This window comes from Heptranchias perlo, chromosome 1, assembly GCF_035084215.1.
Source record: "Heptranchias perlo isolate sHepPer1 chromosome 1, sHepPer1.hap1, whole genome shotgun sequence".
Lineage (NCBI taxonomy): Eukaryota > Metazoa > Chordata > Chondrichthyes > Hexanchiformes > Hexanchidae > Heptranchias > Heptranchias perlo.
Window position 1 is genome coordinate 175,434,990 of NC_090325.1, and position 144,179 is coordinate 175,579,168.

At 44.8% G+C, this 144,179-nt stretch overlaps 1 protein-coding gene across 6 annotated transcripts; it reads right to left on the minus strand.

Moving 5' to 3' along the window:
* Positions 1-14,005: 14,005 nt before the first annotated feature.
* LOC137328074 (uncharacterized) lies at positions 14,006-113,569 on the minus strand. 6 transcript variants are annotated; one of them, XR_010964619.1, is made up of 10 exons: positions 113,539-113,569; positions 60,042-60,096; positions 59,882-59,918; positions 58,178-58,269; positions 50,322-50,796; positions 48,095-48,211; positions 47,207-47,308; positions 23,486-23,594; positions 20,639-21,949; positions 14,006-14,320 (listed from the first exon to the last, which is right to left on the minus strand). XR_010964619.1 is itself a non-coding variant. In XM_067994215.1 (9 exons), exon 9 carries the CDS (start codon positions 34,592-34,594, stop codon positions 33,719-33,721), a length of 876 nt encoding a protein of 291 aa, XP_067850316.1. In that variant the 5' UTR covers positions 34,595-35,546; positions 47,207-47,308; positions 48,095-48,211; positions 50,322-50,796; positions 58,178-58,269; positions 59,882-59,918; positions 60,042-60,096; positions 68,559-68,635; positions 113,539-113,568; the 3' UTR covers positions 33,158-33,718. The 6 variants fall into 6 exon arrangements, 4 of the variants coding, with proteins under 4 accessions (XP_067850316.1, XP_067850344.1, XP_067850325.1 ...); XR_010964618.1 differs by lacking the exon at positions 14,006-14,320 and having other exon boundaries at positions 18,503-21,949; XM_067994215.1 differs by lacking the exons at positions 14,006-14,320; positions 20,639-21,949; positions 23,486-23,594 and adding exons at positions 33,158-35,546; positions 68,559-68,635 and having other exon boundaries at positions 113,539-113,568.
* Positions 113,570-144,179: the final 30,610 nt, after the last annotated feature.

The window sequence follows — 144,179 nt, forward strand, 5'->3', positions numbered from 1 at the left end:
GATTGCCACTTAGATTTTGATTAATTAGGTCATTTTGGAAACTATTGTGCTTGATTTAACAGAATGAGAGATGTAAGGATAAATTCAGCGCTCCCAACGGGGAACTCTATTTGAAGTGAGCGCGGGTCAGAGAATCAGCACGACAGTATTAAAGCCCTGCCTATGACCGCAGTCCATCCAAGCACGGCTCCACGCTGGGAGTGTGGATGTGCTAAATTTACAATTTGGTGTAACCTGTCTGCGATTCTGCGAGTTGACTACATCTGACAATTATCTACTTAAATATACAGATCAAAATATACGTGAAGATATACAGGTGAATAATGTGGAACTGGCACCTACGAAGCAAAAGGTTGACTTTGCGCTTTAATGAGAGGTCAGTTTATTATAAATAAATATTCGGTATTCCCGCAGCTCACCACATGATGCGCTGGGAGTGCCATGGGGTCGGGGTGTATTAATAGGCTCTCATGGAACTGCTAAAGGCTGGTAGAGCAGCACTTTTTGTAGGGAAGGGTAACCCTGAATTAAAGAAACAGTGTCAATGAAGCTCTCCTGGCTGGCCTCCTACCCTCCATAAACTTCAGTTCATTCAAAACTCTGCTGCCCGTATCCTAACTCGCACCAAGTCCCGTTCACCAATCATGACCTGCATTGGCTCCCAGTCCAGGAATGCCTCGAATTTAAAATTCTCATCCTTGAGTTCAAATCCCTCCATGGCCTCACCCCTCCTATCTCTGTAACTTCCTTCAGCCCTACAACCCTCCGAGATCTCTGCACTCTTCCAATTCTGCCCTTTTGCGCATCCCCGATTTCCATCGCCCCACCAATGGCAGCATTGCTTTCAGCTGCCTAGGCCCTAAGTTCTGGAATTCCCACCCTAAATCTGTCTATCTCTCTACCCCTCTCTCCTCCTTTAAGATGCTCCTTTAAACCTACATCTTAGACCAAACTTTTTGTCACCTGTCCTAATATCTCTTTATGGGGCTTGGTGTCAAATTTTTGTTTGATAACACTCCTGTGAAGTGCCGTGGGATGTTTTACTACATTAAAGGCGCTATATAAATGCAAGTTGTTGTCATTGTTGATGTAGGCACATAGCAAATCAATACTGACTCACCTGTGGCCTAGCCCAGGAGTTAACACAAGGTTATTAAGGTACGTGTGCTGACATGTGACTTACTTCTACATATTGCCTTACAATACATCTGAGCTGTACTTTAAACTTGGTACACCTTCACAATGGGAGAATGCATCGCACTTTATCAACTATTTATCTTTCTAAATGTACAGGAATGCGTGTGTTGTGGCTGAGTACTGTGTAACATTGCCATATCAAGGATTTGAACCTGTGGCTATTTAATCTGGTAAGCAACAAGCACCTAATACACTGCCAGTACAGATATATGGGTAGGTAGAATAGTCCCAAGCTCAAATCGCACCAGAGCAAGTTATGAAATTAAATTTGATAACTTAAGAACATAGGAATTAACATTAAGAACAGGAGTAGGCCATTCAGTCCCTTGGGTCTGCACTGCCATTCAATTAGATGATGGCTGTTCTGCATCTCAAATCCATTTTCCTGCCATTGCTCCATATCCCTTGATACCCTTACCTAACAAAAATCTATCTATCTCAGTCTTGAAAGCTACAATTGTCTTTAGCCAAGGTTGCACAGAATATCCTTCATCCCTGAGGAGCCATCTGTCCAGTCTCCCTTTTCCTTCTAATAATGGTGGCAAGGTGGTGCAATATAAAGGTATTGTGGCCAGTACCATTTACTTGCATGATTTAGTTGTTGTGGCCACCACCTGCACATTAATGGAATGGGATCATTTCCTGTTAATGTAGGCCATGGGGTTGATGGGAAGGTCCCCTCTATGACAACTTGTTCTTTTGGGAATCCTGCCACAAGGTAAGAATACTGAGCCCTCTTATATTTCCTTCCCATTGGGAAGGTGATGGAAGTGTTTCCTCTAGAAAATAAAAAGAACATTTTAAATGAGTGTAGGGCATGGGAGTGGGACTAAATGGATAGCTCGGTTATAGAGCTGGCTTAGGGGCAATGGGCTGTATGGCCTCTTTCAGTGCTAAAAAATGTTATGATTTCTGTCACTTATTTGATGCATTAGTGAATAGCCAATAAAGAAATTTGGTAAATGTGCCCGGTCATGGCTTGTAAGGATCCATTGCAAAGAAATATAAGGCAGGGTGATCTTCACAGCCAAAGGTAGTGGTATTCCTTTAGTGGAAGATGTCAGCTAGTTTGGCTCGGGAAGATGGCGTAAATCAGAGACTGGTTCTCTGCTGAAACATAGATGATGATTGTAGGTCTTTTCCATCATACCCGGGCAGTTAGAATCATAGAAATGATACAGCACGGAAGGAGGCCATTCAGCCCATCAAGTCCAGCTCTATGCAAGAGCAATCGAGCTAGCCCCACTCCCCCACTGTATCCCCGTAGCCCTGCAATTTTTTTCCTTTCAAGTACTTATCCAATTCCCTTTTGAAGGCCATGATTGACTCTGCCTCCACCACCCCCTCTGGCAGTGCATTCCAGATCCTAACCACTCGCTGTGTAAAAAAGTTTTTCCTCATGTCGCCTTTGGTTCTTTTGCCAATCACCTTAAATCTATGTCCTCTGGTTCTTGACCCTTCTGCCAATGGGAACAGTTTCTCTCTATCTACTCTGTCTAGACCCTTCATGATTTTGAATACCTCTATCAAATCTCCTTTCAACCTTCTCTGTTCCAAGGAGAACAACCCCAGCTTCACCAGCCTATCCATGTAGCTAAAATCCCTCATCCCTGGAATCATTCTAGTAAATCTCTTCTGCGCCCTCTCTAAGGCCTTCACATCTTTCCTAAAGTACGGTGCCCAGAACAGGACACAATACTTCAGTTGTGGCCGAACCAGCGTTTAAGAAAGGTTCATCATAACGTCCTTGCTTCTGTACTCTATGCCTCTATTTATAAAGCTCAGGATCCCGTATGCTTTTTTAACCGCTTTCTCAGCCTGCCCTGTCACCTTCAGCGATTTGTGTAGATATTCCCCCAGATCTCTCTGTTCCTGTACCCCTTTTAGAATTGTGCCCTTTAGTTTATATTGCCTGTCCTCATTCTTCCTACCGAAATGTATCACCTCGCATCTTTCTGCGTTAAATTTCATCTGCCACATGTCCCCCCATTTCACCAGCCTGTCTATATTCTCTTGAAGTCTATCACTATCCTCCTCACTGTTCACTACACTTCCAAGTTTTGTGTCATCTGCAAATTTGGAAATTGTGCCCTGTATACCCAAGTCCAAGTCATTAATATACATCAAGAAAAGCAATGGTCCTAATACCGACCCTGGGGAACACCACTGTACACCTCCCTCCAGTCTGAAAAACAACCGTTTACCATTACTTTCTGCTTCGTGTTACTTAGCCAATGCTGTATCCATGCTGCTACTGCCCCTTTTATTCCATGGGTTACAATCTTGATGACAAGCCTATTATGCGGCACTTTATGAAACGCCTTTTGAAAGTCCATCAAGCTCCATCAAGGCTCCTCCCGGAGTAAGAACTAATGCGTGCATATTACTTCAGGTGGAACTGCATGTGCCTTTCTTCCATCCTCATGAATTCCTCCTCCTCATCCAAATTTAACAGTGCTAGTGGAATCACCAAAAGAGTTCCCATACTGAGCTATTTGGTTGCTGTAGTTAAATAGCAGCTGATAATAGATGCTAACAGGGCTCACCATTATTTCTGGGAAAATGGCCCATTCCGCCGATAGCACACACGCAGTCAAACGCAGAAATTGCTCTTTCTGACTCCCTGCTGATCTGAAAACTTTGCGGTAAAGAGATCTCACATGCTGGAATGAATAGACCAGTGCGAACTTGCTCTCCTGCCCAGCTGTAAACTAAGTAATCTCTCCAGAAAAATAATACGCTGAGATATATCAGGTCTAAACTAACTTTTAACGGCATGGTAAGTATTAATAACTGCCAAACAACCTCTCTGGCACTGAAAATTAACTTTTAAACATGTGGAATTTCAGTCCTCCCAATTTTAATAGTTTTTGGACATTTAAAAAAAAAAAATTTTTTACTTCTTTCTGTCTCTTTTATCTTTATCTTTTAATCTTACCCTCTCTTCATTTCGCTTTCTCTAACTGATATTGTAGTAAATTTACTAACCCATCTGACACTTCCTGGTTCTTAGTCTACGTGGCTTGTGAAGGATGCTTCACTTCCTGGTTCTCACTGTGCGGCTTGTCAATGATGCTTCAAGCTGATTGGTTGAGGGGACAGAAAGATCCTTTCCCCACTCACACAGCTCAGACAAGAACCCTGTACTAGTTTAAGCTCACCATTGAAGGGGGTTGCAGAAAAGCCCTAGTGGGTGAGATTTAAATCTAATGAGTGCAGGCACTGTTGGTTCACTGCTCAGGGCAATTTCTGGGCCAGTAAGTTAAATGTGAAGAAAAGGTGTCTATTGAGCAGAATCGAAACAAAAGCATTAACGATACAAAAATGTAACATGCCTTTAAGAAGCCTACACCGAAAGGCCAAATGTCATGAGTTCAAATCCCGCCACGGCAGCTAGGGAATTTAAATTCAATTAATTAAATAAACTAGTATCAGTAATGGTGGCCATGAAACTACCGGATTGTCGGAAAAACCCATCTGGTTCACTAATGTCCTTTAGGGAAGGAAACCTGCCGTCCTTACCCGGTCTGGCCTATATGTGACTCCAGACCCACAACAATGTGGTTGATTCTTAATTGTCCTCTGGAATGGCCCAGCAAGCCACTCAGTTGTACAATCTCGCTAAAAAAAAGTAACCTTCACCACATGGACTGCAGCGGTTCAAGAAGGCGGCTCACTACCACCTTCTCAAGGGCAATTAGGGATGGGCAATAAATGCTGGCCTTGCCAGCGATGCCCACATCCCATGAATGAATAAAAAAATAATTAAATCTGCAATTTAGATGGGTGAGCAGCATTAGGGGAGAGAAAGCGTCTCCAATTGCTTAAATTTGTGCGTGGCCCTTAAAACCATGCATTTTCATAGATTGCATTCTATGGCTCATTCTTTGTGAAGCCTCAAAAAGTTAAAGTTATCTTGGCAACCGAGAATTGGGACAGATACAAATCAGGCTCATTGACGGTCATGATCTGTGTTCCTGTCTAGTAGTGGAGTCTTGTATGATCGACTCAGTGAAGCCATACATTGGGTTTGCCGTTTGACCTGTGTCTATTATCATTTGGTTTGCACACATGCCATAGAGAAATACCTCAAGGTAATGAAAGCATCATTCAGGCAGCAATGCACATTATGTAAATATATAAACATATTTTGCACATAGCCTTAGAAAGCTGCACTATCCCACAATACTATGGTTATTGCAAATATAAATGTGCACCTATTCCAAACGGATTGGCATTTTTATTTTATCCCTCTACAGTGTTCTGTCCTCTAACTAGCTGCAGTTTCTAAGCAATTGTTTTCTCGCAGTAATATCAAAGGAATCTAAAGCTGGCGGCATTTAATTTGGCTAAGCGAAATATTTTCCCCCTGAACCAACACTGCTTTAAAAGAATTGTGAGAAATAATAATAATGCAGATGACAGCTGGCTTAACCTTTTGAATCATAAATGAACATTAAAAGTGACAAGGCTGACATCTTTGAAATGATGTGAGGAGCATAGCCATGGCACTGTTATGACAGATTCAACCCCTCCTTATTAATCTACATTATAGTAGAAAGAGCTGCGAGATTTTGAATTTTACTCATTTTTTACTTTATACATCTGACATAAATTTACTAAACACATAGCCAGCAACATTCAAAGTGTACATTGGAGAAAGTCATGTTCCAACCTATTAATTACTTCAGTAGTTCAGTTAATATTTTGAATACTTCAGCTGTTCGGTTAATAATTTGAAATTATATTTTTTTCTCCTTATGCTGCTGCAGTCTTCTCTGTACCATGTACCTCTCCACGTAGCTACAGTGGATGTTCCTTCTTTGAGTACGTGTAGGTATATGGACACACAGGGGGTGATTTCTTGCTGCTCCATTTACGTCTAAAAAGCAGGGCAGTAAGTGAGACGGAAATCATGTGGGAAATAGAACTGTCAACTTATCGCTGGTTGTCCGCCTGGTTTGATTTTCAGACAGACCTCGATTTAGGCTCCTGCCAGAAACAGGCAGGGGACCAAATGAATATATGGAAATCGGGGTCAAATGACATCGTCAAGACCCCCAACACCATTTTCGTCTCTGCACGCTTTCTTCCCGCCAGTTTTTCACCCTGCCAACATACCATGGGCACTAGGAGTTGGGAGGAAGCCATTTCCAGCAATATCTAAAGGGATCCTTAGCTCCTCTTGGATAAAATGCTAGAAAGTTTTGGGTGGTATTTTACTTGTATTATGTAGTGGTTTTTGGCTACTTCGACCGTTTCAAAGTGCTTGTAGTGGCCGTAGGACATTTTGAACTGTTAAGCGGCTTCTGGCAATGCAAGAGGAGGAGAAGGAGCAGGAGGAACGAGCAAACAGGGAGATCAAATAGAAGGAGGCATGCTTGGAGGAATCCTTACCGTTCCAACCGAGTTTATAGGCCGAGGACAACATACCTGCAGTTCTCTGAGGAGCAATGCATATGGAGGCTGAGTGTCTCTAGGGAGGCTGTCACATAGTTGTGTTGCCTCCTGCAACATGACCTGCAATCAATTGCCACAGTCTAGCAAAACATTTCCTGTTGAGTCAAGGTCACTGCAGCCCTCAACACTTTTGCCTCTGGCTCCTTCTAGGCTGCCACAGGGGATAATAGTAACATCAGTCAGTCTGCAGTTCATGCTTGCTTTCAGCAGGTGTCTGACGTTATGCTTGCTAGAGCAAATACTTTAATCACTTTCCCCATCGACATCCGGAAGCAACAGTATAACAGTATAGGGCTCGAGTTTCGCACAGTTTGTAGGTTTCCCTCAAGTCCAGACTGCCTTTATGAATCGCAACGGCTTTCATCCATTAATGTGCAACTGGTGTTTGATCACTAGCAGAGCATCATACAGGTTTGTGCCCACTTTCTTGGCAGCTGCCATGACGTTGTTACCTTATGGCAATTCTCCATACCCCCTGTAGCCAGTGAGAGCTTGACTGCTTGGGGGAAAGGAGTATACACTTGCCTCATGACTCCTCTTAGATACCCAACCTCGGCGGCTGAACTGCGCTACAATCAGATCCATGGGCTGACTGGTGCCTTCATTGAGTAGACCATTCGAATCCTCAAGTAATGATTCCAATACCTGGACAGGCCTAGTAATTTCCTGCAATGGAGACAACACATGGAGCCACCAACATTGAACAAGGACCTTCAGCGTGATGAGGGAGATGACGTTGATGACATAGAGTATAGAGACTAAGTAGGAGAGCTCCAACGGTTGCCAGTAGCCAGAGTTCTTTGGCAGCAGCTCATTGAATATCGCTTCAGCTGAATATCCCTTGCTCCCTTGCACCCTTGCATTAAGTTATATTCAACATCTGTCTCAGTCCTTCCACCATCCAATAAACTGCAGCTGCCTAAAGACCAACATTGACATTCATGTCACCTAACATTGCAGGATCATCTGCTATTATAGGAACACACTCTGCACGTAAAAATTTCAAAAAGTTTTATCATTTTATTGGCTTACATAGATGCCTAGGAGCTCATGCTTGAAAGGCCTGGCTACAGACTACAGCAACTCGTCGTCTACTGGGGCAATTTGGCCCAGCTGGTTTTATGGCACCAGGTCGTGCATTAGTTCAGGAGATCAAGAGGGTCTGGAAGTGCTGTTACCCTAAGAGATAGCAACATGTTCCCTTCCCATTGCGTGACTGCCCCTTCTATTGGGCTGTGGATCAGCACTCCCACTGAACTGCAGGAAACCAAACTGTAGGGGATCGTCAATCTGATTAAAGCCCATATCCATTTGGTCTCCCAGCCAAGGCAGAGAAGATGGTTGAGACCAGAGCCAGCATGGTCTCTGTATGAGCATCTGTGAGAGATACTGTTACTGGTGCCAAAAACTCCTGCAGAGAGGACCCAGCTGCAGCCTCCACTGAGGTGAACATATGGTTGACTGCAGAGTGTGGATGCCATGCGCCAGAACCCCACACAAATTGGAAATGGTCTCATCCACACTCTGACATGTTGCGGAAGCTCCCTGGCATCTTTCCATTAAAGGCTGGGTCCCTGAAGCCTGCATCTCTGTCCTCTTCAGCAGAACTAGGACATGAACTTGTCCTTCGGCGAGGTGTTTCCTAGGCTGCACTGTCCACCTGCACTTGCTCCTGCTCACTTGTGCTCCCTGACTCACTAAGAGCAGACCTCCATTAAAATGGCCCAGATCTTCCACTGCAGCTCCAGTGGGGGTGGCCCAGGCATCCCACCTAATTCCTGCCCGGAAGATAAAATTTCCCCTACTATCCCCTCATAGGTGCTGGTGCTTGGAAGGGTGGCAGTGAATGACAGTGCATCTTTGGGAGAATTCTCTCCTTCAGCATGTGCTCCTGCATAGCTTGAGACATCTTAATACCTAGAAAAAGGGGAGAGGGACAAGAGTTAGCACATAATGGCAAGAGGAGATGAGTGGCAGTGCAACACATTACCAGGTGGTCACGCTGAGTGTGTGAGTGGTGAGTTAGATGGAAAGAGAAAAGGAGGGAAGTCCACCCAAACGTGCGGCCTGCAGCCTGGACATCTCCATTGCCAATGATGTTGACGGCTGCCTCCTCCATTGGTGTCAGGACGCGTATAGAGGTAGGATCTCCTCCTGTTCTTTTACTCTCTGTTGTGTGCTACCTTCTCCTGCACAAAGAGGGTAAGTGGGTTAGTCTGTGTCCTGTTGAAGGGTTTTGACGATGTCTGAGGCAGCATAGCATAGTGTGCATGATGAGAGGAAGAAGCACCAGGTGTGGCCAAGAGGAGGTAGTAGTTGTAAGGGCAGTAGCTATTTATGAGTGCAAGCAGAAAGAACGTGCAATGAAGTATCCCAATTGGAGGAAAGACATGGGAAAGTTGGAGGGGAGGAAATATTGGTAATGCTGGGGCTAGGTAGGATGGTGCAGGGCTGTGCAAAGAAAAAGAAAGATATGAAGGGAAATCTTGTTTTGTTAGTCCTGGTGAGATCATTAGATTTCTTCCTGCACTGCAGCCAGGTCTTGGGAACAATGCTGGTGGCATTGACTTGTATTGCTACCTCTCTCCATTGCTGCTGATTAATTTGTCTGGGCACATCTTACCCTAACACAGAACTTCTCACTAAGGCCTTTATAGAATCCATGTGGCCTGTAAATTCTTTGGAAGGAAGTAATACCTTAGCTGGCATATCATCTTCATATGCTGCTTAACTCTCCTTTGCTCCATCCTTCTCTGCTCCTCTTTCTTCTCCATTACAGTGGTAAATAAAGGAGTGTCTATTGAGAATCCCATACCTGGTCCTCAGAACCTCTCATTGTATGAGCAGGAAAACATATCCCACTGACCTCACAGTCCCATAGACAGTTAAAGTAAATTCAGTGCTCTTCAGGTAAAAAGCCAAAACAAAAACATTCCAAAAGTTCTTTCAAAGCTCCAGTAATCAATTGTCAAAGTTTCTGCAACTTCAGGTTCAAAAGCTCCTCACTTCTGCCAATCTTAGCTGTTACTGGCAATGGTTATGCCTCACTTGAATTATTCTCAGTTACCCCTGGTGCTTTGTGAGTGTAGTTTCCAGGATTTTGGAATGCCATCTCCACTGGCCTTCATATTAATACATGTTAATGAGTGCTATGGGGACTCAGCAGATTGCAGGGAGGCTCAAACTACAATTGGAAACTCAGGCACATTAATTTTGGAGTGGAAAGTCTGCACAAATGGTTTCAGCCCAAATTTGCAGACCTGTAAATTCTGTAGCATCAATTCTGCACCTTAGAAGTACTAAAAATGGCAAGAAATTTCAGGGTCAAAATCTTTATAATCTATCCATCTAAGTGTCTAATGTGCTTTTGACATAATCCAAATGTCACACTCAACCCTAAACCAGTTGCTATACCTTAGACATCATACTCCAGACGTCAATTTGAGACACCTTTGCACTGATTTTAACCCAATCCGTCCGGTGAGAACAGGATGGGCTCCAGTTGGATGCCTGTTTTACACTCCACCCGATTTTACTCTCCATTGACTTCATGTACTTCCTTAAATGCACTTAACACCAAACATCCTTCCATTTAATGCACGATGTAATCACATGCACTATGGGCTACACAGTGATGCTTGGGTATTCCTACATGTCCCCCTTGAATTTGTCAGCTCTTCTGCTTTGTTTGCAGAAGACTGTGTATAACAAGAGGGAGTGTATGTCCTTCTGATCCGTACAAAGAGGCTGTCTTGAAGATTCTAGGCTGAGAGAGCAGAGGATGGGAAAGTAGGAGGTCTATTCCCAGAGTTAGTACTAGCCTTCCCCTGCTTTTTCTTCTCATCCTGAGTGGTGCCAAATCATACACTGAAGCACAATACCATGTGACTCATTCTGCTGAAACCCAGATCTGAAAGGTTGCCCTAAGGACAGAATTGTTATCTGTGTTTCTCTTCTCTTCCTCTAGATGTGCCCTAGGAAGCAGAATCATGACTCAGTAACACTGAGCAAGTCAGCACATCCAGCATTATACGAGAATGACAGGCAGGATAAGGTCAGCTGGTCCATCAAGCCTATCACACATTCATGATACGTGGAGCACCATGACTAGACACTTCCTACTCACCAGCTGAAAAAAAAGACGAAAAGGGAAAAAAAAATCTTCAAAATTACACTCCAACCCCATCAGTGGATCGAAACCACTCCAAACCACATTGACCATGCTTATGTTAAGTGGTAAATCACTTATCTTTGAAAAGATGCAATCTTTACCTCAGCTAAGAACAGGTCGAGCTCTCTTTTGAAGTCATGCAGAGAATCAGCACGCACCGCACGAACCAGTAACTTATTCCAAAAGATCCACTACTCTTTGGTAAAAGAAGTACTGCCTAACGTCTAGCAAATTCCTACTCTTGAGTAATTTAAATACGTGACCCTTGGTCCTCCCCAATTTGTCAAACTGAAATAATCCATCAGCGGGTATGCAATCTATTATTTTATATACCTCAATCAGGTCACCTTTAAGTCGAGAGCACTAAGGAGTGCTCCTCTGGGATTCACAAGAACAAGACGGGATGCTGCCGCCTCGGGACCCCCACTCTCTGCGATCGTGACCTTCCCCCCTGCAACTTACCTTGCTGGTGGCCACCCAGCCTGATCTTGAGGCCTCAATCCGGCGAGCTGTAATGGAATGCCTGTTTGGCACCTCACAGCTCACCTGCCAAATTTAAATGAGACCTGAGTCTCAAAATTGCGGGGACCTCGCCGGTCATCTAGAAGTCGAAATCAACCCCTGTCTTTTCCATATAAATCATAGCATCATAGAATTATAGAAAGGTTACAGCACGGAAGGAGGCCATTCGGCCCTTCGAGTCCGTGCTGGCTCTATGCAAGAGCAATCCAGCTAGTCCCACTCTCCAGCCCTATCCCCGTAGCCCTGCAAATTTTTTCATTTCAAGTACTGATCCAGTTTCTTCTTGAAAGCCACGATTGAATCTGCCACCACCACCCACCCTGGCAGTACATTCCAGATCCTAACCATTTGCTGCGTAAAAAAAGTTTATCCTCATGTCACCTTTGGTTCTTTTGCCAATCAAGTAAATCTATGTCCTCTGGTTCTTGACCCTTCCGCCAATGGAAATAGTTTCTCTCTATCTACTCTGTCTAGACCCTTCATGATTTTCAATACCTCTATCAAATCTCCTCTCAGCCTTCTCTGTTCCAAGGAGAACAACCCCAGCTTCTCCAGTCTATCCACGTAACTAAAATCCCTCATCCCTGGAATCATTCTAGTAAATCTTTTCTGCACCCTTCACATCTTTCCTGAAGTGCGGTGTCCAGAACTGGACACAATACTCCAGTTGTGGTCTAACCAATGATTTATATAGGTTCATCATGACTTCCTTGATTTTGTACTCTGTGCCCTATGTATAAAGCCCAGAATCCAGTTTGCTTTTTTAATTGCCTCCTCAACCTGCTGTGCCACTTTCAACGAATTGTGCACATATACCCCCAGATCTCACTGTTCTTGTACCCCTTTTAATGTCTTAATTTTTTTTATCCTGCTGTTGAAACTCAGCCCAATTGTGTATCTTTACCATCTTTGATGCATAGGTGCTTATGTAAGTCCCATTCATTCAAACCATGAAAAAAAACATGGAATTTGAACTAGTTAAATTAGAAAACCCAAAACAATCCAAAATAGGTGCATTTGAGGTGAAACAATTAATCATGCAAAATAAAAGTGCTGCAATGTGTTAAGAAAAAAGCCATTGAAAAAAACATATTCTGTAACCATTAAGTTAATGTATGGCTGGACTGTTCTTGGAATCAAATAACCTGGGAGAGTTTATATACAGTGTTATTAACATTTGAGTGAGCCTGTGGGCTAAATTCACTAAACTTTCATCCTTAAAACTGTCTTATTTTTATTTTCAGTGCTGAATCTCTTGAATTTCAATCTTTCTTTGCTTTTACTTTTTGTGAAACCTCATATTTTTAATAAAGTGAATTTATTATTTGCCATGTGTCCTCAGTTTCTTCTGTTAAATCACAGCATGTACTGCCCCCGGAATTACTATGGGGGTCGTCCTACTCTCCCATCGTAACTTCAGTGGGAGATTGGGGGAACGCCCAGAGAAACAACGTAAATGCTATGTTAAAAAAAAGTAAGAACATAAGAAATAGGAGCAGGAGTAGGCCATTCGGCCCCTCGAGCCTGCTCCACCACTCAATAAGATCATGGCTGATCTTCTACCTCAACTCCAATTTCCTGCCCTATCCCCATAAAAAGATTGCAAAATGATTGTTGCAGAAGGTAACTGTCTGTGTATTAAAAGGAAAGGGCCTGAATTTATATCGTACCTTTCATGTCCTCAGGGTGTCTTCTGTGATTACATTTATTGTTATGCAGCCAAATGCTGCAGCCAGTTTACACACTGCAAGGTCCCACAAACAGCAAATGAGATAGATGATCAGTTTATCTGTTTTTGGTTGAGGTAGAAATGTCGACCAAGAGCTCCCTGCTCTTCTTCAAATAGTGCCCTGGTGTCATTTACATTCCAGAGCCTCAGTTTAAAAGATGGCACCTCCAACAAAGCAGCACTCTTTCGATACTGCATTGAAGTGTCATCCTAGATCATGTTCTCAGTCCTGGAGTAGGGTTTGAACCTGCAATTTTATGATTTAGTGATGAAAGTGTACTAAATGAGCCAAGCCGACTCTCGTTAAGTTACAATTAGAGTATTGTGTACAGTTTTGGGTATCACATTATAAGTAGGATATAAAAACAATGGGAAAGATACAATGTAGATTCACTGGAATGTTACTGGGATAAGGGGCTACAATTCTGAAGAGAGACTTGAGAAATTAGAGCTTTTTCACCAGAGCTGAGAAGGCATAGAGGTCTTCAAGGTTATGAAGGGTTATAATTGTTTCCATTGGTGGGGCGGTAATGAGAGGGCATAAATTTAAGACAATCACAAGAAAAACTAAACGGGAAAAAATTTTGTCACAAACTGTTGTTGAAGCAGAGTCCATAAGTTCTTTTTAAAGGGAATTAGATAGTTGCTTGAAAAAGAGGAATATTGAAGGGTATAGGAAGGAGGAAAGTGGGATTAGAGTAAGTGGCTCAAATGGAGAAGAACAACAGTGCAAAGTTAATGGGCCAAATGGCCTAGTTCTGTGCTATAATCATCAAAAGTAATTTCAAAGCTTACATGGATGTCTACATTATTTAATGTGTATTGTAGAGAATATATAAGTTATACGGTAACATATGGGATAATTTTTTTTTATAATACAGATATAAGTGATGTTAATGTACTAGTCTTTCACATTCTGTCTCTTGTTTGTCAATATTCATTCGTCTTCTTGTATTTATATCACTGTATGGTAGATTTTTTGAATATAAATGTGGTAGCCATGATGGGGCCGAAAATCCATGAGACGCACTCCCAGTAGTTGCGCTATTATTGTCTCTGCTGTTGCCCTCCAGCACTGACCTTGCAGAGTATGGGGTAGGTAAGCACAAATGACAACTTAGGTCCTTCTCTGGTGCCAGCTTACCTGAGGCCAAAGGAAACTCTGTCAATTTCCTGCCCTCAGGTGGGGGATGGTTTCTTATGGTCACATTCTCCTTGGCCCCTTGAGGTAGATAGCTGATCTGGCAAAATTGTAAAAAAAACATTTTAGCCCTCTTTGAAGGTCCAGACCACTTGCCTGGCCTGGATCCTATCAGTTGGGCCCAAATAAGCCCTTGTGGAAGCCCACGCACCTTCACTCATTCGGAATGCCAGGCTGCAGTGATAGACCGGGTCCTGAATGAACCTGAGGAATGGGATCACCTAGCTTGTGATGTCCCCAATCCTGGCTCGGCTCCCTGGCCATTATTTCCCTTGTTAGGGTCAGATAAAGGTTGCCCCTGACAGGACAACCAGGAAAACCCTGGAAGCAGCAGGAGACTGGCAGAAACTTTGAGGAATTCTGGGGCCGAAATTTATATGCATAGGATATATTGACTCTCTCTTCACTGTATGATAAGAACATTTCACAAAGGTTTACTTTAAAACATAATTGTTGACTTGAAAAGCTGGTTTCACAACTTTCGAAAGGTATTTATCAGCATGATGTAATTTGCAATGTAAAGGCATCATTAATATCTTGCAAAGTCTCACGTAAAAAACACTGTATGGTTCATATGTGACATTACGGTGACAAAAATGATTTCTGAGCTGTTTCCGGCTCTTTGCCTTCTCACAATGGACACTGTCCTCTTTAACGTGTTGTGAAACCGTCTGACAGAAACAGGTCATCCAAAGTATTAATTCTGAAGATGTTCAGTCTGTGTGTTTGTATGCAATAAAGATACAGAGATATGAGAGACCCAATTACATTGGAAATATGACAATTTTGCCATGGACTACGAACTCAAACTACATCCTCCAGCCCATAGATGAAAGATTTTAGATTACAGGGGGCTGCAAAAATAAAGATTACCTGAGGAAATATTCAGGCAGTTTTGTCAGTGAGTGTGAGGATGTTGTCATCTCAGCTGCTACTACTATCTCTAATAACCCTATCAACGGGTTTGCTCATAACCTAAACCAGTCATTGACTGATCTTAACTTGATTATTGTCCTGTCAATGGATTGTTCGAGTGATCCAGGTGCTTTGCCTTGCCAGCAGTATGAAGAAATAATTAAATGGCTCACTTTTTCCACAGGTCTGAAATATCACTGAGGTATATTTAAACCCCAAATAGATTATCCAAACTCCAAAAGGAAACATACTTTAAGCATACATCAATCTTATTAGAAGTAAATTGGTTTTTAAAATTGGACTGCGACAACTGAAGTACAGTCATTGATTCTAAACAGCATGTAGTCTTCACAGAGCTTATTTTGAATGGGCTACAATCCGCACAACATTATTAGTTTTATATAAATTCTGAGGCTAACTGCCATATCACAAACACCCATATACCTACTGAATGTGTGCAAATGAATTTCAAGCAGGAGCTGACTCAATGTGTTCCTGAGTCATTCACCATAACCTCAGAAGGCAGGAGATATTTCTTACCAAATTGCTCTTCTACTGCAGTCGCCATGCTCATGACCTTGGGAAATTGTAGAAGTCTCTCACGTCCCTTAATCTTTGCAAATTCTCATTTTCCCAGTTTGAAAGGGAGTCTCAGAGGGTCCAAATTACAGTGTAAGGAGGGGTCATCAGGATGGCCTCTGAATTTCTCATTAACTCAAGAGAGATTTTTCAGGGGAGGGAATAAGTCAACGAGCGTGGTTCTTTCAGATAGGGCCGAGAGCTGCACGGAAACTCATAAAATCAAAGTAACATGCATCCATCCCATGGGGAAGGAAACCAACCCCACAATAGCACAATGCCTGGACCTCCTTCTTCCAATATATTCATTTAAAAATACTTTAGAGCTTCTGATTTTTACAGTGTTAAATTATTCATTTTGTAGTGTGATGGGGTGGTTGCGAGGATGGGTGACTCCAGCAGAGAGAGGCCACACTGGAGACTGTTGCTGCATTAAGATTTTAAAATGGTTTCACTATGTTTGATGTATATTTTATATACTGGAAACTGACTCTGCAATGCAGTGAACGAAAAAACAGTGTGCGTTCCTGTCACAAATATTCCTTGTGAAGAACAAAGGAAATGAACACAGCCCGACTTGCAATCCAGTCGTATCAATAATGCAATAATAGCCTTTTAGATACTGAATTTATTTAGTAACCTGCAGCAAAGAAATGTAGTTTCCATTAAATAACAACTCTGACATTTATATTAAAATGATGAAGAAGAATAGGATACACAGTTCCTTTGCCAACAGGGTAGTTCGCCTCACAAGATTAGTCACAAAGGATCTGTGAATGAAGAATTAAACTTCCAAAGAAAGGCCTAAAACAGTTTAGTGGCTAGCAGCAAAAAGGTCATGACTTTGTATCTCAGTACGTTTGCCATTCAGACTTACTTGCTTTAGCTCGGTGGGTTTTATTCATTCTTAGACTAGTCACCTGACAGCGAGGAGCTCCATCTTGGAAGAGTTAAGAACTAAAGTTGCATTTGCCCAACTCAATTTGTGCCTCTTACTAACTGATCAAAGAACACTTGCACTTGGAGGCAGGTTCACAGGTGCAACCACCTTGTTCCTCCAATGAAGAAAATATTCATGGTGGTCCCTTGAGATCTTAATCCTGAAGCAACTGAAGGGGACCTTGGCAACTCCAAGCCACTGCTCAGCAGCAACCTGCTTTTCTTCAGCTTTCCTCCCTGTTCTGGAATTCTATACCCTGTAATTCCTACTATTAATCTATAAAACCCACTGGTTTGCTGCCTCTGGATTTGTGCCTATTTCACATGTTGAGGCTGAATGCTTTGATAGTGCTGATATATCAGTGTTATGTTACTGGATTTTTACTCCAAATTTCTTTTCAGATTCAGTGCCTCATACAACTCCTGTAGATGAGACCTCACTCCCCATGAACTGGAGTGTGCCCAATATCTAGGTAATTGTAGCATGCCCAGGGGTCAATCAGTAAAACTTAATCACTGTTTTTTTTTTGGCTTAATGGTTATATCATGTGCTCTCATGTAATCTCGATTTCATAAGATGGTAAATTGGAATGGAGCTGGGCCTAGGCTCTCAACTGCTAAGCGGATTTATTAAACAGCAAATGGATGGGTAAATAGAAGCAATGACATACTATAGGCTTATAGTTACAGGCTTTAATTATGTCCCCTTGGAAATTAGAAAATAACAAATGGTCGTATTTGCTGTGTGAACTGGACTTGGCACAAGGTCCCTGAATGTTAAACATATGTAATGGCTCGCTGCCGACTGTGCACAGAGTCTTTCTGGCTGATTCGTGTTTCTCTGATCCCTTCAGAGGGACTACTTATTTGGAACAAGACAAGCTGAAATATGAGTGCATTTCTACAAATGCACACTACTGGTGGGTCTGGCTCTCCACTGGTAGCACGTATTTTGTAAAATTTTTCCTTTGTTTAAGAAATTTGACTTGGACAAAGGAAATTTAAATATGTAGCTCTTAAATGTAAATAAAGCTGTCAATTGAACACATATTCAACAAAACCCACAGGATGTTTGTGTTTGAATTACGAACTTACTAAATTGACGGGCAGGAAAAGACCAGCTGGTCCATCAAGCATGCCCCACACCATGATGGCCAGAGCATGATAGCCAACACTTCTCCCCTCCCACAATCTCCCCCCGCGCAATTTGGCTTGGCTCCTCCCTCAGATATCTGTTGCATCACCCAATCCGGTGTGCAGACTGCCAGCTGATGACACTTACGTGGTGAAAGATTTGGTGTGTTCCTTCGCCTAAGTTTTCTCTGCTTTTTGTTGAAAGTGGAAGGAGCAGGTCTAAGATTAGCCTTCACTTCACCTATGTGTCAGCAGTGGCTCAGTGGTAGCACTCTTATCTCTGAGTCAAGAAAGATATGGGGCCTGAATTTAGCAGGCCTGCGGGTTTCCGGCGGGTTTGGTTTCGGGAACGTGGTCAACGCGCCCGGTGAAATTAGTGGGTTGCCCGCGCGATCGTGGCAGGCAACACACTAATGGGATTCAATTACCTGCTCCTCCGGGCTCCGCGCTGCTGGTCTGCGCGTCAGGCGGGCTGCGCATGCGCAGTACGATCTGTCAGCTGGAGGCTCTCTAGTTAAAGGGGCAGTCCTCCACTGACAGATGCTGCAACCAATGGAACAAATTACAGCATGGAGCAGCCCAGGGGGAAGGCTGCTCCCAGTTTAATGATGCCTCACCCCAGGTATCAATACATGGGGTGAGGAGGAGGGGGAGGACAGAGATCTTCCACCCGGTGGGCGGGAGGAAGCGGCCTGCCTCTGCCACCAAGAAGGACTGGCTCGAGGTGGCAGAGGGGGTCACCTGCACCACCAACATATCGCCCACCTGCATACAGTGCAGGAGGCGCTCCAATGACCTCAGTAGGTCAGCCACAGTGAGAACACGTAGTCTTTCCCCTACACTCCGTCTGCCACAACACTGCCCCCACCCCACATCTCCTTCGGCACCGCCAACACTACTCTATCACATCACCCCTCATACACACTCACACCCCGTCCTCATCTTACCTCCACCTACTCACCTCGCCAGCACTCACCCCGCCACGAACACGCAACCCAATCCTCATACAATCTCATGGCTCTATCCCATACTCACCCTCTCGTGCATCTCCCTCACGGCCAGCCTCACTCAACCTGCCACCACCTGTGCTGCAGCCACAGGGCATGCATCGCATATGTGCAGTAGGCAGCGTACGGCAAACGTGTCATGAGCATGAAGGGGATGCACAAGGGTGTCTGAGGGTTTGCCATGGGTGTTACCTATATTGAATTTCGGAGCAACAAACATCATACATTATATTGGCACCACCACTGCCATGTCTCCGCGAATCCTGTCCGTTGTGTCCAATAATGCCCGCTCCTGGGTATCACTATGAGGACCCACCACTGATGCCACCCATTGTGTTACTGCAGAGTAGGTGCAGGTGTATTTGCAGGGCTCTTCCGCGCAGACGACTGAGAGACATCGGCGGTGTACCCGGCTGCACCCTGGAAGGATGCGGAGGAGAAGTTGTGGAGGGCAGTGGTGACTTTGGCAGCGACAGGTAAGCAGATGGTGCTGGAGCCAGCCAGGAGCAGCTCGGCATGAAAGAGGCTGCAGATGTCCACGACTACATGTCGAGTGAATCTGCGCCTCCGTGTGCACTGCTGCTCGGAGAGGTCCGGGGAGCTGCGCCTCGGTCTGTGGACCCTGTGGCGAGGGTAGTGCCCTCTGCGACGCGTCTCTCTCTGCGGTTGCCCTCCCTCCTGCTGTGCAGGTGGGTGTTCCACAGGACCGTGTTGGGGGGCTCCACGTCTCCGAGGCGGACGGCATGGACTGCGAGGCTGCTGGGGCTGGTCATGCTGTTCGTCCTCCGAGGATGTCAACGCACCACCCATCTGGCAGGTGTTGGTCTGAGAGGTTGTGCCGGGTAGGTAGGTGGTTCCTCGGACTGGGGCTGCGGTTTCACGTCGGTCTGTCCTCTGGCTTGGCGGGGGGTGGTGAAGGGCAGGGGTTGCCCTACGTGACGCGGTGGCCTCCTGCGTGGGTGAGGGCTCTCCCACCCGCTGTGGAGTGCACCTTGGCAGCTGCCACAGGCTGCTGGCTGGAACACGACCGGTTGAAGGGAGACTGTTTCCCCCAGTGTGTGAAACTCACTGCCTTGAAGCTAAAATCCCACACTTCCTGTTTTGACAGCTGCTTCAGCTCATTTAATGACCTCAACAAGCAAGGTCAGTACACTCAAGTGGAACCCCGCTGGCTTTAATTGCCTGCGGGATTCCCACCAGCGGGGCCTGCGCACGCAGCCCCGCACGTCAGCGCGGCACCCGGAAGTGGCCGGGATCTCGGCGCGATCCGGTCACGTGACTGGATATCGGGATTTTCGGGGCCCCCCCCGCTGGAAACCCGCAGGAAACCCGACGGTAAAATCGAGCCCATGGGTTCAAGTCTCACTACAGGGTCTTGAGCACAAAATCTAGGCCAACACTGTAGTACTGAGGGAGTGCTGCACTGTCGGAGGTGCTCTATTTTGGATGAGACGTTAAACTGAGGACCTGTCTGCCCTCTTAGGTGGAAGTAAAAGATCCCATGGCACTATTTCAAAGAACAGTAGGGGCGTTCTTCCCGGTGTCCTAGCCAATATTTATCCCTCAACCAACACCTAAAAACAGATTATCTGGTAATTATCACATTGCCGTTTGTGGGAGCTTGCTGTCCGCAAATTGGCTGGCGTGTTTCCTACATTACAACAGTGACTACACCTCAAAAGTATTTCATTGGATGTAATGTGCTTTGGTACATCCTGAGGTTATGAAAGGCACTGTACAAATGCAAGTCTTTCTTTTTTTCTATAATGGCCCAATATAATTACCTTTTTAGGCTTTGTTCTTGGCTGATGTTCTTCTTTGGGGTTTTTCTGCCCCCTTTTATATCTCCTGCCGCCTTCCAAACAGGTGCTGCAATGGCAGAGTTGCTGCGGCACCACCAGAATTTTCCAGTTTCAATTGGTGGACTCCCTCTTGGTGGTGGGGATCCAGCTGGGAACCTTCCCTATGTACTTAATGAGCTCCGACCTAGGATCAGGGTTACGGCGCGGTCACAGCAGCTGGCAGAAATCCAGCCCCACCGCTATCCTGCCAAGAATAGGAGAATCCAGTCCTATGCTTTAATAATTACAATCAAGTTTTCAGTTTTTCTCAGCTGCATCATTATAGGCTCTCTTCTTGGCCTTGTTGGCTTATTCTCAGCAATGTTCATTGCTGCCCTTTCCATTGTATTAGCAGCAGGTTATTGGACCAATTCAGGTTGAGAATACTAAGGTGCACACGCAAACATTTCTAACACCTGTAACTTACTTTGATTGGAATTTAGAGGCAGGCTCCACATGACTACATTTATTCATTTCTCATCTTAGCACTTTTCTTCAAATATTCACCTTCTTCAGAATATCCTACTAGCCTATCCTGATGCATGACCCTGACATGTCTTCTTTCATCTGGTTTTATGAAAGGCAACATTAAATTGTCTCTGGTGATACGGAGTGATTAGAAGCTATTCCCCAGAGAAGGATCTTAGAGCAATGGTTCACATGATGCTCCATAGTTTGGATAGCCTCTCCACAGTCTCACATCGGGCTATCCTTCATCTTCCATTTATGTGGATAGGTGGTTGCAGTGCCCATGAAGTTCTGGTGCAGTTCGCAGTGATTCATATTTTAGGTGGCATGGTGAAGCTGGGTGGTCGATCCATGGGGTCCATGATCCGGTCTTGATTCTTGACCCCGTTGGTTTCCCGCATCCTCTGCCACCTGTCCTTAAGTGAGAGTGCTGAGATGTTGAGAGTTTCGGCCGCTATCCAGAAGGGATTCCTGGACATAAGGCAGCATCATGGGAGCTTCTGGAGATCTTCATTAATAGGCACACCTGAGTTTGCTAGAGCCTGGTTGCATTGGAAAGGAAGATGGCAACCTTCATATGGTCCTCTCCGTTAAGGGCTCTAGCACGACTACCGCCATCAACAAGGTGGCCGAATGCCGATCAACAGCCTCCTGGTCCAAAAAGCAACACACTCGGCCTCTTGTGTGATGGGATCTGATGCCTGATTCACCTTCTGGGTGTTTGTGCTTTGCTCCTCTGCTTGGTAGTCACAACTAATACATCGAGTTTCCAGAAAGAGCACATTTCTGAGTGTATTAAAAAAGGGAAGTAAGATTTTGGTATCCTGGGGTACTAAGAGATTTGTATCCAATTTAAAAAAAAGTTTTAAAAATCTCACTTATCAAGCTCCTCCCCATCCCTTAATTTTGTTGCACCCTTTTTATCTTCTTATCATGGATGTCATCTGAATTGGTTGGTTTAAAGACCAATGATGGCAGTGTTAAACAATTAACACTTATTGTGCTTTCACCTAACACTTGGCACCTTGTGAAGCCCACTGCAGCCAGTCTGTCTGGACTCTGAGCTCGTTGTCTCTCCTTTGGGAAATACCCTGTGTGACTGTGGGCTTTTTAAACTGTTCACTACAGTTTATAGCAACAGAGAATACTAATTAAAATTCAAAAATCCATTTTTTGTCACAGTCCTCCACAAGACTATTACTCGATACAAAAAACGTTCTGCCTGACTCCTTCTAATTCCTAACTTCATATGGATTTAATTTTCTCCATCTGTTAATGCATTCATATAAATTATTGTCTGCATTATTTAATTAGGTCATTAATCAGTTTATTTTAAGTGGGTTAATGGTTGTGTTAAACTAACATAGACAGGAATTGATGTAAAAATGTTAAAAAGAATGCACAGAGTAAGTTAAACCCACAAATGTTTAATTTGTCACCTGGTATCTGAATCCATCACTGTAATGAACAATTTGACTGAATCAGTTTTGTCAACCATTTTCCCAATCTTGAAAACTTCACGGGCGCCACCTTGAAGTCTGTTCTTTTCCATCATGTTTTCACCCAGTTCTTCCCCCCACCCTTTATCTCAGTTTTGGAAACCTGTTACTCTTTTAAATACTAAAAAAATGTTGAAGAGTTAAGAATGTTTTCCTTTGAGGTTGCCCTAAGTCCTGCACCTATCCTCTGGGACCTTTCCTTTATACGTGCAGGGAAAAGGCTTGCCTTGTACCAAATAAATACAAGTGCAGTTTCCATTTAGGTTATATTTATCATTGACCCTTTTAGTGTATTAAATAATGTGATGTAATCCTTATAATAAGTCTATAAATATCTTACATTGCTTTCAAATCCTAAGGTTCTTCTATAGTTGCATCATAGTGAATGGTAATGAACCCATATAGTTGTGTAAATCACGGTTGTATCATATATAGCAGAAAATATACAGGTGATTTACGGCTAAACATAAGTCTAACTGCATCGGAGGCATCAAATCTTGCTTCCATTACAACGGTGACTACACTTCAAAAGTATTTAATTGGTTATAAAGCATTTTGGGATGTCCTGAGGTTGTGAAAGGCGCTATATAAATGTAAGTCTGTCTTTCTTCATTTCTTTCTTTCTTCCAATGTGCTTAAAAGTGGATGTTGAGCATAAAAACTGGAAAACAGCACGTTGGTTTATTCAAGTCAAGTGAAACTCCTAATGATTGCTTTAATTGGTGTTTCAATCATTGTGCACTAATCCATTCACAGCAGGTTTTAATTCCACGTGAAAGATGTGAATCTGCTGTAATTAAATTAAACTAAAAATAGGACTTACCACCAGAAGAACTATACTGTTACAAACATCATCCTGTAACAGTCCTGCAGACCCGGCAATTTTATCCCATCACGACAGTAGCTGTTCAAACTATTCCATTTGCGAAAGTCTGTGGAACATGTTGAATAAACATTTAGCTTCATAAGATCTGCACCAGTTTTTTTCTTTCCAAAAGACAGATTAAACTGAGATTTCTTCAGAGTAAGTGGGTCAGTAGATGTTGAGTAATTATAAACACTGTAACTTGAGCCATGTAAACTACCTTTTGATTCAGTGGTCTGCATATACTGCTTATATTTTTTAATATAGCTGAAAAGCACTGCAGTTGCTCACACACTGTTATGGATTTTGCTATTAAAGATAAATGGGATATTCAATTTAAACAAAAACCCAGATTGGTAATGGTCTTCACACCAGTTATCAGAGTGTAATGGTATTTTCTGGCAGCTGCTTTATTTCATTTGAACTGTGCGAACTCCTCGTGTTTAATCCCAGCCTGACATCTATATAGATTGTGCTATTTATTGACAGAAATAAAGTATTTTTGCTGTGAACAATGTGACAATCAATTTTTGTTCCACTGAGAAATACAGTGTAAAATCTTGGGTGCTACACATCTGTTAAGATTAAAATGCCATTTTGTGTTAAAAAGAATATTTTAATCATTCTTTTTGGGTTAAATGGATCCTTGATTTATATTTCTCAAATAAATATGTTTTATAAAGTAAGATAGACAAAAATTGGAACAAATTGCTCTTTTTACATTTACTATTTAATACATTGGTTAATTTTTAATTTGTCATTAACATATTTATACTGTAATAACTTTAATGTTCTTAAATTAATTAGCAAAACAATGTATGAGGAAATTAGCTTGGATGTTGGAGCCCGTTTTTCAGGCGCACAACAGGGGGCAAATGCACCAATTTAATGTGCCATCTCCCATGCCTCTAGGGCGCCTGAAATAGATTTGAATGCATATCCGTTAGGACAATTTTTTCAGGCGTCCCTCGCGGCTGCCTAAAACAGGCATTAAGCCCCTTGCAACTGTTAATAAGGGGTCTAATGAATGTTTTAGGATCCCTCTGAGAAATTGGGCTGCCCTGAACACTCAGGTTTTCCTGGCATGGATTTGGCCTAGCAAGCGGTCGCCACAAAAAGGTGACCTACATTGGCTCCAGGTCTGGGAATGCCTCAATTTTAAAATTCTCATCCTTGTTTTCAAATCCCTCCATGGTCTTGCCCCTCCCTATCTTTGTAACTTCCTCCAGCCCTACAACCCTCTGAGATCACTGCGCTCCTCCAATTCTTGCCTCTTGTGCATCCCCGATTTTAATCGGTCCACCAGTGGCGGCCGTGCCTTCAGCTGCCTACGCCCCAAGCTCTGGAATTCCCTCCCTAAACCTCTCCGCCTCTATACCTCTCTCTTGTCCTTTAAGAAGCTCCTTAAAACAGTCCTCTTTGAGCAAGCCTTTGGTCACCTGTCCTAATATCTCCTAATGTGGCTCAGTGTTGAATTTTGTTTGATAATCACCCCTGTGAAGCGCCTTGGGACATTTTACTACATTAAAGGTGCTATTATACGTGTGTTGTTGTTGTTGTTGTTGTTGTTGTTGTGTGAGATATTTTTTCCAAAGCTTGATGAAACACTGCTGCTTCTCCTGGCTGCACAGCACTCTTGAGGTCTGCTGCTGACACACGATCACACCCGTTCCCCCCCCACCACCCACCCTCTGTTCTCCTGTCTCCCTCCACCCCCAAGGACATAACTGAGGGTCAATGCTGGTGAGGCTAGTGGCCCAAGTTGGATTATTGACAATGGGCAAGCTGCCTCTGAGGTCCGAGACCAATAATGGGTGAGCCTCGGGCCTTCCGGTTGGGCATGTGCTCTGTGTGCAGCATTGCTTATGTGCCTGAAAATGGGCTATAACTAATTTTTACCTTTCTGTGTTAGTGGTAGCGTGAAGTTAAAAGTGACATATATGTTAACATAAGAACATAAGAAATAGGAGCAGGAGTAGGCCATATGGCCCTTCGAGCCTGCTCTGCCATTCAATAAGATCATGGCTGATTTTCGACCCCTTAACTCCATTTTCCTGCCTGATCACCATATCCCTTGATTCCCCTTGAGTCCAAAACGCTATCTATCTCAGCCTTGAATCAACTCAACGAATGAGCATCCTCAGCCCTCTGGGGTAAAGAATCCCAAAGATTCGCAACCCTCTGAATGAAGAATTTTCTCCTCATCTCAGTCTTAAATGGCCGACCCCTTATCCTGCAACTATGCCCCCTAGTTCTAGACTCTCCAGCCATTACACTCGGTCCTTTCATATAAGTAATGAATATAGATTGTAAATAGCTGAGGCCCAAGCACTGATCCTTGCGGCACTCCACTGGTTACAGCCTGCCAACCTGAAAATGATCCGTTTATCCCTACTCTGTGTTTTCTGGTCTTTAACCAATCCTCTAACCATGCTAATATATAACTCCCAACCCCATGAGCCCTTATCTTGCATAACAACCTTTTATGTGGCACCTTTTCGAATGCCTTTTGAAAATCCAAATATACGACATCCACTGGTTCCCCTTTATCCACCCTTCTAGTTACATCCTCAAAAAACTCTAATAAATTTGTCGAACACGATTTTGCTTTCATAAAACCATGTTAACTTTGCCAAATCATATTATGATTTTCTAAGTGCTCTGTTACCACGTTCTTAATAATGGATTCCAGCACCTTCCTGACAACTGATGTCAGGCTAACTGGCCTGTAATTCCCTGTTTTCTCTCTCCTTCCTTTCTTGAATAGTGGGGTTACATTTGCTACCTTCCAATCTACTGGGACCGTTCTAGAATCTAGGCAATTTTGGAAGATCAAAACCAATGCATCCACTATTTCTGCAGTCACCTCTTTTAAAATCCTAGGATGTAGGCGACCAGGTCCAGGGGATTTATTGGCTTTTAGTCCCATTAGTTTCTCCAATACTTTTTCTCTACTGATAATAATTACTTTAAATTCCTCACCCTCATTAGCCCCTTGGTTCCCCACTATTTCTGGTATACTTTTTGCATCTTCTACTGTGAAGACAGATACAAAGGGGTCAATTTTCAGATGGCCGAGCGGGTGCGTTCATGGCGGGTGGGGGGGCGGGGGGCTCCTAAAATTGGGGATTCCCAGAGCGGGTCCGGAGCCCGGCTCCAACTCGTCCACTTCCGGGTTCCCCAATGATGTGAATCGGTGGGTGTGCAGCCCCCGCGTGTGGGACTCCCACCGGAAAATCAAATCTGGCGGGATCTCACTTAAGATCATTATCTGGGTACTTGAGGTCGTTTACAGATCTCATTAGTTGGAGATTTTCGGAGGATTCGGATTTTGGACTACCCAGAGCGTGTTTCCCATGCTGGGGGAAACACTCCCTGTTTAAACATACGTGTTGCAGCCAGCAGCCAGTGGCAGCTGCAAAGATCCATTTAACAGGTGCGGGGTAAACCCTCATTCATTGCAGCAGGGCACTCTGTCACCTCAGACAAAGTTTCGCCTGCCACACCATTGTCTCCACACTCCAAATTATTAAATCAGACCCTAAACTCTGCTGTTCAAACATATTTACCTACTTTGTGTACCCCCTCACACTCACACCATCAGGATGGAGGGGGGCGTCCATTGATGCATTCATCACTCCATTGGAAGACGAGCAACATCACCAGCCTCGCCAGGCATGCCGTCCACCTCCGCCACATGGAACTACACAACACAGTGTTGCGCAGTCAGAAATGGGGGAAATTATAATGGGGAACAAAGAAATGGCAGAACAATTAAACACACACTTTGGTTCTGTCTTCACAAAGGAGGACTCAAATAACCTGCCACAAATGTTGGGGAACCAAGGGTCTAGTGAGAGGGAGGAACTGAAGGAAACCAGTATTAGTAAAAAAAATAGTGCTAGGGAAATTAATGGGGCTAAAGGCTGACAAATCCCCAGGGCCTGATAATCTACATCCCAGAGTACTAAAGGAAGTGGCCCTGGAAATAGTGGATACATTGGTGATCATCTTCCAAAATTCTATAGCCTCTGGAACAGTTCCTACAGATTGGAGGGTGGCAAATGTAACCCCACCATTTAAAAATGGAGGGAGAGAAAAAACAGGGAATTACAGACCAGTTAGCCTAACATCAGTCGTGGGGAAAATGCTAGAGTCCATTATAAAAGATGTGGTAACAGAACACTTGGAGGGCATTAACAGGATTGGACAAAGTCAGCATGGGTTTATGAAAGGGAAATCATACTTAACAAATCTACTGGAGTTTTTTGGGGATGTAACTAGTAGAATAGTTAGGGGAGAACCAGTGTATTTGGATTTTCAGAAGGCTTTTGATAAGGTCCCACACAGGAGGTTAGTGTGCAAAATTAAAGCACATGGGATTGGGGGCATGGATTGAGAATTGGTGACAAACAGGAAACAGAGAGTAGGAATAAACGGGTCTTTTTCCGGGTGGCAGGCAGTGACTAGTGGGGTACCGCAGGGATCAGTGCTTGGGCCCCAGCTATTCACAATATTTATCAATGATGTGGATGAGGGAACTAAATGTAACATTTCCAAGTTTGCAGACGACACAAAGCTACGGTGGAATGTGAGCTGTGAGGAGGATACAAAGTGGCTCCAGTGTGATTTAGACAAGTTGGTTGAGTGGTCAAGAACATGGCAGATGCAATATAACGTGAGGTTATCCACTTTGGTTGTAAAAACAGAAAGGCAGATTATTATCTGAATGGTGATAGATTGTGAAAAGGGGAGGTGCAACGAGACCTGGATGTCCTTGTACACCAGTCGCTGAAAGCGAGCATTCAGGTGCAGCAAGCAGTTAGGAAGGCGAATGGTATGTTGGCCTTCATTGCAAGAGGATTTGAGTACAGGAGCAGGGATGTCTTACTGCAGTTATACAGGGCCTTCGTGAGACCACATCTGGAGTATTGTGTGCAGTTTTGGTCTCCTTATCTGAGAAAGGATGTCCTTGCCATGGAGGGAGTGCAACAAAGGTTTACCAGACTGATTCCTGGGATGGCAGGACTGACGTATGAGGAGAGATTGGGTCGACTTGGCCTATATTCACTAGAGTTTAGAAGAATGAGAGGTGATCGCATCGAAACATATAAAATTCTAACAGGACTAGACAGACTAGATGCAGGGAGGTTGTTCCCGATGACTGGGGAGTCCAGAACCGGGAGTCACAGTCTCAGGATACGGGGTATGCCATTTAGAACCGAGATGAGGAGAAATTTCTTCACTCAGAGGGTGGTGAACCTATGGAATTCTCTACCACCGAAGGCAGTGGAGACCAAGTCATTAGATGTATTCAAGAAGGAGATAGATATATTTATTAATGCTAAAGGCATCAAGGGATATGGGGAAAAAGTGGGAACAGGGTACTGAGTTAGACGATCAGCCATGATCATTTTGAATGGCGGAGCAGGCCCAAAGGGCTGAATGGCCTACTCTTGCTCCTATTTTCTATGTTTCTATGTAACAGGCACCTGCACAAAGTAATCGTGCAACGACACATACACCCACTGTCGGGTGACCCAATGGGTGGCATCAAGGGTGTTCATGGAAAACCTCATGAAAGGGCATTATTGCACAAGCCAGTCAAGAATGGCCAAGACATGGCAATAGTGGTGACAATATAATATGTAATGTGAGTTGATCAAAAATCAAATATAAGTAAAAACCATGACAAACTCTCAAACACCCTTGTGCATCCCTTCATGCTCACGACACGTTTGCCTTACGCTTCCTACTACACATACGTGATGCATGCCCTATGGCTGCAGCACAGTTAGTGGCAGGTGGGCTGAGGCTTACCATGAAAGTGATACATGAGAGGGTAAGTATGAGACAGAGCCATGAAATTGTATGAGGATTGGGTTGAGTGGTAGTGGTGGGATGAGTACTGGCGAGGTGAGTAAGTGCAGATAAGATGAGGATGAGCTTTGAGTGGGTGTGAGGAGTGATGTGATACAGTAGTGTTGGCAGTGCAGAAGGAGATGTGGGGTGGGAGCAATGATGTGGCAGACACAGTGTAGGGGAATGAGGAAGTATATTCACTTCGGCTGACCTACTTAGGTCATTGAAGCGCCTCCTGCACTGTATGCAGGTGCGTGATATGTTGATGGTGCTGGTGATCTCCTCTGCCATCTCGAGCCAGGCCTTCGTGGTGGCAGAGGCAGGCCACTTCCTCCCGTCCGCCAGGGAGAAGATCTCTGTCCTCCCCCTCCACCTCACCCCATCCAGTAGGACCTGGAGTGAGGCATCATTAGACCTGGGAGCAGCCTTCCCCCTGGGCTGCTCCATGCTGTAATTTTGGCTCCTTTCTGCAGCATCAGTCAGTGGAGGACTGCCCCTTTAAATAGGGCTCCCCCAGCTGACAGCCTATGATGCGGGTGCGCAGTCCGCTCGCTGCGCAGCTTTCCAGTGCGAAACCCGGAAGCCAAGGTAAGTGGCTTCAATTTACTAACGATTGCGTGCGGAACCCACCGATTTCACTACGTGGGTTACCCAGGCGCCCAGTTGACCCCCCCCGCTGGCAACTCGCCTCCCTCCTAATATCGGGCCCAAAATATTTGTTTAATGTCTCTGCCATTTCCTTATTCCCCATTGTAATTTCTCCTGTTTCAGCCTCTATGGGACCAATGTTTACTTTTGCTACTCTCTTCCTTTTTACATACTTGTAGAAGCTCTTACAATCCATTTTTATATTTCTTGCTAGTTTATTTTTATATTTGATTTTCTCCCTTTTTATCAATTTTTTGATCATCCTTTGCTGGTTTCTTTTTTTTATTTGTTCTAAAACTTTCCCAATCCTCAGGCTTACTACTTTTCTTCTCAAAATTATAGGCCTCTTCTATTAGTCTAAAATATATTTAACTTCTTTAGTTAGCCATAGATGAATCACTTTTCCCATGTAGTTTTTATTTCTCAGTGGAATGTATATTCATTCAGAATATTGAAATATTTCTTTAAATGTTTACCATTGCTTATCTACCGTCATACCTTTTTAATCTAAACCCAATCTACCTTAGCCAACTTGCCCCTCATACCTATATAATTGCTTTATTTAAGTTTAAAATTCTGGTTTCAGACTTAAGTATGTCACTCTCAAACTCAATGTGAAATTCTATCATATTATGATCACTCTTCCCCAGAGGATCCTTTACTGTGAGATTACTAATTAACCCTGTCTCATTACACAATACAAGATCTAAAATAGTCAGTTCCCTAGTTGGTTCCATGATGTATTGTTCTAGGAAACTGCCTTGAATGCATTCCATGAACTCGTCCTCCAGACTGCCTTTGACAATTTGATTTGTTCAGCCTATATGAAGATTAAAGTCCCCCATGATTATTGCATTATCTTTGTTACAAGCTCCTATTATTTCTTGATTAATAATCTGTCCAATGGAATAGCTACTGTTAGGGCGCCTATAAGCTACTCCCACCTATGTTTTCTGCCCCTTGTTATTTCTTACTTCCACCCGTACTGATTCTACTTCCTGATCCTCCGAGCCAAGATCCTTTCTCACCACTGTCCTTATGTCATCCTTTATTATCAGGGCTAACCCCCCTCCTTTTCCATTCTGTTTGTCGTTTTGAAACATCATGTACACTGGAATATTTAGTTCCCAACTCTCAGTCTTGGCTGCAGAGAAAAGTGTTTATCCCCCTGACTATGCTATCCCCTATCACCACCACATTCCTTTTTACTCCCCCCACTTGAATGGCCTCCTGTACCACTGTGCAACGTTCAGTTTGCCCATTCTCCATGCAGTCTTTGCTCTCATCCATACAGGTAGCAAGTACCTTGTGCCAGTTGGACAAGGTCAAGGGTTGAGGCCGAGGCTCTTCCAGTACGACATCCTGGGTCCCCATACCTGCCTGACTCGGAGTCACACCCTCCTGTCCCTGACCACTGAACTAATCCAAACTACTATCCAATCTAAGGGGTGTGACTGCCTCCTGGATCAAAGTGTCCAGATAATGGCAGTGTGAGGTTACAGTATCTGTGTTAATGCTAGTGTGACATTGCATTCTCTGGGGCTATCTGCTTGGGTTTAGATCTGCCAAGTCTAGCTGACGATTACAGAGATTTTTGTCTTTACTGTCCGGGCATTAAACACTGCCTGGGCTGAGCACAGAGAGGAAAATCTGGCAGGGACCTCCACTCTATTCCATGATGGGCTAACGTTTCCTGTGGGAACAGGGGCAGGTGATCTTTGTGTCCATTCTCTTGCAGCATGACATCAGGAGAGGATGGGGGACTAGTGGGAGGGCATTACCCGCTTGAATTCCCACTAGTCCTGCCTCTGGTGCCCCAATATGTTATACAAGAGGTCGGTTTTCTACGTTTCACAGTGACATAGATGATTGCTTAATGACGATTTGTTAGAAAGGGGCTAAACTTTCTGTAATCGTCAGCTAGACTTGGCAGATCTAAACCCAAGCAGATAGCCCCTGCTGCACTCTCTCCACTTAGCAAACACCTCAGTTTTGCCCTTCTTCAAATAATGGTGGAATGGTAGATTGCCTGTGGGTAAAGGAATTGTGCGAGCTGAGAGGAAACCTGGTATTGACCTGCATTATTTTATGCCGATGGTCATATATTCATTAATGGAGTAGCACCCCTTTCTATTCATCTCTCACTGTGGGAGCACAAAGACCCACATGGGTCCCATTTATCACTCCCTGAATCCTGGGTGTAAGAAATATGATTTCTAGACCAAATGATAATCATGTATCCCATCCTGCAAAGTTTCAGGCGCTTGGCTAAAAAGCAAAGCGCAGACCTTGCATTTGTGAGAATACAAAGGGTGCCAACACTCCACAGGAAGTGATATGTCTGACATCAGGCCATTGGGCAAAGTGATTGGGAAAATTGCAGAGGCAGTAGAAAAGTGAAACAGATACATTGAAGACCAATTGTCAGAAATAGATAGCAAGAAGTCCCAAGGCATAATCAAAGACTCAGGACCTAGACGCAGACTAATCCTGTTATGTTAATTACAGGAGCTTTGTTGAGATAATTAGGTAACCTTCATGATTTGCAGGTACAGGATGAGACATCTTAAATGTTTGTATCCGAAAAGTCCAAATATACAGAAAGACAAGGGCGTGTTCCTCCCCCATAAACTAGATAGAATTGACAACAGTTAACCCCATAGCATAGGCATCAGACAAACAGTTAACACCATAGAATGAATATCTGAAAGATGTCTGGAACAATGGGCACCCTGGGGGAATATGTCCAGGACAGATGACATCATGGAACTAGTGGCATTAAGCTACTAGAAGCAAATATGTTTCAGAAAGACATAAAAGATGAGGCAATGTCCCTCTAAAAGTCAGAAGCAGCTTCTTGGGACTGGCAGAGGTCCACACGCCCTGTGAACCAGGTCTGATCATCCTGAAATTTCCTAGGGGCAGGTTGCACCATCCTTGTTTGATATAACTGATTTAGAATGTTGTTATATAAATACTTATTGTTTGGTATAACCACATTAGAATACTGTGCTTGTGTCTAATATAAGGCTTGCATGTTCGGTCACACTCGGGCCCGAATCATCATGGAAGTTATTATTAAGAAGGGACAACAACAACAACAACAACAACAACAACAACAACAACAACAACAGACATTTATACAGTGCCTCTAACATAGTGAAATGTCCCAAGGCGCATCACAGGAGCGTTATCAAACAAAATTTGACATCTAGCCACATTAGGAGGTCTTAGGACAGGTGACCAAAAGCTGGGTCAAAGAGGTAGGTTTTAAGGAGTATCTAAAAGGAAGAGAGAGAGGTAGAGAGGTGGAGAGGTTTGGGGAGGATTTCTAGAGCTAAGGGCCTAGGCAGCTGAAGGCATGACCGCCAATGGTCGAAGTTGTCCAGGTCTTGCTGCATGCGGGCACGGACTGTTTCATTATCTGAAGGGTTGCGAAGGGAACTGAACACTGTGCAATCATCAGCGAACATCCTCACTTCTGACCTTATGATGGAGGGAAGGTCATTGATGAAGCATTGATGATGGTTGGGCCTAGGACATTGCCCTGAGGAATACCTGCAGTGATGTCCTGGGGCTGAGATGATTGGTCTCCAACAATCACTATCATCTTCCTTTGTGCTAGGTATGACTCCAGCCACTGAAGCATTTTCCCCCTGATTCCCATTGACTTCAATTTTACTAGGGCTCCTTGGTGCCACACTCGGTCAAATGCTGCCTTGATGTCAAGGCCGTCACTCTCACCTCACCTCTGGAATTCAGCTCTTTTGTCCATGTTTGGACCAAGGCTGCAATGAGGTCTGGAGCTGAGTGGTCCTGGCGGAACCCAAACTGAGCATCGGTGAGCAGGTTATTGGTGAGTAAGTGCCGCTTGATAGCACTGTCGATGACACCTTCCATCAATTTGAGCTTGGCTAGAGGTGCGGTTGGTTCTGGAGCACAAGTCTTCAGCACTACAGCCGGGATGTTGTCGGGGCCCATAGCCTTTGCTGTATCCAATGCACTCAGCCGTTTCTTGATATCACGTGGAGTTAATCGAATTGGCTGAAGACTAGCTTCTGCGATGGTGGGGATCTTGGGAGGAGGCCGAGATGGATCATCCACTCGGCACTTCCGGCTGAAGATGGTTGCAAACCCTTCAGCCTTGGCTTTTGCACTCACATGCTGGACTCTGCCATTATTGAGGATGGGGATGTTCACGAAGTCTCCTTCTCCTGTTAGTTGTTTAATTGTCCACCACCATTCACGACTGGATGTGGCAAGATTGCAGAGCTTTGATCTGATCCGTTGGTTGTGGAATCGCTTAGCTCTGTCTATAGCATGTTGCTTCCACTGTTTAGCATACATGTAGTCCTGTGTTGTAGCTTCACCAGGTTGGCACCTCATTTTTAGGTACGCCTGGTGCTGCTCCTGGCATGCTCTTCTACACTCTTCATTGAGCCGGGGTTGATCGCCTGGCTTGTTGATAATGGTAGAGTGAGGGATATGTCGGGTCATGAAGTTACAGATTGTGATGGAATACAATTCTGCTGCTGCTGATGGCCCACAGCGCCTCATGGATGCCCAGTTTTGAGCTGCTAGATCTTTTCTGAATCTATCCCATTTAGCATGGTGGTAGTGCCACACAACACGATGGGCGTGTCCTCAGTGTGAAGACGGGACTTCGTTTCCAGAAGGACTGTGCGGAGGTCATTCTTACCAGTACTGTCATGGACAGATGCATCTGCGAAAGGTAGATTGGTGAGGACGAGGTCAAGTAGGTTTTTCCCTCGTGTTGGTTCTCTCACCACCTGCTGCAGGCCCAGTCTGGCTGCTATGTCCTTCACGACTCAGCCACCTCGGTCAGTGGTGGTGCTACTGAGGCATTGAAGTCCCCCACCCAGAGTATATTCTGTGCCCTTGCTACCCTCAGTGCTTCCTCCAAGTGGTGCACAACACGGAGGAGGACTGATTCATCAGCTGAGGGAGGACGGTAGGTGGTAATCAGCAGGAGGTTTCCTTGTCCATGTTTGACCTGATGCCATGAGACTTCATGGGGTCCAGAGTCAATGTTGAGGACTCCCAGGGCCACTTCCTCCTGACTGTATACCATTGTGCCGTCACCTCTGTTGGGTCTGTCCTGCCGCTGGGAGAGGATATACCCAGGGATGGTGATGGAGGAGTCTGGGACATTGGTTGAAAAGTATCATTCTGTGAGTATGGTTACGTCAATCTGTTGCTTGACTAGTCTGTGGGACAGCTCTCCCAATTTTGGCACAAGTCCCCAGATGTTAGTGAGGAAGACTTTGCAGGGTCGACTGGGCTTGGTTTGCCTTTGCCTTTGTCGTGTCCAGTGGTCCGATGCCAGGTGGTCTGTCCGTTTTTATTCTTATTGTGACTTTTTGTAGCGGGATTGTACGACTGAGTGGCTTGCTAGGCCATTTCAGAGGACAGTGAAGAATCAACCACATGGCTGTGGGTCTGGAGTCACATATAGGCTGGACCAGGTAAGGACGGCAGGTTTCCTTCCCTAAAGGACATTAGTGAACCAGATGGGTTTTTACGACAATCTGGTAGTTTTATGGTCGCCACTACTGATACTAGCTGTTTATGCCAGCTGGTATTTAATTAAATGAATTTAAATTCCCCAGCTGCCGTAGTGGAATTTAAATTCATGTCTCCAGATTACTAGTCCAATAACATAACCGCTATGCTACCGTACCGATGCCCAAGAGGTAAGAATTGGAGCAGCGCAAAGATCTCGGAGGGTTGTAGGGCTGGAACTGGTTATAGAGATAGGGAGGGGTGAGGCCATGGAGAGGTTTGAAATCAAGGATGAGAATTTTAAAGTCAAGGCGATCCCGGACTGGGAACCAATATAGATCAGCGAGCACAGGGTTGATGGGTGAATGGGACTTGGTACGAGTTAGGATACAGGCAGCAGAGTTTTGAATGAGCTCAAGTTAATGGACGGTGGAAGATGGGAGTCCAGCCAGGAGAGCATTGGAATAGTCCAGTCTGGATGTAACAAAAACATGGATGAGGGTTTCAGTAGCAGATGAGCTGAGTCAGGAGCAGAGACGGGAGATGTTACGGAGGTGGAAGTAGGCGGTCTTGGTGATGGAGTGGATATGTGGTCAGAAGCTCATCTCAGGGTCGAATAGGACACAAAGGTTGCGAACTGTCTGGTTCAGCCTCAGACAGTGGCCAGGGAGAGGGATGGAGTTGGTGGTTAGGGAATAGAGTTTGCGGCGGGGACTAAAGACAATGGCTTCGGTCTTCCCAATATTTAGTTGGGAAGAAATTTTTGCTCATCCAGTACTGGATGTCAGACAAGCAATGTGACAAATGAGAGACAGTGGAGGGGTTGAGGGAGATGGTTGTGAGGTGGAGCTGGGTGTCATCAGCGTACATGTGAAATCTGATGTGTTTTCAGATGATGTTGCTGAGGGGCAGCATGTAGATGAGAAATAGAAGGGGGGCAAAGATGGATCCTGGCGGGGACTCCAGAGGTAACGGTGCGGGAGCGGGAAGAGAAGCCATTGCAGGTGATTCTCTGGCTACGACTGGATAGATAAGAATGGAACCAGGTGAGTGCAGTCCCACCCAACTGGACGACGGAGGAGAGGCATTGGAGGAGGATAGTGTGGTCAACCATGTCAAAGGCTGAAGACAGGTCGAGAACCAAGGGCACAAGCTTGCTACTCCCTGGCATCCATGTAGAAAGCTAAAACAAAAGCAAAATACTGCAGATGCTGTAAATCTGAAATAAAAACAGAAAATGCTGGAAACACTCAGCAGGTCAGGCCGCTTCTGTGGAGAGAGAAACAGAGTTAACATCTTCGGTCGAAGATATTTCATAAGAACTGGTATTGGTTCACCTGGGCAAACAATGCATCTGTTACCTGCTGAAAATACTTTAGACAGCAGACTGGCTGATATGCGCATTGAGCTAGAAATACAAATTGGGCAATAGAGCAAAACCAGGGATAGCAAATCGGCTGCTCGTTTTGCATTCCGTCCAAATTTCTTCACCGTTGACGTCAATGGAAAGAAAATCAGACGGAGTGCAGAACAATCAGCCGATTCACTTTCACTCGTTTTGCGCTACTGCTCGAGACCAATTTATACTCCAATGTTCCTGGAGGCCCCCTGATAACCTTAGAAATTTAGTGCTGTTGTGTGATCTTTACTGGCACAAAGAGCACGGTGCTAGCAGTTGAATGCTAGCAGGTCCTTCCCTGGCAGATAAATCTCAGAAAACTACCCTACTCTAATAGAGTCTCCGCAAGCATCACTCCTCACTGAGGTTCAAAAGCGTCCATCAGAGACAATGCACCCACAAAGCTGGGTATCTCTAAGTTCGAGCTCTCCTGCTCTGGTGCTATCTGACTTCTGTGACATCTTGCAGAGCTTCCTCCTCATTCTTCCTTCTCCAGATGCACAGAGAGATTCCAAAAGGTATTCCCATAAGACTGCAGTCTGGTCTCCACACTGCAGCCAAAGGTGAAGGACATACTATCCCAATATACATTTACAGGCAATGAGTATAAACTAAATCAAGAAATTGGATGTATCAGTATCCAGTGACTGTACCTCCCAAACCTTGGGCTAGCAGGCCACACAGCACTCAAAACACCCTTTGTTTTTACTCCAGTGCCCAATTTATAGGTGCCTGTACATGACTAGCGACCATCTCTACAGCAGGAAATTAGGTCACAGGTTGCCATGGCATGGCAACACGGCAAAAAGATTCACTGGGAATTTCCTTGGCACTTCTCCCGCTCTGCTGCTGTAATGCCGTCGGGCGTTCCCGGAATTCCCATTCAGGCACATCAACGGGTTCTCCCCTGAACTTCCAGCAGCAGGGGAACTAAGGCAAGAAATGCCGGAATGGCCAATGGCACCCACATCGCAGATGAATCATTTTTTTTAAAAAGCAGAACGGGAGAAGCTCAGTGTTTGTATTTAAATATCAGCTCCTGCTTCTGGCACAGCAGGGTGGGTCTCCACAAAAAAACACAGCATGTTGAGGTCATCGTTATGAGAGAGGAGACCTGGGGGCTGAATTTCCTTGGAGCTTCATCCGGTCAGCCGTTGTAACTGTGGCAGAGGATTGGCAGAAGCTCCATTTACACATGTAAACAGGGTTTCTGCTGAAGTTATGGTGGCTGAGAGGGAGAAACCTGAGCGAATTCAACCCACTGCCACCCACCCCCAGCAGTGTGTGTCTCAGCTCAAATATGTAGTGCTTCTGGGGAGCTAGGGTCACGAAAACTTGACCCAGTGTTTTACTGACAATGTGAGATTTGAGTGACTGCATTACTGTCACTGAGATTGGAGTGAATGTATTAATGGCACTGTGAGATTGGATTGATTGTATTACTGGAAAGTGAGGTTGGAGTGACTATTATTTGCACTATAAGATTGGAGTGACTGGATTACATGCACTGTGAGATTGGAGTGCTTATTACTGGCACTGTGAGGTTGGAGTGACTGTGTTAATGGCACAGTGAGGTTGGAGTGACTATTATCCACACTGTGAGAATGGAGTGACTGAATTATTCGCATTGTGAGATTAGAGTGACTATTACTGACACTGGGTGAGATTGGAGTGATTGTGTTACTGGCACTGTGAGATTGGAGTGACTGTATCACTGCCACTGTAAGATTGGAGTGACTGTGTTACTGGCACTGGGAGATTGGAGTGACTGTATCACTGCCACTGTGAGATTGGAGTGACTGTGTTACTGGCACTGGGAGATTGGAGTGACTGTATCACTGCCACTGTGAGATTGGAGTGACTGTGTTACTGGCACTGGGAGATTGGAGTGACTGTATCACTGCCACTGTGAGATTGGAGTGACTGTGTTACTGGCACTGGGAGATTGGAGTGACACTATAAGATTGATGTGGAGATGCCGGTGATGGACTGGGGTTGACAAATGTAAGGAATCTTACAACACCAGGTTATAGTCCAACTGTTTTATTTGAAAATCACAAGCTTTCGGAGGCTTTCTCCTTCGTCAGGTGAGCGAGTGTGACACTGTGAGATTGAGATTGCAGTGACTGTATTACAGACACTGTGAGATTGCAGTGACTGTATTACAGACACTGTGAGATTGCAGTGACTGTATTACAGACACTGTGAGATTGCAGTGACTGTATTACAGACACTGTGAGATTGCAGTGACTGTATTACAGACAATGTGAGATTGCAGTGACTGTATTACAGACACTGAAGGGTCAATTTTAGGATGGCCGAGCGGGTGCATTCATGGCGGGGGGGCGGGGGGGCGGGGGGCTCCTAAAATTGGGGAATCTCGGAGCGGGTCCGGAGCCCGGCTCCAACCCGCCCACTTCCAGGTTCGCCAATGATGCGAATTGGTGCACGCGCAGCCCCCGCATGCGGGACTCCCACTGGCAATTAAATCCGGCGGGATGACAGTTTAGATAGTTAGGGAGGTACTTGAGGTCGTTGACAAACCTCATTAGGAGGAGATTTTAGCAGGGATGTAATTTTGGACTCTCCTCAGCGTGTTTCCCGTGCTGTGGGAAACACTCCCTGTTTTTGCTGACGTGTTTCAGTCAGCAGCCATTGGGAGATGCAGAGGATTCCTTGACAGTTGGGGGGAATACCTCATTTATTGCAGCAGGGCACTCTGTCACCTCAGACAAAGTTTTACCTGCCACACCGTTGTCTCCACACTCCAAATTATTACATCATACCTTAAACTCTGCTGTCCAAACACATTTACCTACTTTGTGGACCCCCTCACACTCACACCGTCAGGATGGGGTGGGGGGGGGTTTCCATAGCTGCATTCATCACTCCATTGGAGGATGAGCAACATCGCCGGCCTCGCCAGGCACACCGTCCACCTCTGCCACGTGGAGCTACACAACACAGTGCTGCGCAACAGGCACCTGTACAAAGTAGTCGTACATACACCCACTGTAGGGTGACCTAATAGGTGGCATCAAGGGTGTTCATGGAGAACCTCATGAAAGGGCATTATTGCACAAGCCAGTCAAGAATGGCCAAGACGTGGAAGTAGTGGTGACAATATAACATGTAATGTGAGTTGATCAGAAATCAAATATAAGTAAAAACCAAGACAAACCCTCAAACACCCTTGTGCATCCCCTTCATGCTCACGGCACGTTTGCCTTACGCTTCCTACTACACATACGTGATGCATGCCCTGTGGCTGCAGCACAGGTAGTGGCAGGTTGGGTGAGGCTGACCGTGAAAAAGATGAATCAGAGGGTGAGTATGAGACAGAGCCATAAGATTGTATGAGGATTGAGTTGAGTGGTAGTGGTGGGATGAGTAATGGGGAGGTGAGGAAGTGCAGGTAAGATGAGGATGAGGGTTCAGTGGGTGTGAGGAGTGGTGTGATAGAGTAGTGTTGGCAGTGCAGAATGAGATGTGGGTGGGGGCGGTGATGTGGCAGACGGAGTGTAGGGGAATGAGTATGAGTACTCACTTCGGCTGACTTACTTAGGTCATTGAAGCGCCTCCTGCATTGTATGCAGGTGTGTGATATGTTGGTGGTGCTGGTGATCTCCTCTGCCACCTCGAGCCAGACCTTCATGGTGGCAGAGGCAGGCCCACTTCCTCCCGTCCGCCGGGTGGAAGATCTCCCTTCTCCTCCTCATCCTCCTCCTCCTCACTCCATCCAGTAAGACCTGGAGTGAGGCATCATTAAACCTGGGAGCAGCCTTCCCCCTGCCTATTTTCTGCAGCATCAGTCAGTGGAGGGCTGCCCCTTTAAATAGGGCTCCTCCAGCTGACAGCCTATGATGCGGCTGCGCAGCTTTCCAGCGCGAAACCCGAAAGCTAAGGTAAGTGGCTTCAATTTACTTACGATCGCGTGCGGAACCCACCGATTTCACTGGGCCCGGTACCCACGCGCCCAGTCGATCCCCCGCTGCCAACCTCCTCCCTCCTAATATCAGGCCCTGTGAGTTTGCAGTGACCGTATTAATGGCACTGTGATTTTGGAGCCTCTGAGTTAATGGCACTGTGATGTTGAAGTGTTTGGTTCAGCAGCACTGTCAGATTAGCATGGCTATGTTAATAGGAGTACGATAAATGAAAACCATTATAAAATGATGATTTGCACTGGTGCACACTTCTCTACTGGACTGCGCCTTTGACGATACAGGTTGAATAGTAAGATCAAAAGAATTAGGTTGCAATATTTGAAATTTTTCTGGGAAATCACAACAATTTCCTTTCGGTATTGAAATTGGGAGACTTTGAATGTTCTCAATGCTAATATTGACTAGATGGAAGAACACTGGATGTTCAGTATATGTGGAAATAGTCCTTCAAGTGTTTAATCAGGCACTGCAGAATCAATAATAAATGCAAACACCATATGAAGGAGAGGGACAGAATTAATTAAAGGTATTTTGTAGTAACAGGAATGAACTAGTTGCATTATGCACCCCTATTACTTTATTTTGAACAATCAAAATTTTAATTGCCTTCTATTTCTTATTGCAGAACACAACTAAAACGTTCAGAGCTGGCTGACCTCTTTTTTTCTGGTTCCTCATCAATAATCACTAATAGTTGGACTCTACTAATTCCTCTTTAATGCAAAGTATCTGATGATGATTAAAGACTTCAGGTAAGTACTTTTTCCTAATGGCTCAACATTCAGGATATGTGTGGGAAGTGAGGGCATACTTGCACAGCAAAGCCATTAAGTACGGTGAATTGGAGAATGCATTAAACGGAATTGATTCAAAAGCAATAGCACATAACAAATCACAAGGGAAATCAGAAGCTGCAACTGCTGCTTGTCACATCCATACAAGATAGGAATCCATTTTAGATTGATTGAATCTATCACATCTTTCTTTTATATTTTTGTGTACTCGAGTTGCTTAATATTTTTTGGTTTGGTTGGTAGTTTCTGTATGTTCGGTCAGACAAATTTTATGCTGGAGAATGACCAAATTATCTGCAGTTTAATTAACTGGGTTCACTTCTAGGTTGGGATTTCCTGCTCTATATTTTGGAAGCACTTTCCTTTCATGTCCAAGTTCATTGTGATGCTAAGTGAATATACGGCCAACTGCACCTACTGCGAGCAAAAATAAAATGTCCTTTTATGTTTATTCTTTTGAGGGGTTCACTGTTGGTATAACTGTATGCAAACAATCTGGAAAGCATTGCTATATTCCCTTCTTATTCTTGTAGTTCAAAAAATTATAAAATTTAACAGAAACTTTGGCTCAGATTTTCCTGGAAACGTGCGCTCAAGTTTCCTCGATCTTTTGTGCAGTTCCTCGATCTTTTGCACCAATTCACTGAAACTTCCACCGAAACCCTCAGCCGTTCATTAACATAACTCCGTCCCCAGTCAAAAGGCCGGAGAATGCGAGGTTCCTGCATTTATGCCTGTTCTGCGCGGGCTATAAATTTATGTATAACATTTTAGGCACAATCAGGCCCAAAGTCATACTCCAAGTGTTTCATGGCAATTTTATTAAGTGAGTTTTTATTTATTTTTCCTCACTGAGACCGACATTATAGTTTCTGCATCTTTGAATGCATTTTAATGGCATCAGAATGAGTTACATTAAGAAATGAAAAGCTTGTACGATTGCATTTTCTTAAACATGCTGTGCTTAATGTACATAAATGAAGGTTTGATAGCTTAAAATCTCAATTTTCATACATAAAGAGGGACTTATAGAAGGAATATGGCATAAGCTCTGCACTTTCCTCGGCCCCGATTACCAGTGACCAACAACAGGAAATGGACCTTATCCATCCACCCGACACTATCATCGCTTTGGGACGTCCTGAGGTTGCTGACTTCCGCTTGTTTTGCACCATTTTTAACGTTCCGGCAGGATGTGACTAGTGGTGTCCCACAGGGATCTGGGTTGAGGCCTCAACTATTCACTGTATTTATTAACAACTTAGATGATGGGATAGAGAGCCACATATCCAAGTTTGCCAATGGCATAAAGATAGGTAGCATTGTAAGCAGTGTAGATGGAAGCATAAAATTACAGAGAGATATTAATAGATTAAGTGAATGGGCAAAACTGCAGCAAATGGATTTCAATGTAGGCAAGTGTGAGGTCATCCACTTTGGACCTAAAAAGGATAGATCAGAGTACTTTCTAAATAGTGAAAAGCTCAAAACATTGGAGGTCCAAAGAGACTTAGGGGTCCATGTACATAGATCATTAAAATGTCATGGACAGGTACAGAAAATAATCAAAAAGGCTAATGGAATGCTGGCCTTTATATATAGAGCATTAGAAGGGGGTAGAAGTTATGCTAAGCTATACAAAGCCCTGGTTAGACCACACCTGGAGTACCATCTTCAGTTCTGGGCACTGCACCTTAGGAGGGAGTTCAGTGTAGATTTACTAGAATGATACCTGGACTCCAAGGGTTAAATTAAAAGGAGAGATTACACAAACTAGGATTGAAGTCCCTGTAAATTAGAAGATTAAGGGGTGATTTGATCGAAGTTTTCAAGATATTAAGGGGGACTGATAGCGTAGATTGAGAGAAACTATTTCCGCTGATTGGGAAGTCTGGGGCTAAGGGACATAGCCTAAAAATTAGAGCCAGGACTTTCAGGAGTGAAGTTAGGAAACACTTCTACACGCAAAGGGTGGTAGAAGTTTGGAACTCTCTACTGAAAATGGCAGTTGATTTGAGCTCAATTGTTAATTTTAAATCTGAGATTGATAGATTTTTGTTAACCAATAGTATTAAGGGATATGGGGCTAAGGCGGGTATATGGAGTTAGCTCACAAATCAGCATGATCTCATTGAATGGCAGAACAGGCTCGAGGGGCTAAATGGCCTACTCCACCTGTCCTGTGTTCCTATGTATGCCAATGACAGTTTCAGGAAATCTTGTCATGAATTGCCAATCAACAAAAATTTTGATGTAACTTGCTGGTTATGCCATTTCAGGAAAATGCAGCCCTAGAATAATAAGTTTCCAAAGTTTTATCATTATTCGGCCATTTTTAATTTACTGAGGTTATCAGCAGGTCCGTTTCCTGTTATTCTGGATCTTGCCAATAGGTGAAGCCAGCGGACTACTGATTCTTGTAGAGATGGATAGTATACAATATTAAACAATCACCTAAACAGTACCAGAGATTTCAACCACCCTGTAAATGGAGGCTTGTTGCATTCTTTTCTTACTTGTAATTCTGTGATCTTATACTTGTAAGTTTTTTAATTAAGTATAGATTGAAGTTAAAATGAAGCTTAGAGTTTGAAAGAAAGAACGCGTATTTATATGGCGCCTTTCATGACCTCAGAATGTCCCAAAGCGCTTCACAGCAAATTAAGTACTTTTGAAGTGTAGTCACTGTTGTAATGTAGGAAATGCCAATTTGCGCAGAGTAAGGTCTCAGCAATAAGTAATCATGACCAGATAATCTGTTTTTCAGTGATGTTGGTTGAGGGATAAATATTGGCTAGTATACCAGGGAAAACTCCTCTGTGCTTCTTTTAAATAGGGCCATGGGATCTTTTACATCCACCTTAGAGGGTAGACGAGGCCTCAGTTTAATGTCTCATCCGAAAGATGGCACCTTCAACAGTGCAGCACTCCCTCAGTACTGAACTGTCAGCCTGCAATATATGCTCAAGTCTCTGGAGTGGGGCTGGAACCCACAAACATCTGACACTGAGCCACGGCTGACACATATCCAGTGAGTAGCTGAGCTATACAAACCACAAATGTCTCGGGTTCAATCCCTGGTCTGGTTTGCTGATCTTACTGTAGGCAGTGGTAAAGGTGCTATAATTAGCCTTAGCATCTTGGTGTCAGGTGGATGGATTAGCTAGAGTTGGGTGTCTGATGTCTGCTGACATGCATGAAAACCCATCACCATGTTCAAAGCCTCCAAACCAAGCTCTTGAGAAATCCAAGCAGACAGAGTGACCATGGGCCCGATTTTAGCACCCGCTATCGGGTGCGTTCTCGGCGGGGGGCCTCGAAAATTGCGAAATCCAGGATCCCGACCGGATCCCGCCTCGATCCCGCCCACTTCCGGGTTCCCCGCTGACGCGCCGGCATGTGCGCGCAGCCCCCGCTGTTGGGAATCCCGCAGGCAATTAAAGCCAGCGGGATGCCACTTGAGAGTATTTACTTAGCTATTTCAGGTCATTGACTGACCTGATTAAGGGACTGTGTGTGATTTTGGATCAACATGGGACTGTTTCCCACACTGGGGGAAACACTCCCAGATCGAGTGGACGTGTTGCAGCTGTCAGCCTGTGGCAGCTGCAAAGGTCCATTTGACAGGTGAGGGGGGGAGACCCTCACCCATTGCAGGAGGCCACTCTGTCACTTGGGACAAAGTTTGGCCTCCACCACCCTCCTCCTGACGGTCAAAGTCACCAACCTGCACACTTACCCCGGGGTCCGGAGACATGTACCTACCTTGCGGACCCCCTCAGATGTACATCTTGCGGATGGGGGCCGTCGTAGCTGCAGTCATGACCCCCTCGGAGGGTGAACAGCATCACCAGCCTCACCAGCCTCGCCATCCACGCCGTCCACCTCTGACACGTGGAGCTCCACAACAGAGTGCTGTGACACATCCACCTGTACAGCAGGAGGGAGGGCTAACGCAGAGAGAGATGCGTCGCAGAGGGCACTACCCTCGCCACAGGGTCCACAGACCGAGGCTCAGCCTCCTGGACCTCTCTGAGCAGCAGTGCACACGGAGGCTCAGAGTCACTCGACATGTAGCCGTGGACATCTGCAGCCTCTTTCATGCCGAACTGCTCCTGGCTGGCCCGTGCACCATCTTCCTACCTGTCGCTGTCAAAGTCACCACTGCCCTCCCGAACTTCTCCTCCACAGCCTTCCAGGGTGCAACCGGGGACATCGCCGATGTCTCTCAGTCAACTGCGCAGAAGAGCCCTGCAAATACACCTACACCCACTCTGCAGTAACACAATGGGTGGCATCAGTGGTGCGTCCTCATAGTGATACCCAGGAGCGGGCATTATTGCACAAACCGGACAGGATTGGCGAAGACATGGCAGTAGTGGTGCCAATATAATGTGTGATGTGTGTTGTTCTGAAATTCAATAGAAGTAAGAACCATGACGAACCCTCAAACACCCTTGTGCATCCCCTTCATGCTCACGACACGTTTGCCTTACGCTGCCTACTGCACATATGTGATGCATGCCCTGTGGCTGCAGCACAGGTGGTGGCAGGTTGAGTGAGGCTGGCCGTGAGAGAGATGCATGAGAGGGTGAGTATGGGATAGAGCCATGAGATTGTATGAGGATTGGGTTGCGTGGTAGTGGCGGGATGAGTACTGGCGAGGTGAGTAGGTGCAGGTAAGATGAGGATGGGGTTTGAGTGGGTATGAGGGGTGATGTGACAGAGTAGTGTTGGCAGTGCCGAAGGAGATGTGGGGTGGGGGCAGTGATGTGGCAGACGGAGTGTAGGGGAAAGGCTACGTGTACTCACTGTGGCTGACCTACTGAGGTCATTGGACCGCCTCCTGCACTGTGTGCAGGTGGGCGATATGTTGGTGGCACAGGTGACCCCCTCTGCCACCTCGAGCCAGGCCTTCCTGGTGGCAGAGGCAGGCCACTTCCTCCCGCCCGCCGGGTGGAAGATCTCTGTCCTCCCCCTCCTCCTCACCCCATGTATTGATACTTGGGGTGAGGGATCATTAAACTGGGAGCAGCCTTCCCCCTGGGCTGCTCCATGCAGTCATCTTTGCTATTTCTTGCAGCATGTGTCAGTGGAGGACTGCCCCTTTAAATAGAGCGCCTCAAGCTGACAGATCTTACTGCGCATGCGCAGCCCGCCCGACGCGCAGACCAGCAGCGGGGAACCCGGAGGAGCAGGTAAGTGAATCCAATTAGTGCGTTGCCTGCTACAATCGCGCGGGAAACCCACTAATTTCTCCGGGCGCGTTACCCACGCGCCCGCTCGCCCACCCACCGAGAACCCGCACCCCTGGTAAAATCGGGCCCCTAGGTGTCTGAAAGGTGATTCTATTGATGTATATAACATAATAAATGGTATGGAAAGGTTAATCCGTAAAATCACTTTAGATTGTGAGAATAAGGCAAGGGGACGCAGGTTCAAACTAGTAAAAGTCAAATTTACGACTGATATCAGGCAGCTTTGCTTCACACAGAGTGATTCATACCTGGAATGAGGAACTTTGGAAACCTTCTAAGTGGATGAACTAAGATTGGCCTTCTTCATCCATAATTGCCTTTTGATCTTAAGCAGGATTCTGTTAAGGTGACTGCAAAAGGAAGTACAGCTGTTAGGTGAAAACCATTTTGGAAAAATCAAGAGCTGCTGCAAAGGTAGATTATGATGTAGCATGGTGTAAAATCAGGAAGGTTACGAGAGAAATGAAAGTGGATCAGTGGGTTGCATTACCTGCAAGGGTGCATATAATTACATTAAAATTATCCCAAACCATTCTTGTGTTGGTTAAATTCTGTTGCCAATCTTGGTCAGAAGGGTTCTTTTGAGTGATGAGTGATAAGTCTGGTGCTCACCTACAAAACTGTAAGGACATCTTCAAAGGTAGGAGAGAGCACTATACTGATTTAGTGGCTGACCCAACAGAATGTAGTAAGGACCAGTTTGATGGGACAAAGCGGACTCTGCATTGCTTTGAGATTATTAGCAAAAATGAGAGTGCTCAGAATTGGAAGTAGCCTTTTGACTTGGGTTGAAAATTGGTTGGGAAATAGGAGACAGAGAGTGGGGATAAAGGGTAGGGACATACGAACATACAAACATATGAAATTGACTGGCATGAAAAGACCAGCTGGTCCATCAAGCCTGTCCCACACCATGATGATCGGACCATCATGGCTAAACACATCTTCCCTCCCCAACCTTCCCCCCTCACAGCCACCCCTCAGTCTTATAATCTCCTGCGAGAGGCAAGAAACAGAAAAAACCCAAGGCCAATAAGGGAAAAATTACTCTGTGAAATTCCTCTCTGACCCCCTCAGGTTATTGAAACCATTCCAGAAGATCACATGGACCAAGTGTTATCTATAAAGACACTTACCTTCTATATGATGCGATCTCTGTCCCAGTTAGGATCGGTCCAGCTCCCTCTTGAAGGCATTCAGAGAGTCAGCACCCACCACACCAGCCGGCAATGTATTCCATGGCTCACAATTCTCTGGGAAAAGAAGAATTGCCTAACATCCAGTCCATTCCTACTCTTCCATAGTTTAAACTCATGTCCTCTGGCCCTCCCCAACCTGTTAAACTGGAATAATCTATCAATAGGGAGGCTATCCAGCCGTTTAATTATTTTATAAACCTCTATCTGGTCACCTTTAAGTCTACGCTGCTCTAAAGTAAATAGACCAAGTTCTTTGAGCCTATCTGAGTAGCTGAGGTTTTTTAATCTAGGAATCATTCTTATAGCTCTCCTCTGGACCTTTTCTAAGGCTGCTATATCACCCACCAAAACTGGGCACGGTACTCCAGATGCGGTCTGACCAGCGACCTGTATAGTGTCAAAATGGTGTCCTTTGATCTGTACTGAATATTTCTATTAATACAACCCAATACATTGTTAGTTTTAGCTACATTGGCCATGAACCTTTCGTGATCTGTGCACAATAACGGCAAGATCTTTTTGTTGCTCAACCTCACTCAGTATTATTCCCTGCAAATGATACGTATATTCTGTGTTGGCCCTACCAACATGCATAACACTACATTTATCTAAATTAAATGCCATTTGCCAATGTGTGGCCCATTCCCCTAGCACATCTAAATCTTTTTGGATTTGATTACACTCTTCTATCGTCTTATCCCTTGCACAGATTTTGGTGTCATCTACAAACTTATTTACCATACTCCCAACACCACTATCCAGGTCATTAATAAAGACTCTGAAGAGTAGCGGGCCTAGGACCGATCCCTGGGGGACACCACTAGTAACATGTCTCCAAGCTGAACCACATCCGCTAACTACAACTTTTTGGCTGCAGGATTAGAGCCAATTCCCAACCCAGCTTGTCAAATTTCTACTGATACCACAAGATTTTATCTTGTGAAGTAACCTAGTGTGAGGTACCTTTCTGAAAGTCCAGGTATACAATGTCTACCGGATTACCCTCATCCACTACCCTAGTGACTTACACAAAAAACTCTATCAAATTAGTTAGGCATGACCTATTTTTTCAGAAGGTGCTCTGATTAGCAGGATGTGACAAGTCGTATTCCCCAGGGATCTGTTCTGGGGCCTTAACTTTTCACCATTTTTATTAATGACTTGGATGAAGGAATAGAGAGTTGTATATCCAAATTTGCAGATAACATTAAGTTAGGAGGGGCAGTAAATAGTGCAGATGGGAGCAGGAAGTTGCAAAAGGACATAGATTAAGTGAACGGGCAAAACTATGGTAAATGGAGAGCAATATGGAGAAGTGTGAGGTCACCTACTTTGGACCCATGAGTCGAGGAAGATAAATCGAAGTATTTTCTAAATAGTGAGAAATTAAGAATTATAGAGGAGCAAAGAGATTTGGGAGTCTAAATACACAAATCATTAAAAGCTAGTGGAGAGGTACAAAAAGCCATCAAAAAGGCTAATGGAATGTTGCCCTTTATCTGAAGGAGGCTGGAATACAAATGGGAGGAAGTTATGCTTCAGTTTTATAGAGCCTTGGTCAGACCCCATCTGGAGCACTGTATTCAGTTCTGGGCACTGCACCTCAGGAAGGATATATTGGCCTTGGTGGGGGTGCAGCGCAGATTCACCAGAATGATATCGGGGCTAAAAGTGCCAGAAAATGCTCTGAGTGGCGAACACAACGTTGCCCACCGCTCGTAAGTAACTAACTCACCCACAAACTTTTTGTGGGCTTCTGGGCACTAACTTGCTTTAATTGAGAGCTGCATGAAGAGCAGCGGTCATTCCCGGGCTTTTCTGAGGAAAGGACCTCTCTGTCAGCTTGAAGCAAGCCACGCCATGAGAACCAGGAAGTGTCAGATAAGATTAGTAAATTTAGTATAAAATGAGATAGAGAAAGTGAAATAAAGAGAGGGTAAGATTAAAAGACTGAGATAAAAGAGACAGAAATTTTTTTTTTTAAATTAATATTTTAAATTTTTTAATAAATTTTTTTGTAAATGCCCAAAAACTATTAAAATCGGGAGTAATGAGACTTCACATTTTTAAAAGTTAATTTTCAGAGCCGGAGAGATTGTTTGGCAGTCATTAATGCTTTCTACACTTTTAAAAGTTAGTTTAGACCTGATATAACTCAGCGTACCTTCTTTCTGGCGAGATTAGTTAGTTTCCAGCTGAGCAGGAGAGCAAGTTTGCGCTGCTCCATTGATTCCAGCCTGCGACATCTCTTTACCGTGAAGCTGTCCGATCAGCAGAGAATCAGGAAGAGCAAATTCCGGACTTCTATGTTTGTCTGCGCTGGTGCAGTCGCTAGAACTTGCTCCTCGATTTGTCCATTAATAATGGTGAGCGCTGATAGACTCACTGTTATTTTACAAGCAATTTCTGGCCCAAAATTATTAGGACAGGTTGCATAAACGTGGCTTGTATTCCCTTGAGTAGAGGAGATTGAGGGATGATCTGATCAAGGCGTTTAAAACGTTAAAAGGATATGATACAAAGAAATGATTTCCTCCATTCAGTGATACAGCACGCAGGTCCGGTACTGCTCCGTACCACTGATCCCCACTTGTCTGCTGCAGCTAAGAAGATCTGACATTCTCGGTTGGGTAGGAAGCCTGAGACACAAACTGTATTAGTCACAAACTCGGTCATTAAATCGAACATTTAAATCGTAGCAACTAACTGACTGCCTCAAAAGGACGTCCTGATACAGCTCACTGGATTCAAGGTCTTCTGCTCTTCCTGGCCACACAAAAAGAATTTAAAACTTACGTTTTTGAGGCCATTTTGGCGGTAGCACCAGTAAAACTGGCTGGAATGTGCAAAGTGCATGCTCCGACTAGTTCCACGCCAAAATGGCAATCGGGGGCCTATGCCCATTTTAGGACCCCAATTTGCATATTAATAGGAGCCTACCACCTTAAACAGGCGGGCGCTTCGGCTACCTAACAGTAGGCCACTGTAAAAATGGTGGCAGTCAGAGCATCTCATTAAGGGACGATAAGTCTACCGACCCCATTTTGAGGCTGTTATCGCCCCCTTACCACCAATTTCTGCATGTTAACATCGTCCTTTTTGATTCTTTGGCCCTGGCATTCATGGGGAGGTGGGGAGGGAGCGGGAGTGTGTATCAGCAGCAAGAAAACCCGGAAATACCGGGAAGGCGGAGGTCCTGCCGAATTTAACGGCCAGACCGCATTCTAATTTTTTTACTCCGTTTCCCATCCAGCAGCCAGCCAGATTGAAGGCTGGCCGGCTGCCGGGTGGAAAAGCCTGCGGTACAAGGCAGCAGCCGGGGACCGCTGGGGACGGTCCCCAGCGATCAAGAAGACCAGGGGTTGGTGGGGCGGGTGTTCAGAGCACGACAGCGAGGAGGCAGGGAGGGAGAGACCATTGTGGGGGTGAGGGGAAAGATCATGGGGGGGGGGGGGGGGTGAGAGAGGTCGTGGGGGGGAGAGATCATGAGGGGAAGAGATAGAGATCACAGAGGTGAGAGATCATGGGGGGGATCTGAATATCGCGGTGGGAGGGGTGGCGTTGGCAGATCGCAGAGGAGAGAGAGATCTCAACAGAAGATGTGCGTGAGAGGCCGGGGGGAAGCACTCTTACTACTCCGGGCCTACAAGTCGTGCTGGAAAATCACTCACCTACTGGATCTGGCAGTTCTCGCCTCCCTTCAGCTGCCGGGTTTCCCGAGCCCTGGGAACTCTGGACCGCAGCCGTTAAATTCAAATGGCTGCCAAAATCTGAGGAACGCAGCCTCATTTAAATATTATAATTACAGACCCACCTCTCCAGAGCGCGTTACTTGGACGTCCCCCAACCCGCCGTGGTAAAACCGGAAGTAGGCGCGTTCGTGGCGGGTTGGGGTCGGGTTTCACATTTTTAACAATTTAACCCCCCATCCCCAGGACCCTCTCCTGCCTGTCATGGGGGCAGAGTGGGGGGGGAGGGGTGGTTATTTCAATTAGCTTTCTCTCATTTCGATGCTTTCTTTTAATTTTGGAGTGAATTGCTTTTCTTTTGGTGGCTACTATGTTTATCGTTGTTCTCTCATCTGCAGCCAGTTTAAAGGGAAAAAGCCATGGGGTTTAGGTAATCCTGAGCGGGGACAAATATAACCAGTTTTGGTCATTTTTGAGGTGGTTGCACAAGGGTGATTTTGTACTTATCACAAATAACCTTTCTCAATTACTCATAGCCATGTAAAATATATACGCACACATGGATTGGACCAAATGATTATTGTGATCATATCAAATACTTTTTCAATTATTGAAAGAATTAAATATCAAGCTACATTTAGCCATCTTAATAATGGAAACATGGGGAAATGGTTCCATTATTAAGATGGCTTAAAGAATATGGAGCCAAGACGGGTAAATGGAGTGTACTGGAGCTTAACACTCCATTTGGATTTTTCACTTTATCAATGGATGCAACAATATATATTTGTACCAGTTAGAAGAGTCACCCTGAGTAACATTAATGCATTAGTGCAAGACACAAAATAGGAACATAGGAACATAGGAACAGGAGTAGGCCATTCAGCCCCTCGAGCCTGTTCCGCCATTCATTGAAATCATGGTTGAGCTGTACCTCAACTCCATTTACCCACCTTGGCTCCATAGTCTTTAAACCATCTTAATAATGGAACCATTTCCCCATGCTTCTATTATTAAGATAGATAAATGTAGCTTGATATTCAATTCTTTCAATAATTGAAAAAGTATTTGATAATCATAATAATCGGTTGATCCAATCCATGTGTGTGTGTATATATTGTATATGGCTTTAATACAATAATCAATGGCCTCCACAATGCTACTGCTTAATAACTGAGGAATTGAGTAAGATAGGAATTGAACAGGAAAATATATTTTTCAATTCATTGACTGACAACTGGGAAAGTATATTGTGCTATCACAGCCTAAAATCTACAGATTTTATAGATACTTCGGAATCATATTTCTAGGCTTAGGGTAGAAAACCTAATTTTTGTCTGAAGGGGGACCAGTAATTGCGGGTGGAACCTGGTTCCGACAGGACTCCACCCCTTTAAGAATGGACCTTCAAATCTGGTAGGGAGGCTTTGGGTAGATCTTCCCCCCCCCACCCATGTCTGTGAGCAGTTCTGGGCACTGCACCTTTGGAAGGACATATTGGCCTTGGAGGGAGTGCAGCGTAGGTTTACTAGAATGATACCCGGACTTCAAGGGGTAAGTTACGAGGAGAGATTACACAAATTGCGGTTGTATTCTCCAGAGTTTCGAAGGTTAAGGGGTGATCTGATCGAAGTTTATAAGATATTAAGGGGAACAGATAGGATGGATAAAGAGAAACTATTTCCGCTGGTTGGGGATTTTAGGAGTAGGGGGCACAGTCTAAAAATTCGAGCCAGACCTTTCAGGAGCGAGATTAGAAAACATTTCTACACACAAAGGGTGGTAGAAGTTTGGAACTCTCTTCCGCAAACGACAATTGATACTAGCTCAATTGCTAAATTTAAATCTGAGATAGATAGCTTTTTGGCAACCAAAGGTATTAAGGGATATGGGCCAAAGGCAGGTATATGGAGTTGGATCACAGATTAGCCATGATCTTATCAAATGGCGGAGCAGGCACGAGGGGCTGAATGGCCTACTCCTGTTCCTATGTTCCTATGTTCCTAAGAGGGTGTGTCTGGGGGAGTTCACAAGGTTCTCTAATAAATTCTGCCCTTTACACCCATCTTGGGCCTCGGCAGAACTCGTGCCAGCTCAGAGCTGGTGAGTCCTGCCGAGGGCTTTAAGAGGCCCCACACCTTTATTAAGAAAAAAGGCCCATTTGCTCCACTGGGAGCAGAAGATCTGAAGAAGAAGTATTTCTTCAGGACCTCGCCGGGCCTAGCCTCTGCCATCAGATTGACATAGTTCTGCTTTGACATTCCCACTAGCCGTTCAGATTAGGTGTCTTGGATGTGCCCTTACAGGTGCAATGTGCCAGCCCCGACCATGCAAATGACACCATCCCTGGATTTGGGACAGGGTCTCTGGCTTGGGGCTAGGGTGGCTGGGGGTTTCACTGCACTGGACTTGCATTAGCAAAATGGACCTTCCAATTGATATTGACATTTTATTCAATCTTTGCTTATAGTTTTTTTCCTCACATTAAATTTCTGAAAAGATAAGATTTCTAGGGCACATAACCTTCTCAGGTCAAGAGAAAGCCTGGTACTAATTGTTGGAAGTAAAGTATTATAGGGAGGTACAGCTTTTCATTAATTCCAGTTTATTTCTGTTTCTTTTACATAGTCAGGAGTGGCTAAGTACTTCATAAACTTCTTCACATGCCATCACTGTTCCCATGCAACAAGAAGTCTGGCTTTATCAAAGCAAAATGTTCACTGCTTTTGAGAGCTTTTTGAGTGCTCTGTAATTAGAAACAGAATACTGGATCCTTGAGAGTGATTACAGGACAGTAATTTCATTGAATGGGTTCAGATGATATTATAAACCTTGAGAGTGGAGCTGAAGTGAATTATAGTCACCACAGGACTCCCAAGATAAGATTATTGCCGTGAATCAATGCTAGGTTTATATTATTTTATTGATTATATATATATGAGCAATAGTTTTACCAAACCACGCTCCCAGTGCAGAGCCCCGGCTGCCAGGAGTGTATAATGGGAATTCGGGCATGGAGCCTTTCCTCTCACGAGTGTGAGTTCATAAGATTACCCCTATATAAAGTCAGTTCTGGAGCTGGTTCTCAGCCCACAGTGGTTCCTATTGAATGTAAGGAGTCTTACAACACCAGGTTATAGTCCAACAGCTTTATTTGGAATCACAAGCTTTCGGAGCTTTCCTCCTTCGTCAGGTGACTCACCTGACGAAGGAGGAAAGCTCCGAAAGCTTGTGATTCCAAATAAAACTGTTGGACTATAACCTGGTGTTGTAAGACTCCTTACATTTGTCCACCCCAGTCCATCACCGGCATCTCCACATCATCGTTCCTAATGAAGATACTGGTGTAAATCATGTCCCAGCAAATCACTTTGTTTAGGATGTCCTATGGACAGAAAACCATGGGCCCAAGTTCCCCACATGGGCTCACAGCAAGTGAGGCTCCATACCAGGAGTGCAAACTCATAATATTTCCCCTGTAATCCTAGTGCCCCATTTCTTTTATTAATTTTGTATCTCTTGTCGAATGTTTGTGCTTTTGAGGGACGCCAGTGCTGGAATTAGAAGACTTTTTGCACTCCGAGCAGACGGTGTCAGCGTTAAGCACTCCATGATCTTAGCCTATCCTTAGGACACCATTTAATATGCCAGTGTGATTTTTCCATTTCATGTACCTGCTATTCATGTGCCTCTTTGAATGAGATTGCCAATTTAGCCCTGATTGTGGTGAATAATGGGCTATTTTGTGCCATGAACCCGTACTGGTTACAAAATGAATTGAGATTGCCAAACTAATTTCATGCAGCTGACAGAGACGAGACTTTTGTCCCAGCAGTCGGAATTCACACCCATGTCCCGGAGTTGAAAAGATGGTGAGCTAACTCACTGTACCACAATCGATTCCATTTCTAAAAAAATTTGAACAAGGAGGTCAGTGAACACAAATCGCAATCATTGAAGGGCCTGTTAATTGAGCTGTACGTTCACCAGCCTTCTAAATAAAACTTCCTCCTCAGCCATTTTATCTGCGACAACTCTGCTAAATGGAAAGGAAAACCGGGTGGGGTGTATAATGGACGCCCGATCACTACCGCCCATTTTCCGCCAGTTATATACAATATATGTAATTAATCCAAGGGGATGTTTCAAGGCTGAAGCACCACAAGGACTTTGAAGGAAGTCCATAAACATGGATAAGTATTCAAAGTGGTGTGATAATTATAGCACTTAAAGGAGCAGCACTGTCAGATCTTAAAGACGATTTACCAGCTTTGTTAATAGAGGAGGGCGCGACGATGTGACGGATGATGCACTAGAGGCATTAGGAGTGACAATCATTCACTCAGAGTTAAAAGTTGTGACCTATTTTGATGTCATTCCATGTGTTTAAAAGGGCTTGCAAACTATGTCATTCTTGTGGGTCATAAACAACACTCCTAATGTTTATCTGATATTGTTGATTGTATAATTAAAATTGCTATAAATAAAATATTAAAATTAACATAAAAAATTTAGAAAATGACAGATACAGAACAGTAAGCTATAGAGCCAGTTGCATGATCCTACACTCCTATGGAGAGCATCTTGGTAAATTATGGGTGTGCAGCTTGTAATTTTTGTTCCATTAAAATGAATGGATGGCAAGTCACAAGCTGCACATCCACAATTTCCCACAATGCACTCCTCACAAGCAGGACTCACTGCTGAGAGAGTAGGATCATGGGATCGGTCTTTATATTCGCACTCTGATAAAAAGACTGCTTTGTGAAACTTTTGATTGTTTAAAGAGATATGCGGGGTCTGTGTGTTATCACTTGTTTCTGACTGTAAGGTAGCAAAAATCAATCAATAGTATCTTACTTCAGCATTTGAGGCCTACTCGGGAAGTCTGCAGTTTTCAAATTACTTTGACATCAGGAAGTAAATGTTATTCCTTTGCAAAATGACTTGGAAAATAGCTTAGTGCTCTAATCTGCTGAACAAAAAGAAATCTGCTTGTTTCTGCCATCAACTGTTTTAATAATGGAGCCAAGGGTTTAAAATATTGGCACTAGCAATGTTTGGACAATCTTAGCAGCCCCCCAGGCGATGGCTCATTGCTGTGAAAACTTGACATTAATTTTCACCTCTGAGGTTCTAGTTCAAATGCTGTTTCTGGACACCGAGGAGTCGCGCTTAAGGGGGGATCTTTGGACCTCGCTCATGTAAGCTGTTAGAAAAGAGATTTCTTCATATCATTTTCTTTTTCATTAACCTGAATCAGTTTCATTTATAAGCATCTCAGGCAGAAAGTGATTCAACTCAATCTTTTTAACAATCTACACCTGAGGTAGTTTGAAATTGTTTTGTTCAAATTGAGCCATTTTGGTTACATTGGTGCCCACCGAGCTAATTCAAAAAGATCAAATTGTGTACAAAAACTGAATTTGAATCAGTAAAATAAAAATGGTGCCTGAAATCATTGACTTTATTCCAAATTCACTCCGCTAAACTCACACAATGTGTGGATACTTATTTGTTCGCTTTCTGTCAATTTTTCTTTTGTTGCCTGCTATTTATTTATTATTTCAATGCAACAAAAATTAAAATAATAATCTACAGTTGAAGAATATTAAGGCACTATGCAAACTGTGTGTGCATCTCCTTCCCTGGGCTCCTTGCAATAATAAAACCGCCATTAAACTCATCAAAATGCAGGCTCAATATTCAGCACAGCAGCAGTCACATTGAATAGGTATTACATAGAGAATAAATGATGGCAGGGACTGTGTTATAAGGGGGTCAAATTATGTCATAAACCATGAGAGCTTCGATCTCAAGATTTATTGTCTAAATTTAAATGTGTTTCTGTTTTATAAAATGCTCCCACATTTTTCTTATTCTTTGCGATATACAAAAATGAGGTAATTATCCGACAAAGAAATGTAGAGGAAATGGAGCTGACTGGCAAAATGGTGAGATGTCCTCATTTGCAGATGTGATACAAATGGAAATGATGTGAACTTTATTGTGATTGAATAGTGCAAGGAAATAATTTGCAAGGCTCCGCTCCTGGCATAGAGCCTCAATAGTGATGAGTGAAGTAGTGGACATAGGGCTGCAACATTGCAATCTCAATTTTCCAACATGTGTTCACCACTAGCAAGGCTCTGCACTGGCAGCGAGCATGCTGCCAGAAAAAATGCTCCTAGTATGTCTTGCATAATATTATGAAATTATTACATATATATGCAGTGCTGATAGTTGAAATAGCGAAGAAATTTCTCTGGTTTTTAGTGCACTAACATACTGATCTTTCATTTATATTTTTACTTCTGAATAAAGCACTCACCTTTGTGGCTGTGGCTTCATCCATTGTGATATGTGTTGAACTTGATTATCTTTAATTGAACATTAGAGGGCCTCCTGATGGGAGCAAGCGCACTGAAAAAAAAATTCCAGGGCCTTCTCTTGATATTGGTTAATATATCGAGAGAGTAATGTTCCAGAATGAACTGAATAAAGCAGCGATTACATTGCCACACCAACTGAATGTTTAATGAACGTAACACATTGGCGCTGACTGGTGGTAGGAAACATTTACCTGGTACACTTCAAAATGACACTGTCCGTGTGCAAGGAGACACTTTGCCCCTCAGAATATGCTCAATCCAATACTTTTTCAAAGAAGAGATCTATCTGAATTTAAAGATTCCAAACCGGACCAAACTTGGGGGGTGAATTTCCTCAGACCTTCTCCCACTCTAACACCATAACACCTATTATGATCCTAAGATGGTGGAAAAACAGGAGTGGAAAAAGTAGAGGCAGCTAAAGTGCTTTAATCAACTCCTTCCGTAAAGGCGGGTATCAAATTTCTGGTTGTGTCCCCATAAAGTTTTCCAGGATGATCAGATCTGTCAACACATTGGTAATATTCTTAACCTCCTAGGTCAAAAGATCTATTAAGGTCATAAAAACTCCTGGGATGATCTTGTATTACATACCAAAAAGAAGGTCAAGGAGTCAAGTGGGACTAAAGACAGTTCCCTCCGCAGCAGAGAAACTCACAGCAATGGGCAAAATAGGTTTTCAATCCATGGGCTACAGTTCGTGTGGGAGAGCTGATGTGGGAACTCTTCTCACCAAAACTGTTTTTATACAAGCATTAATTTATTTTGGATTCTAGATGACTGGCCTCTGTGAATCTGCTCCTTGGGTTTACAAAATGCTTGTTTTACAATTCTACAGCTGGGATGAAAGAGATAGATTTAGCAGTGTTAACTTGGGGAGCCGGCTTCTGGCCTCCTGGAATCTGAACTAAAATAAGTACCAGTATAAAAGCACCTTCACAAACACATAAGCAAGTGCTTTCAAAAGGCACACTGTCTTCATGAAAAACTATTTCTCTTTTTTCCCATTTATTTACAATACCACAAATCATGTTGAAATGAATCATTGCATCATTTGTGGTTGATGTCATCGTGACAACAGTTCATGATTAATGTGACCTTGTTCAGAAGACCTTGTATGTTCTCTTTGTCCCCCAGCCTGTTGCTGGTTAGCATTCTGATCAATAACATTTAATAGAACCAAGAAATAAAACAAATGTTGTACAGTATGTTCTCTGCCTGCAGGTAGACAATAGGTACTTCATGCTTGTTTGAGACAGTTCTCTACAAAGATGCAGCTCAACAAAGTTTAATAGTTTACTATCTGTTGATCCGTTTTAATGATTCCATTCAAAACTCAGTTAAAAATGAAACCCTAGATATTATCTCCAGATGTTTATGGTTGGTGAATAACAATTGTCATTTGCAAAAAATTTGCCTCCAAAAAGCTGTATTTGACAGATGCATAAAACTCTTATTAGTAGAGGCCTAAGAGTTGCCAATAGCAACAACTGCATTGAAGAACAGTCCATGCCAATCTTTTCAATAACATCATTTCAGAACAAATTAAATGGTACAATCTTCACCTCGAAACTTCTATGAGATAACCATACTGTTCAAACACTTGAGAAACAATCTTATTGAAAAGGACACTGAGTACTCACAGTCTGATGCCATCTTGAGGAGTGCTAACGTAATGGGCTAGATAACACAAGGAAACATTAAAAAAAATAATTTAAAAGTCCAGCTGGGTGTTTTCAGATAAAATCCAATGTATAATCTGAGGAATGCAAGTACATTTGAAAGCAGGAACAAATACATTACCATAATAAGAAGTGCTTTAATGCCCCATTAAGGCTGAAAAACCACATCTTGCAATCTGGAAAATGAACCAAGAGGGTTTGAGAAACTGGTTAGTTACCTGGTTGGTGGCACGAGTGGCTTTTGATTGACAACCCTTTGGTATGTGTGGAAACAGATTACGCCCAAGGCATATATCTCACTTTTTGCCTATTGGGCCTGCCGCCTTCAGAACTCAGTTTTTGAATCTTTTTCTTTCTTTCTCTCTTTCTTTCTCGCTTTCTTTTTCTCTTCCTCTCTCTTGCTTTCTGGATGCACAGGTTGTAACTAGCACAATTGTTGTGATATCTAGGTTATTGTACTATGTAGGCAAAGTCTTTTGCCAGGATTTTCCTTGGAGCTGCTCCAAGGAAATTCCCGGCAATTTTATTGTTTTATTCCTTGTCCTGCTACAATAAATTTACTTTCCTTCACCATACTCTGTCCATACAAATCTGAACAAATGAGTTAGAGGGTCTGGCTATGTTGTGGGAGAGAGAGTACTCAGTAGATAGAACCATAAAAAAGCTATTAACATTTCAGGTCTTTTTAAATAGGGGCAAAGAGTGGAAGAACAATGAGGCAATGATAAATTTGTACAAGGCAATGATCAGACCACAGTTAAGACTACTGTGTCCAGTTTTTGGCATTCCATTATAGAAAGGACATTGAAGCCGTAGAGAGCATACAATGTAGATCCAACAGAATGAAACCAGGATGATGAGAAACTTTAGTCATGAGGAGAGACTTGAGATTCTGGGACTATTTCCACTGGAGCAGAGAAAGCTAAGAAGAGATTTAATAGAGGTTTTTAAAATTATGAAGGGTTTTGATAGGGTGTATAGGGAAAGACTATTTCCTTTAGCTGGGGAGTCAGTGACTTAAATCAATTTAAAATCAATATACATCAATTTAAAATTGTCACAAAAAGAGTGAAGAGGTTATGATAAATTTATTTATGCAGAGTTGTTGAAACATGGAATGCTTTGGCACAAGGAATGGTTGAGGCAGAGATTTTTTTTAAGGGAAATGTGGACAAATATGTGAAGCAGAAGAAGACATAGGGCTATGAGGAGAATCTGGGGCAATGGGATTAGTTTTGGATTGCTCTAGCAAAGAACTGGCACAGACACAATGATCTGAATGGTCTCTTTCTGCGTGGCAAACTTCTATCAATCTATAGATGCTGATTATACTTAGCAGGTGGTTTATTTGCACCAGGAGTAGAACATTTAGCTTGCAGGATAGAAATTTCTTATGCCAGTGGCACTTCGATATTTCATGCTCATAAACTGTTTTCTACAATTTACACTTGGCACTTGTGCCACTTCATGGTAATGTCTTAAAAAAATTAACCTTTCTGCTTGCAAGCATAACTTCTGTACAGTCGGCGACAAGTCACCGTTGCTGGTAACTCAACATAAAATCAAATCCTACATCTCATCTGCAAGCCCACATAGATCAACTTTCAAAGATTCCATTTGTATTTGATTTAATTTTTTAAAAACTTGCTGAACAGAATTTAATTTACCTTTTTGTTTTGTCATTGTTTGCACGTTTAGGGAACTACTGTTAGAATGTATAAATTTCCGGTGCTTGTCCTGGATATTTGAATGAGGGGATTATGAACAGTCTAATTTCTGTCTAATAGTCTTTTTGATGCATAGAAATACATATTCCACACAATGAGGTTGTAATAATAGTCAAGAATCAATCCAGAACCCACAAAGCCAATGCTCTGAACATCCATTCCTAGTCTTGTAATTGTATTTAAACTGGGAATCGATAATTTTTTTGAATAAAGCTCGACATGCTCTCGGTCCAATTCAGCCCACAGTGCTAAAGATTTTTTCAATTGGAACTGAGAAAGTATCTAACTTGTTCTCTGTCACTTGAGTAAGGGCCGGGAACACCAACCTTTTAAATCTCTTGTAGGAGCGGGATATGATGTTAAAACCTTTTTGGCCATGTTGGTTTTAGAATTTGGATTGCACCTTTGGTGTGGATCGAGCGGAGTCCAAATGTGTTTTAGGTGTCAGCTGTGACTCAGTGGTTGCACTCTCACCTCTCAGTCAGAAGGTTATAGGTTCAATTCCTACTCCGGGGACTTGAGTATATAATCTAGGCTGACACTCCAGTGCAATACTGAGGGAGTGTTGGAGATGGTTGTCTTTTGGATGAGACATTAAACTGAGGCCCTCTCTGCCCTCTCAGATTGACATAAAAGATCCTATGGCACTATTTCAAAGAAGAGCAGGAGAGATCGCCCTGGTGCCTTGGCTGATATTTATCTCTCAACCAACATCACTAAAACAGATTACCTGGTCATTATCACATTGCTGTTTGTGGGACCTTGCTATGTTTAATTTGGCTGGCGCATTTCCTACATTACGACAGTGACTACACTTTAAAAATACTTAATTGGCTGTCAATGCTTTGGGACATCCTGAGGTCATGAAAGGTGCTATACAAATGCAAGTCTTTTTTTTCTTTTTTTTTCCTGTCAGCTCCTGCAGTATCATTCTCATCAACATTCCAACTTGCAGCTGGCAAAGAGTGAAGGTATGATGTGCCAGGCTGATACTCATTGAAGCTCCTGCATCAAGTCCTGGTTGATTAGGAATCTCTTCACTAAGGACATTTTTTGTTAAAAATTTAAAATGGTCAAAACATGGCAGTCTCAGGAGAGGCAGCAGCCTTGAACTGAGAACAGTAGCACTGTACACAGGAGCAACATGTGGAGTGAAAGATAACAGCTCCCTCGCCTACTGAGAGTGTACAGATTCCAGTTTTTTGTTGGGCAATGTGAGCACTGAGAGGCTGCAGCAGGACTCAGTTTTGTGAGAGGCAATATGCGTTCTGAAGCCTCCAAAACATCAAGCTTTCTGAGACACAACAGTAGGACCAGTGGTGTGAGAGGCAGCAATAAGTCCAGCCTTCTGAGAGGCAGCACTTGTATTGAAGCCTAGAATCATAGGATCTTGGAATTTTGCAGCACAGAAGGAGGACATTCAGCCCATCATTCATGTGCTGGCTCTCTGAAAGAGCTATCCATTTAGTCACATTCTCCTGCCTTTTCCCCATACCTTTAAAAGTAATAATAGACCTAGCTTTCTGAGACGCAGTTATTTGCACTGAAGTCTAAGAGATGTGTAAGTTTTTAAGAGGTATCTTGAGTAGCCTTGTGAGAGGCAGGAACTAATTGTAGCTTAGCCTGAAAAATAAACTTTTAATTTAGAAGTGAAATCAGCAGTGATAGTAATGGTAAGTAGATGCAGAGAATAGTACTTTCAGGTGGGTAATACAGTGGGGAATTGAAAAGTAGAACTTTAGAAATTAAGCTAAGAGCTTTGATTTGTACAGGACTTCCATGGGCTGTATCCATTTACTTGGACTGCAAGAAATGACACTTCATCACATGTTCATTTTTCAACTGTTGTATCGCTTGTGCAATGTATGTTTGTGTACACACAGGCATAGAAAATAAAATAAAAGGCACTTCAATTGGTATCCTCCATTATGGCATTATGGTTGTTTATGGTTACGTTCTTCAGCTAAAAGAAAAATCAGAACACACCACGGCCTAGAAATCAGATTGAGATCAAAAATGGGCGCGTGGACTATCCACGCTTATTGGTACCAAAGTAGGCAGCACTCAGAATCGGTGCTGCCTGCTGATTATAATGATTTGTGTGCGTGCAGTCAGTACTACCTGTGCTATTCATTGGTTGCACGCCTACTGGGGAGAGCCAATATCAGGAGGCCAGGAAGCTTCTTAAAGGCAGCCAGCACCTCTTAAAGGGGAGGTGTATTCTGGCTGCATAACCTGCACTGCAGGTTCTGGAGGAAATGGCTGAAGCTAGGAGAGAGTGAGCACTAAGGTTCTCTAAAGCTGCACTGGAGGCCTTGGTGCAGGCAATGGAGAGGAGGAGGGACATCCCTTTTCCTCCAGGGGGCAGGAAGCCATCCATTTATCTGCTTAGGAGGCAATAGGAGGAGATAGCTGAGGACGTCAATGCCAGGAGCATTGCCACAAGAACACGGTTGCAGTGCTGGGAAAATTTCAACGATCTAACTAGAGTTGTCAAGGTAAGAAGACTGTTAAAATACTTTCTCATCACAGCTGCACCACTCACAGCCTCATTTATTACAACACTCACAGCACTCTCAATGCTGCCCTCCCCCACTAACACTCCACTCTAGTCCGCCAATGCCCTTGTCGGTGCCACTCAGCCATCTGGCCCAGACTGCAGCAGTCGAATTTATCCTCCAAGGCCATATGAAATGTTCTCAATGGAAGCTCAGCAGCTTTCCATCTCCCGAGCTGTAGCCATTGGGGAAACGCCTTATTGGAGTACCAAGATAGGAAAAGAAGCCCACAAAACTTAGGCTTGCACAAGGGATTTTTTTTGTGAATGGTGACATGTTTCTGGATCTAGATTTGGTGTTGATATTTGTCTATGTAGTGAAGTGAAGGCAAGATCAGTAAAGCTGGAGTGAAGGAGAGCAATCGGATGGTGGTTGTAAGAAGAGTGGTAAGGATTGTGGGACTGTAGGAGAATGGGGAATGGGAGGGCTGACTTAGTTGAAATGGTCCTCAATGGTTCCCAGTTGGTAGTAAGGGCTGGTCTCTCATGATGGCGAAATTCTGGAGCATGAGGGCAGACGATGACAAATCTGGATACCAGCTCAGCGGTGTACTGCAAAGCTCCCCCTGAAAGGTCCAGGCATCAGAAGAGTTGCTTGAGCATGCTGATTGTTTGCTCGGTGATATTCTTTGTGGCAGCATGGCTCTCATTGTCAGTGTGCTCTGCAGCTGTGCGCGGGTACCTGACTGGAGTCATGAGCCATGTTCGGAGTGGATAGTCCTTGTTGTCCAATAGCCAGCCTGTAACTTGACGGCCTAGAATAAAGGCAGTACAGAGGACTGGCACAAGATGAGTCAGGACTGTTGCCAGGAAAAGTGGGCACAGCCCTGCATGATGTGCTGCCTGTGGTCGCAAATCAGTTGTACGTTGAGAAAGTGAATACGATTGATAAAGATGCCAGGCTGGTTATGGGGAGCATGTGCAGTCAATGGCACCTTGCACCATGGGGAAGCCTGGCATGCGGGCAAAGCCCAGTGCTGTCTTGTCCTGCTTCACTCTGTCAATAGGGAAGGAGATGTAAGTGTTTCTCTTTGTGTAGAGAGCCTCAGTGACCTCCCTGATACACCAGTGCACTGCAAACTGTGAGATGTTGCTGATGTCATCTGTCGCAGCCTGAAAGGAGCCTGTGGCATAAAAATTGAGGGCAACGGTGACCTTTACAGCCACAGGCAGTGCTGTCCATGCCCTGGTTTGAGGCTGCAGTTGTGGCTGCAGCAGGTGACACAGCTCGGTGACGGCTTCCTTGATAAACCGAAGGAGCCTTATGCATCGCTCCTCAGTTATGTTGAGATAGGAGAAATGCTTCCTGAAGATCCTCTGTGGATATGGCATCCTGATCAGTGCCCTCCTCCTCCCTCTTCTGGCAGCTTCTTCTGTTCTGTGGTGTCTTCCTTGCTGTTCCCCCTTGTGCTCTATTCCCAAAGGCAGCCCTACCAGATTACCCATGTTTGGAGTCAGACAGTTTGTCAGGCAAAGAGCAACAACAGTGCAAAAGCAGCAAAACCTCTCTGTGCACAGAAAGTGAATTATCAAGAGTGATAGAACACAGAAAAAAAATGTCTAGAAGTCAAGCAGTAACCAGAAATACTAAGCCAGCAATTAACCATTAAGTACTGCATGGTGGCTTTAAATAGTGCTGGCAAGGGGGCTTTGATGCCAGTTAGCTCCACGTTGTGCTGAGTGAGGTCAACACATGGACACTGAAGCGCAGGATCCTAATTTACATGCATTATTCCTTACTTTGAAGGTGGCTGGCATGCGCTCCTGCCACCAACGTTACCTCCTATACCAATATGGTGGGCGGCATAATTCTGGCCGGAAGTGAATGCATGCTTCCTGCCCGCTATATTGAGGACTTAGTAGGCATCTTTGTGCCCGAAAGATGGGTGCTACATGGCCCAATTTCTAGCCTTAAATCTCATAATGGTTGGGTCGTCTCTCACTATTGGAGCAATAAAGATGTTCCTGTGACACTGGCCCTTCCTGCCATTTGATTTGACTTTTCAGCATTTCTGCTTTTTTTCCCTTCCTCCTCTATCATATGATGCAACAGCTTCAGCTTTGCAGACAATGACAGACTCAATGAATCCTCACTTGGAGTACTGCATACAGTTTTGGTCTCCTTATCTAAGGAAGGATATACTTGCCTTGGAGGTGGTGCAACAAAGGTTCACTAGATTAATTCCTGGGATGGGAGGGTTGTCCTATGAAGAGAGGTTGAGTAGAATGGGCACATACTCTCTGGAGTTTAGAAGAATCAGAGGCGATCTCATTGAAACAGATAAGATTATAAGGGGGCTTGACAGGGTAGACGCTGAGAGATTGTTTCCCCCAGCTAGAGAGTCTAGAACTAGGGGGCGTAGTCGCAGGATAAGGGGTCGGCCATTCAAGACTGAGATGAGGAGGAATTTCTTCATGCAGAGGGTTGTGAATCTTTGGAACTCTCTAACCTAGAGGGCTGTGGATGCTGAGTCATTGAATATATTCAAGGCTGAGATAGATATATTTTTGGACTCTAGGGGAATCAAGGGATATGGGGATTGGGCAGGAAAGTGAAGTTGAGGTCCAAGATCAGCCATGATCTGATTGAATGACGGAGCAGGCTTGAGGGGCTGTAGGGCCTGTTCCTGCTCCTATTTCTTATGTTCTTATTTGTTCTCAGCAGCCATGACAAATTGTACAGCTCCATAACAATTTGTAAGTACAAAATAAATAACCATTATATATTATATAAAATGACCTGATCTCTAAATATTGTATAAAATCAATGTTGAGAAGTGAACTATGGACTTCTGCATAATTGAGGCCATTAAATAAAATTTACAAACCATTCAAGCTTCACATTTATCTTTTACAGCATCATTTGAACTCTTGCAGCCTTGCTACACTTTCCATTCTGACTGCTATTCTTCGTGTTAGTCTCAGCTTTAGAAAGACGTGCACTTATATAGCATCTTTCACAAACTCAGGGGGCATGATTTTAAACGGGAAAAAACGGGTGGGTTGGGGGCGGGGGGCAGTAAAAATTTTAAAAATCTAAAACTCGCCTCCAACCTGCCCACTTCCGGTTTTAACGGAGGCAGGACGAGGGGTGGGCTACCATAGGAACATAGGAACAGGAGTAGGCCGTTCAGTCCCTCGTGCCTGCTCCACCATTTGATAAGATCGTGGCTGATCTGTGATCTCGCTCCATTTACCTGCCTTTGGCCCATATCCCTTAATACCTTTGGTTGCCAAAAAGCTATCTATCTCACATTTAAATTTATCAATTGAGCTAGTATCAATTGCCATTTGCGAAAGAGAGTTCCAAACTTCTACCACTCTTAGGAGGCGGGTCGGTCATTAAAAGCTTTCAAGAAGGCTGCGGGCCTCCATTTTGACAGATGTTTTGTTTTTAACCCCTGGGGGCTAGGATTCCCAGGCCTTCTTCTTCACGCCACATGAGAGGAGGTGAGAAGGCCAGAAACTGCAGGTAAGTGCCTTCATAGTACAGCTTGTGGGCCCGGAGGAACAGGAGTGCTTCCCCCAGGCCCGACAAGCCTACCTGCAGTGACCACCCCTATGATCTCCGACGCCTGCACAACGGTCTCTGACCCCTCACCACAATCTCTGACTCCCACCACGATGACTGGCCCCCCTGATGACTGACCCCCCCCACCCCGATTTACCCCTCCGATGACTGACACCACCCCCCCCCCAATGACTGAGCCCCTCTGATGACTGAGCCCCCTGATGACTGACCACTCCTCTCGATGACCTGCCCGATAATTTCCCCCCCCCCAGTGACTGACCTTCCCCCCACGATGACCCCTGATGACTGACCACCTCCCGATGACTGACCCCACCTGATGACCCCCCGATGACTGACCCCCGACCCCCCAGTGGCCCTGATGACTCCACTGATGACTCAGCCCTCCCCTGATGACCCCCGATGACTGATCCCCAAATCTCCGGTGACACTGACCCCCCTGATGACACCCCCAATGACTGAGTGCCCCCACTGATGACTGACCCCCCTGATGACTGAGCCCACCATTGACTGAACCCCCCCAGTGACTGACCCCTTACCGCTGACTCCCGATAACTGATCTCCCCGATGACCAACCCCACCCCGATGATCCCTGATGACTGACACCCCCCCGAAAACCATGATCCCCTGATAACTGAACCCTACCGGTGACTGACCCCTCCCCAATGACTGATGCCCCCCCCCCCCCCACCGGTGGCTGACTCTCCCCCAAAGACTGACCCCCCTGATGACTGACCCCTATGGCTGAGCCCCACCGATGACCCCGCTCCCCCCCGCAGATTCCCCCCCCCCCCCGATGAGCCCCCCCTCCTATCTAACACTTACCTGTTCCTGCACTCTTCCGCTTCTCCCGTCCGAATGAGACCAGCCTGTCAATCAGGCTGGCCTGTCGGGCGGGAAACCTACAAAAAAATAACACGTCGTTACGTTAAAATCGTAAGGCTGTCCGGGACACCCATACTTCTGGCAGGAAATTCCCCCTCACCGCATCCCTGATAAAATCATGCCCTGGATCTTCCAAAGCGCTTTACAGCTAATGAAATACCCTTTGAAGTGTAATCACTGTTGTAATGCAGGAAATGCAGCAGCCAATTTGCGCACAATCAGCAATGAGATAATGACCAGTTAATCTATTTCTTTTAGTGCTGTTGGTTGAGGGATAAATGTTGGTCAGGATACAAGGGAGAAATCCCCAGCTCTCCTTTGAAATAGTACCACAGGATGTTTTACATCCATCTGAGATGGCAGACAAGGCCTCAGTTTTAAGGGACCATCCAAAAAACAGCACCTCAAACAGTGCAGCACTCCCTCAACACAGCATTGGAGTGTCAGCCTAGATTTTGCACTTAAGTCTCTGGAATGAGACTTGAACCCTTAACCCTTAACAAGAGTGCTATCAACTGAACCACAGCTGACACACTTGAGGTGCTATTTTCACTGGGTTATAATGGATGATAACACATCCTCATAACACTTAGCTTGTTGTCTGGCAGCTAATCCTTCCTTCCCCTCTCCAACCTACTCTTGCTCCATCATATATTTTCTTGCTGTTCTTTGTTGATCATTTCCCCTCTTTTTCATCCAAGGCTGTAACTATAGCATCTACATAGAATTACATAGAAATTACAGAAACAGGCCATTTGGTCCAACCAGTCTGTGTTGGTATTTTTCTTCCATCAAGCAGTAGTCCTAATCCCATGTGCCTGCCCTGTTTCTATATTCCTTTATCCCCCTTTCCTTCAACTACCTATTTAGCCAATTCTTAAATGTTGATATGGTCTCTGTATCAGTCACTAACTCCAGTCGTGCATTCCACAGCTGCACAAACCTCTGTGTAAAAAAGTTTCTCCGGTTCTCTGTCTTAAATCTTCTACAAATAATCTTATATCTATGTTCCCTCATTCTAGAACCCTCAACCAATGGAAATAGTCTGTTTTTATCTACCCTGTCCCATCCTTTCGTAATTTTAAACACCTTGCAATTTATCCCATAATCTTCTCTGTTTTAATAAAAACCATCCCAATTTTTCAATACTTTCTTCTTATTTGTATTTCCTCATACCTGGTTCAACATCCTTCCTATAGTGTAGTGCCCAAAACTGCATACAGTCCTTCAACCATGGTCTTACTAAGTTTTTATGTAGATTCACCATTAAATCTTGACTTTCATATTTGTCATAAGTCCCAGTATTCCATTAGTTTTTTTTATGGCCTTCCATTAGAGGTGCTGCTTTTAACATATCGTGAATCCGAACCTCCAACCCCTCTGCTCGTCCACATCACCCAACTTTCCACCATTCAAAGTATAATTACTATTATTTTTGTTACCAAATTGTACCACCTTGCAGGGCCTTCCTCCTTCTCATATTCTCACTGCTGTTGAAATCAAGATTCATCACACTGCCTCCTGTCTCCCACACTAATTCTTCCTTTCCCAGGACCTCAAAACAGTGAAACTCCTCACTGTCCTCAATCTTACCTTGCTACTATAATCCATAGGCTTTAAAAACTCAAGTTTGGTGCTACCTTGGTTTATTCCATCTTCTTTCCTAATTTGTTCAACTTGGTGGTGTCCTATGTAGTGGGTTTTGGTTTATTTAGGCTAGTTGCTCTCTGCTATATATAGTTACTATTTTATTAAGTTGTACTTCAGGCAGAATGCTGTTAGGTCTTCCGGCTGTCATCCAAACCATCTAAGATAGGACTTTCAAATAGGTTTTTCAGTTTAAAAACTCATGGATTAAAATGACAGTCCTAGGTGGCTCTCTGCTGTGATCTTTGATATCTGGTATGGGTGATGGCAGGATGACCTAACAGCATTCTGCCTAAAGCACAACTTAATGAAATAGTAAGAATAAATATAACTCAGCAGAGAGCAACTAGTCTTAATAATCAAAAAAAAACCACTGTCTCAGTCACACAAAGTCCCCACTATGCACACTTGCTTTTTCCTCTCCAATGAATTCCTTTTCCCTCTGACTTACTTTAATTCTTCCTCTGAATTGTGTTGCTTTAGTGCGGCTTGATTATAATGTCTGTGAAAAGTCTGAAACTTTTTATACTGTGCCTTGATGTATAGGAAACTGCATAAAGCAGTTGACACAATTCTCACCTTTAGTAATTCACCCAGCCAAATTCCAAACATTGCTAATCACATTTATTTGCTTTATTTAAATATATATTTTGCAACGCATTGTATTTTCTTCTGGTACACTATCACCCAACTTTCGTCTGTTTCTTCTCATCATCTCTAGTGCTGAGAGAGCTATTCATGAACTGCTTTTATATTGCAGTCTGGGCCTTAAGAGAGCGAGCTATTGGTGCCACCAAACAGCCTTTACTTTTGTAACGTGCAGCTCATCTTCCTGTAAACTGGCTGCACTGTGTGAGGACTAATATAGAAGCAGCTGCAGGCTGCCATCTTAAGTCTGCAGCTAGGAGTCTCTGGAGACTACATGGGCTCGATTTTACCGTCGGGTTTCCTGTGGGTTTCCAGCGGGGGGGCCCCGAAAATCCCGATATCCAGTCACGTGACGGGAACCCGCCACGATCCCGCCCACTTCCGGGTTCCCCGATGACGTGCGGGGGTGCGTGCGTGGCCTCCGCTGGTGGGAATCCCGCAGGCAATTAAAGCCAGCGGGATGCCACTTGAGGTTATTTATTTCGCTTGTTCAGGTCATTAACTGACCTGATTAAGGGACTGTGTGTGATTTTGGGGAAACATGGGACTGTTTCACACACTGGGGGAAACAGTCCTAGTTGAACTGAACGTGTTGCAGCTGTCAGCCTGTGGCAGCTGCAAAGGTCCATTTGACAGGTGGTGGGGGGAGACCCTCACCCATTGCAGGAGGCCGCTCGTGTCACTTGGGACAAAGTGTGGCCTCCACCACCCCCCTCCGGACGGTCAAAGTCACCAACCTGCACACTCACCCGGGGTCCGGAGACATGTGCCTACCTTGCGGACCCCCTCAGATGTACATATTGCGGATGGGGGCTGCCGTAGCTGCAGTCATGACCCCCTCGGAGGGCGAACAGCATCACCAGCCTCGCCATCCACGCCGTCCACCTCTGACACATGGAGCTCCACAACAGAGTGCTGTGACACATCCACCTGTACAGCAGGAGGGAGTGCTACCGCAGAGAGAGACGCGTCGCAGAGGGCACTACCCTTGCCACAGGGTCCACAGACCGAGGAGCAGCTCCCCGGACCTCGCCGAGCAGCAGTGCACACAGAGGCGCAGATTCACTTGACATGTAGTCGTGGAGATCTGCAGGCTCTTTCATGCCGAGCTACTCCTGGCTGGCCCCAGCACCATCTGCTTACCTGTCGCTGCCAAAGTCACCACTGCCCTCCACAACTTCTCCTCCGCATCCTTCCAGGGTGCAGCCGGGTACACCGCCGATGTCTCTCAGTCGTCTGCGCGGAAGAGCCCTGCAAATACACCTGCACCTACTCTGCAGTAACACAATGGGTGGCATCAGTGGTGGGTCCTCATAGTGATACCCAGGAGCGGGCATTATTGGACACAACAGACAGGATTCGCGGAGACATGGCAGTGGTGGTGCCAATATAATGTGTGATGTTTGTTGCTCTGAAATTCAATATAGGTAACACCCATGGCAAACCCTCAGACACCCTTGTGCATCCCCTTCATGCTCACGACACGTTTGCCGTACGCTGCCTACTGCACATATGCGATGCATGCCCTGTGGCTGCAGCACAGGTAGTGGCAGGTTGAGTGAGGCTGGCCGTGAGAGAGATGCACGAGAGGGTGAGTATGGGATAGAGCCATGAGATTGTATGAGGATTGGGTTGCGTGTTAGTGGCGGGGTGAGTACTGGCGAGGTGAGTAGGTGCAGGTAAGATGAGGATGGGGTTTGAGTGGGTATGAGGGGTGATGTGATAGAGTAGTGTTGGCGGTGCCGAAGGAGATGTGGGGTGGGGGCAGTGTTGTGGCAGACGGAGTGTAGTGGAAAGACTACGTGTTCTCACTGTGGCTGACCTACTGAGGTCATTGGAGCGCCTCCTGCACTGTATGCAGGTGGGCGATATGTTGGTGGTGCAGGTGACCCCCTCTGCCACCTCGAGCCAGGCCTTCTTAGTGTCAGAGGCTGGCCGCTTCCTCCCGCCCGCCGGGTGGAAGATCTCTGTCCTCCCCCTCCTCCTCACCACATCTGATGATACCTGGGGTGAGGCATCGTTAAACTGGGAGCAGCCTTCCCCCTGGGCTGCTCCATGCTGTAATTTGTTCTATTGGTTGCAGCATGTGTCAGTGGAGGACTGCCCCTTTAACTAGAGAGCCTCCAGCTGACAGATCGTACTGCGCATGCGCAGCCCGCCCGACGCGCAGACCAGCAGCGCGGAACCCGGAGGAGCAGGTAAGTGATTCCAATTAGTGGATTGCCTGCTACGATCGCGCGGGCAACCCACTAATTTCACTGGGCGCGGAGACCACGCACCCGAAACCCAACCCGCCGGAAACCCGCAGGCCTGCTAAAATCAGGCCCCATGTGCCTGTTCCCTTCAATTTTCCCTCCCTCTCTCCAAAGGGGAAAGCCACAGACTGCATCTTCCATTCAGTGCTGCCCAGATCACGATGTAGCAGGGATTTAACCTATAAAAGAAAGAAAAACTTGCATTTACATAGCATCTTCCATGACCTCAGGACGTCACAAAGTGGTTTACAGTCAATTAAGTACTTTTTGAAGTGTAGTCACCATTGTAATGTAGGAAACAGTGCAATCATTAGCGCACAACAAGGTCCCACAAACAGCATGACATAAAATGACCAGATAATCTGCTTTTTACTGATGGTGGTTGAGGGATAAATGCTGGCCAGGGCACTGGGAGAACTCCTCTGCTCTTCTTCAAAATAGTGGCAAAGCATCTTTTACATCCACCCAAGAGGGCAGAGAGGGCCTCGGTTTAACGTTTCATCCGAAAGAAGGCACCTCTAACAGTGCAGCACTCCCTCAGTACTGTACTGGAGTGCCAGCCTAGATTTTCTGCTCAAGTCTTTGGAGTGGAACTTGAACCCATGACCTTCTGACTCAGAGGCGAGAGTGCTAGTGATTTTTCAATATATACACTTTTGTGAATAGCACAGTTCAACACCTACAGAACTTTCCCAGCTTAGATCAGTGAACTCTTAGAAAGGCTCGACATGTTGAAGCAGATTCCAAAGTATCCATTTAAAATAACAGCGGGGATTTAAAACAACCATAGGACTTTCTAGCAGAACCAAAAGTCACACTCAGTTTTGAAATAACTCAATTCAAAATGTCCTCAACTATCATCATAAAAGCCTAAGGGCCCGATATTAGGAGGGCGGTGGGTTCGCAGCGGGGGTTTGACTGGGCGCGTGGGTTACTCGCCCAGTGAAATCAGTGTGCTCCGCACGCAATCGCAGGCTAATTGAAGCCACTTACCTTTGCTTCCGGGTTTCGCGCTGGAAAGCTGCGCGGCGGGCGGACTGCGCATGCGCAGCATAGTCTGGCAGCTGGAGGAGCCCTATTTAAAGGGGTAGTCCACCAATGCTCTTCCTGCAGCAAACAACCAATTTTGAACCATGGAGCAGGCCAGAGGAAAGGCTGCCCCAAGGTTTTCGGACTCCTCACTCCAGGTTCTGCTCGATGGGGTGAGGAGGAGGAGGGAAATCCTTTTCCGATCCGATGGGAGGAAGTGCCCTCCCTCCACCACAAAGAAGGCCTGGCTGGAGGTGGCTGAGGAGGTCACCAGCAGCGGCAATGTGCCATGAACCAGGGTGCAGTGCAGGAAGAGATTTAATGACCTAACCAGGTCAGCCAAAGTGAGTATACTCACGCATTTTCCACACTCCTTCTTCCACATCACCTCCACCACCACACAACTCCTTCTGCACTGCCACCACAACGCTCTCGCATCACTCCTCACATCCACTCAACTGTCATCCTCACCTTGCCTGCATGTACTCACTGCCCCTGTCCCCAGTCGAACACTACCACGCAACCCAATCCTCATACAATCTCATGGTTATATTGCACACGCACCCTCCCATGCATCTCCCTCACGTTCAACCCCACCCACACCAATGCATGTAGCGGGTCACCATGCAACCATCACTCAATCACGCCTCTGTGTTTTGCCTTGATAGGAGAAGAGATGCCAGAACGCCTGGGAGAGGGCACTGACCGGAGGGGGCCCACCACACCAGACGCGGAGCAGCAGGCATTGGAGATCAGCCGCACGCTGGAGTGCCTGTCCGTGGCGGATGCCGAGGCTGGGATTGCACAAGCGGCCGGTGACAGAAAGCTAACACTCAGCACTCACGATAACGAATGATCTTAGCATCACTTGGCATCTGCAGCACCTCAACATCTGTCCACATGCCTAATATTGCTTTCTGTTCTCTTGCAGGGCCGTCTGCGAGCGCCGTGACCGTGGAGGGCGATTCCTCAGAGGATCTGCCGGCCTCTGAGGGTCCATCATCACATCTGAGCCATGCATCCACCAGCGCAGATACACACACCTCGGTGGGTCCCCGTCCTCACTTAGTTGGGCTTGCACATGGTGAGTCACCACGCACATGTGAGCAGGAGCAGACCCTAGTGGCAGGGGCAGCCGTGGAGAGTCCGCGTCGGTGGGAGCACTCTTCTCCAGGCTCTGCTCAGCTGGACCCAGATGCTGAACCCTGGGGGCCAGCTGTGAAAAGGAGAGTCATCAAGGGGCAGCAACACATTGCCGAGGTGCTGGAACAGTTGCCACGCGCACTCTCCACAATCGCGCAGAGGATGGAGGAGTCCAACTCCTGCATGAGGGGAATGGTGGCACAGGTACAGGAGGGTATCTCCGAGATAGTGTCGCAGGGACGTGAAGGCATCTCTGAGATAGTGTCGCGGGTAGGTGCGGGAATGTCTGCGATGGAGAAAAGGCTAGCTTCCATCGAGCATTAAGCACGGCTCAACAATGAGTCCATTCAGGCCCTGACAACGGCCGTTCGGATTCAGGATGAGCAACATTCTGCCGCCTTAAACAGGCTGACAGATACTTTACAAGTGGCCTTCCAAGGCCCCACACAAGCCCTTCAAACTGCTGTCCAGCAGGGTGGAAGGAGTGATATGGGCCTGGGCCAAGTGAGGGATGATGGTGAAAGGGGACATGGAAGTGGGGACGCCACTCAAAGTGCTCCTACATCTTACCCATTGCCCCCCTCTCAACCAGTACCCGCAATGCTGCCCCCTCTCCAGGTGGCCGAGTCTGCCCCTGCACAGGTGCCGATGGAGCAGTCTTTGGAGGGGCCCTCACGGGCACCGAAACCCAGAGCATCTAATCAGTCAGGGCATGGACAAGACAACCTGCCACTACCTCTGCTGAAGCCACAGGGGTAGCACCATGTAGTGGTTCCCGTAAACGCAAGGCGAAGGTTTTGTGAGCACAAAGGGAATGCACAAGGGTGTTTGACGATTTGTAATGTTTTTTATTTATATTTGTTTTCTGCCACATGCACAATAAGTCCTATTATTATCACCACTACTGCCACGTCTTGCCCATTCTTGACTGGCTTGTGGAATAGGTCCCTTTCATGGGGTTCACCATGAACACGCACACTTGATGCCACCCATTGGTCATTCTACAGTGGGTGTAGGTGTTGTTGCACCACTGTTTTGTGCAGGGGGCAGGGGAGGGGGCTGGTGTGGCCGCTCCTCTGTCCAGGTGATGAGAACTGGACTCTTCACACAGTCTGATGTTAGGAGAACCGTTCACATATCAGTGACTCCCTGGCCTCACAAGCAGCCAGATGAGCCGCTGTTCTGCCCATGGGTTGTTGCTCCTCCTTGGCCTCCTCCTCGTCTTCCTCAATGTGGGTGGCAGATGCCTCCTCAAGCGGCACCCCTCTCTGTTGTGCCATGTTGTGCAGGGTACAACAGATGACTATAATGCGTCCCACTCTCTGGTGCGTATTGAAGTGCTCCCCCAGAATGATCAAGGCACCTGAAGCGCATCTTGAGCAGCCCTATAGCATGCTCAATTGTAGATCTGGTAGCGATGTGACTGTCGTTATATCGACGCTGTGGCTCAGTGATGGGGTTCATCAGAGGTGTCATAAGCCACGTGTGCAGGGGATATCCCTTGTTCCTGAGGAGCCAGCCCTTGCGGGTGTTGGGTGAGTGGAAGAGGGGCGGGACGTTGGACTTCCTGAGGATGAAGGAATCGTGGCAGCTGCCAGGGTATCTGGCGCACACGTGAAGGAATCTCTTGCGGTGGTCACAGATGAGCTGAGTGTTGATGGAGTGATAGCCCTTCCTGTTGACGAACAGTCCTGGCTCATGTAGAGGTGCTTGTATTGCTATATGGGTGCAATCGATTACACCCTGCACCTGTGGGAAGCCAGCCACAGAGTGGAATCCCACTGCCCTCTCCGTCTGGCTGAGGTCATTGATGGGGAAGTTGATATAGTGCGAGGCCCTGTGAAACAAGCCGTCAGTGACCTGCCTTATGCACTTGTATGCAGACGACTGAGAGACCCTGGTGGTACCCTGGAAGGATCCGGAGGCGAAGAAGTTGAGTGGTGACTTTGACAGTGACAGGTAAGAAGATGGTGCTCGGTCCATCCGGGAGCAGCTCGTCGTTAAGGAGGCTGCAGATGTCCGCGACTACCTGGCGACTGACTCTGAGCCTCCGTATGCACTGCTCCTCAGAGAGGTCCAGGAAGCTGAGCCTTGGTCTGTAGACCCTGTGGTGAGGGTAGTGCCTTCTGCGACGTATCTCTCTCTGTGGTTGCCCTCCCTCCTGCTGTGCAGGTGGATGTGCCACAGCACTGTGTTGTGGAGCTCCACGTGTTAGAGGTGGACGGCGTGGCCGGCGAGGCTGGTGATGCTGTTCGTCCTCCGAGGAGGTCATGATTGCAACCACGGCGGCCCCCATCCGGAAGGTGTACGTTTGAGGGGGTCCGCAAGGTAGGTACATGTGTCCGCACACCGGGGTTGAGGTTCCAAGTTGGTCAATTGTAGTGTTAGGAGGAGGGTGGTGGAGGCCAAACTTTGTCCAAATGGACCTTTGCAGCTGCCACAGGCTGATGGCTGCAACACGTCCATTTGAACTGGGAGTGTTTCCTCCAGTATGGGAAACAGTCTCAGTGCATTGCAAAATCCCACCCATCCTAAAATATCAGGTCAATCAGGTCTGTAAACCACCTGAAGTACCTGTTTAATTGCTTCAAGTCCCACATGCGGGGGCTGCGCGCGCATGGCAGCGCGTCACTGGGGAACCCGGAAGTGGGCGGGTTGGAGCCGGGCTCCGGACCCGCCCCGGGAATCCCCGATTTTCGCAGCCCCCCCGCCACGAACGCACCCGCTCGGGAGTGCGAAAATCGAGCCCTAAATCTCTGACCCTATGGGCCCGATTTTACCAGGGGTGCGGGTTGGCAGCAGGTGGTCGGGCGGGCTCGAGGAAAACGCGCCGGCCAAATTGAGTGCGTTGCGCACGCGATCGCGGGATGATTGATGTAATTAGCCGGCAGTTACGGGTTCCGCGCTTCTCAGCTGCGTGCCGGCGGCCTGCGCATGCGCATTGACGTCTGAGCGATGGTTGCGCTCTATTTAAAGGGGCAGTCCACCAAAGCCCCTCCAGCCACAAACTACACTCCATCAAGGATGGAGGAGCACAGGGGTAAGGCTGCTCCCCGTTTCACGGACCACGCCCTCCAGGTGCTGCTGGACGGGGTCCGCATGAGGAGGGAGACGCTGTTCCCCACGGATGGAAGGAGGTGCCCTGCCAGCGCCACCAAGAGGGCATGGGAGGAGGTGGCCGCGGAGGTCACAAGCAGGGGAAACACCACCCGCACTTGGATTCAGTGCCGCAAGAGATTCAATGACCTCACCAGGTCCGGAAAAGTGAGTACACTAACGCACTCTGCATCACTCCGTCTTCCACATCACCTCAAACACCTCACAACCCCATCTCCACTGACAGCACTGCGCTCCCGCAACAATCCTCACAGCCACCCAACTATCAGCCTCACAGTGCCTGCACGTACCCACCGTCCCTGTCCCCACTCGACCACTACCACACACCCCAATGCCCATACAATGGGATGGCCATGTGGCACACGCATCCTCCCATCCATCTGGCACACGCTCAACCCAATCACACCAATGCTTGAAGCGTCTCACATTGTAATCATCACTCAATAACGTTTTTGTGTTTTGCTCTCACAGGAGAAGAGGGCCAGGAACGCACGCGATAGGGCACGCACCGGAGGGGGCCCGCCACACGAGATGGCCCTGACAGACGCCGAGGTCGAGGCACTGGAGATCAGCCGCACGCTGCATTGCCTGTCGATGGCGGATGGCGAGTCTGGTTCTGGCACTCATCACTCATGATCGTGAATGATCGTAGCATCACATGGCATATGCCGCACCGCCACATTTGGTCACATGCCTGATATTTCCCTCTGTTCTCTTGCAGGACCGTCTGCGATCGACGTCTCGGTTGAGGGCGATTCCTCAGAGGACATGCCCGTCTCTGAGGGTGCATCGTCACACATGAGCCTTGCATCCACCAGCGCAGATACACACACCTCGGTGGGTCCCCCCCCTCAGCTAGTTGGGATTGCACATGGTGAGTCACCGCGCACACGTGAGCATGAGCAGACCCTGGTGGCAGGGTCAGCCGCGGAGGGTCCGCGTCGGTGGGAGCACTCTTCTCCAGGCTTTGCTCAGCCGGACCCAGATGCTGAACCCAGGGGGCCACCTGTCAAAAGGAGAGTCGTCGAGGGGCACCAGAACATTGCTGAGGTACTGGGAGAGGTGCCACGCGCACTCTCCACAATCGCACGGAGGATGGAGGAGTCCAACTCCTGCATGAGGGGAATGGTGGCACAGGTGCAGGAGGGTATCGCCGAGATAGTGTCGCAGGGACGTGAAGGCATCTCTGAGATAGTGTCGCGGGTAGGTGTGGGAACGTCTGCGGTGGAGGACAGGCTAGCCTCCCTCGAGCGTCACGCACAGCTCACCAATGAGTCCATCCAGGCCCTCACAACGGCTGTTCGGATTCAGGGTGAACAACATTCTGCCGCCATCAACAGGTTGACAGATACATTGGAGGTGGCCTTGCAAGGTCTCACCCACGTCATCCAAACTGCCGTCCAGCAGGGTGGAAGGGGTGATGTGGGCCTTGGCCATGAGAGGGAAGATGGTGAACGGGGAAATGGAAGTGTGGACGCTACTCAAGGCGCCCCCAAGTCTCACCCGTTGCCCCCCTCTCAACCAGTGCCCGCAATAGTCCATCCTCTCCAGGTGGCCGAGTCTGCCCCTGCACAGGTGCAGGAGGAGCAGTCTGTGGAGGTCCCCTCACGGGCACCGAAACCCAGGGGGCGTCGGCCCAAAGCATCTACCCGGTCAGGGCAGGAACAGGAGCAACCTGCCACCACCTCTGCTGGAGCCACAGGGGTGGCACCACGTAGGGGGTCCCGAAAACGAACGCCTAAAGTTCCGTGAGCACACAGGGATTGCACCAGGGTGTTTGTCGTTTTTAAAAAAATGTTCTACTCTTTGAATGTCACCACAAAATAAACTCACTTTTTCTCACCAATGCTGCCACCTCTTGTCCATAATTCTGCAGCTTGTGCAATATGTCCCTTCCGTGCGCCTCATCATGACGACGACCACCCCGTCCCACCCATTGGGCATAATACAGTGGGTGCAGGTGTACAGGCACCACTCTTCTGTGGAGGGAGCCTGTATGGACCCTCGTCTGTGCACGTTATGACATGTGAACGCCTCACACAGTGTAATGTTAGGAGAACCGTTGGCATATGAGTGCCTCCCTGGCCTGACGAGCACGCAGGTGAGCCGGTGTTCGGCGCATGGGTCGTTCCTCCTCCTCTCCCTCTTCCTCCTCCTCCTCTTCCTCCTCCACCTCCTCCTCATTGTCGTCCTCAATGTGGGTGGCGAGTGTGCATGGGGCCTCCTCCAGCGGCACCCCTCTCTGTTGTGCCATGTTGTGCAGGGCACAGCAGACAACTATAATTCGTCCCACTCTGAATGGCGTGTATTGGAGCGCTCCCCCAGAACGATCAAGGCACCTGAAGCGCATCTTGAGCAGCCCTATAGCCTGCTCAATTTTAGACCTGGTAGCAATGTGGCTGTCATTATACCGACGCTGTGGCTCGGTAATGGGGTTCCTCAGAGGTGTCACAAGCCACGTGTGCAGGGGATATCCCTTGTCGCCGAGGAGCCAGCCGTTGCCGGCGTTGGGTGCGTGGAAGAGGGGCGGGACGGTGGACTCCCTGAGGACGAAGGCATCGTGGCAGCTGCCAGGGTATCTGGCGCACACGTGTAGGAATCTCTGGCGGTGGTCACAAATGAGCTGGGCGTTCATGGAGTGATACCCCTTCCTGTTGATGAACAGCCCTGGCTCATGCGGAGGTGCCCGTATTGCTATGTGGGTGCAATCGATTACACCCTGCGCCCGTGGGAAGCCAGCCACAGCATGGAACCCAACCGCCCTCTCCGTCTGGCTGCGCTCATCCATGGCGAAGTTGATGTAGGTCGAGGCCCTGCGGAACAGCCCATCGGTGACCTGCCTTATGCACTTGTGTGCAGACGACTGACAGACCCCGGTGATGTCCCCCGTGGCACCCTGGAAGGATCCGGAGGCGAAGAAGTTGAGGGCAGTGGTGACTTTGACGGCGACGGGTAAGAAGATGCTGCTTGGTCCATCCGGGAGCAGCTCGTCATTGAGGAGGCTGCAGATGTCGGCGACTACCTGGCGAGTGACTCTGAGCCTCCGTATGCACTGCTGCTCAGAGAGGTCCATGAAGCTGAGCCTCGGTCTGTAGACCCTGTGCGGAGGGTAGTGCCTCCTGCGACGCATCTCTCTCTGCGGATGCCCTCCATCCTGCTGTGCAGGTGGATGTGCCACAGCACCGTGTTGTGGGGATGCACGTCTCTGAGGCGGACGGCGTGGACTGCGAGGCTGCTGAGGCTGCTCATGCTGTTCGTCCTCCGAGGATGTCAACGCAGCACCCATCTGGCAGGTTTAGGTTTGCGGGGTTGTGCACGCTAGAAAAGTGTGTCCTCGCACAGGGGTTGGACTTCCACGCCGGTGAATCTTCTTGCTTGGAGGAGGGTGGTGGAGGGCAGGCGTTGCCCAATGTTACGGAGTGTCCTCCTGCGTTGGTGAAGGCTCTCCCCCCCCCACCTGTGGAATGCACCTTGGCAGCTGCCACAGGCTGCTGGCTGCAACACGTCCGTTTGGAGTGAGAGTGTTTCCCCCAGTATGGGAAACAGTCTCATTTCACTGTAAAATCCGACACCTGTTAAATAAACAGCTCAATCAGGTCATTTAATGACCTGAAATACCAAGATAAATACACTCAAGTGGAACCCCGCTGGCTTTAATTGCCTGCGGGATTCCCACCAGCGGGGCCAACGCACGCACCCCCGCACGTCAGCGCGCAACCCGGAAGTGGGCGGGATCGAGGCGCGATCCGGTCCCGCTCCTCGAAACCGGGATTTTAGAGGCCCCCCCGCCGAGAACGCACCCGGAACCGGGTGCTAAAATCGGGCCCTATGTGACCTAAGTACAGAATTTGTGTGTGTTTTTTATTATTTGTGTGTATTTATGTTTTCTTTTTACTCATGGCTTTTTTAATGGAAAAGTATATTTTCCTTCAGCACAGTACACAATCTGCAAAGTAAAAGGAAATCTGAATGTGTCCATTTTGAACAGATTTCACTTTCGTTGACTAAAGCAACTAGGCCTGGATTCGTCACGATCTTTGCCTTAGAATCACAGCTAACATCTTGTACCTTTATTCAAACTGTCTTACCCTGTGAAGCATGTTTCCCTTGAAAGATGTTAAAGAGGCCATCTCACTATCAGCATCCCTCTCAAAACTCAGTTAAATAATTAGCAGCTTTAATTTTTGTTTCTTTACTTCAGTCGATATTTTGTTTAAATAGGGAGTGCTGATGACATTATTAGAGTACTAGGTAGGCAGTTACTGAACTCAGCAGTGGGAAGGAGATTAACACACAGAGTTGGTATGACGATTGCTGAAACACCCTGGAATACTGATTATATTTCAAATAATATTAAATCAGATTTCTGACATTGGGGGTTTCAATAACTTCTCCAAGCAAGTCCCCCTGATTATTTGATCAGCACTGTTTCAATAAAAGTACCTTTACAAAATTTGTGAAAACACAGAAACAAACAGAAGGACATAGTTCTTTTTTTAACTGTTTGATTTTTTACAACGGGTACTGATGGTGACACTTGCTTTTTAATCTCTAGCAGCTTTAATCTAACAATGAAACTTTGCTTTGCCCCGTGAAATTTTCATTTTCCTCAAAAGATGTTAAGTTGCTTTATGTAACATGCCAGAGGGTCAGACTCTGGAGGGGAGTGAGTTAATCTGACCTCTGGTTTCCCATGGAATTAGAGCCATAGAGTAAATGCAGAAGATAGCTCGACAAAAGAAAATATGTTGGCCTTTTTTTCCCCCATTTTTGTCTAAACTTTATTCGTTTGTCACATTTCATGGATGTAAACAGAGAAAAGCAGCTTTTCTGGCGCCCATCCCTTTGTTTGAAAAACACGTTACAAAATTTAGGTTCTCCACAGCAGTGATGCTCGTTGTAAGTGGAAGCAGCTGGTCTTAACATGGCTTTGTTAGCTCCGCATTTTCAATTCCGGGGATTCAGGCTTCCCACAGCAACAACAAAAAAAAAGACATTTCATTTGAGAGTTAGGTTTCGCCTTCTATTCAAATGGTCAGCGCAGTAAGTCGTGTTACCTAATAAAGTTCCTCCAAATGTTAGTCAGAGACTGGCAGATAAAGCCTGTCAACAAACAGCCAAGTGCTATCACAGCAAAAAATGTGGTGAGCATTAAACTTAAACCCCTAGCACGCAGCTGTCAGATTTATCATTGCTTTGAAAGTGCTTGCTTTATTAAGGGGGAAGTGACTCCTCTGCATTGCTGCATATTCCTGAGTGTTATAGAAAAATGAGATATCTGTACACTTACTAGGGTTTTATTTCCAGCAATTTATTAAAATTGCTGATTAGCATTTTAAAGTAAAAAGCACCAGACACAAGTGAAAAATAAAAGAGACCAGTGAACACAAAGTTCACATGCAAAAGTTATTTTTTGGACATGGCTTTGATAATTTATGCAAAGATTGCACACTTTGTTATGTTACAGACCACATGGGTTGTGTACATTTGAGGAGCACTATGCACTGATAGGGTCAGGTTGGTTCTTAGTTGGAGGTATTACAAATCAGGCTCCTTCCCGATATTTTTTATTCATGCTCAATGCAAAAAGTCTGTTTCCACGGGCAAGCTTGTGTTTCCTATGAACCAGAGCCTAAAATTGTCATCTTGTTTCAGTTGTAGCACTCTTTCTTCTGAGTCAGATGCTTGTAGGTTCAAGCACCATTCCAGGGCTTAAACTTATGTCTATCTTTCCTTTTCAGTCTAAGCTGGTACAAAGGAAGAAAAAAGGCAATCTTCACAATTAATCGAAACTGTCAATCAAAATAGATTACAGCGTCAATAGACTTTAAGAATAGGCAATTGACAGCCTAATGATCAACATTAATTAATTTTATTATCTGGGCTGGTTTTGCATCTTCTAACACTTGTTAGGCTCAGTGCTAAACAACCATTTATGCCTGATAAGAAGCTACCAATTAACCTAACCATAGATCTATAGAGATCCAAAACTTAATTAGTAGAGTTCAACAATTATTGTGGGTATCAAAAGTTTTGACAGTCAAGGGGAGATTTCCTGAGGTAAATTAACATTGTGTTGCCTGCAGATTGAGTGATACAGACAGGCAGACTAGATCCCTTTCAGCAAGCAATAATAGAAACCATTTCAAATTGTTCTAACACGGAATCTAGCTACAGGTTTATATCAAGAGATAAAATAGTGAAAATTGAAACTAGACAGATCCTGGGTCTGTCACAGGAGGCTTAGGTCAACTGGGAGTGGGTGGTTCTCTGGAAACTGAAGGTGGGGAATTTGAGCAGCATGTGGTTTTGTGTGGTTCTTGGGAGTGCAGTGGCTGTTGGGACCTCGGCATTTAACTGTTGAGCTTAATTTGTGTTCAGCCATGAAGACTGAGGTAGATTGTGGGAGGATTAGATAGGATAGAACCTCAGGAATAAGGTCCAAACTTCTTCTCCAACTGCATGTGGAGCCCTTGAATTATTCCTTTAGATTGAAACAGAATTAACTACCTTTTTCTGAGCTAATGTTGCTGGAGCATGAATGAAGCTATGTGAAATCTGTGACTTGCTCACTGGCAGCCAGTATAATTGCTCCGACTTTTACTTTGTTCCCTGCAAACAGCAGGGTCAATTTGTGAGCCATTTGCCCTTGTTACAATTACTTCTAGCTGTATCCTGATGATATGCTACATAATAATTTTAAAAATGTATAGGTGTCACCTCTTATATGATCATATGACAATTCAGATGAGCACACTTCCCCTTCAATGGGGAAGAAAAATATAGGAAATTTTCCTTTCCTTTCCTAAATAAACACTCAACCTTAGTGTCTTAAGAAATTCTGAACATTAGCATTTTTATATATCAAGAACCGTTGCTTGGATGCTCCAATATCATTTGGTGAAGTCGGGGTGGATTGTGTCTATTGCGCAGAAGTGAGTATGAAGCAATCTTGCAATATACTGAAAGAGTGCCATCAATCAGCTGTCTCCACCATTGTTCTTAGCATTTCAGCAGGCCAACATATGCAACAGGCCCTGATGGCTTAGAATGGGGAGGGGGTCATCTAAACATTTTTGTATCGTTAGGCCATTTAGTTGCCTGCCATGGAACCTGATATATATAGCTGATTTGATTGAGGATTTTAGGATTTGGAAAGGAATTGATAGGGTAGATAGGGAGAAACTTTTTCCACTGATGAGGGAGTCTAGGACATGGGGACATAACCTGAAAATCAGAACCAGGCCATTCAGGAGAGAAGTTAGGAATCAATTCTTCACGCAAAGGGTGATAGAAGTGTGGAATCTCTCCCACAATAAGCATTAGATGCTAGTTCAATTAATAATTTTAAATCTGAGATCAATAGATTTTTGCTAGCCAAGGTTATTAGGGGATGTGGAGCCAAGGTCGGTGGATGGAGTTAGGATACAGATCAGCTATGATCTCATTGAATGACGGAACAGGCTCGAGGGGCTGAAAGACCTACTCCTGTTCCTATGTTCCTATGAAACAATAAAAAATTACAATAGAAAACATTAAATTCAGGGAATACTTTACATTTTATAATGTATTTTAAAGTATTAATGACCCTTTTCCTCTCTCAGTCCTCGAAGTAAACAATAATGTGCTACTGTACTAGTAAAGTGGGCTCCAGTCTAGGCTAATGTGCAGAATGTTATCTGTATTTAAACAATTGCTAATTGCAATTAGCATGAGCAGAAGTGTTAACTTCAACACAAAAGATAGCTTGTGAAGTACTAGGGAAATTTTCCAACCTATGTTTCACTGCAATCGGTTTAGTGCTGGGAGTTTAGGGAGAAGTATAATTATATTGAGAATACTGACATTCAGGCCATGGCTGTCTGCTCGAGAAAAAAGATTGGTGGCATATCTGAAATAAGATCCGAGAACTGATATGCGATGGAGCGTTGGATCTTAATTAAAGTTTGGTAGGAAAACAAAAGTGAAAATTCAATTATAACTGCCAGTTTTTCAGAGCCAATGTCAGTTTATAAAAGAAAAAAAAGTGAAATTTAATTATGATGTAGATAATAAAAAAAAAATCAATGAATAAGACTTTCTGATGCAAATTAGTTCAGAGAGCGCTGGGAATTACTATCCCCACCCAAAATGCTCCGACAGTAAAATGGAGGTTTCAAAGAGCATTTTCTCTGTTGGTGCTCTTTTTATTTGAGAAGAAAAAAAGAAGAAAATAAGATAATATTTGCAATTCAAAGAGAGTCTGTTGCACAGTTGCAATGTGCATCAATATTACCGCCTGATGCCTCCATAAACCTAAGTATGGTATTTGCACTCATTCTGATAGATCTTTAAAAAGGCTTTGAATTTAAGTATCCTTTGATAAGTCCATCAAATGATTGGAAAATCATGGGCAGCATCATCCTGAAATTTGAAATACACTGCTGGCAGGCAAGGCTCCCCATCAGTAGCGTGGACTCATTAAAGTTACCCCCATACACTTGTCCTAAATGTGTTAAATGTATAATAAGTGTAAACATTAGAGTCCTGAACCCCGAGAAATGATGTAAATGGCTAAAAACGACCCCTTATCCTGTACCTGTGAGGCTTCCCCTGATCTTCTGCTGTAGTTACAGTAGGATACAGGGAGAATCCCTGTGAAACTTCTAGGCCTAGGTGAATAGAAAAGCTCAGAGGATGGGATACTCCATGAAAGTAACCCCAGAGCATTGTGCTACAACTTCACTACAATCCTCTGCAATGCTGTGTGTAAAATAACTAGCCTCTACTTTTTAAATATAATTTATATTTTTTTCTACCAGTTTTTCTTTAACCGCTTTTCCCCCGAGGTATGGTTCCATGGATTGGCCCTCATCCTAGTGGTTAGTCCTCATGTGCGAACCTGGACAGTGATCAGCTGTGGGGCCAATTAACTGTAGGAATGGGGAAGGGAGAAAACACATGCAAGTCCAGCACTGTCCTCACCTGACATCAACATACAGACTTCCAGGGTGGGGGAGAGGAGATAATGAGTCCAGTAAAAACTCTATTTTTTTTCCCCCCCTCCCTAGACCAGGAAAACTCTGACCAATTATTGCATCTTTCCTTTCCCAGCTTTGCTGGTCTATATTGCGGCAGGGCCACACCACACTGCACACACATCAATGTCATGAACATACAGTGGCCATGAATTTCCTCAGAGGTGCTCCTGCTCCGTCACCATAACCTTGCCATTAGTGTGGAGCGGGAGCAGCTCCGATGAAATTCCCAGCCACGATCTTCATGAAACAGAGCTCAGCAAAGCTTTTTCTTTGCCTAGAGAGGGTCAAAAATTCAGAGGAGCTTTGGTGCATCATTTTGTGTCACCATGACACCGGGTGCAGTTGAAGTGTATTTTTTGAACTGGTGTGATTTGGGGAGCAATCTTATTTACTGTGTAGCAATCAATGGGGGAAATTTTGACTTTGGGTGATAGTGAAAAGCAGGCGACCTCGGATATTGAATTCAATAGAAATGAAAATCGGGAAAACCCAATGTCAAAATTAGCCCTAATCAGTTTTTCTGAGAAAATGACAGGAGTGTTCTTTTGACAGGACAGCACATTGCAAGATCTTAGACAGCTTTATCTCAGGGGCGAACCAAAGTGAAACGGTCTGAAAAGTGGAGGACAGCTGCAGGCATGACTGGCATGATAGCGGCCCACAGTTACTCATTCTTTCGAGCTGCTTTTTAACTTCAGGCAGTGTCAGGATAAGGTCAGCAGAAATTCAATATGTAAAGATATTGGGCTGGATTTTGCTGTGAGCGGTGAACATTTGTTAGACCTGCAGTGCCCATAGACTTTCTCTGAGCTTTTGCGCAGCAAGTTCCTCTAAATTAGAGAGCCAAAAAGCACGGCGCCCTCTTCAGAGCATCTGGGACCTGTGTGAACAGGGCAAGCAACTGTCTATCCCCTTCACCAATCAGATTGAAGCATGAGACTGAACCAGGAAGTCTAAGTTAAAATAATGAATTCAATATCAAATCAGATCCAGAAAGCGAAATATGGAGAGGGTAAGAAAGATTGAATTAAGAGACAGAGATAAAAGAGACAGAAAGAAAAAGTAAAAAAATAAAAATTTATTTAAATATTTTTTTTAAATGTCCAACAACAATTAAAATCTGAAGGAATGAGGCTTCATGCTTGTAAAAGTTAATTTTCAGTGCCAGAGAAGTTGTTTGGCAATCGTTAAGACTTACCATGCCGTTAAAAGGGTACTTACATCAGAATGGACAAGCCTTAACTTTTTCCGGCGAGATTAGTCCGTATTTACAATGTCAGTGCAGGAGCTTCACGCTGTTCCATTCATTTGAGCGGGAAGCCAGGCAGCGAATGCCTTCTTCGCAGAGTTTATGGAGGAGCAGGGCATCTGGTACAGCAAGTTCTGGATTTCCGCGTTTAACTGTGCATGTGCGGTCACTGGAAGTTGCTGTACGATTTGCACAGAAATAATGGTAAGCACTGTTAGCCTCACCGTTATTTTTACAGCAAAATCCGGCCCATTATAAACGGATCTGCATTGTAATACTCTAGGCAATGATGTAAGAGTTTAAAGGTCACAACTCCCAATGTTAGATTTAACCTCTGCCTAGAATGTGCACATAAAAGGATGCCATCTTTAAATGGATAAAGCATTGCCAAGGAGATCGCTCAGTAAATAAAACCATAGTTATAAAATCATACAAATTAGCAATAAAACAATGGCCCTGAATTTCCTCGGACTGTCTACTGTTGGCCTAGGCTCAGTGGTAGCACTCTTGCCACTGAGTCAGAAGGTTGTGGGTTAAAGTTCCACTCCAGAGGTTTAAGCACATAATCTAGGCTTGCGCCTCTGTGCAGTACTGAGGGAATGCTGCACGGTCCAAGGTTCCATCTTTCGGATGAAATGTTAAACTGGGGCCCCGTCTGCCCTCTCAGGTAGATGTAAAAGATTCCATGGCACTATTTCGAAGAAGAGCAGGGGAGCTCTCCCGGTGTCCTGGCCAACCATTATCCCTGAACCAGCACCTACAACAGATGATATGATAATTTATTTAATTGCTGTTTGTGGGAGCTTGCTGTGTGCAAATTGGCTGCCGCATTTCCCACATTACAACAGTGACTACACTTCAAATGTACTTTGTTGGCCGTAAAGCGCCATGGGACATCCTGAGGTCATGAAAGACACCATATAAATGCAAGTCTTTCTTTCTTTACCACTGCTGCGGTGTTATTTTGTCGGAAGTGTGACGTAAACTCTGTTTATGTGTGTACATAGGGTTTCCGTCGCATTTTCAACGACATTATGGCGGCACAGTAGCACAAAGTCCGAGGAAACTCAAAGCCAATATTTTTTTAATGTCCAAGTTCTGCCATGAGCTAATTATTACTGTACTTTCTGTGTTTACCTGACATGGCATTTACATTGTGTCAAACTGCAGTATAACTGTGGATTCAGTTCACTGATTTGAAGGTATTTCAAATTTTGGCAAATGAAGCTTCGTATCAGCTGGATTATAATTACAACTAGTGCAAAGCCAGCTTTTTAAATTTCAAAAATAAACTTTAAATAGATCCTAAAGGCCAACAAGATAATTGCTTTTCACCAACTTAAAAAAATTCACCATTGTTCCAGGCAGAGCTGTGTGCACACGTCTTTAGGTATGCATGTACAGAACTCAATTTTGCTCAACCCGGGAGGGCACATTTCCTCAGGGATTCTCCGGTTCCACCTGCGTAACTTGAGCGGGTACCCTGTATATGCGAAAGCCATGGCTCAGTTGGCAACACTCTTGCCTCTGAGTCAGAAAGTTGTGGGTTCATTTCCTACTCCAGAAACCTGAGCTGACACTCCAGTGCAGTACTGAGGGAGTGCTGCTCTGTTGGAGGTGCCGTCTTTTGGATGAGACGTTAAACTGAGGCCCCATTTGCCCTCTCAGGTGCAGGTGAAAGATCCCATGGCACTATTTTGAAGAAGAGCAGGGGAGTTCTCCCTGGTGTCCTGGCCAATATTTATCCCTCAACCAATATCACTAAAACAGAATATTTAGTCATTGTCACATTGTTTGTGGGACCTTGCTGTGCATAAATTGGCTGCTGCGTTTTTCTACATTACAACAGTGACTACAGTTCAAAAGTACTTCATTGGCTGTAAAGCGTTTTGTGACGTCTTGAGGTTGTGAAAGGCGCTATATAAATGCAAGTCTTTCTTTCATGTGCAGAATTCTGTTTTGCCCAAACCAGGAGGGTGAATTTCCTTAGGGATTCTCCTGCTTTCCCTCTATAACTTCAGTAGAAACCATAAGATGCAAGCAGATGGGATTTCTGCTGAACTTTCGCTGGGTGGGAGAAGCTCCAAGGAAATTTGCTCGCATAATGGTGTGAAGCTGGCAGTATAACTCAGTACTACCAGTTCACATAGCTCTAACTAGGTACTGGTACATGCGGTATAAAGGGGCCAATTGTCTGCATGTCATCAGGCATATGGTACAGGTACGATAATGTAATGGTTACGGGACTTGGCTGGTAACTCAAATGTTGTGAGTTCAAATCGCACCAAGACAAGTTGTTAATCTGAATTCAATAGATCTGGTAACTGTGGGCTAGAACCAGAAAAAATAACCGTGAAAGCTGCGAGATTTAATAAGAACCCAACTAGTTTATTAATGAAGTGGCCCAGCAAGCCATTTAATTATAAAAGAGAGCAGAAGTCCCACCACCACCTTCTCAGGACAACCGATTCATTAAAATAAGTCTATTTGATCCAGTGATCAGTTGAACCTTATGAGATCAGGAAAGTTCCAGGTTCAATCCCTAGTCTGTGCTGAGTTAGCCAGGTGACATAATTGTCTTCAGTCCTCCTGCCTTAGGAAGTGGGAAATCAACTGTCTTTCTCCCTCTTAATCATCATCTGGTGATCCTTGCTGCAAGCGTGTGTATGTGGATGTTGGGTGAGGACACGATTGGACTTGGCTTTCTTGTCTCTCCACAGCCAAATAGCCTGCCAAAACTCAAATGTCAAGACTCACATATGAATAATGTCCACTTGAGCAAGGTACAGGAGTGCAACCATCTCCCATGGAACCATGCCTCCAAAATAAGTCAATAGTGAGAAGGGGAAACAATTGCTTACCTGTAACATTTTACCAATATAATGAGGATACATGACAAGAAGCCATGAGATACAACTTATTGCCTACCTTACAACAGTGACTACACTTCAAAAGCAATTAATTGCTGTGGAGCGCTTTGGGACCTCCTGAGGTCATGAAAATGCTATATAAATGCAAATTCTCTTACATCCTAGGAGTAACTTCATAGTTCTACATTACTGTTAGAGAGATGAATAGGATATGTATCCTGTGTGATCCTCAACATGCATTCTGTTTTTATAACATAACAGGTACATAAAATTAGATAAAAATTATGTAAATATTACTTTTTAATATGGATTGCAGTGATGATGTCACTCAGAAACAGTTTCTTTTCTCAATTATATTAAAACATTTTGGGACATCATTATGTTTGGTATAAATAAATAAAGCCCTTTATTTCATGGGGACAGGGATGGGTGAAAAATCTTTTGTAGTAAGCAGGTATAGGCTTGCAGTCCAATAATTCCAATTATACACAGCCTTAAAGATACTAGTCCACAAAGCAGGTTGCCATGAAAGCACCTTCACCATAAAGCGATTTATCTTCTTTAGACAAACCTCCAATACCTCTGCATCAGTGACAGAGTATTAATGTGCTTCTGCACTATTCTGCAAGTTATCCATGCTGTATATTATTTACCCTCTAATTGACCCGATTCTACAGCCAGTCTGGATCCCTTGGCTCCCAGGCAGAATAACCTTCAGTGGAAGAGTGAAAGGATATTGTGCACAGATGAAATCTTCAGTTTTTATTGAATGAAGAGTTTTACGCTGATTAAGTAAAACCAGTAAGACTGCTATGAGTTCCATATCCCCTCAGTGGACAATGCCTGCCTATTTCACTGATAGGGTTCCTGCAGCTAACACAGTCATTTCAAACTGATCTGTCTGTACTTTTACTTCCTTGATCTTGACAGTATTAACTCATCACTTTTTATCTTAAAAGGAACCCACTAGCACTTTAACCTTTTGAAGTTTTTGCCTTTCCCTTGTGGTGTGGCCGTCTGCCATATCAAGGGGTCTGGTACACCATGGCTCTCCTGGGGGTCCTCTGACAGTCTTCAGCTTTAGGGCAAGTCTCCTTATCCAATGTGCTGAGAATAATAAGCCCTTGTAAGCTCGTGATTGAACTCGGTGGATGCTTTTGAGGGCATGAGAGCCCTCTGTCAGAAAATAAAGTGTTGTGGTGAAAACATGAAACAGACTTATTGAGATATGACCTGACTGAAGCCAGCTCATATATAAATAAACAAACAAACCTAAAAGCTGCCTCTAGAGCTTTTGGACGCAGAGAGATCTAAATTATATATCTGAAGGTTAGTGGGATTCCTTGGGTATGTGATTTGGAACACTATTTTATGCAGATTTAATTCAAATGGTGTACAGTAAGTTCTCACTTTATTGCTGTATTTGCCGTGAAGGAAGAAGGACCTACAAAGAACTACCTAAAAAGAGGACACAGTTATAAGGGGATGTGTGTAGGAAATTGCTTATAAGGGCATTAGTGGTCTGGGGTGGAAAGAATAGGCAGGCGGAGAGGCTTCAGCAAGGGGCAAGATATCGCCACCCATGAGCCATGTATCAGTCAAATCTACTTCAGTTGGGCTTCTGATGATATAATCTTTGTTTTAGGAGAGTACAATTGTGAAAACATGAAAAATAGATTTGAGTTTGTCTGTAGATGTCTCAAGCTGACTCTGAAACTGTTGAAAGAACACTTTAAATGCTTACTCTTGACCCTCTATTAGTGAAAGAGCAATAAATGATGCACATTACCACAAGGACTGCAGCGGTTCAAGGTGAAGGCACATCATCGCCTTCTCAGACTAACCAGGCATGAGCAATAAATGAGCCTTGCCAGTGTCACCTATATGCTGACAATGAATTAAAAAAATTATATCAGAGGCCATGTTATATCAGAGATTGTTACAATGACTGGAGTTATATTATAGCAAGGGGATTTTTTACTTACCCAACCAATATAATACCATTTTTGAATCTTTATTTTAATTATGTATTGTGCAAGGAGTATTTCGATTAGATTTGTTTTTTTCCTGTTTACTTCTTTTTTTCCGTATTGGCTTCAGAGCTGTTCATTCTGCACATCCCCATCTGTGAGACAACAGCTACTGAGAGGAGGTGGGAGGGCGGGATGGTTTACATTGGCATGATCATCCTGGAATGGGACCCTGTCCCATCAGAACTTAAGAAAGTAGGAATGGGCAAGGGTCATTGAGTACAGCTGACTCCACTTGTAGTTAAGGTGTGTACACAGAACCTGCTCACACCATTTCATTCCCTCATAACTCTACATCAAGTTCGCATCCCTCAATAACAAGCTGGAAGTATAAATTTAGCAGCATGCTGGATATAATTCATTGGTGCTAAGTGGCATTTATTTAGAATTCATTTCATTTTGCTTCAATTTAGTTAAAGCTTTCTGCGATCAAGGTTGCTCAACAGCCAAGAATCTCTTCGTTGTGGTTGGAGTCATAGGACCAAAGAGAGATGTGGATTCTGAAGTGTTTATTTTAATAATTGCAATTTATATGAGTAGCATTTTATAAAAATGTAGAGGGTTGAATTGGTTAACCCCCAAAAATGGGTGCTGGGATGGCAGTGGGCGATTAGCCTGCGCCCGTTGATTGAGATGCAGGCAGCATGTAACATTCATGCTGCCTGATGATCTACATGCAGCCAGCACTACCCGCACTGTTGATTGACTGCATACACCAGCAGGGGTCCCGATACCGGGAGTGGCTAGCATTACTTAAAGGCAGCGTGCACCTCTTAAAGAGGAGGTGCACAATGGCTGCAGGGAGAGCTGGAATTTGTTTGTCAACTAATTCTGTGCTACAGGAAAGTGAGGAATAGCTGCACCTGCGAGAGAGCATGCACCAAGGTTCTCGGACGAGGCACTGGAGGCCTTAGAGGAAGAGGGGGAGGCACAGAGGGGGAGACATCTTTTATCCGCAGTGGGGGGCAGGAGGCCCTCCAGACACTTGCTGAAGAGGCAGTGGGAGGAAATTACGCACAAAGTAAATGCCAGAAGCATTGCACCATGTACGTGGATGCAGTGCAGGAATAAGTTCAATGATTTGACAGGAGCGGTCAAGGTGAGTGATTTCAAATGGCAGGTGGTATATCCTACCAACTGCACCACCAGCCTCATCCACTGCTCCACGCACTACACCCCATCACCCACCTACCAACAAACTCTTTCCATCAGTATGCAACCCTGTGAATCAGATGTTGCATCTCATCCTCACACGTTACCACTCTTGCAAGCCACACACCCACAACTCACAGGTCACACACACACAGGTAGCTATTCAACCATGACAGCCACATCACCCAAATGTCTTGCAGCACACTTACTGACACACTTCCCTCTTTCTTGCAGGAGAAGGTGGCGCACAACAGCAGGCAGCAGGAAAAAACTGGGGGAGAACAGGCACGCCTACACGTCCTCACCCCCATGGAGGAGACAGTGCTGTCCATCATTGGACGGGCTGTGGCTGAGGCCATGGCCACTGGCGGTGCTGGAGGTATCGATGATGAGGGCCTCTGCATACCTAATCTTCCTTCTCGCTTCCCACTTCTCGCTCATCCCACAATCTTTTCTGACTCACGTGCTGCAGATGGTGTCAGCACATATGTCTTACTTCCTCCTCTCCCCGCACCACAACTCAACCCGTATCCCTTTGTCATTTCAGATACCCAAGAATTGGAACCCTGTCAGAGGAGGCAGAGGAAGATGACAGTGATGATGCAGACCTTCCCGGTCCAGAGTTGCTCGAGGTCGTCCTCCAAGGCCATCTGCGTGCTTCTCAATTGAAGGTCAGCAGCCTTCCATCATCCATGCTCCACCTCGTAGGAGCGCTAGGAAAGGAAAAGGCACATGAACGACAAGCAGTAAGGAAATACACAAGGGTGAATAGTCCCAAGTTGTTTCAATCATTTCATGTGTTAATTTATAAATTTGGATTTGAATTTGCATTTGGGGGGTGGTTTTCATTTCTGCGATGAGTTGAGGGAGGAAGCAATGTGTAATCATAAGGAGGACAATTTGATGGTCATGTGTGAGAGGAAAGGTAAGGAGTGTGGGGCTGTTGGTGAATGGGGAGGTATTGTTGAGGTTAGTGGTATCGCTCATTAATCATCTGATCACGCAGAGCCCTGGCACACGGGGCCTGTCTACCTTGTTGTCTCCCTGCCTCTTCTTCCACTTCCTGCTGCACTTCCTCCTCCTCCATTTCCTCCTCCGGCTCTTCCTCCTCTGCTTTTTCCTCCTTTTCCTCTGCCTCTGGCTCAAGTTCTCGCCCGATAGGCGACAAATCTTGATACCCGCTCAGCTGAGCACTGCAGGGCTCCTCCAGGTCGGTCCAAGCAGCAGAAGCATTGCTTGAGGATGTGCTCGATAGTGTTCCATGTGGCAGCCTGGCTCTCATTGTATGCCTGCTGTGCACGTGTGCGTGTGTTCCGGACTGGAGTCATTAGCCACTTCATGAGGGGATAACCCTTGTCGCCCAGTAGCCAGCCATTGACTTGCCGTGCTGGTTGAAATATAGGTGGACTGCTGCAGAATGAAGGCGTCATGACTGCTGCCAGGATAGCGGGCATTGACCTGCATGACGCACTGCCTGTGGTTGCGGGCTGGCTGCACGTTGAGGGAGTGGAATCCCTTTCTGTCCGTGAATATGGTCGAGTTCAGATACAGAGAAGGCATGGCAATATGCGTGCAATCAATGGCACCCTGCACCATGAGGAAGCCTGCAATGCAAGCAAACCTTGGTGCTCACTCCTGCTGCTTGTCTCTGTCAAGAGGGAACGTGATGAATCTGTGTATGAGTGCGGACAGAGCCTTAGTGACCTCCCTTATATAGCAGTGCAAACTGCAAGATGCTGCTTATTTCTCCAGCAGCAGCCTGAGCCAGAGCCGTAGAAGTTAAGCACCACAGTTACCTTGACAGCCACAGGCAGTGCTGTCCTTGCTCTCCAGTTGTGGCTGCAGCAATTAACACATATCAGTCACAACCTCTTTTTGTGAACCGCTGCCGTCGGATTCACTGATCGTCGCTGGAGTGGCGTTAAGAGAATTGGTTCCTGAAGGCCCTTGTTAGATATGACCTCCTGTTGAGTGCCTGCACCTGCTCCTCCTCCTCCTCCCTTTTCTAGCAGCTTGCCCTGCTCTGCCTGGCCTCTCTGCATGCTCCCAGTCATGTTTAGTTCCCAGAGGAAGCTCTAGCAGGCCACCTATGTCTGGCAGCAACTTTTTTCAGTACACTATTTTAAATGCCACTAACAGCACTGCAAGACCAGTCAGACCACTCTCTATATAATATAACAACTTTCTCCAAGTATAGGAAACTTCCACAAACACCCACAATTGTACCAGCAGCCAGATTAACTAATCCAGCAACTAACCTGTAACTCCTGCATGCTGCCTTTAAATAGCGCTGGTGGGGGGAGGTGGCGGGGGGTCCTTCATGCCTTTTAACTCCTGTTCAGTTGTGGGAGGTTAGGACAGTGCGTTGGCTGGAGCGAGGAGTTTGAAAATGCCACCGGCAGCTTCAAATCAGCATTGCCACTGATTAACATCATAATCTCCTTACTTTACATGCTACAGGCGGTCGTTAGGTGCGCGTGCACAAATGCCTTTTCCAAGTTGGCGTCTTGCGTACATCAAGTCGGAAGTGTGCATGCGCATCCCAGACGCCATTTTCGGGGCTTAGGTGTCTGCGTATCGCCGACAGAACAGGCGCTATGCATCCCAATTTAGCCCCCATAGTGTTTAATATTATGAATCATGATGGGCTGCAACTGCACCTCTATTCCCTCATGGTCTGGTGAGGGCATTGTGATGTTTTCATTAGTAATTCTAGTGTGGAAGGAAAGTGTATCAATATTCCTTCACTACCTAGGTGGTTGATCTCTCATAGTCTGCTGGTGAGCATGCAACTGATCTCTGACAGTTTAGTGGCAGTATATTGTATGTTCCATGCCCCTGGTGGTCTGGTAGCAGTGTGCGTGATTACTGTCACAGTCCTGGCAGTGTAGCCGTGGTACAGCCTCAGCTTCAGACTTCATGAAGATGTCAGTCCAAATACTTTTGAATATAAATGATCTCTTTCAAATCCAACACTGATCTCTTTTAAGCTTAATTTACGTATTTTCCCCTAGGTTTATAATATGATTTTCCCTTCTACTTCTCCCAAACATCATTGTTACTCTTAGGAATAACGCACTGCAATTTTATACCAGGTTACCCAAATCACTTCACTGTATTCCATTAACTTAAAATGATAAATAATTTATTTATATCTACCAACTCTGTATTTAGCTTGCATTTTACATTTGGGGCAATAGTCCTCATAATGGCCTCTCATGTCCCACCTCCCTCTTACCATTAATTGTCAGCAAAATCATTTCTTTTGTTAAAGAAAAAAATCTTTTAATAAACTCTCATTTATAATGATGGTTGAGTAAAATAATTCTTTATTTTAGACACGGAGGAAAATATATCCCTTAAGGTTCCATATTTCTCAGGACCCTCATTTATTGGCTAAAATTACTGAAATCTGCATTTGGATGTACAGAATAATCATTGTAAACTGTACCAAACTAGTCCAAATGAAACCTGTAATTCTTGCAGTCTTCTATCTGATTTGCCTTGAAACCAGTTGCAGTATATGTGTAATTGAGTTTCTGTTCTAAACTATGTCTTGTGATTTAATGAAGCATTGATATCATTACCCATGTATATGCGCAGTAACATTTTTCTGTGCTGCCAGTTCTAGCAATCCCAGCTGTCCACTAGTACAATCAAGCCCAAACTGAAGAAATCCCCATATTGAGGACCAGGCTGGAACTGGAATCAAATGGGTCTACTATAGATTTGGCCACCAGAACTTAGTTAGATCAAGATGCAGTGCAAGTGACTGAAGTTAGTGCAGTATGTACTATGCTATACTTTGTTATTATACTTAAAAACCATGTCTGAGTTTTTTTTTGCTTCCAGCAAGAAAAGAGATAACATCAAATACTGCTGTGCACAGATTTTAGTTGTTGATATAGTAGTAAATTTATTTTCAGTGGAGTTTGTAGCAAACTGATCATGGCTGCCGTGATTTTACAATAGACATGATTTAAAATCATGGCAGATTCAATTCATCTACTGCTGTCTTTACTGTAAGTAAACATGCTGTTGTGTCAGACTCCGGGACCTGTGTGTAGCAGCATCTGATATCTCTCTCTAAGTATCGATCTAAAATAGTTTGTAAGTGAGGCCTTTTCTTCTTAAAGTTCCCCTACGTTTTAATGCTTGAGATTTAACCTTTGAAGCATTGTGGAGATCTCTGCTTCAGAATGTGTTGTATCCATGTCGTATCCATGGTGATATACTGCCAATTCAATGCTAAGTCAAGTTATCTGTAACATAAATCATTGTCACAAGTCAGGAGTGCATTTACTAAAGTGAGATGCAGCTCTGAAGCAACAACAACCTGAATTAGAATCTACACTCAAAATTTGTCAATGGGTGTGTCTTTTCTTAGCAACCTCAAAATTACTATACAACTAACATTATAGCTTTATCTCTTAGTTAAAACAGAAGAGAAATGAGAAGAAAAGGAGTTGAATATTTGAATACAAACCTATTTCTTGACAGCAAACAGTGACGGACTCATTAAAACTTGTTCTGGCTACCAAGGTTTCCATTTTATATTGTTTCCTCTCTTGAAATCTAATTCCCACTCTCAGTAATTGTGAATGATTTAAAGAAATGGGCTAGCATCAGTTGGAAGAAATTGTTCCTTTAAAATTGAAACCTCTTCTGCCTGCTGATGCCGTGGAGCTTGACAGGTATGAAAGAGTCTCCATACTTGGTCATATATGACCTGAAGCCATGAGACTTCATGGGGTCCGCAGTCAATGTTGAGGACTCCCACCCGACTGTATATCACTGTACCTGCACTTCTGAGGGGTCTGTCCTGCTGCCAGGACAGGACATAACCAGGGATGGTAATGGAGGAGTCTGGGATATACTGCCTTTAATGTAGGAAAACAACAATAACTTGCATTTATGTAGCACCTTTAACGTGGTTAAAACATCCCAAGGCGCTTCACAGAGCGTTGTCAGACAAAATTTGACACCGAGCCATATAAAGAGATATTAGGACAGGTGACCACAAGCTTGGTCAAAGAGGTGGGTTTTAAGGAATGACTTAAAAGAGGTGAGAGATGTAGAGAGGTGTAAAAGTCCCCAAGGTGCTTCACAGGAGCATAATCAGACAAAAATTCTGACAAGAGAAAAGAGTTAACATTCTGAGTATGATCCTTCATCAAAACTGCTGTACATTTCCAGCATTTACTGTTTTAATTTCAGGTTTCCAGCATTTGTGGTTTTCCTTTTTAACTTTGATGTGAAGAAAGATGACAAAGTAAGCGGCAGTAATAGCTTTAATCTACATTAGAAAGTCCATGCAACTAAGATTATTATTTTGAAAAACTTAAAGTGCCTTTTATGACACATGCTACAATTATATGAAGGCTTTGAATGTTATCTGGTTTCAAGATGTTCCATATTGAAATGGATCTGAACAAGAAAGAACTTTTTGTCAAAGGTCTTCAGTACATTTGTAGCTTTTGTAAGCACAACAATTGTGGTTTTCAATAATCAAAGGCAGACTAAAGGATATGGACCATGTGGATGTCAGTTTGCTTTCTCGAGTCATATGAAAAACCTATAGTTTTTAGAGTCTAACATTTAAAAAGAAAAATGACAGAAAACCATTTACAGTAATTTGTGCATTTATCATAGAGTGTATTTAAGTAAATTTATTGTGCAAATTACTTATATAGCAAATTGATAAGAAATATACACAATAACATATTAACCATTAGACCGCTGTCAGGTTCAGAGAAACTCTCTCTGGGCCTACTGATTTTGTAAGTTTTCAGCTCATGTACACCAATGTTGAGAAAAATACTTATAATATATAAAGCTACTCAATCGTTAGGAATAACTGTATAATATGTATATATATATTTCAATTTTAGCATATCGCTCTCATATGTCAGATGTCAATATCAGATATCACGTTTGTTATTTGTACCAAACAATCTTAAAAAAGGAAATTAAAGCCTTGATTTTTACCTAAGTTCAAGGCTAATGCCCGATACGTTCCACGTCCGATTTGATGCTGCACTGATTTCAGTGGAGCCAGAAATCGAGCAGAGCATATATCTGGCGTCTGACCCGAGTGCGCTTCGTCCTCACCGGGCGCGTTAGGTTAAAATCGGGGCTCTAGTCATTGACCTGAAATTTCCAAGCAATTTACCGGCCCCCTAATTGACCTCAGCTACAATTACAATCACGGGGAATGCCTGAAAGGTGGCCTTAAAAGGACAGGCCAGGTTAGCAGCTAAACATTTAAGCTCGGCTCTAAATCCAAGACTAGCTGTTAACTAATCCACAGGAGAACAACTAGTTACATAATTATAAAAATACAATACTAGATAGTGTCTTTCACAAAAAAACATCTCAAAGCACTTAACACAATGAATTACTTTTTGAAGTGAAGTGACTTTTATTATGCAGGTAAATAAAGGAGACATTTTGCATCAGAAATATTCCCCAAACAGCCATGAGATGAATGACCAGTCATTATCTTTTTAGGTGATAATGGCTGAATGAGGGATGCTTCTCCAAGCACTGGGAGAATTCTCTACTCTTCACTTCACTTAAAAAATAAAAGGAACACTTCAGCTGTACTTACCTTCCTATTCCTATTCTTTCTCCATTTTTACTTTAACTTTAATTTTACTATTTTTCTAAATAATGTACTCTATTCTGCTCATTCTAATTCCCCCCTTTCTTAATTCCACAGTCTTTCTAATACTTTTTTGCCTCCCTATTTCCACCATCCATCTTGGAGGTGGAATCAACTTTGTAAAACCAAATTTATATGACCAAGGATGGGAACTGAACATCCAGGGGCATTCAATATTTAGGAAGGACAGGCAAAAAGGGAAAGGAGGTGGGATAGCGTTGTTAGTAAAGGAGGAAATCAATGCAATAGTGAGGAAGGATATTGGCTCGGAAAATCACAATGTGGAATCTGTATGGGTGGAGCTAAGAAACACCAAGGGGGAGAAAACGTTGGTGGGGGTTGTCTATAGGCCCCCAAACAGTAGTGGAGATGTAGGGGAGGGCATTAAACAGGAAATTAGAGACGCATGCAAGAAGGGTACAACTATAATCATGGGTGACTTTAATCTACATATAGATTGGTCAAACCAAATTAGCAATAGTACTGTGGGGGAGGAATTCCTGGAGTGTGTATGTGATGGTTTTCTAGACCAATATGTTGAGGAAACAACTAGAGAGCAGGCAATCCTAGACTGGGTATTGTGCAATGAGAAAGGATTAATTCACAATCTTGCTGTGCGGGGTCCCTTAGGGAAGAGCGACCATAATATGATAGAATTCCTCATTAAGTTGGAGAGTGAAGTAGTTGAATCTGAAACTAGGGTCCTGAATCTAAATAAAGGAAATTACGAAAGTATGAGGTGCGCGTTGGCTATGATAGATTGGAGAACTTTACTAAAAGGGATGACGGTGGATAGGTAATGGCTAATATTTAAAGAGCGTGTGCAGGAATTACAACAATTATTCATTCCTGTCTGGCGCAAAAGTAAAACAGGAAAGGTAGCTCAACCGGTGGCTTACAAAAGAAATTAGGGATAGTATTAGATCCAAAGTGGCAAGCCTGAGGATTGGGAGCAGTTCAGAATTCAGCAAAGGAGGACAAAGAGATTGATTAAGAGGGGAAATATAGAGTATGAGAGTAAACTAGCAGGGAACATAAAAACTGACTGTAAAAGCTTCTATAAATATGTCAAGAGAAAAAGATTAGTGAAGACAAAAGTAGGTCCCTTACAGTCAGAAATGAGGGAAATTATAACAGGGAACAAAGAAATGGCAGAACAATTAAACACATACTTTGGTTCTGTCTACACAAAGGAGGACACAAATAACCTGCAAGAAATGTTAGGGAACCAAGGGTCTAGTGAGAGGGAAGAACTGAAGGAAATCAGTATTAGTAAAAAAAATAGTGCGAGGGAAATGAATGGGGCTAAAGGCTGACAAATCCCCAGGGCCTGATAATCTACATCCCAGAGTACTAAAGGAAGTGGCCCTGGAAATAGTGGATACATTGGTGATCATCTTCCAAAATTCTATAGCCTCTGGAACAGTTCCTACAGATTGGAGGGTGGCAAATGTAACCCCACCATTTAAAAATGGAGGGAGAGAAAAAACAGGGAATTACAGACCAGTTAGCCTAACATCAGTAGTGGGGAAAATGCTAGAGTCCATTATAAAAGATGTGGTAACAGAACACTTGGAGGGCATTAACAGGATTGGACAAAGTCAGCATGGGTTTATGAAAGGGAAATCATACTTAACAAATCTACTGGAGTTTTTTGGGGATGTAACTAGTAGAATAGTTAGGGGAGAACCAGTGGATGTGGTGTATTTGGATTTTCAGAAGGCTTTTGATAAGGTCCCACACAAGAGGTTAGTGTGCAAAATTAAAGCACATGGGATTGAGGGCAATATACTGGCATGGATTAAGAATTGGTCGACAGACAGGAAACAGTGAGTAGGAATAAACGGGTCTTTTTCCGGGTGGCAGGCAGTGACTAGTGGGGTACTGCAGGGATCAGTGCTTGGGCCCCAGCTATTCACAATATATATCAATGATTTGGATGAGGGAACTAGATGTAACATTTCCAAGATTGCAGATGACACAAAGCTGGGGTGGAATGCAAGCTGTGAGGAGGATGCAAAAATGCTCCAGTGTGATTTAGACAAGTTGGGTGAATGGGCAAGAACATGGCAGATGCAGTATAATGTGGATAAATGTGAGGTTATCCACTTTGGTTGTAAAAACAGAAAGGCAGATTATTATCTGAATGGTGATAGATTGGGAAAAGGGGAGGTGCAACAAGACCTGGGTGTCCCTGTACACCAGTCACTGAAAGCGAGCATTCAGGTGCAGCAAGCAGTTAGGAAGGCGAATGGTATGTTGGCCTTCATTGCAAGAGGATTTGAGTATAGGAGCAGGGATGTCTTACTGCAGTTATACAGGGCCTTGGTGAGACCACATCTGGAGTATTGTGTGCAGTTTTGGTCTCCTTATCTGAGGAAGGATGTCTTGCCATGGAGGGAGTGCAACGAAGGTTTACCAGACTGATTCCTGGGATGGCAGGAGAGGAGAGATTGGGTCGACTAGGCATATATTCACTAGAGTTTAGAAGAATGAGAGGTGATCTCATCGAAACATATAAAATTCTAACAGGACTAGACAGACTAGATGCAGGGAGGATGTTCCCGATGGCTGGGTAGTCCAGAACCAGGGGTCACAGTCTCAGGATACGGGGTATGCCATTTAGAACAGAGATGAGGAGAAATTTCTTCACTCAGAGGGTGGTGAACCTGTGGAATTCTCTACCACAGAAGGCAGTGGAGGCCAAGTCATTAGATGTATTCAAGAAGGAGATAGATATATTTCTTAATGCTAAAAGGATCAAGGGATATGGGGAAAAAGTTCGAACGGGGTACTGAGTTAGACGATCAGCCATGATCATTTTGAATGGCGGAGCAGGCCCGAAGGGCCGAATGGCCTACTCTTGCTCCTATTTTCTATGTTTCTATGTCATTTGATTTGCTAAAAACTGGCTCAAAAGGCAGCCTTTTCAGTCAATGAAATGGTAAGGACCCAAATTAAACTCAACCATGGTACTCAAAGGGTTAAATTGTGGACATGACATTAAGCAAAAAATTCTGTTTAAAAATCAAACATTTAACAAAGATTTGTGATTCATTTGATTATTGTTTTAAGTTTTTTTTGCACCTATTCTTTTGTAGTGACGACTTTTTCAGGAACAAATTCTGGACTGTATGATGGAATGTTCTACACACCTGTGATCTCTTCAAGGCTTGAACTACTTTCCTTTACAAAAATCACTCAGCTAATGGCAGCAGTTTGCTACTATTTTAGAAAAGGGAATCAAGGGATATGAGGATCAGGCGTGAAAGTGAAGTTGAGGTCGAAGATCAACTATGATCTTATTGAATGGCAGAGCAGGCTCGAGAGGCCGGATGGCCTACTCCTGCTCCTATTTCTTATGTTCTTATGTTCTTAAAATGTGGGCCATACATTGTCATTTCAGCAGCTATAACATGTTTAAGCCCCTTCAAAGATTAGATACTCCAAGAGGGAGAGGACAAACAATTTGTCATAGGATCATAACATTTCTGCCTCATCTGCCTGGGAAGTCCAGTAAGTCTTCAGAAATAACATTTGATGGGTAGGAGGCCACAAGGATATGCATTTCTGTACCTAAACCTCCAGGTATCTCTGTTCCTGCACCCCCTTTAAGATTATACCATTTAGTTTATATTGCCTGTCCTCATTCTTCCTTCCAATGTGCATCACTTCACACTTCTCTGCGTTAAATTTCACTAGCCATGTGTCTGCCCATTTTACCAGTCTGTCTATGTCCACCTGAAGTCTGCTACTATCTTCCTCAATGTTTACTACTTTTCTGAGTTTTGTGTCATCTGAATAATTAAACTTTGGTGCTGGCTGTATTTTCCCTGAATATTATTAAATAGGGGTGATTGCATGATCCTGTGCTCCCTGTTGGGAGCCATGCTCAAGGGAAGCACGGATTGGAGAATTGGAGCTGCAATGTTGTATCATATCTACAACTCGCACTTCCTGTGACCATGGCTTGCCCACTGAGAGCATGGGGTCATGTTACCCTCAACAATTTTTATGGAGGAAATATTTAATAAATTGAGACAAATGGGACAGTAGTCTTTAGTCAGGCAAGCCACATTTTTCATTAAAAAACAAAATTTAAAATGCTGAGGAACTGAAGTCTAAAATAGTGAGCACATAACACTAGCATGTTGAAAGCCTCAGTACCCTGTAATGATGTGGTACAAGAGAATTTAAAAAAAATTACACTACATTAGTGGTGACGATAAATATATATATAAAATCAGGCATAGCCATCTGCCTAATGGGTATGCAATTTACCTAATGGGTATGCAATGTGGCATGAGTCCAAACTAATGAACTGCTAACTGTGGCATTTGTATATTCTGAGTTTTCTTGTTTTTGTTTGGAAGGGAAGTGGAACGTGGGGGTCAAAGTTCACAATTGTGATAGTGAAAGATGAATGCCGAGGAAGAGGCAGACGAACACCAAGTTGACATAAGCTGTAGGTGAGAACTTCAGAAGCATCATGCTGTGGTGTTTGATTTGGATGGTAACATCCTGTGACCCTCAGCAGGGATATGGACAGTTAGATAAATGTACAGACAGTCTTTGCAACGGGCAGTTGCAAAGACTGTCTGTAATCACCATGTATTGTTCTGTGATTTACAAATGCGTAGGCTTTGAGGAGTTCCTGACATTTACCTGAGGAAGGAGGAAGCCTCCGAAAGCTTGTAAATTTCAAATAAAATCATTGGACTATAACTTGGTGTTGTAAAATTGTTTACAATTGTCAACCCCAGTCCATCACCGGCATCTCCACATCACAGATAAATGTAAGGGAGAAGTCCAAATCTCCCATGGTACTGGTCAGCATAGGGGAGGGGAGGAAGAAGCTGAGTGAACTAATGGTAAAAGTGGTGAAGACAAGCTGAGAAAGTATACGAGTCATCGGAACATAGGAAGTCAGTCCTGATTGCAGTATCACTGATTTCTGTGTCTGTTTATTATCAACAAACTAATCATCCTGGGCACCAGAAGCTTGCTAAAATTTATCACAGTAAATAAGTCTTTTAAAACCTGTCAACAATTTAGTGAAATGACTGTTTTTTACAGAATCAGGATCTGGTTAGATACCCGGTAAATAGCCAAAGATTCAACCCAACGCGTAGAAGTTAAAGTTTAGCGAAGATCTAAGAACTAGATAAAAAAACAAAAGTATGCACGTTCTTGAGATAAAAGTGTAAAGCTCCAGGGCCTTTCTCCTGATGTGAATCATGTTTCAAGCGACTCATGTTTCAAATCTGTGGCCTTTGGAAGGTTTTGTGCTGTAACAATATAGAAAATAATGGATCACAGGAGGTGATTGGAATGCAGCAATTTAATTGAGGGGTTGAGATGATATAACGATGTTAATGATGCTCGAGTATTTTATATCCCAACCTGAACTACAAGGAGAAATTCAAAATCTCTTCAAGGCATCTGTCAATCACTTTTAGGTTCTTTTCCTCCCAATGGGAGGTCATGGCAAATGCCAATTGCTAGTGTGCAACATGTTATTGATGTGTGATGGTACCTACAGTACAAGAGTAATAGCTGTGACATAATACTACAAACTTGTTCAGTGATAATCTACAAAAAGTTTCTATAATAGCTTCAAAATATTCTAAGAGCTTAAAAATATTTTTAAACGTTAAATTAACTGTCTTCATTCACATTGAGCCAATGCCTTGATTTTCAGATTCTATCCAATTACAAATATTCACTCAGTAACTTTTAATAACTGTTTTCGTATTTTTTCTGTTTGTCATCAGCTAATGGTCGTCTATAGAATAACATAATGGTGAATAAGTAAAATGCTACACAAAAAAAGTGAGAAAGGATTGATATTTCTAATTTATAGGCATGGTAAGGCAGTATGGCTGCAACCTTGCTTTTGATTGAGTGAAATCAAACTTGCAGATCTTGGCTAATTGCTTTAGTGATTATGATAATTATTCCGTTCTTTCCAAGTAAGACGGGCATAGTTGGGGCCCCATATTGGTTCTCACAGGAAAACCTTTTGGCTGGAGGAAGTGAATGGATTTAAAAGAGTTGTTCAGTCAAACAGAAGAGGGTGGCGGTTCATGGAGACTAGTTGGGTTCAAGGAAGAAATGGAGCACTCTGAGACCAGTGCAGAGGGGCTGTACGTCCATCGGGAAGAGGAAGTGACTGGTGGCACAGACCCTGAAGTCATCAAGTTCTCTGGAATATCCTGTCATGTGGTATTTAAAAAAAAAATTCTGTGGGTCTCCTAATATATCTATGTAGCGAGTGTCTTTGCTTGTGCCAACTGCAACAGTAAACCTATTTCCTCCATGTGAGTGATGCATTTGTATCCATGTGTGAGCTTTCAAAATAATTAACTAATATAAGATATAAATAGGATTTGTTGTACATATTGCAGTAAACACCATAGAATCATAGAATCTTACAGCACAGAAAGAGGCCATTCGGCCTGTCGTGCCTTTGCCAGCTCTTTGGAAGAGCAATCCAATTTAGATCCACACCCCAGCTTTTTCCCCATAACCCTGCAAATTAGTCCTCTTCAAGTACATGTCCAATTGTCTTTTGTCAGTTGCTATGGAATCTGATTCCACCAGCCTTTCAGTTAGTGTGTTCCAGATCTTAACAACCTTCTGTGTGAAAAAAATTCTCCTCATTTCCCCTCAAGATCTTTTACCAATTATTTTAAATCTATGATCTCTGGTTACTGATCCACTTGCCAGAGGAAACAGTTTCTCCCTACTTGCTCCATCAAAACCCTCACAATTTTGAATATCTCCATTAGATCTCCCCTTAACCTTCTCTGCTCTAAGGAGAACAATCCCAGCTTCTCCAATCTCTCCACATATCTGAAGTCCCTCATCCCTGGTATCATCCTGGTAAACCTCCTCTGTACCCTCTCCAAGGCCTTGACATCTTTCTTAAAGTGTGGTGCCCAGAATTGTACACAATACTCCAGCTGAGGCCTAACCAGTGATTTGTAAAGGTTTAGCGTGACTTCCCTGTTTCTGTATTCAATGCCCCATTTACAAAGCCAAGTGTCCCATATGCTTTCTTAACCACCTTATCAACTTGCCCTGCCACCTTCAAAGATTTGTGAATGTGCACCTCCAGGTCGCTCTGCTCTTGCACCCCCCTCAAAATAGTACCATTTAGATTACACCGCCCCTCCATGTTGTTCCTCCCAAAGTGCATCACTTCACACTTTTCTGCATTAAATTGCACCTGCCATGTGTCTGCCCATTTCACTAGTCTGTCTATGTCCTCCTGAAGTCTGCTACTATCCTGCTCACTATTTAATATGTTGCCAAGTTTTGTATCATCTGCAAACTTTGAAGTTGTACTCCCTATACCTATGTCCAGGTCATTTATATATAACAAGAAAAGCAATAATCCTAATGCCGATCCCTGGGGGACCCCACTGCATAACTCTCTCCAGTCAGAAAAACATCCATTCACCACTACTCTCTGCATCCTATCCTTTAGCCAATTGCGTTCTTTTAATATCATGTGCTTCTATTTTCCGAATAACTCTGTTATGTGGTACTTTATCAAATGCCTTTTGAAAGTCCATATATACAACACCTACTGCATTACCTTCATCAACCCCCTCTGTTACTTCACCAAAGAACCAGTCTATACAAAATTCATCAGTATTTGTACATGATGATTCCACATAGATCAGTATAGCATGTTCATTCAGTTTAGCTGACATATTCTGACAGTTATTTAAAAAAAGTCACTTCCGTCTGACTGACTTTTGTTACCTGGTATAGATTAAATGTGATCTATAACATGGCACATAATATTTGGAATTTGCAAAGTAGTTAAATGCAATTGGATCTGCCCCATTAATTGGCTGACTGGATATTTTTAGTTGCTGATCAGAAAAAACTTACTACTGCATTGAATTTATGTTCTCATTTGTTAACCTACATTAATATTGCCCAAATATGCCTTGCATAGAATTACATAGAATTTGCAGCACAGAAACAGGCCATTTGGCCCAACTAGTCTGTGCTGTTGTTTATGCTCCATGTGAGCCTCCTCCCACCCTACTTCATCTAACTTTATCTGCATGTCCTTCTATTCCTTTCTCTCTCATATAATTATCTAACTTTCACAAGTGGAAACATCTTCTCTACGTCTGCCCTGTCAAACCCCTTCATAATTTTAAAGACATCTATTAGATCACCATAGAGGAAAGATCCCTAATCTATTCAGTCTTTCCTGATAGTTATTACCTCTTAGTTCTGGTATCATCCTTGTAAATCTTGTTTGCACTTTGTCCAGTGCTTCTATATTAACAACAACTTGCATTTATATAGCACCTTTAATGTAGGTAAACGTCCCAAGGCGCTTGACAGGAGTGTTATCAAATAAAATTTGACACCAAGCCACATAAGGAAACATTAGGACAGGTGACCAAAAGCTTGGTCAAAGAGGTAGGTTTTAAGGAACGTCTTAAAGGAGGAGAGGTTTAGGGAGGGAATTCCAGAACATAGGGCCTAGACAGCTGAAGGCACCACCACCATTCGTTGGGTGAAGGAAGCCGAGGATGCACAAGAGACCAGAATTGGAGGAGCGCAGAAATCTCAGAGGGTTGTCGGGCTGGAGGAGATTAGAGTTACGGAGGGACGAGACCATGGAGGGATTTTAAAACAAGGATGAGAATTTTAAATTTGAGGTGTTGCTGGACCGGGAGCCAATGTAGGTCAGCAAGCACAGAATGATGAATGAACAGGACTTGGTGAAGTTAGGCTACAGGCAACAGAGTTTTAATGAGCTCATGTTCATGGACGGTGCAACATGGGAGGCCGGTCAGGAGAGCATTGGAATAGTTAAGTCTAGAGGTAACAAAGGCATGGATGAAGGTTTTAGCAGCAGATGAGATGAAGCAGGGGCGGAGACGGGCGATATTATGGAGGTGGAAGTAGGCGGTCTTGGTGATGGAGCGGATATGGGCTCGGGAGCTCATCGCAGGGTCAAATAGAATGCCAAGGTTGTAAACAGTCTGGTTCAGCCTCAGACAATGGCCAGGGAGAGGGATGGAGTTGGTGGCTAGGGAACAGAGTTTGTGGCGGGGACCAAAGACAATGCCATCAGCCTTCCCAATATTTAGTTGGAGGAAATTTCAGCTCATCCAGTTTTGGATGCCGTTTCAGTGCTGTGGAGTTGCAGGAAAGATGGAGGTGGATTTGTGAGGCAACAACACGCTCAAGGACTTTTTGTAATATTGTGACCAGAACTGTATACTGTACTCTCAAGTGTGATCTAACCAACGTTCTATATAAGCTTCACATAACTTCTCTGCTTTTCTGTAGAAATGAACCCCAGTGCTTTGTTTGCATTTTTTTTATGGCCTTGTTAACTTGCGTTGCTGCTTTTAATGATTTGTGAATGTGTACCTCTAGAGGCCTTTAATCCTCTACTCCATTTAGACACTTATTTTCCAAGGAGTATGTGATCTCCTTATTCCTCCTACCAAAATACGCCACCTCACACTTATCTATATTTAAATTCATTTGCCATTTACAGTCCATTCTGCAAGTTTATTAATGTCTTCTTGTATTCTGTCGCAGTCTTCCTCAGTATTAACTATACCTCTCAATTTGATGTCATTCGCAAATTTTGAATTTGTACTTCCATTTCCCGAGTCCAAATCGTTTTATGTTAAGGGTGAACAGCAGTAGTCCCAGCACCGATCCCTGTGGAACACCACTTCCCACCTTCTGCCAGTCTGAGTAACTACCTTTAACCCCTACTCTCCATTTTCTGTTTCGTAGCCAGCTAGCTATCCATTCTGCTACTTGTCCCCTGACTCCATGTGCTCTGACCTTAATGCATATTTTTTGGCATTTTTTTGGCCCACTCGGATCTGAGGATCTCACCAGTATCTGCGTGCCAACTGTTGGACCCAGACAGAAGACAAATTCCTATTTTATCAGCACCACCAAGATGAAAATTGGGGCTGGAGCATTTCTGGCTGCAGCTTTTAATAGCAGCCAGAAGACCCTGTCAGTTGGTGGCCATTATGGCTGCCAGAGGCATTACAGGCTTGCAGCAGTGGCTGACTCTCTTCCCCCACTCCCAGTCACTAAGTCCCTGCCAGGGGCTGGATCTGAGTCGAGGGACCAACTGACCAATTTAAATGACCTGAACCTGGAAATCTAAGAGGGTTCAGATCACGTGGGTGGAGTGTGCTCCACCTTACTAATGCCCAGGTGGAGGGGAGGGGAGGAGGGGGGAGATTAATTGGCCCCCTGCCAATTCTTCACTACCTCACCACACTGTTAATGAATTCCTTGTCCATGCCGTTGTTACCTTTAGACTCAACATTTGCAATGTTTTCCTCGCTGGCCTTGCAGGCCCCATCTGAATTCCAACTCGCCCAGAAATCTGTTGCCTTCACTTGTCCCACATAAACATTACACTCACCTACCCCACTCTTTGTCCGCCTCTATTGGCTCTTCATCCCTCAGTGCATTGATTTCAAAATCTTTATCCCTGTCTTCAGATTCCTCTAAAGCCTCACTATGCCTACTTTCTCCGGCCCCACATTCTTGCCCGTATTCTCTGCTCTTCTAATTCTGTGGATTCTCCTCTCCCTCCACTCTATCACTAATAGCCAAGAATTCAGCCACCTTGTTGTCACATTCTGGAATTCCCTCCCTAAACATTTATATCTTGCTACATCTCATCACCTTTAAAAGCCTCCTTAAATTCGACATCATTGGCCACCTCCCCTAACCTCCCTTCTTCTACTTGGGTCTGACAATCGGCTGTGAAGCACCTTGGGATGTCATGTTGTGTTAAAAATGCGATATAAATGTTGTTGTTAATACAAGGTGGTTAGCAGGCAGCAAAATTGCTGTTAGTCTGCAAATAGCCCACTGATTCTCTGCCTGTTGACAGGTCATTATATTTACTGAGCAAACTCCCTGGTTTGTACAGTTAGTTACATAAAATCTATCCATTATGTGCAGAGTTTAAGCCTGCTACAATTTATTAAAATGTTTACTCAAGGCCAAGTTGTTAATGGATAATGTTTCTTTGTTATCCTATAAACATCAAGAGCGCATTATAGTTGGCACTGTGGTTCAATATTTGTCTTGTAATGCACATTCTTGGTTTATCGTGCTGTCATATACATGCTGAAATTCTTAGAAAGCATCTCGCTCATTAATACTATGGGAGAGTCGATCTCCAGGTAATGTCTTAAGCGAGGCTTTTGTGGAAAAACAAATGGAATCGCAGAATGCAATCCCCAAAACGCTAGTAAAAATCCCAGAATCCCACGTAATTAAAATGCAATTTGACTTATTCAGCTGCCCTAATAGAGTGTCCCTGATTATAAAGAACTACAGTCCCATTATATTCTATAGGCGAATTTCCCAGAATCTCATGAAATAAAAGCAGAAATTGATTTATTCAGTCACCATAGGCATGATTTTAGTCTGGAAAAACGGGTGAGTTGGGGGCAGGGGGGCAGTAACAATTGCAAAAATCAAAAAAAAAACCCCAACCCACCCATTTCCAGTTTCCACAGGGGCGGGACAAGGTGCAGGAGACCAACCTGCTCTTCGGAGGTGGGTCAGTCAGTGAACGCTTTTAAGGAAGCTTCGGGCCTCCATTTTCAAAGCTTTTTTGATTTTAACCCCTGGGGGCCGGCATTCCCAGGCCTTCTCCTTCACGCCACATGAGAGGAGGCGAGAAAGCCCGAAACTGCAGATAAGTGCCTTTATAGCACAGCTTGTGGGCCCGGAGCAGCAGGAGTGCTTCCCCCAAGCCCAACAAGCCTACCTGCAGCGACCCCCACCAATGATCTCCGACCCCCACGATTTCCAACCCCCCACGATCTCCGACCGCCCCACGATCTCCCAACCCCCTACGAGCTCCAACCCTGCGATGACCCCCGACCTCAACCCTTCTGATGAGTGACAGCTCCCCCGATGACTGACTCCCCCGATGACTGACCCCCCCCCCTGATGACTGACCCCCCCCCCCCTCCAGTGACCCCCAGCCACCCCCCGTGACCCCCGATCCACCACCCTCTGATGCTCCCCTCCTCCGCCCTATCTAACACTTACCTGAGCACGTCCTCTTCCTGGCTCTTCTCCCATCCGACTGAGATCCAGCCTGTCAGTGACAAGTTAATCCAACTAGTGGAAGTTAGTTGAAATGATTAAAGTTTAAAAGAGAGCAAAGTCTAGGTGCAGTATTTTCTGTTTAAAGTATTCCACTGATGTCTAAAGTAAAATCACAAAAAAAATGTAATTTTTCAAAAAGACAAGCTACCAAATTGCTGCCTTGTGGAGGTTGGTATTTTGAGGATTGTTCTGGCAACCTCACTGATCGGGAGGAACTGCCTGTATCCCAGAATAATTCAACTGATTTTGATTGGGGGTGGGGTCCATAACTTCAGACTGATCTAGGAACCATTCAGGAGCTATCTAAACCCAGGTAAACTTGCCACCAGCTGACTTTGCAATGTATGTAGCTGGAAAAGCAGAGTGAAATTGTTTTTTCTCTCATGGATGAAGCAGAGTAACTTGAAATGATTTGGGGTGATTTCAACTCAATTCATAGTGGGCGTGAGACGCAACACAAAAGTGTCCATAATTCAGCACAATTTGAGCAGTCTTTCACAAGAGACCATTTCAGATGTCTGGTGTGGGGGAATAGAAATGTCACACAAATGCAGTAGATTTGATCTCCTGAGGTTGGAAATGATACAGGTTTTTGTTTTGGGTTTCCAGAGGGAGCTTTATCCTGCATTTAGCCTGCATTGGGAATACATGATGCTGATTCTGGATCTAAAAAGGGGAAACTATGTCCCATGCCCTAGCATTGACGTCCTTTATTTTTCATTAAAAACAACTTGCCAAAAATTATAGTGAGGGAAAGAAACTTCTTGTGTGGTCCTGGAATTGTGGCAATATAGAATCATGCAAGAGATATTTGGAGTGTCAATAACTATAACTCCCATTTACCACCAAGCAGAATATGCCAGGACATATGATAAGAGTACTTTGGGTACTATTGATGCCATTCTGCAGTTTCCAACAATAATTTATGCAGATGAGTTAGTTATTGGGGCAGGGTCAGATCCAGCTAATTTAAGTAATGTAAGAACTCCCTATCTAACAGTACTGTGGGAGAACCTTCACCACACGGACTGCAGTGGTTCAAGAAGATGGCTCACCACCACCTTCTCAAGGGCAATTAGGGATGGGCAATTAATGCTGGCCTTGCCAGCGATGCTCACATCCCATGAACGTATAAATAAAAAAGTAATTCTATATTTTCTGCTCTTTATTGTGGATCTGCCCTGTCTTCTACGTATTCCTCCCTGCTCAACTTAGAAGTAATCTCTTAGTTACGGTTGCCTTTCCTTTTCCTTGTGAGGATGTGACGCTACTTGGTAGCTGTTCTGTTTCTTTGTTTTTCTTTCAAGTCCTTCCTTTGGTTTCCCATAACTTTTCTTACATACATTATGTGCTCTGGTGCATTCCTTATTCTTGCAGAACGCTCCTTGTCGAGCCTAGAGACAGTGCGATAATTGATATCCAACTGTTTGTATCGTGACTGCTTATTGCAATTTGTTAAAATTCCCCTGTTTGGTTTTGTAAGTTTGGTTTATTTGTAATATTTGGCTTTTGCCATTAGTATTTGCAAATTTTTAAAGAAATAAACAGTTAAAAAAATCTGGCATCACCTGAAGAACAGTGTTTTCAGAGGTTCAGGCTTTACAATGCTTTGTCCTGGCTGACAGGAACCCTGCGATCGCCCCCCCTCCCAACCGATGGTGGACCCCCCCAGCTGGCGGATTCCCTCTCTGATGCTGGACCCCACCCACCCAAATCTCTGTTGCTGACTGACCCCCCCCCCCCCTACAATGATCTCCGTTGCTGGCTGACCCCCTCACCGATCTCCGTTGCTGGCTGACCCCCTCACCGATCTCCGTTGCTGGCCGACCCCCTCACCGATCTCCGTTGCTGGCTGACCCCCCCCCCCCCCCACGTCACCGATCTCCGTTGCTGGCTGACCCCCTCACCGATCTCCGTTGCTGGCTGACCCCCTCACCGATCTCCGTTGCTCGCTGAACCCCTCACCGATCTCCGTTGCTGGCTGACCCCCTCACCGATCTCCGTTGCTCGCTGAACCCCTCACCGATCTCCGTTGCTGGCTGACCCCCTCACCGATTTACGTTGCTGACTGACCCTCCCCCCCCCCCCCCCACAACGATCTCCGTTGCTCGCTGAACCCCTCACCGATCTCCGTTGCTGGCTGACCCCCTCACCGATCTCCGTTGCTGGCTGACCACCTCACTGATCTCCATTGCTGGCTGACCCCCCTCCCACCGATCCCCGAAGCTTACTGACCCCTCCATCACCCCCCTCCCGATGTCGTCCATGTCTCCCCACCTCCAATTATTTTCCAAGCCCGATGATCTCTCTCTCTCCCTTTCATCCCCCTCTTTGATTTGCAGCTCCTTTCACTGCCGGGCATAAAACCCGGAAGTGTAATTGATTGGCCTCATTAAGGTTGTGATCACAGATTGTGACCGGCCCACTTACCTTCCGGGTTTCACACCTGAAATCTTCCCCCCCCCCCCGCTGCCTTCCCAGTTTATAGTTAAAATTTACCCCCAGGAGTTGGAAAATTTCCCCTGAGGTGCATTTAATTTAAACCTATGAGTCGGGATGCCTTGTTGCATTATATCACTAGGCATTATAAAATCATCCAGTTGCCTGTTTGAATGTGTGTATTGTGATATTCATAGGAAAATTTCACAACGCAACTGGGAGATTTAAATTGATATGCAGGCTGCACCTTCAAATAACCTATTATCTTCAATTACTCCCTCTTTGCTTGATTTTCCATTCCTCTGCCTCGATCACTCCCTTGCTGCTTTATTTTCTATCCCACTGCCTGGAGTCACTTCTTACCTAGTTCTTTCTCCAGCTGTCAGTACAAAAGTTAAGGAAGGTTCTGGGACATAAACTTACAAGGATTCTGTGAATAACAGCTAATGATCCAAATTAAGTCAGACAAGTGTGGTGAAAAACTTTCAAGCCAACTTTTCTATCTGATTCATTTTACTGATCAACAGCCGAAAGGAAGTCAAAGGTACATTAGCTTAAATAAAAAGTGAAGCAGCCTCACAGACCTATTTTACCTAATTACTGGTGAACACTTTTCTATATGAATCTAATTCTATGGGGGCAATTTTAACCCTATCCGTCTGGTGGAAAGGGTATGGTGGGCAGTTAAAATCGCTCAGGTTACTTAACCACTCTGGAGCTGCCGGGTGCTGACAGGTTCCGATTTTCACCTACTTTTCCTAAGCAGGCGGCAAGTCCTTGTCAAGTACTTTTTAACATAAGTCAGGTCCCGATGAGGTCATCGGGAACCAACTGCAATTTTTATTGGGAGGCCTGAATGGGAAATAAATGTTGCCAACCCTCCCGGATTGTCAGGGAGTCACCCGGAATTGAGGATTAATCTCCCGGGCAACCCAGGAGAAAATATGCCAAGCTCGCCCAGTGACTGTCGCAGTTTGCTCCTTTCTGGCTCGGTGCAGCTATTCCTACAGCCAGCCTGTGTACACACGGCTGCTCCGTTCGCACAATAGAGCAGTTTCAGAGGTGTGGGGCATTGTGGTTATCTGACGCCACCATTTCAGCCTCGCTGTTTTTGGTATTAGAAAGTGCTGATTGTTGCCCCTGGCTGAAATCTCAGAAGCACAGGTAACATAGAAATGGCCACTTTCACAAGCAGTGGCAGTGTATAAATTCACGGAAGCGGGGAACTCTGAAATAATTACTTGTTGACTCAAAGAACTCTTTTTCAGACTGATGGGTTCTGAGAAACCAATGATTTGATGAATTTCCATATCTAGCTCCATCACTGCTATCTGTTTCTTTTCAATTTTCCCGTAACTACGGTTACCAACTCTTGTTGGAGGGAGTTCTGTTGGATGTGGGATCCTCCCTGTGCTGGAGGCCGGCCTTGTCTTCAGATCTCGCACTCTAATTCTTTCCCAGGACCTCACAATTTTTGAGTTTCACACCTGTGGTTTGCATTTGTGCCTTTTTTCGCCTCTCAGGCAGACTTTTAGTTCTCACATCTTCTTGCGTTTGCTAACACAAAACCATGAGCAAAGACAATCAACTACAGTAACATTTGCAAACTGCAGGCGAGAGTCTTGTGATTAGTTGTCAACATGATCAGATGTCACGTGATCAAATCTCCAGGAATACATCCACCGAGAGTTGGTAACCCAAGTGGGAACGAGCAGTTTCCTGCCAGGCCAATCCAGCGCAGAATTGGATCGAGGTCGGAAGAGGATTGAAAAGGTAAGTTTAATTTGTTTTTCTTGTGGGGCCAGGAGGAGCAAACGTGCTCCTCTGGGCCCGACTAGGAAATCTTAGGTCTTCCCTGCCGCGATCAAGTCCCCCCTTCACCCCCAGCAGCCGATCTTGCTCCGTTTCTCACCGACTTCCTGCACATAATGGGTGGAAAGTGGGCCAGCGGCATTTAAATGAGGCCCGGGGGTTAAGATACACCGGGCCTCATTTTACCTGCAGTGGACGAATTTTGAATTGACATTATAAAACTCACTCGCTGGAAACTGGCCCCCAGAAAGACTTGTCAATCGTGAATTATGCAGACACCCCACTTGTGGAAATAAAAACAGACCTCCATGCATCATTCTTTGTTTACAAACTAGGGGTAATTCTCTCCCCTGCCGAGAGCGTATAACAGAAATTTAGGCACACTCTGCGCATGATTTTCTGACCTTTGATTTAAATAGTTGGAAAATTGTGCGCAGTGTGCACCTGAATTTCTGATAGGAACTTCTGACAGGTGAGCCCCCCCCCCACACTGGGAGCACAAACTTAGAAATTAATCCCTACTGTATCCGTATCCATTTTGTGTCTCTAGTCCTTGACTCTCTGATTGCCTGAAACGCGCTGCCATAGAACGGATGCTAACGCAATTGATAAAATGTTGCATAGATTTTAACATTCTTTGTTTCCCTTGGAAAATGAAAATGTTTCCAAAACAGATCCCCTTTTGAAATGCAATTTCTCGGAATCAAAACTAGTCAATGTAATTATGAAGCACTCAACCTTTAAATGGCATAATGGTGTGGGATGATACTTTAATGCTGTCACCATATTAAACCTACCAGTCTGAGGTCTGGTTCAGATCGCGATGCACATCACACAGACCTGAGATACAATGCAGACTGCACATCACTCAGCCAGTGGAAGCGTCTGTGCATTCGTGCTTACATTCCCTGGCTGGAAAGTTTTTAATGTTTTGAAAGTGCTGGCGGGACCACCCATATTGTCATAATATTAATGGAATCAAACAGTAAGCTTGTAAGTGCGCTTGCTGTCAAACGGACCCAGGTTTACACAGGACCTCAGTTATTCTAAACCAGATGGAGGTGGTTTCACTTTTGCAACCAAGATACGATGGGGAGTCAGATTGCCAATCAGACCTAAACTACACTGCCAACTTTGCACAACAGTCTAAGTTATTATGGTACAAATGCTAGCCACCATTTGCCAAATGTATACTTGGCAACTATTATAATTTAGTTTGTTTCATTTTTTGTCAGGCAAACTTCATACTGAATTTGAGACAAATCTGATTCGGCAAATTTCCCTGTCTGGCAGTGAATTACACTAAAATAAGCCATCACAAGCATCTTTCATGAAATATCTTTTATTTCCCTTTCCTTACTATGCAATAGTTTCAGATGTTGGCATGTATGTTTTCAAATTTCATGTTCAGCGAGAAAAATAATTGCTTTGCTTCTGGGGGTGAATCAGACATGTTAGGACACGTATATAAAAAAGGTCACAAAATTGACTTGCCTAAGGAAAGAAAGCAAGAAATGCAACTGTTTACAACTAGACAGATTACACTAGCCTCGCAGTGTTCCATTGCAGTAATTTCCTAAACAGCAGTCAGTTGCAGAATCCCAAATAGTCTTCACAAATATAATAATACTTAAATAAGTTATATCCCACTTACATTTGCGCTTGGCACAATCTCTTTTGGGAGTCCTTTCTCTCCATTAATACTCAGAATTCATCAAACTCATTATTTGGGTCTGTGGATACTTGTTTTCTCCAGGTGCTGGGAACACTTTCACGTATGTATTTAATATGAAAATTAAATCAGCAAATTATTTTGTTCTTTCCTTTGGACAGTTTCAGGCTTTTGGCCAGCGCTCAGCTCTTGACTGCTGACCCACTCACTGTATTTACTTTGCTTTCAGCCATGCAGAATTGCTTTTTTTTTGGAGAGCGATACCTGCCTAAGGTGGGATTTTGACCTAATTCTGTTTGCTGTGATTTAATATTGCACCCAGGGTGAATGTTAGAAAAAAATGACTCCCTGTACCTTTGCGTCGGGAGTTGCCAGTCAAGAATGCCTCCATGATTTAAATTACAATTTCTGTTGTTTGTGGGTCCCACAAGATTACGTGATTCCTAAGGGATAGCAATCAATCTTACATGAGTTTTTTAACATCAGGCTGGTTTCTTGAATCTAGTGTTGGGGCTGGGTGGGAGGCCCATAAAAACTCTATTACATCTGTATTATTTTGCACCATGAACCTTGTACATTGGTTGATTACTCTAGTTTAAAACTGCAGAGATGTCAACACAATTTAAAACGTGGATAGCAGCAGAAACATGCAATAACAACTGCTGTGGGGGAACAGGATTTTCCTGAAAGAGGAGGCCTTGTAAGATTTTAGTACTTTAAAAAAAAATTTCTATTACCATATGGACACTTTCTAAAGTTGATGACTTGAAGGTTACTGAAGCCAAAAAGAAACAAAATTGAATTTGTCTTTTTATTTTAGTGAAGGCCATTTTTTTATTAAACAAACAATGGAATAATGGAAGTCACTTTTTCCTTTGTAATTTATAAAATATCGCACCAAAAGTCATGTGTTGTCAAGTAGACGACGTATCACAGAGTGGTGGGATGGGGGCCCGTACCTGATGAATTTCTGATCTGAACAGGGCTGTCAGGGGGAGGTGATAAATATGGACAAGGCGGTTCCCCATGGCGATAGAAGGAAAATCAGCGGGTCTGTCAACCCATTTTTTGGTATATTTGATAGGTTTACAGAGACACTGGCAGAGATCTGGGAGCGGATCAGCTGACTGTCCTTTTAGCAGAGAAATGGCATGTGGTGATGGGTGACATAGGAACATAGGAACAGGAGTAGGCCATTCAGCCCCTCGTGCCTGCTCCGCCATTTGATAAGATCATGGCTGATCTGTGATCTAACTCCATATACCTGCCTTTGGCCCATATCCCTTAATACCTTTGGTTGCCAAAAAGCTATCTATCTCAGATTTAAATTTAGCAATTGAGCTAGTATCAATTGCTGTTTGACTGCAACAATAAGGGAAAAATAGCTACAAATATGACTAGAAAATAATTATAAATATGACCAGAAGTTGCAAGATAGTCAGCATCTGAAAGAGAAAAATAGATTAATGTTACAATGTAACACTTCAACAACAGCATTTATATAGTGCCTTTAACGTAGTAAAGCATCCCAAGGCATTTCACAATAGTGTAATCTGATAAAAATTGACACCGAGCCAAAGAAGGACAGGTGACTAAAAACTTGGTCAAAGAGGTAGGTTTTAAGGGGCATCTTAAAGGAGGCGAGGTGAAGAAACGGAAAGGTTTAGGCAATGAATTCCAGAGTTTGGGGCCTAGATGGCTGAAGGCACGGCCGCCCATGGTGGAACGAAGGAAGTGGGGGATGCTTCATTGGAACTCTGATGAAAGGTCCCACTCACCCTATCTTTCTCTTTCAGATATTGACTGACCTGCTGTATATTTGCATTCTTTTCTGTTTACTATGTAAGATTTCCAGCTTTCACAGTTTATTTTTTCTTTTCACTCTAAAAGTAACTACTAGGTGTAGAACAATGGGACACTGTGTAAAATTTCAACACATGCCCTTCGTAAGAGCATTAATCATAGATGTCTGAACATCAAGATGTTTTTTTCAAAGCATTGCATATGTGAGTCTATAAACGACATTAAAAAAAACTAGCACATGGTCTTGCTTTTAGTCCTGAATACCTTTTAAGGAAATGGAAAAAATTCAGCTGAAGAGGAAACACTTAGAAAAGTCATGCAGTGAAGAGACACTCAAGGAAATAAATTGCAGATGTGCTCCCTCCTACTTCTAAATCAACTGAGCGAGTTCCTGTTCAGTACTAAATTAATGTTTGGCCTGCAAATATCCATCTTGCTGCAGTATATCAAAACCACAAATTATGAAAAGTAGGATGGACGCCTGATATTTGCTTTCAAGGTATCACTGTCTCGATCCTATCGCTTTTGGACTGAGGTTCACAGGGTACAGTCATAAATTTCAGAGTTGTCAAGCTACAGAAATTAATTTCAGTGGGATTATTGTGCAAGGTGAATCAAAGACCTTATTTTCATCCTTCTCAACCAGACCACACGAAATAGGATGAAAATTTTAGTTAACACGTGCTTTATTGGGTGAGTTCTGCAGCGAAACTGGTGAATTATATACCCCTTTTACACAGAAAGCACATAAAATACAGAACTATAGCACAAGGTTGCACATCCAACTATAAAGCAGTGTTTAATTCAGGGTTGTTAAAAGGATCAATCAGGTTTGGGATATTTACAATCAATTGAGAACAGCACAAAGAAAGCTCAATGATACTTTTAAAGCTGCCTCTAATTCTGATTGTTATTAACACACCTGCTTTCTACTTGTGCTGCAAATTTGCATTAGTGGTGACTTTGTAACAACTGGCCAAATGTAAACAGTGCAGAATTGTTTACTGCCATGACTGGACTTAAAAACTAAGGGTACGATTTTTGCCTCACTACCATTGCATTTTTCAGTGTGAATGGGTTCGTAGTAAGATAAAAAAAACCTTACCATGAACGGCCCGCCCGATGCGATATTCGAGTGGGCCTCGATTTAGGTGGCCAGCGCTCCTGTAAGAAACAGATGGGATCCTCATTAATATAAGTATTTCTGGGTTCTTTGACGTGGTTAGGACCCTAATGCCATTTTAATATAGTCCATTATATGGAATGGAAAATGGCCAGGACCAGTGTCACTTAAAGGGACCACTGGAAGGTCTGGCAACATTAAATATTCGGGTTTTTTATCAGTTTTGTGGTTATAGCTTTACTCGTATGGAAATTACAGAAATCCAATGTATTTTCTGTCATTTGACCCATAGCGATGCTGAACACAGGGGTTGCCTGTCTGTTCGTGACATCCAACATTGCTGTGGCAATGGAGGAGAGGATTTAAAAGTAAATGCCAGGAAGTCTGTGCAGTGGATTGCAAGGCCATTGATTCCACAGGCTATAGTGGGAATCAACTTGGAGGCATCAACCGGCTATGCTGCGGTAGGCCTCTGAGAACAGCACCCATTACTGGCGGATGCCTCAGTGAAGGCCAGGGAGTGTGTCCAAAATATTTTAAAGATTTGAAGGCTGGAAGATCAACTAGGGTCAGGGGCAAATCTGTGTGGTGGGCAGATGTCCTGTCACATTGAAAATACTCCCAATTCTGTTAAAGTGGAAGATCTGGACCAGTGCCTATATTCTGGGGCTATTGTATCACAACAAGCTGGACCATTCTCTGCGAGTGAACCTGGCTTTTAACCCCATATGTACCGTGACAGAAAGAAAGAAGCCAGTACCATGACACATCATAGATTAAAAAAAGTTTCATTTCTGTTACACTTTTATTTCTTCCCAGTATGGGGAGAGTTTTATTCCCTGGTATTACAGGTATCACCCATCACCCTGTGGTAATCAGAACTGAGCTTCAGCTTTACAAACAGACTGGGGCTGAGAAGCAGTTGATTCATCTCAGGCGGATTTGAATGGCTGATATGCATCTTTTGGCTGCTTTAAATGGAACTGAGAAATTATTGCATAAACCTTGGAAATGGCGCTCAGTCTGGGTCATCCTGACCTGAACTAAACGTGATTGTAATAGAGCTGGAAGTATAAGGAGGAGCTTTACACTCCTTCCACAACCCTCTCATATATCTAAGCCATGTCATTTCAAAACATTTGGGCCAGGATTTTGACTCGGAGCCAGGAAGTGGGCAGGGTGGGGGTCGAATCGAGGACAGGAAACCTGGAAGTACGAGTTTCCCAGACTTCCTTACAATTTTGACGTAAGAGCGTCTTTTTTTTTGTCAGTTTGCTGTCCGAGAGGCCGGCCTGATTGACAGGCTGACCTCAGTCGGATGGGAGCAAAGCAAGGAAGAGGACGTGAAAAGGTAAGTCTTCAGATAAGTCTTAGATTGTGTGGATGGTGGGGGGAGGGGCATAGGGAAGCATGGGTGAGGACGGGGTGGGGGCATGGTTGGGCACAGGGGCATCGATGGGCATGGGGGCACCAGGGGATATGGAGGCCACGGTGGGGGAAGAGTCAGTCATCAGAAGTCAGTCACCGGGGGAGTCAGCCATGGGGGAGGGGGCGATCGGGGGTCACGGGAGGGGTGATCGGGTGTCAGTCACCAGGGGTCAGTCACCGAGGGGGGTGGTCGGGGTTGGGGGTCATCGTGGATGTCCGCGATCATTGTGGGGGGGTCCACGATCCTTGGGGAGGGTCGCAATCGTTTGGGGAGGGGTCGCGATCGTTGTGGGGGGATTGCTGCAGGTAGGCCTGTTGGGCCTGGGGGAAGCCTGCTCCTCCGGGCCCACAAGCTGTGCCAGAAAAGCACTTACCTGCTGTTTCGGGCCTTCTCTCCTTCTCTCACGTGGCGTGAAGGAGAAGGCCCGGGAATCCCGGTCCGCAGGAGTTGCAATTACAAAACCTGAAAAAATGGAGGCCCGCAGACTCCTTGAAAGGTTTTAGTGACCAACCCGTCCCCAACCCACCCGTTTTTCACTGTTAAACTCCTGCCTTTGGTGTCTAAGGGGAAGATTTCCTTAGTTCGCTAATTGTGTAATTGTAAACAAAGAACCAAAAAAAACTTGGCCTTAAATCACACGGTTCATGACCTCAGAATGTCCCAAAGCACTTCACAGCCAATGAAATACTTTACAAGTGTAATCACTGGTGTAATGTAGGGAAACAAGGTAGCCAACTTGCTCACAGCAAGGTCCCACAAACAGCATTATAAACATAACGAGCATATCTATGATTTCATTACAAATACCAACCAATGGAAATTCTTCCCCTGATTCCCTAACTTCCATTTACCTGGCTCTCAAAAACTCATCTAAAGTACCAGTGTGGAATTAAAGTACTCACAGTGTGGAATTTACAGATAGGTTAATGCTTTGAGCACTGAATTCCCTTCTCATCTCTAAAACACAGGCACATAGCAACAGGAGTAGACCATTCAGACCCTTGAGCCTGTTTCGCCATTCAACTAGATCATGGCTGATGTGAACCTCAACTTTACCAGCCTTGTTCCATACACCTTCATGCCCTTACCTAACAAAAATCTATCGATCTCAGTTGTAAACATTTCAATTGACCCAATATCTATAGCCTTTTGTGGAGGAAGTTCCAGATTTCCACTACCGTTTGTGTGCTTCCTGATTTCATTCCTAAATGGCCTAGCTCTAATTTAAGATTCCTCCCCCTTGTTCTTGATTCCCCCATTGGAGGAAATAGTTTCTCTGTATCTTCCCGTTATTATTTTTAAGACCTCAATTAGATCACTCCTCAACGTTCTAAGCTCAAGGGAATGCAACAAGTCTAGTCAACCTGGCCTCATAATTTAACCCTTTTAGTCCCGGAATCATTCAGGTGAATTTGCCCTTCCAAGGCCAATCTCTTTTTCCTGAGGTTTGGTGCTCAAAACTAAATGCAGTACTCCAGATAGGGTCTGACCATGGCTGTGTACAACTGAAGCATCACTTCCTCACTTTTGGATTCCAACCCCTTTGAGATAAGGCTGACATTCCATTAGCCCTTTTGGTTACCTTTTGTATCTATACACTAGCTTTTATGTACAAGAACACCTAAACCCCTTTGCACCTCCACGTTTCCTAGTTTCTCACCATTAAGATAATATTCCGATTTGCCTTTCTCAAATGCAAAGTGGATGACCTCGTACTTCCCCACATTGAACTCCATCTGCCATAATTTTGCCCACTCACTTCGTCTGCTTAAGTCCCTTTGTAACTTCCTGCTCCCATCTATGCAACTTACTGTGCCTCCCAACTTAGTATCATCTACAAACTTGGATATACAACTCTCTATTCCTTCATCCATATCATTAATATACATGGTGAAAGGTTGAAGTCCCTGTACAGTTCCCTGGGGAACACCACTTGTCACATCAAAGAATGAACCATTTATCCCTACTCTCTGTCTCTTATCTCCCAAGCAATTACCAATCCATGTCACAAGGTTAACTCCAAATCCTTGCACTCTCAATTTTACTAATAATCGCTTGTGCGGAACCTTTTATTGCTGGTCCTTCTTCCACATTGGGAAAGGGGAACGTGGTACTCTTTTCTTTTAATTGCTGTTAAATTCAGGGGAAGAACTGAGCTTGCAGGATAGGATGTGCCAGTTTATGAATGTACTTTTCCCTGATTGGTTCCTGGTCCTGACAATCCATTTTATCAGACCAGTCTTAAATATTGTTCCCTCTCCATGGCTTTCTGATTAGATGCCATCCTCAGAATATTTTATATACTGAAGGTGTTACCTAAGGTTAAAGCCAGTTCAAGTTTTCACCTTATGCCCAATCTGAAATTGGACTTGGGGAGAGATGATAGGATATGGGTGGAGAGTAGAATCATGGTTTATGTTCTTCGGTCTTCTTGGTTATGATGAAATGCTATTGAAAATCTCAATAACTATTACTTCCATGTAAAACATGCAAAAGGAATGTGAAGTTTTAATTTTAGTTTGTATTTTTAAAGTTCTGATAGCTTGCTCACAAACCACCAATAGAGCATGGGCAGCAATCCCAAAATCAGTAAGTAAGAAAAATCATTTGTTTCTTCTAGATGGAATGATGAATAAAATAATTGGGATAATTTTACAAATTGATGCTCCTGCTGAGAGCGCACATTTGTTAAACTACACTAATGTATACTTAGCTCTAATTAAAATTCCCCTTTATACACAGCAATTGTGCCACATAGTTGACTAACAAGCAGACTTAGTTTAGTCCCTGTCAATAAAATTAAAGTATACTGTAACTTTGTTGTATTACAGGAGATCAAGATAAACACAAACAAAGTTGTGTGGAATCAATGTTCGAAAATCAGGGAAACTAACCCATTATTGATCATGTTCGGAACAGAATAGGGTGGAGATGTTATGATCTGGAATGCACTGCCTTGAAAGGATGGTGGAAGCAGGTTCAATAGTAACTTTCAGAGGGAATTGGATATATACCTGAAAAGGAAAAATGTACAGGGCTATGGGGAGTGAGACTAATTAGATAGCTCTTTCAAAGAGCCGGCACATGGCACGATGGGCTGAATGGCCTCCTTCTGTGCAGTATGATTCTATGATTTTAACAGAGATTTGGCTAATAATGTGCATGCATCAGGGCATTGGCAGACCTTCCCTTCTATTAGGACTATATGAATGCTGATTCTTTTATATAACTTATTCAAATTTTTGGCTTAAAGAATAGAAAGGCTACAGTAAGGCTGGTATTTATGTAGTGCAATGCTAAGCCAGTAGACCTGAGTTATACGCTTGACTGCACCTCACATTAAGTTCCAGCCTCTGGGAATCTCATTTTTGAACTTTTGTGAAGACAAGTGGGAGCAGCACTTCTCATAACTTTATGAAAAATAAGTATATTAAGTTCCCAGGAGGTTAAAAGGATATTTTTAAGATGCGGTTTTAGACCAGTCTGTCAGTCTTTGATCAGTGGTAGAACTCTTGGCTCTGTGTTAGAAGGTTATGGGTTCAAGTCCCACTCCAGAGACATGAGCACAAAATCTAGGTTGACATTCCAGTTCAGTACTGAGGGAATGCTGGACTGTCAGAGGTGCCGCCTTTCAGATGAGATGTTAAACTGTGGCCATATCTGCCCTCTCAGGTGGATGTAAAAGATCCCATGGCATTATTTTGAAGAAGAGCATGGGAATTCTCCCTGGTGTCCTGGCCAATATTTATCCCTCAACAAACATCACTAAAACAGATCATCTGGTCATTATCTCATTGCTGTTTGTGGGACATTGCTGTCCACAAATTGGCTGCCACGTTTCCTACATTAGAACAGTGACTACGCATCAAAAAAGTACTTCATTGGCTACAAAACGCTTTGGGACGTCCTGAGGTCGAGAAAGGTGCTATATACATGCAAATTCTTTCTTTCTTTAGTTAAAGCCTTTTCATGCCCATCGATTTTGTATGATCTCGTATGTTCGGATGTAAATCACACCCAGTGAAATGTCCAAGCATTGTGAAATGGTCTCACTGCTTTTTGCTTGAAATCGCTGACCTGACTCCTGTTAGAATTAGACTAAGGGTAGGAATAAAGGTTCTGAATGGCTGAAAACACAGCTTCCCCTGAACCCACAACCCCCAAAACCCAAAGCACATCGACGCTAAACATATTATAAATCATAACATCAACTGGATATAAATGTAAAAATATTAAAATAAATATATCTCATGCACATGTAACCTAAGGGTATTAATGCAGTCAAAGCTTTACATTTCTCATGGTATTTATTACATCAGGGTCCATTTGGCATATTTTCATGCCAAAAAAGCCCCTGCTGCATTAAAGCCTTGATAGCCACAATCCATCTCATGCATTACTATCTAATTTCTACCTTATTAAATGCTCTAATTAAAAAAAATACAATACAATAAATGTAACAAAAGCAACAATTAATATTTAATTGTTCATGACGAGATGCTATGGCCTTTTTTCTATTAATAAATTCATTGTTTTACCATAAAGTTAGCCACAAAACAGTTTGGTGCCAGGTTTTAACAATTAACCCTGAGCTGAGTAACATTTGTCTTTGACTGGAAACACCAGGCAGCCTTTCACATCCAGAAAAGATGCTGATCTAAACCCAGGCTGAATTTTTGGCTCTCTCAGCTGGGAGAGCTGGAAAAAGCAATTGCAGAATCATTTTTGCTCACCTTTGTTATCAGTGGATTTCCAACACAAACATCCACGAAGAACAGTGTGGTCATCGCCAGTGATAGCGACCGTTGCTGAGCTATCCTTTAGTGGGTGTCACCAATTTTGGTTGCCAAGTGCTTTTGAAAGCAATAACTATCACGGCCATGCTCTTTTTCAAACTGGTCCATTCTCACCTTGTTGGGATTGAACACAGGGTTGACTATATGCATTCAGGACAAACTAGATATTTTTATGACAAATTACCAGAAGGGCAGCTTATTTCTTTATCTATGGTGACTCCCTTTTGTGTGATTTTGGCCATTTACTCCCAGCACAATCATTACTTATGCACAATCTGCACCCCCTCCCACCCCATGACACCCTGCCACGCATCCCCTGCCTATTGCACAGTCTGTTGCAACAGTCTGCTTCCTCTTTATTCTTGTGGTTGTCAAATGGCACTGCATTTGTGAAGTGGTTTTTGGGTTCTCAGATGTCCCATTGTGTTTAGGCCTGCTGGAACTTTATTGTTCCCACTGTGACAGAGAAAAATGAAAGTGCTCGGGTAATTTAATCTGAAGCAATGGAACACATGGAATTTGATTGTGGCCTCCAAGATCACAAAGGTGAATTTATGTATCCACAGGGGTGTTGCAAATAAAGCATACAGCAGACAGCCTTCCACAGAGATATGGTTTTAATTCAATTATGTTGATGTTAGAGGAACAGCAGGAAGTGCATTTATATTATTGCTCAGAATGTTTTAATCAGTTATAAGTGAATGATGAGAGGATGGAGTTCGGTTTCATCTCTTTCTTTACTCATATCATAAAAAGCTCCTTTAAATATGTGAAAAGGATTCTGTCCTTTCTAGGTGAAGCATTTTAAATGATCGAAAATAATTGGGCTGATTAACCTGGCGTCCATGGAAATGAGTTCAATGCCTGGGGCAGCACACAAAACTCACACTACACCTGACATCAGAATTGTGCGCCGAGATTTGGTCTTGGGCATAGTTTCCTGGGCATTGCATTGGCCAGCACTGAAGCCTCCTATTGGGCATGGCAAAAATGTCCAGGAAATAAAAGTGGAGCTGCAGGCCTTAAAGGACTGCGCATACTTAAAGGGTAATGTTGCCAACTCTGGTTGGACGTTTGCCTGGATGTATCGTCACAAGCCCCTCCCACCTCCAAACACCCCGCCCCCACACTCTCGCCATTGGTCCCTCAACACAACCATCCTCATGGCACATCACCTTCCCACGCTACTAATTAGAAAGCAAACAGACTCTCCTTTACCCGATTGGGTTGTTCTTGAGTGTCAGTCCCATCTCCAATATTTTTATAACTAATAAATGAAAGTGTTCAAAGAAAATTTTTTAAAATTTTAATGCCCCAATAACTTTTCTTCACGGTTGCTGGAAGCAGTGACCAGGAGATTAATCTTTAATTTCTGGAAACTCCAGAACAACCCTGGAGGGTTGTCAGCCCTATTGAAGAGCCTTGGGAGAGACTACGGAGGAAACCGTGAACTATAAGCCTGGGTGAACAGTTTGGAAGCTGTGCGAACATCTTGCAGACCATCAAATTCCAAGGAAATATCGTGCAGCGCATCTGTCAATTTAATTAATCCCTACAGATAATTTTACTATTGGCAGTGCCAAGGAGGATGATTTTGTGGAGAAAACTATGTTAAAATTGTTCAGAGTGCCAGTAAAGATCGATGAACGCCATGGGGCGCCTTGCTTTGATGACGAGGCCATTGGACAGCTGCTGCAGAAAGTGGAGCAAAGGATGGATGCAGTGTTTCCCTGCCATGGAAGGAAGGTCCTGAAGACGATGGCATACATAGCATGACAAGAGGTGGCTAAGGCTAACAGTGGCACGAGCACCGTACCAAAAATACAGATGCAGTGCCGGCAAAAGTTTAATGACCTCATCAGGAGGGGGAAAGTAAATGTAAAATTGTTTGTTTTCCCTGTTGCTACACCCTAGTGTTTCCTGCCACCCACTCTTCTTTGCTCAGTGACGTAACATTTTGTAAGTGTGATGCAGTCTCATGCCCACCTAGCAAACACTGCCTGATCACAAGCCACAGAAACTCCACATAAGTTCTTGCTAGGATATAATGTATGACAGTGCAGCAACATAGCACCACACACACAATCACTGCTACTCAAACTTAATGCAAAGGGAAAAGATGTGCCAATGTTGTGGGGTGTGTTGATGCTGCATATATTCATGAAAGTGTAATATTTCTCTGCAGGTGAAGGAAGTATTAAACAGAAAGTAGGTTACAACTACTGAAGTTGGACTTACTGCCATTCAGGAAGTGACTCCATTTGAAATACAGGCAATAGAGCTTCAGCAAGGCAACTTGCCAGCAGTGACAGGAGATGGTGAAGAGGGTGGGCATATCCCCACTGAGAGTTCATTGTTCCATTTCCTTCCTTCCCTCTCAGTTCTGATGAATGGAGTCGATTTCTGTGTCCATACATGAATATGGTGGGAGATAGACGAGATGTTAGCATTGACCACATGATGCAGTTGGTGGTAGAACCTGTCTCATTTTCCGAGTTGCCTCTCATTGGCATATGGTAAGCGAGCTGCCAATGTGAAATACACTTTCCATAGGAAAACTCGCTGATCGCGAGATAAGATATTGGGTGCTGCTGCAGGTTCTTAAGGACCTGCAGCCGCTTAAAGGGAAGGTGGATTTTTACTGTGGCCAAACAGCAAAGGCACACGGTGGAGCTGCAGCAAGTTGTTTGGGGGCAAGAAGAATTCCAGCATGGCCCTAAGGTTTTCGGCTTTGGAAATGTGGGTGGGGCAAGTTTGTGAGTTCCTCCTTACCTCAGATGGTTGGCAGGTGCCAAGGCGAGCTGATGAATGGGCATGATGAGTGATGGCACAGCATGTGAATGTGAGCAACATTTACCCCAGGGCCTGGCTGCAGTGCAGAAGGAAATTTAATGATCTCACCCAGAGTTTTTTTTAATTCATTCATGGGATGTGGGCGTCGCTGGCAAGACTAGCATTTATTGCCCATCCCTAATTGCCCTTGAGAAGGTGGTGATGAGCCGCCTTCTTGAACCACTGCAGTCCGCGTGGTGAAGGTTCTCCCACAGTGCTGTTAGGTAGGGAGTTCCAGGGTTTTGACCCAGTGACGATGAAGGAACGGCGATATATTTCCAAGACGGGATGGTGTGTGACTTGGAGGGGAACGTGCAGGTGGTGTTGTTCCCATGTGCCTGTTGCCCTTTTCCTTCTAGGTGGTAGAGGTTGCGGGTTTGGGAGGTGCTGTCGAAGAAGCCTTGGTGAGTTGCTGCAGTGCATCCTGTGGATGGTACACACTGCAGCCACAGTGCGCCGGTGGTGAAGGGAGTGAATGTTTAGGGTGATGGATGGGGTGCCATTCAAGTGGGCTGCTTTGTCCTGGATGGTGTAGAGCTTCTTGAGTGTTGTTGGAGCTGCACTCATCCAGACAAGAGGAGAGTATTCCATCACGCTCCTGACTTGTGCCTTGGAGATGGTGGAAAGGCTTTGGGGAGTCAGGAGGCGAGTCACTCGCTGCAGAATACCTAACCTCTGACCTGCTCTTGTAGCCACAGTATTTATATGGCTGGTCCAGTTAAGTTTCTGGTCAATGGTGTCCCCCAGGATGTCGATGGTGGGGGATTCGGCGATGGTAATGCCATTGAATGTCAAGGGGAGGTGGTTAGACTCTCTCTTGTTGGAGATGGTCATTGCCTGGCACTTGTCTGGCGCGAATGTTACTTGCCACTTATCATCCCAAGCCTGAATGTTGTCCAGGTCTTGCTACATGCGGGCATGGACTGCTTCATTATCTGAGGGGTTGCGAATGGAACTGAACATTGCAATTGTCAGCGAACATCCCCATTTCGGACCTTATGATGGAGGGAAGGTCATTGATGAAGCAGCTGAAGATGGTTGGACCTAGGACACTGCCCTGAGGAACTCCTGCAGCAATGTCCTGGGGCTGATATAATTGGCCTCCAACAACTGCCACCATCTTCCTTTGTGCTAAGTACGACTTCAGCCACTGGAGAGTTTTCCCCCTGATTCTCATTGACTTCAATTTTACTAGGGTTCCTTGGTGCTAGACTTGGTGAAATGCTGCCTGATGTCAAGGGCAGTCACCCTCACCTCACCTCTGGAAGTCAGCTCTTTTGTCTTTATTTGGACCAAGGCTGTAATGAGCTCCGGGGCCGAGTGGTCCGGGTGGAACCCAAACTGAGCATCGGTGAGTAGGTTATTGGTGAGTACGTGCTGCTTGATAGCATTGTCGACGACACCTTCCATCACTTTGCTGATGTTTAAGAGTAGACTGATGGGGCGGTAATTGGCCGGATTGGATTTGTCCTGCTTTTTGTGGACAAGACATACCTGGGCAATTTTCCACGTTCTCGGGTAGATGCCAGTGTTGTAGCTGTACTTGAACTGTTTGGCTAGAGTCGCGGCTAGTTCTGGAGCACAAGTCTTCAGCACTACAGCCGGGATGTTGTCGGGGCCCATAGCCTTTGTTGTATCCAGTGCACTCAGCCGTTTCTTGATATCACGTGGAGTGAATCGAATTGGCTGGTAAAACTCACTTTCACATCTCTCATGCTGCACATCCCCACAGGATCCCACCTTCACCTCTGCGCAATCAATTCTTCCATTCCCCGCTTCCCACGGTTGGTGATAAGTCAGCAGGGAAGACTTCACTGCACCTCCTTTCTGTTTTCACTCACAACCTCAAAAGCTGCTACTGCTCTCACAACTATTTATTCCTCTTGGCCACACTTGCTGCTTCTTCCTGTCATCATGCTCACTATGGTAATCTGGCTTGTACCGGGTGAGGGTATAAAGCCTTTGCCCAGGGCACGTATTTACCCACTTCCACTCTTCTTGCAGGAGAAGCTTGCACATAACAGGAGGGGGACACCCAGCACAGAAGGAAGTCCGTCCACTCTACAAACACTGACTCGGATGGAAGAGTTCGCTATGGACATAATGGGAAAGACAGAGAGCAGTCAGCATCAGAGATGGCGAAGCTGGAGGCCTGTCACTGCAGGGTTTGTGGACATCTTCCTGACCTCTTCTTGTTCTACTTAACTGTTCCAGTCACACACTAAACTCCTGAACATGTCTACCTGCTGTGAGGTAGGGCTGCCATTCATCTGGCAATTGCTTACTATTGATACAACATCCTAATCCTCGTCCTTCTCCCTTTTTCTAGCTCCATCAGAAGACTTGGATGCTCGTGCCAGACAGATTGAACATGATAATTTTGTTAATGATGCGTTGTCATTTGCTCTTATCCAAGTACCAACAGACAAAAAGTGGCATCCCACTTGATTTAGACAGTGAGTTTGAGGAGACTGCACTGGGGGAATCACTGAGCACAAGTGAGCAGGAGCAGATGGAGGTGGAAAGGAAGGCCTACTGACAAGCTAACTAGAGGACCAGATCCTGCCTTCACTTTGCTGAAGTAGATGGAGATGCAGAGTTCAGAGGCCCACCATTTAAGGAAAGGAGGTTATCAGTGTGCCAACGATTACTGAAGGTACTGATTGCCTGCCAGAGAATTTCCAAAGCACGGCTGATAGTATAGTGGAGTCCACTACCAAACTCATGACATCGACACTCTGCAATAAATCATGGAGCATGTGGTCACCTTGATGGCTGTTGCAACTGAAGCCCCCTCCCCTTGCAGTAGTCTGTGGCACCAGTAATAGCATCTCTCAGGAATACTTACACTGGGGCCATGTAGGCACGGGGCTCAACCATCTCCTCCAGCTTGGACAGGCTGGGAGACAAAATGGAGAGAAGCTATACTCAGATCACTGATTTCCTACAGTCTGTTCTCTGTATATCAGTAGAAGTGCTGAATTGCAGCCCAGTACCAGGGGCAGTCATGCAATCCTAGTGGAAAATGACAGCATCTCTCATGATGACAACATCAATGTGCCCATGAGACCCCCTTAGCCAATGTCCGCCTTGGTGCCAGAAAGCAAGCTGAGAAGACACCGAGTTATTACCCTCTTAGGCTCGAGCTCCTTGAAGTCACCATGTATGAGCATCTCATGATCTCTTGATTGACCCACAGCAGCTTACCTTCTTCACGTTGCAGCCGCTGGGCGAGCACCTTGTAGAAGCACTGGAGTAGGTAAAAGAGCACTTCAGCCAGGCGCTAGGAGCTCAGTGACAAATAGTGTGTAGGCCTTTTTTATGCCATTAAAACCACCAGGCTATTGGAAATCTTTGTGTGCGGAGAGTGTTCCTGTAGTGGTTGGTGATCTCGCAATGCGAGGTAACATAAAGTTTTGATAGTTAGGCAGATTGTAGAGTGGAAGGACTGGGACAGATGTTGGGCGTAACTGTTATTGCAGGAGAGCAGGGATTGTCCAACTGAAGATCACTTCAATTAGTTGTTGCTGAACAGATCTGATGGCAGATAACTGTTGGGCCTCTTCCATTTCCTCGCCACCCTTCATGTCATTGGTATCCTCTCCATCATCATGCTAAAGGCCCTCCTCCAATGTTGGCTCCATGTACAATCTTCATTGCAGAGCAAAAGTATGCAGTATACTGCGCATGATGATCACACTGTCTGTGAGCTGTGTTAGAGGAAGCCACCAGATCTGTCCAGGCATCTGAATTGTTGTTTGAGGATTCCAATTTGTTTACTTGATGAGGATTGTAATTGAACCATGGATCTGTTGTAGTGGAGTTCCACTGCTGAGAGTGGATTCCTAAGGCAGGTGTGCAGGATATATCCTTGTCTCCAAGCAACAAGCCTTTAACTGGCTGTATAGGCACAAACATTGGTGTCATGACAGCTGCCAGGGAAGTGGGCACTGACCTGCATGATGCACCATTGGCCATCACCCATCAATTGAACATTTATAGAGAGGCACCCTTTATGATTCATGAAGTTGGGAGCATTGTGTGAAGGAGCATGCAGGGCAACACGGGTACAGTCAAAGATGCCCTGGACTTAAAGGAATCCTGCTTTCTGTGCAAATTCCAGAGCTCTATCCTGCTGCAACTGGATGCCCATGGGAAAAGTGATGAATGTGTTTGCTCGAGCAAATAAGACATCATTCACCTGTTTAATACAAGCATGCACTGCAGATTGGCTGGTATTGCTAATATCGCTTGTGGCAGCCTGGAAGGAGCTAAAGGCAAAGATGTTCAATGTAGCAGAGACTTTGACTGTAACAGCTAGCTTCCTACAGGATGTGACACAATTCTGCCACTGCATCCTTAGAAAAACAAAAACTCTGAATGCATGATCTTCAGAGAATTGCAGGTATGTTTTCCTGGGCCTATAAACTGTCTTGTGAGGGTAAGGGATACTCCAAACATGCATCCTTCTTTTGTTGTAGTTCTGCTTACTCTTTCGTCCTCCTCGTCCTAGAGTGGGATTCCTAGAACTACCCCACGAACAAACTGAAATGTCAGTAGCCCTTTCAGAGTCCACTGCTATCAATCTCCCCCCTGTTTTGACTGCACAAGCAGGGAGCAAACTACTTCCACAGCAGTGGCCCATTTGGTATGTGAGCTCACACAAATCAAGAGCCACCTCAGGTAAAAGAGCCTGGCAGCGTCACACAGCTGCCATCCCTGGCCCTGTTCCTGCCTCAGGAGGACCACTTAGATGAAGCACCAGAATAGTTAACAAGTGCACAAAAGGTAACCACTGTTAGAAAGAAGAAGGATTGTGGTGGAAAGAATTAGGTTGACCATCACAACAGCAATAGCAACTTGCATTTATATAGCACCTTTAAAGTAGTAAAATGTCCCAAGGCGTTTCACAGGATCGTTAACAAATAACATTTGACACCTAGCTACATAAGGAGATATTAGGACAGGTGACCAAAAGCTTCGTCAAAGAGGTAGGTTATAAGGAGTGTTTTAAAGGAGGAGAGAGAGGTAGAGAGGCGGAGAGGTTTAGGGAGGGAATTCCCGAGCTCAGGGCCTAGTCATCTGAAGACAGGGCTGCCAATGGTTGAGTGATTCAAATCAGGGATGCACAAGAGGCCAGAATTGGAGGAGCGCAGAGATCTCGGAGAGTTGTAGAGCTGGAGGTTGTTACAGAGATAGGGAGGGGCGAGGCCATGGAGAGATTTGAAAACAAGGATGACAATTTTAAAATCGAGGTGTTCCCGGACCAGGAGCCAATGTAGGTCAGCGAGCACAGGTGTGATGGGTGAATGGGACTTGGTGCAAGTTACGAAATGGGCAGCAGAGTTTTGGATGAGGTCAAGTTTATGGATGGTATAAGATGGGAGGCCGGCCAGGAGAGCATTGGAATAGTCAAGCCTAGAGGTAACAAAGGCATGGATGAGGGTTTCAACAGCAGGTGGGCTGAAGCAGGGGCGGAGACAGGTGATGTTACGGAGGTGGAAGTAGGCGGTCTTGGTGGTGGAGCGGGTATGTGGTCAGAAGCTCATCTCAGGGTCAAATGGACGCCAAGGTTGCGAACGGTTTGGTTCAGCCTCAGACAGTGGCCAGGGAGAGGGATGGAGTCGTGGCTAGGGTACAATTAGGTTGAAAGATGATGAGAGGGACTGTGGATGGGTTCAGAGTAGGATTTTCAGGGCTGTCTTTATTGCATAGGAAGGTCAAGAGGGAGGGATGGAATTCAGGGGTTGTTTTGGATGGCATGTTTAGGAGAAGATTTCCAGGATGATTTCTCTGACTGCTTTATCCAATAACAGCCTGACTGCTCTGTGGTCTGTCTGGGGATTTGTATTTCTCGTTTGTCAAATCCTCCTCCTCTTCTTCTGCCCCCTCCAGTTCTTGCTCCTCCAGGTAGATGTGCCTGTCCATGACTTGGTGTGGAAAACACAGCAGGCCACTATGATCCAGGATACCTTTCTTGGATAATATTGCAGGACACCCCAGGAGCAATTCAGGCATTGGCGCCTCTGTTTCAGAATGCCAAAGGTGTTCTCAATGGTCAATAGTAGAAACATGAACATCATTATATCTTTTCTCTGTATCATTGGTTGGAACCTGCAGGGTTGTTAATAATCATGGCAGCAGTGAGTACCCATGGTCTCTTAGCAGCCAGCCCTTTGGTCTTGGCCCTTCTTCAAAATAGGGTGATATGTTGGATCGTCTGAGGATGAAGGTGGCATGCGAGCTACCAGGGAACCTAGCATTCACGTGTATAATTTGAGGCTTGTGATCACTTTTAATTTATCCAACAGGTCTTTTAGACCAATGTTGACAGTTCCCCTCACTGTAGTCAACACTTTTGGGAGATATTATCCCAGTAAGGTTTGAAATAGCAACAAAACAATGAAGGTTTTTGTAGTAACTAAAGTTTCTTTATCTCAGAATTCTTTCTGACTCAGGCTTCACAATGCTCAAAATGATCTTTGTCCCTGAAATTCCACAGGGGTTCTACCAATGTTCCACATTAACTTGAGTGGGAGATCAGCAGAACCCTCAGAGAAATGGTGTAAATGGTTATTTTCTCTGGGGGTTCTGCCAATCTGCTGCAAAAGCTACAGTGGGAGACTGGCACAGTCTCCCTGGAGAATCAGGGACGGTGGCTTTTTTTCTCGCAATCACATACCATGGCTCTGAATTTGCTCAAGCTTCAGCCAGACTCCTGCCAAGATTCCACCAGGGGTCCAGCAGAACTGCTGATAAAAGGCAGGGACCCAGTTAGGCAGGCTTCCCACCAATTCCAGAATTTCCTGGCTGACCTTGTAAAGGGCGCAATCTCCGCCTGCCCCTTACAAGGCCTATTACACAGTGGGTGGAGCTGGGGTGAGGGGGCGGAGCCAGAACTGGCCCCCTGTACTGAGACTTCCCACTTCCTCGGCTTAGTAGCGATCCGGTACGCTGACAAACATTGAGGTGTACCGGCCTCCAGATGGGCGCAAGTGGGACCCATCAATGTCCAGGTCAGTGAATCAAACTGGACACCTGAAGGAAATGTAATTATTCTTCTTAAATGATTGGATCGGCCCCTTGTGTAAGGAGGCTAGGAGGACACTAAAGCGTCTTGGGGTGAACTGGGCAACGTCTTCCTCCCACCTCCTCGGCCCTCACCAGTTGTGGGCATGTGCCAGATTTTCTTGCCGAATAGGGCAAGCAGGCACCGGAAACGTGCTCATACTGGTATGGCTGCCCGCCAGCCTCTTGTAAATTAGGTGCCCTCCTGTTGACTCTACAAACTATGGCAGAGTCAGTTCTAGAGGGTAACAGCAGGCACCATTCAGGCGTAATCACCAGGATTGCGGCCCATGGATTTTCGTGGTCAATATACTTCTTTTTGGCCTGATTTATATCCGATCATGTTCATCAATCTGCTACATGCGGATAGTGTTTTGATGGTTTCACTTAGCAACACCATAATAATATCATTTTTAGCTCAGCTCTGATTTAGAATTCATAAATAATCAAGCTGAAAGCCATGTTTTGGTTTTTTTCTTGATGGCTGCACAAGATTAAATATTTTGCCTTTTAGAAGGAGCAGTAACAAACTGCTTGTTTGCAGGAAACGTTGTATGAATTTTATTGAGAGCCAATTGTGTTCCCTCAAATGATTACAACAAAATGCCTTTGTTTCCCTCAAGCCAAAATGACCTTTTGGTAGAGTAAAGTAGCCCTACTTCTTCCCAACTTTCGCCTTGTGGAGCTATTCATCAAGGCATTTAAGATCCTGTATGCAGACCCTAGAGCTACGATTACTGTGAGCTACTTCATCTCTGTCCCCTTTATGCACCTTTCATGTTTGCTGCTTCCCATTATTCCTTTTTGGTGCAGATGGTAGAACTTTCATGGTTTGAGTCAAAATGCTGGGTAATATCAAAGGGTGCTTGTGTGTGTGTGGGTGAGTGGGTGGGGGGAGCATGGGATCTCCCCAGATGGTGATCGTATTCTCTTTATCATGTCAAAATTGAGAAGGATATTCAATGGAATATGGCTGTGGTAAGTTTGTGGTCTGCAAACTCCGTTCCCTAGCCACCAACTCCATCCCTCTCCCTGGCCACTGTCTGAGGCTGAACCAGACTGTTTGCAACCTTAACGTCCTACTTGACCCTGAGATGAGTTTCCGACCACATATCCGCTCCATCACCAAGACGGCCTGCTTCCACCTCCGTAACATTGCCTGTCTGCACCCCCGCCTCAGCTCATCTACTGCTGAAACCCTCATCCATGCCTTTGTTACCTCGAGACTCGACAATTCCAATGCTCTCCTGTCGATCTCCCATCTTCCACCCTCCATAAACTTGAGCTCAACCAAAACTCTGCTGCCCGCATCGTAACTTGCACCAAGTCCCATTCACCCTTCACCCCTGTGCTTGTTGACCTACATTGGCTCCCGGTCCGGGAATGCCTCGATTTTAAAATTCTCATCCTTATTTTCAAATCCTTCCATGGCCTCGCCGCTCCCAATCTCTGTAACCTCCTCCAGTCCTACAACCCTCCGAGAACTCTGCGCTCCTCCAATTCGTGCCTCTTGCACCTCCCTGATTTTAATCGCACCACCATTGGTGGCTGTGCCTTCAGCTGTCAAGGCCCTAAGCTCTGGAATTCCCTCCCTACACCTCTCTGCCTCTCTAGCTCTCTCTCCTCCCTTAAGACACTTCTTAAAACTTACCTCTTTGACCAAGCTGTCCTAATATCTCGTTACGTGGCTCGGTGTCAAATTTTGTTTGAAAGCAGTCCTGTGAAACACCTTGGGGCATTTTGCCACATTAAAGGCGCTATATAAATGCAAGGTGTTGTTGTTGTTGGATGTGAGGTTTGGAAGATTTCAAGTTTGTTACAAAATGCCTAAAAGAATGGATTGTTTGGTGAAGATGTATGGAGTAGATTTTGACTTCAGGCAGTTTGCGGGCAGACGGCAGACGGAGTGGATAGACAGACTGCGCACCTGATATCATCAAGTCTGAAGCCGGAGCCTGATTTGCATTTAATTGGTGGCCTGTCCCTGTGTTTCCAGCCATGGCGGGCAGCCCGACCCAATCGGAGGGCAGCACTTCCCCGGGCCAGGCGTTTATTTAAAGCATGCCTGCACCTCTCAAAGTGAAGTGATCTTTTACACTCCTGAAATTGTTGCTGACATTTTGTGAACTTTGAGCTGCAAGAGGTCACAGTCAGGAGCTATTACACATAGCAACACAGTGGTGGAGTCCTTGTGGAACATAGAATCATAGAAACTTATGGCATGGAAGGAGGCCATTTGGCCCATCGTGTCTGTGCCGGCTGAAAAAGAGCTATCCAGCTTAATCCCACTTTCCAGCACTTGTTCCGTAGCCCTGTAGGTTACGGCACTTCAAGTGCACATCCAAGTACTTTCTAAATGAGTTGAGGGTTTCTCACCCTTTCAGGCAGTGAGTTCCAGACCCCCACCACCCTCTGGGTGAAAAAGTTTCTCCTCAGCTCCCCTCTAATCCTTCTACTAATTACAGGTAAGCAACAGGTAGAACAGGTGAGGGAACGCAGGCTGATCCTATTTCCCTTGAATATCCAGAGAATGGTAAAGCAAACTTTGCAGCAGACCTGGAGGGAGGGGGCTGACAACGTAAATGCATGGACCGTCGCCCCCAGGACATGGGTTCACTACGGTAAGCACTTCAATTACCTGACCTCGGCAGCAAGGGTAAGAATGATATATTGCAATGCTATTTCTCTGCATTACACCTGTATACAGCACAACCTCCCTCCCCCACCCCCCCTACTCCCAGCACTCCAAATGCTTTCTTCCCCCTCTCCACATGCTTCTCTTCCAATCACAATGCACCAACTCTTCATTCCAATCACACACTTACCTGCTGCTGCTGCCCTCACAACATCAACTCACAGCATTCTGCTTTTACCTGGTAGCAACTGAAAAGCATTTCACTCCTTTGCTGAGTGCTTTTATATTTCTCACAGCAGCCACTTTCTTCAACACGACCACTTCCCCATCCTGCTCGCAACTTGCTGTTTCTTGCTCTCAGCATGCACCCTACATGAAGTGGCCTCACACCGTTTACAACAACCACAGACTAACTCACTCCCACTCTTTTTGCAGAAAAAGCTGGCTCACAACAACTGGGATAAGACCAGATCTGGGGTGGGGGTGTGTGTGGGGGTTGTGCAAGGGGGAGGGAAGAGTGCAAGCCGCCATCCAGGCCCTCACGAAGATGGAGGAGGAAGCAAAGAAGATCATTGGACCAGGCAGCTCAAGGAGCACCGGCGGTGGTAAGGCTGTCTGTTTATTTTTCTTACCTATTACCTTCTATCAGGGGTATGGTACTATAGTGGTTATGGTACTGGACTAGTCGTCCAGGGAACATGAGTTCAAATCCCATCATGGCCGTTTGAGAATTTGAATTCTGATTTTAAAAATCCCTATTAGTTCACTAATGCCCTTTAGGGAAGGAAACCTGCTGACTTTACCTAGTCTGGCCTACATGTGTCTCCAGTCCCACACCAATATGGTTGACTCTTAACTGCCCTCTGAGGTGGTCTAACAATCCTCTCAATTGTATCAAACAGCTACACTGCAGCAGTTCAAGAAGAAAGCCCACCACCACCTTCTTAAGGGCAACTAGGGATGGGAAATAAATGCCAGCCTTGCCAGGGACACTCACACCCTGAGAATGGATATTAATAAAAATAAGCAATCACACATATAAGCAGTTTGGCAACTTGGTGGTGCATAGCACCACTCATTTTCTACTGCCTAACCTTTCCAATGACATGCAGATCCCCTTTTCCTAAGTCCATCCCATGACTCAGACCATGATGAACATGTCTCAGAGGGATACAACCCTCCCAATGAAGCACCAGCACTTGCATCATCCCTCCCAAGCACCAGCACGGAAATCGGCACCCTGATTAGGATAGATGGTGATTTCGATGAATCATACAGTGAAAGTGAACAGGAGCAAGGGCTAATGGAAAGGACAGCCGAGCAGGTAGCTCACCAGAGGGCAAGTTCGTCTCCTAGCTTTGCCGACTTTAGGGGCCCAGCTTACAAAACAAAACTGTTTTCTGCACACCAACAATTGTACCAGGTATTGGAAAGCCCACCTAAGAGCTGCCTTGCCATGTCTGAGTCTGGAAAAATACGTTTCTAGATTGTGTGGCATTCTGGTGCAAGGCATCAACACTCTACAGTCTCCCATGGAGCATGTTGTCACCTGCATGGATGCTGCAGGCAGGCCCTCACATAGGAGTCTGTGTCACCAGCTCTTGCAGTTTAGATCAAAGCTGAAACTGGTGCCATGCAGGCTCTGAGATTCTCCGTCTCCACCTCCTTGGAAAGGCTTGGGGAACACATTGATAGGAGCTTCAATTGCTTTGTTGATCTTCTACAGTCTACTCTTGTGTAGATCAGTGAGAGTGATGAGTCGCAACCCCATGTAAGTGGCAGTGGTGCAATGGCAGTGGCACATGTTGCCGTCTCTCAGGATGGTAGTACATCTGCTCTCTTGCCAGCTGCTCAACCAATGTCCACCATGGTGCCAGAAAGCTAGCTAGGCCAGACTGCCCCGGCAGCAGTCGTGATGCTGTACTCTTAGGCTGAAGCTCCTAGGGGTCACTGACCACAAGCTTGTCAGGGGCTTTTATTAGCAGTTTTCCACCACCCATGATGAAGCCATTGGGACAACACAGCGTAGAATCAAAACGAAAGCCAAAAAAACACTTAAGAAAAGCACTATGGGCTAGTGCATGGTTGAAAATATTGTTTGCTGGCAGTGACAGCCATTAAAATGTCAATGTGTTATAAATTGCGACTGTCTGCAGTATGGTTCAGTAGTGGTGACTAAGCCTGAAATGTCATGTATAACAATGTTGGTCAATGGTTTGAAGTGCTTTATTGGAGGGTAGGAGGACTGGTAGAGATGGTGTTCAGAACTGTTAATGTGTGGGTGGGGAGGAAGGAGTAGATATGCTGAAGCATTGGTTAATCAACTGTTGGCTCTGGCTGCAACCTGCTCCTGTCACCCTCCCACTTCTGCTCTATCCTCACTGTCATCAGGATCTTCCTCATGAGATGGTGGAAGGTCTTCCTGCTGTGAAGCTCCATTGTTATCCCCATTGCATAGCAAAGTTGTGCGGAATGCAGCATATGACCACAATCCGGGACAGTCTCTGTGGTGTACAGCAGAAAGCCCTCAGACCTGTCCAAGCCACAAAAATGTTGTTTGAGTATCCAGTGGTCTGCTCGATGGCTCTAATGGTCCCGTGGCTCAAGTTGTATCTCTGTTCAGCCAGTGAGTGTGTGTTTCATAGAAGTTTCATAAGCCAGGTTGCCCTTTTCTTGAAACAGCCAGACTCTGACTTGGTGAGCTGAATCAAAGAGTGAGGGGGGATGGAGGACTGGCAGAGTATATAGGCATCATGACAGCTATGAGGAAAGCGGGGACAGACCTGAATGACGCGCTGGTGGTGACCACGCACAAGCTGATCTTAAAGGGAGCCTTTTCGGTTCACGAAGACTACTGGCTCATTGGGAAGTGCATGGTACAGTCAATCACAGCACCCTCACAGCCCCACTATACGGTAGCATAGTGGTTATGTTACTGGGCTAGTAATCCAGAGGCCTGGACTAAAATCCAG

Excerpts from the sequence above, each read along its gene's own strand:
- LOC137328074 (XM_067994233.1), bottom strand. The coding sequence starts at position 34,594 with ATGAGGCGCTGTGGGCCATCAGCAGCAGCAGAATTGTATTCCATCACA.